Source organism: Dromiciops gliroides, chromosome 4 (genome assembly GCF_019393635.1).
Source record: "Dromiciops gliroides isolate mDroGli1 chromosome 4, mDroGli1.pri, whole genome shotgun sequence".
Classification (NCBI taxonomy): domain Eukaryota; kingdom Metazoa; phylum Chordata; class Mammalia; order Microbiotheria; family Microbiotheriidae; genus Dromiciops; species Dromiciops gliroides.
Window position 1 is genome coordinate 271809886 of NC_057864.1, and position 144179 is coordinate 271954064.

At 39.0% G+C, this 144179-nt stretch overlaps 1 protein-coding gene and 1 long non-coding RNA gene across 2 annotated transcripts in view; both read right to left on the reverse strand.

Moving 5' to 3' along the window:
- Positions 1 to 592: 592 nt before the first annotated feature.
- Positions 593 to 92041, reverse strand: ELOVL5 (ELOVL fatty acid elongase 5). The gene is made up of 8 exons (XM_044005391.1): positions 91887 to 92041; positions 32706 to 32770; positions 30270 to 30457; positions 16450 to 16527; positions 10437 to 10608; positions 7123 to 7247; positions 4372 to 4506; positions 593 to 2534 (listed from the first exon to the last, which is right to left on the reverse strand). The coding sequence occupies exons 2-8, from the start codon at positions 32761 to 32763 to the stop codon at positions 2403 to 2405; spliced, it is 888 nt and encodes a 295-aa protein (XP_043861326.1). The 5' UTR covers positions 32764 to 32770; positions 91887 to 92041; the 3' UTR covers positions 593 to 2402.
- A 50561-nt stretch (positions 92042 to 142602) lies between these two features.
- Positions 142603 to 144179, reverse strand: part of LOC122725778 — a 7526-nt gene continuing 5949 nt past the window's right edge. The window contains exon 2 of the long non-coding RNA XR_006352755.1: positions 142603 to 143045. This is a non-coding gene — a long non-coding RNA (uncharacterized LOC122725778). The remainder of the gene's footprint in view (positions 143046 to 144179) is intronic.

Genomic DNA, 144179 nt, shown 5'->3' on the forward strand with positions numbered 1-144179 from the left:
GTTGCTGAAAGCATACAAATACTGCTAACATGTAAATGTATGTAATCAATTTAAAAATTGTCTAATTTATTAAATTTTTAAAAACACCTTTTTCTTTTCTCTAAATATTATTAATGCCCTGAGGTATGGACTGGGGTATATAATTCCTTGGTTTTCCCATCTTAGTTATCACTCTACCCCTAAGGCAGCCTGTTCTGCTTCTGGGCTGTAATTGTCAGGAAGTTCTTCCTTATATTGAGCCAAAGCCTACTTCCTCCCCTTCCCCCAATTCACACCTATTGCTGCTTCACTTATCTTGGATTTTAACACCCTGTTAACCACTTTAACCTTCCCAGTCCAAAGATCACGCAAGCAAAACTGGAGATCATTAGTTCTGTCCTCTCTACTCCCTGCCCCCCCCCCACCGCCATGTAGCACTCCCAGCTCTCCTATAATTCTTGCCCCGCCTCCCACTCTGCAAGTGTCCTCTGCATTCATGGGGTGCCAGCACCTCTTGTGGTCCCCGTACTCACTGACTAGTCCAGCTTGTTTGTAAAGATATGGGACCCCCCCTCCACCAACTTGAGAGCACACAAACACCAAAGAGCCCAAGCACAGATAATCAAAAATGTTTTAATGATTAACGTTTTGACATTGTTTAACAATGTGGGTATATCCAGATGAGCTAAGGATTTATTTCTAGCACACTTAGCACTATTGAGTATTATAGCTTCTGTACTGAAATATGTAAAGACTTTTGCAAACTGGTACCTAGGAATGAAGACATACACATACACACATACTCTCTCTAGTTTTGATAAGGTAATTGTAAACAGATGCCATGACTTCTTCAAAACAAGTAAAGAAAACCCACAAGACTAATAAGAGAACTCATTAGTTCTCCTAAGATATGGATGTGCAAAATTAAAGCATGGTAAACTGATATTTACATAAATATCAAACCAACAGTCTATACATTTAGATCAATGATTCTCTAAGACATACTGCATGAGTGGTTAAATGTAATTGCTGCTCAGTGAATAAAGTATTTATTTATAGGCTAAGTTCCAACACTTTAAAGGACATATACAGTAGCTCTTGTCTGTTTTGGCCACTCACTCAAGAGTGTAAGACAAGATTTTACGGTAAGCAGTATATCATTTTTTTAAATAAGCAGTTCTAAACAAATCTTTAGATACCAAGCGGAAAAATTACAGGTGATATATAAGACTTACACGAAACAATCATCTCCAAATTTCCCAGTTCTCTCTTCTACTGCAGCTATCTGTTTAAATTTTACCTTTTAAAAAACCAACCCCAAATTTGGGAAAGTGTTCTCTCTTTCCTTTTCAGTAATCTAGGCACATTTAAAAAACTTTGCATCTGAACAGACAGCAGTACAGAAACCAATCTAAATATGACCCCTGCCAACCAATCATAGATCATCTGTAGGACTGTTATGTCAAAAGTACTCAGTTGTGTTTTTGGAAAGGTGTATATACTACCCATAATGTGTGAAACAAAACCAGTATTGTTCCCCTGTATAAAAGCCACTTAGCAATTTGGAGTCGAGAAATTAAAAACATCGGTCCACCATACACTCTTCTTTAAACCTTAAAGACAAGCTATATATATGTATATACACACACAAGTATATGTATATACCTCCTGTCATGGTTGCTCTAGCGTACATTTTTTTACATTAATAGCGGCACGCAAAATAAAAAAATACGATCTGTTAAAAAGTTAAACTGATTGCTCCATCAGAATCTAGGCCTGCTTCAAGAAAGCCAATATTATAAAACCGGAGGTGCCATTGCTGATTTCACTGAAACGTGCACAAGTCAGCTCATGAATTGTGGTCTTTGATCTTTCTAAATGGAACATATTAAGAAAATCAAATTAAAAAACCAAACAAACAAACCCCTTAAAACATAACCTTAATTTCAAACTAAAAAGCTTTGGGCCCTGCTTTTTGTTTTGTTTTGTTTTTTTTCTGTTAAACTTTTAAGGCATGTGTGTTTATCTCTACTAAAACAACATATAAATTTACATTTACAATCACATGCATGATCTACAGTAAAAAAAAAAATGAGACTGGATTACAGTGTTTGGAAATTGTGAATCACAATTCAGCACCTATCATATTGACTAATAAGGCAACAGCAGTGTCATTTACTATAATAATACTCCCTTCCACAGTCTAGAGCAGGGTCAGTAAGAGCCCAGAATTGTTAAAAAGTCTTATGCCTACTTTAATAATCTTTATACAATTTTTCTAGTTTGCACTGGTTAAGTCCTACATAAATCACACTATTGCAGGCAGGAATAGTTACAGTAGCTGTTAGGAGTATCAGTGCACAACTCACATTGTGCTTACAATCAGATGATTTTGTTGTCTGGGGTTTCTAAAGGTTTGGTCTTCAATCCTTCCTTTGTTTTCTTGGTTTCACATTGTTTTCCAGAGAAGAAAAACTGTTTGTGTGCCCGTTAACTGCAGCCATGGACCCGTTCTGATAGTCTTTCCTTCGGGCAGATGACTTCTTGTTGTAAGTCTGAGGAGGACAAGGGTAAATGGGATTTTAATACGGTGGTCAAAATGACCTCATGGGGGATTAGGATGGTGGATAAGGCGACTTTCCACATAAACAACCTGATGGTAGAGATGTTGATATAAAAATCCATTCTGGGGGCTACGGGGTGGGGGTGAGGAGAATTCTTTTCTTTTTAAAGTAGTGAAATTACCTTTGAGGTCAATAATCAAATTTGAGATTCTTTCTTCTACTTTCATTTGCTCATCCATCCATCAAGACTTAATACATATCTTAATGATATACCCTGACCTTTAAGTAAATCAGCCAACAAAGATCTCTCATCATGCCCTCCTACAAGTATTGGGATGAAAGAGGAAATGAACACATTGGGAGGCAGGATGGTTGTTATAGAGAGACTATGGGGTTTTGGATTATGGAAGATTTGAGTTTCAAACTATATCTCTAACACTTATAAGATGAGTGATTGTGGGCAAGTCACCTATCCTGGGAACCTCAGTCTCCCTTTCTGTAAAATATTGATGATAATATAATTTCTTAGTGCAGTAAGTAGCTAAGATTTTGAGTTACAAAGCAGGTGGTGGTTGTTTCAATGGTGTCCAACTCTTCATGATTCCGTTTGGGGTTTTCTTGGCCCCACTGGAGTGGCTTGCCATTTCCTTCTCTGACTCATTTTATAGATGAAGAACTGAGGCAAATAGGGTTAAGTGACTTGCCCAGGGTGACACAGTCAGTAAGTATCTGAGGCTGGATTTGAACTCAGAAAGATGAGTCTTCCAGACTTCAGACCTGGTACTCTATCCATGGTGCCACCTAGCTGCCCATACAACTTTCTTTACTGTAACAATGAAATCACAGGTGTGATGCAAAAATATCTGTGGAACCTATGTCAAAGGAATCTTGCAGTAATGGAGATTTAGTATAGGATATGCATAATGAGAAAACTCTCTTTAAGAGGGTGGATCTGTCCTCCTCTGCAACTTAAAAGTCTTAGGGAGGGGGCAGCTAGGTGGCACAGTGGATAAAACACTGGCCCTGAATTCAGGAGGACCTGAGTTCAAATCCGGCCTCAGATACTTGACACTTACTAGCTGTGTGACCCTGGGCAAGTCACTTAACCCTCACTGCCCAGCAAAAAACCCCCAAAAACCAAAAAGGTCTTAGGGAGCAGCTCAGAACACTGAGTGACTTGTCTAGCATTCCATAGCTGGTGTGTGTCAGAGGCAGGGCTCAAAATGAGGTATTTCCAACTCTGAGGCTGGATCTCTAGCCACTATACCAAGCCTCATCATCTTCTATTATCTCCTTTAAATGAGAGCACAGAGAGACTTCATTAGAGCACACAAACCAATGGTTAGAGCCATGGATCATTTCCTATTAATCACTGACAACATATGAAAATCTTCCATTGGTGAGCCTTGGAGTGGGAGCATTGAGGATTCTGGGTCATAAAACTTGGGTGGAATGGGGGCAGCTAGGTGGTGCAGTGGACGAAGCACTGGCCCTGGATTCAGGAGTACCTGAGTTGAAATCCAGCCTCAGAAACTTGACACTTACTAGTTGTGTGACCCTGGGCAAGTCACTTAACCTCCACTGCCCCGCAAAAAACCCCCAAAAAAAACACACAAAAAACTTGGGTGGAAATACATAACCTTCATGAAGTTGTTGTTGCTGTTTTAAAGTTTCTGATATGGATTCTAAGACAGGCTTCCTGTAAAACCTCTAGATTCAAATGGCATTGAAGAAATGAGTCTTTAAAACCATCCTGGCTATGCTATCAAACCAGGCCCAAATGACACCAAATACAAATTGTTGTTTTTTTTAAAAAAGTGACTTTTACCTGAATGTAGAAATTTGTGAAGAGGGTAATCAATGAAATCATGTAGCCAATTTGGAAGTATAACCAGCCCAGAGGGAAGGCACAAGGCCACACAACACCACAGCTAGTCTGAATGATTGTCAACACAAACTGGAGCTGTTGGGAAAAGGGAAAAAAAAAAGGAGCGTAGAAAGAGTTAGCAGTATGACTCTTCATCATAACATGATGTAAAACATACCGTGAGCAGAACTGCCACTACAGATAACTCAATGAAGAGCCTTTCTAAGATAGTATATAAGAAATGCACTGACACATGGAGCAAATCCTCTAAGGCTTTGTAACCTGGGAGAATATGGAAGCTCTTTAAGGACAGGGGCCATATTTCATTTTGAATCTATGTATCCTCAGCATCTACAAGTAACAGTAGGAATAATAGCAGTAGTAGTGGAAGTAATAAACTAACGTTTATGTGGAAGTTTCCAGACACACACACACACACACACACACACACACACACACAAATACATAATCTCATTTGATTCTCACAACAACCTTATGAGGCTTACTGAATTAATGAGTACATATTTATTTGTAGGTTTGGGTTTGGTTTTTTTTTAAGGGAAGGGGGAAGGGTATGGATGTGATCTAGAATATTGGGATGATGTGATGCGGCAGGAAATGTGAAAAAAAGATAAGAGAATCCTCATTTCTCATGCTTGTAATATTTCTTTTTGGGAAAAGGCACTGTCTGGTTTGAAAACTTTATGGGGAGGGAAATTAAGCTAAATCTATGTATCACTTCTGATATATAAGACAAAGGCAAACCTCATGAAGCAGCTCTCAGAAAAAGTTAAAATGTTGGAGACAGTGTACTACTGCCACAGAGTTTATATTCTGTCAAATGAATAACAGTGTAGGAGTGCAATTCACTGTTTTGAGGTCTGAGAAGAGGTTGTTTTTGCTGAAGACTATTTTAAAAAATAGTGTACAAATGAATCCTCTAAGAATAGCCCTGAAAATAAAAAGAGGGAAATTAGGGGCAGGCCTTTCCTGCTCCCAACAATATAGGACTCTCAGTAAACAGGGCTTCCAATAAATCATTAGGATTCTGTAAACTGGAGAGCGAGTCATTCGGATCTTTGTTCTGCTGGGTGATGTTGCACAAATGAGTCTACTTTTCTCTTCAGGTGATCAAACAACTGAAAAACAAGCTTTCACAAAAGACCAACCTACTCTGTGCCAGGCACCCAAAATACAAAGACAAAAACTTATTCTATCAGAGAAGATGACATGCACATGTAAGTGTATCTAAAATACAGACAAAACTAATTTGGGAGGGGAAGAGGCACTACTGGCTGGGGGAGGAGCACCTCATCTTGTTAGAGGTGCTCTCCCTTTATATATTTTGTATTTACTTACAAGGGGCTATGGCCCTGTTTTGTCTTTGTATTTCAGACAACACCTACACACAGTAGGTGATGTATAACACAGAAAAGAATTGGGAAATGAAGGAAGCCTATGATGAAGATTTACTTTGAATAAAAATTCTAAGAAAAATCTTTTAACCATGACAAAGATTTATTTGGAGAGCTTTGTATTAGCTTAGTTTATTTAAAGTACAATGCTATCTTTTTTTTATCTTGTTTTGCCTCTAGGGCACTTGGGAAATGTTATGAATAGTTTATCGATGGTGCAAGTTTCCCCTCTTCTATACTTTGCTACTTGAGGTCAGGAATAGAATTTAAAACAGAATACATACAAAATGAACATGAAGTCTTCCCCACCCCACCCTAAAAGCTAGAGGAATCAGGAAAGCCCTAGGGAAGAGGTGGCCCTCAAGTTGAATTCTGAAGGAGGCTGGGATGCTAAATGGAGGAGTCAGCTCCAGTCCCAGGAAAGTGTAGACTAGGGCGAGGAGATAACAGATGGAATGTCAGGTATGGGAAAGGACCAATAGGTACATCTGGCTGGAATGGAGAGTCCTTGAGGAGTCATGCACGATAAGAGATAAGTCTGAGAACAGAGGATGGAGCCAGATGGGGAAAAGGATTTCAGACTATGTGCGATTTCCTCTCCCAGGCTCCTTATATAAACCCTCGGACTCTCAGATGTCTGACTACCACAGGTATCACATAGTCAACCCCTGTGGAAGGGATGTATCCCCGAAGAGGGTGATCTACTCAAAAAGTCATGGCAACAGCATAGTTACCATCGATTTAATGGGGAATCTAAGAAGCCCAGGATGATGATGGTTACTGGGACATTCTTTGGGGAAGGGAAGGAAGAAGCAACAATTGAGCTCAACCCTGTGCTTGGAGGGTTTTACTATGTTATCAAGTTTGGCAGCAGATCCGCTTTTGATGAAAGGCTGCTAAGCCCGACATCACGCCCTTGCATATAATGAGGTCCACCCCCACCAAAAAAACCAAACCCCAAACATTTGCTGAGTGAAGAGCCATTTAGCTCTCTTACTTTTAGGCTGAACAGATTCTGACTCACAAGAAATGTTCTGACATTTGGACATTCCTTCATTCTCTGCATAGAGGTCAGGGAGTCCTACTACCTCATTTTACACAGGAGAAAACTGAAGTAGTCTCCACAACTTGCATTTTGGCAGTTTAAAGAAACACACCTGTACCCACAGCCACCCCACCCCCACCCCCACAACTGCACAGAAAAGAGCAATCAGACGGCTAGCATGCCTGCCTTTCAGAGGTAAGGTAACTAACTTCCACCTGATGGCCACATTCAGAAGAGACCAAAATCACTCACCAGCTGTCCCTGAGTGATGTACTTCTTCCACCACAAATATGGGCGCATGGATGGAATAGCAGACAGACCATAGTAAGAATACATGAGGACATGAATGAAGCTGTTAAGAGTGGCACCAAAGTAAGCTGGAGAGATTGAGAGGGAGAGAAAAGGCAAGAACGTGTCACTATGGTTTTCTCCATCACAGGTTAAAAAGTTCACACAGCTTGGGAAACTTAAAAAAACAAAACAAAACCAAACCAGAAAACGGTTCCTTGCCAAATATTGAAAAGGGAATAAACAGCATAAACACATCATGAATCAGAACTCAGTTTCTCCTTAGGTGGCAGCTAGGTTAGGATACAAAGCCAGGGCTTACCTGATAGGGGCTAAGGCCACTTCTCTGGTTCCATGCCCTTAAATGGGGAACAGCTGTGAGCCAGGGCCTTCATGCCCAACTACTTCCCACACAAGAAAAGAGAACTGGTCGATGCTCATTGCTACTATGCAGGATCGTCTATTAAGATGCCTCAGAGATTAGCCAGTCTGACCTCTTCATTTTAAAGATGAGGAAACTGAGGCTTAGAGAGAGGTTCAGTGACTTGCCCATAGGTCACCCAAGGTGTTAAAAAAATGAAGCTGGGGGGGCAGCTAGGTGGCGCAGTGGATAAAGCACTGGCCCTGGATTCAGGACTTGAGTTCAAATCCAGCCTCAGACACTGGACACTTACAAGCTGTGTGACCTTGGGCAAGTCACTTAACCCTCACTGCCCCTCCCCCTTTCCCCCCCAAAAAGCTCAGGAACTGGACTAGGCTTTTACACATGTGATTGAACTGGTAGAAAAAGTATAAGGCCTCTGGACACCAGGGAACTCGAGCTGAGGTCTAGTCTTACCCCCCAAGCCAACTCTGGGCAAGTCACAAACTCATTATATGTTTCAGTTTTTCCCTCATGTGTCAAATGGAAAGAGCCATACATGCCAGACCCTACACTTCACAGGGTTCTTGAAAGAATCAAATGCAGTAAGACAGAGTTTCTTTGAAAAATCTGCAAGATGGTAATATTGCTATTAGGAATTTAAAGTAGTAGTTAAAATTATGTGAAAACTGGATAGACAACCTCAGAGCAATGCTGCTAAGAGTCAAAAGAGTGGGGCAGTTAGGTGGTGCAGTGGATAAATCACCAGCCCTGGATTCAGGAGGACCAGAGTTCAAATCCTGCTTCAGACACTTGACATCTACTAGCTGTGTGACCCTGGGCAAGTCATTTAATCCTCATTGCCCCAGCAAAAAACAAAAAAAAAAGAGTCAAAAGAGTTCTGAGAACTGGGGGAAAAAAATAAATACTATTTTTAAAAGGGAGGAAAAAAGAGTTCTGGGCATGGAGTCAGGAGTCCTGTGTTCCAATTCCACTTCAGATCCTGAATGGCTATGAGTATGACTATGGACAAATCCTGGTAACTTCACAGAATCTTGGTGTCTTTAACTGAAAAATGGGGTAAACCATTTTCCCAAGGGAGTTCCAAGGGAGTAGCTTTGCCAAACTAGAATTACTGGAGATAAGCAGGTTGTTTTTAATTAATTAATTTTTTTTTTTTTTGCAGGGCAATGAGGGTTTAAGTGACTTGCCCAAGGTCACACAGCTAGTGTCAAGTGTCTGAGGCCATATTTGAACTCAGGTCCTTCTGAATCCAGGGCCGGTGCTTTATCCACTGCGCCACCTAGCTGCCCCTAGCAGGTTGTTTTTAAAGACCAGTGTCTCTCTGAACTCTAGTAACTAGAGTTAATAAAAGGAGCTCTTATGTGGAAAAGAAACTGTATGGTGTAGTGGAAAAAGCAATGAATTTGAAGTCAGAGAGCCCAAGTTCAATCCTAGTCCTGGTACTCAGTCTCTATGGGAAAAAAAATCATTTAATCTCTTGAGCTTTAGTTTCCTTGTTTGTAAAAAAAGAGGGTAGGCCTGGGGATGACCTCTAAAGACTCTTGCAGCTCTAAGGCTAAGGTCCTATGAAAAATGAAGCCTAACCAAACCAGCCAGACTGAATGGGCCAGAAGTTATTCATCAAAATTCAGGAGGGTCCTCGGAGCAGGAATTTTAATTGAAGTCATTTTTGCATAATGAGATTCCTATCAAGAGGAATAGCTGTTCCAGGGTAAGTGAAATGGCTAAACTCAAAGGTGACATTTTGAATAGTGAAAATGAAAAGCCCTCTCACATGGAGGATCCCTTAAAACAGATCTTAGAGATTTCATTTGCAATTTTAAAGTTTTGTCAGAAATGAAACTTGTACATATGCTGATGGGAAATAAAATGGATTAGATCAATATATGTGAGTAGGATTTAAAAAACAACTATATGATGAGGATTCTGATGGTAACAGCATGTGTGTGTGTATATATTTTTATATTGCTTTAAGGCTAGCAAAGCCCTTAACACATGGTATCTCATTTAAGGAAACTGGCTTAAGGTTACACAGCTTACTATGTGCCTAGGGTAGGATTTGAACTTACCTTCTCTCCAAATCCATTATTCCACCCAATAGGCTACAGCTAACTTGGGCCTACTCAGGGGTTCACAGATTTAAAGGAAGAAGCGATTGGAGAGGCCATCTAAGTCTAAACATTCTTATTTGACAAATAGGGAAACTGAAGTCCAGGGAAGTTAGATGACATAAAGATTTAGGTGTGGAAGGGACCTAGGAGAATAGCTAGTCCAATTACCCTATTTTACAGATAGAAAAACTAAGGTCCAGGGACTTAGGGTCATGTGATTTTGGATTTAATGGTATAAAGTATTAATTGTCAGAAACAGAATTTGAATCCAAGTCCTTTAAACTTCATATCTCGTGCTCTTTCCATTCTGCTACATGGTCTACTCCTTTAAGAAAGACCCAAACTCAGTTTAGGAAGGAAAGAAAACCCATCAAATCATCTTAAAGAAGGTTTGAGGGGCTTAACCAGAGGGAGAAAGAGGGGAAAAAAAATCTGGGAGGAAGGTCAGAAGATACCTGGAGAGGCAGGTACATAGCTAATTAGTTGACTTAGGTTAAGTAAACAGGACCTCTTGTGAGCTCCCACTGTCATTGTTCCCTCAGTCTCTTAAAATCTCCCTGGGTCGCCTTCTTCCATTTAGCCCAATAGGCTAATTTGCTAAATTAACACAGAAGAATTATTACGAGGGGAAAAAAGACCCTCTCTCCCTGGGTTATCCGAACTGGCACTAGACAGATAAGACATCAAAGTGCAAATTCTTGAGTCCCTCCCTGCCTTTTGAAATAGGCAGAGAGAGTCACCCCTCCCTCAGTGCCCCAAGATTCTGCCTGAATGACACTTACAGTGGCCACAGGGCACCCAGTTCATGACAAACCACCAGATATTCAGCATGGAGGCGTGGTGGTACACATGCAGGACGGTGATCTGGTGGTTGTTCTTTCGTAAAATGAAGAAGAAGGTGTCCATAAATTCAATAAGTTTGGAGAAGTAGTACCACCAGAGGACCCGGATGATCTAACAGGAATAATAATAATAACAATAATCATAATAAACAATTGTCATTTACATAGAGCTTTAAGGTTAGTAAAGTGCTTTCCAAACAGTAACTCATTTGATCCTCACAATTACCTTGGAGAGGTGGGTGTAATGATCATCCCCATTTTACAAAGAAGGAAACTAAGGTAGGTAGTGCTTAAGTGACTTGCCCAGGGTAACACAGCAACTGTCTGAGGCTGGATTTGAACTCAGGTCTACCTGAATGTGGGAATCTAGGTGGTATAGTGGATAGAGTGCCGGACTGGAATCAGAAAGATTCAAATTACCCCAGTCTCTTTGCCAAGAAAACCCCAAATGGGGTCACGAAGTGTCAAACACGACTGAAAAAGATCCAACAACAAAACTTCCTGACTCCAGGTCCAATGCTCTAATCACTGCACCACCCAGCTGTCTCTAGGAGAGAAAGCCTGGTTGTTGGGGTGTCTTTGAAGCTGTCCTGCTGTGGACACACAGAGTGTCCCAAAAGTCATAGTGTGGGGTTTTGTTTTGTTTTTTTGCGGGGCAATGGGGGTTAAGTGACTTGCCCAGGGTTGCACAGCTAGTGAGTGTCAAGTGTCTGAAGTCATATTTGAACTCAGGTCCTCCTGAATCCAGGGCGGGTGCTTTATCCACTCTGTCACCTAGCTGCCCCCATAGTGTGGTTTTAAGCTAAAACTTATGACTTTTGGGACACCCTGAATTTCTCAGCTTTTATTTAGCTAATTTCTTAGCTTAGTTTTAGCTTAAAACCACACCATGACTTTTGGAACACCCAGAACTTCTTTTTAAGCCCTCAAAAGAGTCACAGCATGTCTGTTAACATCTAACAAAGACACGGAGGCCAGCACATTCCACAGCTCCACAGAAGAATTACAGGAGCGAGGTGACCAGGCTCAATAGACATTCATGTAGAAGGGAGTTACCCATCAACTCAACGTGAATCAATAAAGTGTGCCATAGCTGCCAAAAACAAAACCAGTGGACCGATGAGACCTCCAGTTGCATTAAGAGCCTAATGCCCAGAACAAGTAAGCCGATGGTTCCATTGTCCTCTGCTCTGGGTAAAAATCATAGGGTCCTATATGGAGAACTGGAAGGGACCTGGGAGTACCCATATAGACCCCCTCATTCCAAAGGAAAATGAGGTACAGAGATTTGCTTAAAGCCATGAGATAATAGCAGAACTAGGATTTGAACCTCTGATGCCAAATCTGGTGCTCTTTCTTTTTTTTTTTTTTGGTGAGGCAATGTGAGTTAAGTGACTTGCCTAGGGTCACACAGCTAGTAAATTTCAAGTGTCTTGAGGTCACATTTGAACTCAGGTCCTGAGGCTTTGTCCACTGTGTCACTTAGCTAGGTGATGACATCTTTAGGGAGGGGAAAGGGCAGAAGTGAAATCCTACATTAAAGTAACAGGAAAAGGCTTATGGAGTTGGGGAAGAGATGGGAGAAGAGCAGGGCAGTAAATGAATTTTACACTCAAAAGGCTCAAAGACCTTATCATCAGAGCTGCCTCAAGGAGGGACTAACAGACACACCCAACTGGGTGGAGTAATCTGTTTAATCTGGGCAGTAAATGAGCCTAACACTCATCAGAATTGGCTCAAAGACCTCAATCTCATTAGAATTACCTCTAGGAGGGAAAAATGTACACACTCAATTGGGTGGAGTAATCTCTCTAACCCTGCAGGAAAACTGGAAGGGAAGGGGACAAAGAGAGTGGGGCAAAAGAAGGAAGGGCAGAGTGGGGGAGGGGACAGACAGAAGCAAATCCCCCCCCCCTTTTTTTTTTGCGGGGCAATGGGGGTCAAGTGACCTGCCCAGGGTCACACAGCTATTAAGTGTCAAGTGTCTGAGGCCGGACTTGAACTTAGGTACTCCTGAATCCAGGGCTGGTGCCTTATCCACTGCCCCACCTAGCCACCCCAGAAGCAAATCCCTTTTGAAGAGTGATAGGATGAAAGAAGATGGATAATAGAATAAATATCATGGGGAAGGGAATAGGATGGAAGGGAAACAGTTAACAATAGTAATCATGAAAAAGAGAAAAAGGGGAAAAATTGTACAAAAAATATTTATAGCAACTCTTGGTGGAGGCTAAGAATTGAGAATCTAGGGAATGTCCATCAATTGAGGAATGATGGAAAAAGCTGTGTTATATGATTGTAGTGGAATGGTCTTGTGCTATAGGAAATGACAAACAGGATGATCCCAGAAGAACCTGGAAAGACTAATGTCACTAATTGTGAGTAGTGACAGCAGTATTGTTCAATGAGCAATTGTGAATGACTTAACTACTCTCAGCAGTGCAATGATCCAAGACAATCCCAAGGAACTAATGAGGAAATTTACTATGCACCCCTATAGAAAGAACTGATAAAAAGAACACTTGTGGATTGTACATATATAACCTGATTTCGATCTTGTGTAGGGGGGAGGAAAGGGAGGATGGGAGGGAGAAAAATTTGGAACTCTAACCCTTATGAAAATAAATGTTGAAAACTACCCTAAAAAAAAAATCTATGCAGAAAAAAAAAGAGAACTCAGGTCCTCCTGAATCCAGGGCTGGTGCTCTATCCACTGCACCACCTAGCTGCCCCTCCTGGTGCTCTTTCTACTACACCATGGTTCTCAAAGTGTAGTCTGCAGACTCCTGGGAGGGATTGCTGAGACCCTTTCAGGAAGTCTACATAGTCAAAATTATTTTCATAATAATATTAAGATTATTTGACTAGCATTATATTTCTCCCTTTTCCAACTATGTGTCTGTAGGAGGCTGGATTGTCCTCATATACTTCAACCAAAACTATTGTGATGGGCTAAACACAAAAACTGATGAGAATCCAGCTGTTTTCTATTATTCCAGGCATTAAAGAAATTTGCAAAAATATGTAAAATAATGATATTCTTCTCATTACTTTTTCTTTGTTTTGGGAAATAGTTATTTTTCATTTAAAAATGCTGTTTTATTTTATTTTATTTTTTTGCAGGGTGGTAATGAGGGTTTAAGTGTCAAGTGTCTGAGGCCAGATTTAAACTCAGGTCCTCCTGAAACCAGGGCTGGTGCTTTATCTACTTGCTCCCCAACTATTATTTTTAAATTTAAAAAGTACATGTTAAGAATTATGTTTCAATTTCCAATATTGTAAAATATTGATCTAATCAACATAAACAATAGCTTTTGGGGATTCTCGATAATTTAAGATTAGAAAGGGGTCCAAAGACTGCAACATTTAGAACTACCATACTCAGCTGGCTATATTAATGAATCTGAGTATGTCTGGAAGAAAATGACCAAGATGTCATGGGAGCCCTTGAAAGAAACTGGGAAGTAAACCTGAAGAACAAAAGATTTAGGGACCGATTGGATAAAATATGAACACAATCTTCAAATAGCTGAGAAAAAGTGACTGTATGTAACAGGAATTAGAACTAGACTTCTCTATGTGGCTCTAGGGGGCGGGCTGAGGACCAACAGGAAGAGGTTATAAAGAAACATGTTGGACAGCTAGGTGGCACAATGGATAAAGCACTGATCCTGGATTCAGGAGGTCCCGAGTTCAAATCCAACCTCAGATACTTGATGCTTACTAGCTGTGTGACCCCGGGCAAGTCATTTAACCCACACTGCCCCGAAAGAAAGAAAGAAAGAAAGGAAGAAAGAAAGAAAGAAAGAAAGAAAGAAAGAAAGAAAGAAAGAAAGAAAGAAAGAAAGAAAGAAAGAAAGAAAGAAAGAAAGAAAGAAAGAAAGAAAGAAAGAAAGAAAGAAAGAAAGAAAGAAAGAAAGAAAGAAAGAAAGGAAGGAAGAAAGAAAGAAAGAAAGGAAGGAAGAAAGAAAGAAAGAAAGGAAGGAAGAAAGGAAGAAAGGAAGGAAGGAAGGAAGGAAGGAAGGAAGGAAGGAAGGAAGGAAGGAAGGAAGGAAGGAAGGAAGGAAGGAAGGAAGGAAGGAAGGAAGGAAGGAAGGAAGAAACAGATGTGCTCTCAGTAGATGAGCAAACAACAAAAAAGGATCAAATTATCAAAAAGAAACAGATGTGGGCTCAGTAGATGAGCAAACAACAAAAAAGGATCAAATTATCTGAGCAATCCCTAAAGTACATTGTGTGGCCTTATATGGTAGTGAGTTTTCTGTCCCTCAGAGTAGTCAAGCAGAGGTTGAATAGGATTGCTCTTCTGTAGGATAAGAGAAAAAAGGAGGCCTGATACTCCATTTGAAGACTTAGAAGAATGAGGCATCAGAGAACAAAGGCACTGACTGCTGAGTCTGAGCTCAGAATGTTTAAGAGGGGAAGGGATGCACCCCAGTGACTACCAAATAAAGTCCAAACTCTTTTGACTAGCATTTGAGGCCTCCCACAGTTTTATTCCAACTTAACTTTCTAACAGATTTCTGTTTTGAATGTCTCCTGCTCCTCACCTCAAGCTGTGCTAGCCTAACTCCTCCTTCAATCAATAGGCATTTATTAAGTGCCTACTATGTACCAGACACTGTACTAGGCCAATGGGGAAAAAAAAAATGAAACAGTCCCTCCTGTCTTCTAGGAGCTGACCCTCTCTACAGAGAGAAAAAAATATAAAAATATAAAATAAAATAAAACCCAAATTCAGTTCAAATGCCACCTCTTCAGACATTTATGGGCTCATCACATCCTATCTTATATTATATATAAGGCTATTTCCACCTATCTTATCCTTACTAAACGATTATAAGCTCCTTGAGGTAAGGCACTGGATCATCTGCCCCTGTGTGTTTTTATGCAGTTGGTGCTCAATAATCTGCACTTGTAGGGCAGCTAGGTGGCACAGTGGATAGAGCACCGGCCCTGGATTCAGGAGTATCTGAGTTCAAATCCGCCCTCAGACACTTGACACTTACTAGCTGTGTGACCCTGGGCAAGTCACTTAACCCCCACTGCCCTGCAAAAATAAATAAATAATCTGGCACTTGTGATTTTACCAATGTAGGGAATTAATTCTTGGGGAAGAAAATCCCTTGGTTAATGTAGGCTGATCCATGATTTAGAGTCTTAGAGAGTTGCCCAGGGCATTAAAGAGTTTAGGGACTTGCCAAGGATCTCACAACCAGTAGTCTTGACTGTAAGGTCAGCTCTCTATCTGATAGGAAAAACAAATTAACAGGGAAATCAATCTATCAGCCAATATTTATTAAATAACCATTCTGTGCCAAGCACAGTGCTAGGCCTCGAGATAAAAAAACTAAACAAAACAAAACCCAGAAGTGAACCAGTCCTTACCTAGACTCAAGGAACCCTGTATAGTCTATTGGAATCTTGGCATCATTCACTCACCAAGCATTAATCACCCCTATTCAATGTCAATTTAGTCAAAAAGCATTTAGTAAGTGCTTACAGGGCGGCCAGGTGGCTAAGTGGGTAGAGTGTCAGGAAGACTCCAGTTCAAATCTGGCCTCAGACACTAGTGTGACCCTGGGCTAGTCACTTAACCCTCTTTGCCTCAGTTTCCTCATCTGTAAAATGAACTGGAGAAGGAAATGGCAAACCACTCGAGTATCTTTGCCAAGAAAACTCCAAATGAGGTCAGAGAGTTGGGATATCACTGAAAAAAACTGGGTGAACAACAAGTGCTAACAGCTAGGGAGGCAGTATGTTAAGTTCATTAAAAAAAAAATATGCACAGGATATTTGTAATGTAAATCAAGGTAATCTCACTAGCCTGGAGGCTGGGGGAAGGTAAAGTGGGATAGATGGGGATGGACCCTTAAAAGGCCTCCAGCTGATGAGATCTGGAGTTTTGAAGCATTAAAAGGTTAAAAAGAGTAACCAAAAACCGATACATTACCTTCATATCTGCTTCTCCTCCACTGCGAGTGTCCTGACAGAAGAAATTGTATTCTCCTTCCCATACTCCTGTTACTAACTAAAAAGAAAGACAAAGAGTGCATCAGTTCATGAGTAATAATATTCATAGCTGACACTTTTTATATAAATGCTTTAAGATTTGCAAACATTTTAAAAACACGATCTCAACTGACATTACAACAACCCTGTGAAGCAGGTGCTGGAGATCTTATTATTCCTATTTCATAGATGATGAAACTGAGGCTCACCAAGGACCCTACACTCCAGAGTTCCTAAAAACTATACCCCGACATGGGGGAATGTGGAATTCCAGAACATGCATCCCACTTACAACAGAGCCTGACCCCATCATATTTTATTTTATATTACGGGTGGGGTTTATTTTTGCCAATTTTAATCCCTACCAGTCAACAGTTAACTAGTATTTATTAAGCACCTGCTACTTGTACTAGCAATAATGCAAAGACAGTCCTTACTCTTTAGGAGCTGACAGTCTAAAAGGGGGGTGGGGTGCAATATGAAAACAACTATGTACAAAAAGATATTTACAGGATAAATTGGAGATCGCCAACAGAAGGCAGGAACTGGTATTAAGAGGGATCAAGAAGGGCAGCTAGGTGGCACAGTGGATAGAGCACCGGCCCTGGATTCAGGAGGACCTGAGTTCAAATCTGGCCTCAGACACTTGACACTTACTAGCTGTGTGACCCTGGGCAAGTCACTTAACCCCAACTGCCTCACTTTAAAAAAAAAAAAAAGAGGGATCAAAAAAGACCAGGGAAAGAAAAAAATCTCATTCCCTTTTGTATCTCCCCTGACAGGCCTTTCACCCAGTAGGTGCACAGTGGTCTATATTTGTGATTTCATTAAGGTAGGGAGAGTTCCCCCTTAATGAAATACCCTTTACTAATGCAGCTTGTTCTGTGGCTTAGAACCTTGGAGGTGACATGGGCAATGAGAGGTTAAGGGATGTGCCAAGGGTCATACGGCTAGCAGATGTCAAAGATGGCACTTGAACCCAAGTTGTTTTAGAACTTAAAATTTCCAGAGGCCACCGGGTAGCCGATTTTTGCTCTCTGATCTCCCTCCAGTTTGGCATCTATGCTGTCAAGGAGTAGCTAGAATTAATAACACGGTTGTACATCCAAAGATTATTTTTTTTTTAATTTTTTTTTTTTTTTAGTGAGGCAATTGGAGTTAAGTGACTTGCCCAGGGTCATATAGCTAGTAAGTGTTAAATGTCTGAGGCCAGATTTGAACTCAGGTACTCCTGACTCCAGGGCCGGTGCTCTATCCACTGCGCCACCTAGCTGCCCCCGATTATTATTATTTTTAAGAGGCATTATGGTACATCAGGAGGAATACAGAACCCAGAATAAGAAGACATAAATTCATGACCTAATTCTCCAGGTCTCAGTTTCCTCTATTATAAAATAAGAGTTGGACTAGATGTCAGCAATAATATTCTCGTGGTAGTGGTAGTGGTAGTGGTAGTGGTAGTGGTAGTAGTAATGACAGCTAGCATTTATATAGTGTTTATGGTATGCAAAACACTGAGTATAACACTAGGTAGTTAGATGGCACAGGAATCAGGAAGACTCATTTTCCTAAGGTCAAATCTAGCTTCAGACATTTACTAGCCGTGTGACCCTGGGCAAGTCACCGAACCCTGTTTGCCTTAGTTTCCTAACTACTCCAGTATCTTTGCCAAGAAAACCCCAAATGGGGTCACAAAGATTTGGACACAAGTGAAAAGACTCAATGATAACAACAAGAATTACAAAACTATGTGAAATAGGATTTGGAAAGTTTGCTTACATTGTAAATCAGTTTTACTAGAAACAAGATACAATACCTCAGTCTGACTTCAAAAGGAAAAAAAAAGGCAAGTTGGAGAGTGGAAGGATGCTCTTTGATGGAGGAAGGCAAAAAACAAACACGGGAGCTCTTCCCAAAGTGGGAGGTGGATGTTCTTTTTTTTTTTTTTTTTTTTTGCGGGGCAATGGGGGTTAAGTGACTTGCCCAGGGTCACACAGCTAGTAAGTGTCAAGTGTCTGAGGCCGGATTTGAACTCAGGTACTCCTGAATCCAGGGCCGGTGCTTTATCCACTGCGCCACCTAGCCGCCCCTGAGGTGGATGTTCTTAGGGGGACAGTCCTTTATTCTCCAAGGTAAGCCACAAGGAGCTATCGGGGAGAGATGTCAATCCGACGTTAGAGGCAGAAGAGGAGAGTTCTCATTAGGGGTGACTGAAGCCTTTGTTTTTGGACCTGAAAACAACAATAGCAAGGCCTCTTTTCTTCCTAGTGCATGTAATCCAAGATGTAAACAGGAAACTCTCCAAGGCTTGTCAAAACAGATGACGATTCCTAATTTCTGGTGATACTGCTAGAAAGAGCTTACAGGGTCCTGGGCCAGAAATTCAAAACCAAAGGGGCCCATGTTCTCCTCTCTGCTGCCCGTAGAAAGCAAAAGATACAGCTTTGGGAAGTAAAGAGACTGGGACTATTGATCTCTGTAAAACAGCTGAAAATAAGGGATGACAGGCAGTCTAACAAAGGCTGGTAAGAATGTGCTTGCTTGGGGCAGCTAGGTAGCGCAGTGGATAGAGCACCGGCCCTGGATTCAGGAGGACCTGACTTCAAATCCGAGCTCAGATACTTAACACTTACTAGCTGTGTGACCCTGGGCAAGTCACTTAACCCCAATTGCCCCACCAAAACAAAACAAAACAAAACAAGTAAGAATGTGCTTGCTTGTTGTCTTGTAAATCCAATCAAAAAGAATTAACAATATAAAAATAAAAAGGCTGGGGCATAATAATAAAAAATTGAACTGGTAATCAATTCTAAAAGCTTCAAAATGGCTAGGCTCACTTTATGCAAGAAGACCTGAATATCCCAATGCATGAACATATATTTTACCTCATAGGTCTTACTGAAAATTTATGGCTTTGGATGGGTATCTCATATTCAGAAGAAACAAAACAGGTTAAACCAGATAGGAATACCACCCTACTACCCTAAGAATAAAGAGCTAGTAAGAAAACACCTAGCTGTCCTTGATGAATTCTAACCATCTGGCCCAGATAAACTATATCTTTAGGGGCTGAAAGAAAATGGTGGATGTGAAATTGATGGTCAAGCCACACAAGAGATCCTGGAGAGGAGGAGAGGCACTGTTATTCACTGAATAGAGACAAAGGACCCTTTTTTCCCCTTTCTTTCTTTTCTTTTTTTTTTTTGCTGGGCAATGAGGGTTAAGTGACTTGCCCAGGGTCACACAGCTAGTAAGTGTAGTAAGTGTCAAGTGTCTGAGGCTGGATTTGAACTCAGGTCCTCCTGAATCCAGGGCCGGTGCTTTATCCACTGTGCCACTTAGCTGCCTTTCCCCCTATTTTTTTTTTTAAATGCAACAGAGCCTGCAAACTACAATATTAGTTTAAATACTATAGCAACACCATTGCTTAACATTTATACTTGACCTACCCTTCTGAATGACTCTAGGCACTATGAATTTCCTCCAAAGAAAAACTCCTATTTTCTGTGAGGCAGCCCAAGGGCCTCATGTCATCACTCCTTTGTCAGTAGAGAAAACATACTATGTGGGAAGTGTGTGGAAACCAGTCTAGATCATTGGGCAAACAAGTTAGGGAAGTTGCCACTAAGACACATGACTTGTAGCTTCAACACAGTAATTGCTTTCTCATTTGTAATGTTTGTTTTCAACTCCAGAGAGTGTGAATCATGAAGTACTTAATGGCAGATATCAGTATACATACATCTACATCCCTATCCCATCTATTGCTGGAAAAAAGGCCTTTGGGGGTCATCTAGTTCAACTCCATTTTTAACATATGCAGAAACTGAGGTTCAGAGGAGTTTAAGACATTTGCCCAAGGTCAAGTATCTCTACCAGGTAGAAGTCTTAGTTTCTTTTCCAGGGAAGGGTGGAGGGATAATCTCTGATAAGAAGGCTGTCCTAATCACTATGAACTTGCCTTTCTTAGATTACCTAGATTTTACTTATCTGTATACACGTTGTAGAATGTAAACTATTTAAGGGCAGGCAGGGTTTTTGGGGGTTTTTCTGAATGTTGCACAGGTGTTCAAGTCTTAGCTGGATTAAGCTAGGGAGGAGGCAGAGTTGAACAGGCAGGTAGGTGACATAGTGGGCTTGAAGTCAAGAAATCCTGAGTTCAAATCCTGCCTCAGACACTTCCTAGCTAGCTGTGTGATTCCAGCAAGTCACTTAACTTCAGTTTGCCTAAATCTACCGGAAAAGGTAATGACAAACCACTCCAATATCTTTGTCAAGAAAACCCCATGGACAGTATGCCCACGGGGGGGGGGGGGGGGGGGGGGGGGCCAGGAAGAGTTGGACACAACTGAACAAGAATCACTACCACAACAACAATGGCAGAGTTGAGAGGATTATGGAAGTAAAAGAAAGGCCTTTAGATACTAAGAGTCCTCAAAAACAATGAGATGGTCCAAATTCAGACCGTCTTTCAGTTTCTTTACAGGGAATAAACATAGCATCCCCTTTCAAGGTGGGTGGTCTGGATTCATATTTCACCATTCCTATCTGGCATCATATCTTACCTTCCTAAGAACCCCTCTGACCACACAGAAAATGTGGGCGGATTCTACAGCCTTAGTTTTTCAGGAGGAGGGCTAAAGCACTTGTGCTCCCAAAGCATGTTAGAACAGCTACCCCATTATATCTGTGTTGTTTCCCAAGGTTGCAGAACTTATTCCAAAAATAATTAAGTGAACAAATAAATAAATAAGCCCAGCAATTGTTATTTACTCTGTTCCTTTCAATGAACCAAGATTTTTTTCATCTATGTGTCAATAGGTACCAATTTTGTTACAGTAAAGCCTGTTTTAATTGGTACTAGGTGGATGTGATGAGCCTATAATTAAACCTGGCACACATCTCTTCCATGTGTCAAATTAAATCGCCAGCGATGGTCTGGTGCATCCTGGTGTTTAGAGGACAAGTATTACACCCGTGACAACAGCTGGCTTGTGACCAGTTTGAGGAATGGAATTGAACCTTGCTGTTCCAACATCTGCTACAGTGAGATCTGGGCATTTTAAAGCTAACATTTCATTTCTCCACAAATGAAGTCATTGGGTATTCGAGTATTCATTCTGTCTTAAGATTCTTTGCTTGGCATCTGGACAAACCAAATGGATTTTTCAAGCTTGAGAGCTACAGGCACTTAAAAAAATACACAGAACTTGGATTGCTACCAAAAAAACCCCAACCAACCAAACAAAAAATAACCCAACTCAAAACCCTTAGGAAGTAAAGGTCATTTTAAGAACTCAGAGTGACTGAGGGGAAAAAATATCGTAGGACAAAGTCTTTCAGCCCCATCATCACTGCTACCAAGGATTGCATGTGTTTGTGGCCTCTATGTTTCAGGGATGTACGTAAGGATGACAAGGCAGGAGCTCCTAAAAAGAACCACAAGTGAAAAGTAGAAATGTGGTGACACGAATACAGAGCTGACAAACTGTCAGGTATTGTTCTTTTCTGTGACTCACAGAAGTAGAGTTAGAAGGGTTCTTAGCTAGTCGAACCTCACTCACTCCCATTTTACAGATGAGGAAACCAAGAAGGGGAAGTGATTTGTAAATAAAAAACAAAGACAATAAAGGACAGGCAAGGTAACTCAGTTACTTGACTCCTTGATCTCAAGGTAACCTTGAAACTCAGATCCTTGTCCTCTGGACAGCTCCAGAGTTGGCCTCAGCATGCCCTTTACTACTTACTTTGCACACACCTTTACCTAAGCTGCCCAACACCAGCAGAAGTATCAGTGGCCAATACCTTTTTTTTTTTTTTAAAGTGAGGCAATTGTGGTTGTGACTTGCCCAGGGTCACACAGCTAGTAAGTGTTAAGTGTCTGAGGCCAGATTTGAACTCAGGTACTCCTGACTCCAGGGCTGGTGCTCTATCCACTGTGCCACCTAGCTGCCCCCAGTGGCCAATATCTTTAATAGAAATCTTGTTTGGGGCTGCTTATCAGTCATATCAAATTACTGATATAAATTTTCTTCTAAAGCAAACTAACGTGGGTGGCATCACTAAAGAATAAGTCCAGGCAGAGTGGGAGGTTTTGAATTACAACTGTTACTTGTGCAAGGCATACAAGAATGCCCATTAATATCCTTTTGCACCAGTGGCCCAATGGAGTGTTTGTTTTCTATTACTGGGACCTCCTTTGAGTCATAATTGAAAGTGATTTCAGCTAAGTCATGAGGCCTGGTTTTGTATGTCTCAGAAGCCTTTAGACCCATGCATGGAGAAACAAGTCTTCTAAGCCCAACCTGAATCAGGTATGTGTGGCATTTTGATACATAATTAAAGTCAAGCAGAGGTACCTATCTGTTGTGATACTTGGATCTTTTCATTTGAGGGCCTCCAAGTTTGCTGAGTTTGTGAAAAGTTCTCTCTAGGGCCTCCTTCCCTATTGAGGATCTGAAGGATTACTACAGTTATTGTTAAATACATTCCTCTGCAAAAAACAAAAACAAAAAACAAGAGAGACTTTGTCTACCTATTTTTTCTTGTCTTTCAAAATAACATGGACAAGAAAGTGAATGAGAAGGATCCTATCTACCTATTTTCTCTCATCTTTCAAAGGAATATAGGTAAGTGATTGAGTTTGGAGATGCTCTTGAATATCTCTCAAAATATTGATGTCAATAAACATTTATTAGATGCCTACTATATGTCATGCACTGTGCTAAGCACCAAGGATACAAAAAGAGGCAAAAGAGGCCTGCTCTCAAGGAGCTTACAATCTAGTGGGGGAGACAACATGCAAACAAATATATGCAAAGTAAGCTATATACAGGATAAGTAGGAAATAATTAATAGAGAGAAAGCACCAGAATTAAGAGGGATTGTAAAAGATGGGACTTTAGTTGGGACTTAAAGGAAGCCAAGGAATCAACAGGTGAGGCTGAGGAGGGAGAGAACCTAGGCCTGGGCGGACAACAACAGAAAATGCCCAGAGTGGACAGATGGAGTGTCTTGTTTGTGGAACACTCAGGAGGTCAGTGTCACTGGACTGGAGTGTACTTGGAAGGAAATAAGGTCTAAGAAGATTGGAAATGTAGTAAGAAGATAGGCATCAGATCTAAAACTGTGAAATATATGTATTTTCTGACCCTCCTCTTCCCGATAGAAAGAACCTATTCTCCTTACCCAAATTCAGGAGCTCAATGAACTCATTTCATTTTGCACTTATCCTTCCTACTTTTCTGTAAAAAGAAAATCTCTTAATAAAGAAATTGGGGGTGGGGAGGAACCCCAACCTCATTCATCACACAGAATAATCTTAAAAAAAGCTAAGACTCTCAAGGTAAAGGAAGGACTGAAGATCAAGGACATGGGTTGGTCCTGTAAGGGACAAGAACCACCATAGATTTAGAACTAGAAGGGCCCTTAGACACCATCTGGTCTGACACCTTCGTTTAAAAGTGTCATCTGAGGCCCAGAGAGGTTGAGTGACTGGCCCATGGTCATACTGACTGAATAATAGTCAGAATCCAAACCCAGTCCCCTGACTTCAAATCCAGTACTTTCCCCACAGGACCACAGTACCTCTGAAGAGGCTTAACTAGACTTACTGCCAGCCCCTGACCTTTAAAGCTTTTCTGTATCCTGTTTCTTCCTAAGAGTCAGTCAGTAAGCATAAAAAATACATATTCCAAAACACTTAAAAAACCCCAAATGCCAGAGGTTAAAGAGCAATGGATTTGAGTTGGAGGACCTGAGTTATAACCCAAGCTGTGCCACTATTCCTCTACCTGTGTGACCCTCGACAAGGGTCTATCCTTCTGTGGGGTTAAATTCCTTTTCTATAAAAGGATGGAGTTGGAATAGGTAATCTTAAGGCCCCTTCAACCTCCAGATCTATGTTCCTATGAAATCCAATAATCAAAGAATTGAGAAAAGGACTTTACAGGCCACCAGGGCCCACCGGTACTGGAACAAGAATTCTTCTACAACACATGCAAGTCATAGTCATGCAGTCTTTGCAGACAGAAAGGATGGGAGTGGCCTGAATCATCTGCCTTTCAAGGAGTAGGAATAACAAGGAGAACTGTGCTGAATCCTATATACTTGGCACATATGTATTTCTGCCTCAGCAAAGTAGTAGTGATGTATGTAAGAAATGCATCGTATGTCAAATCCTTTGAATACTTTAAAACCTGAATTTCCTAAAGTTGCTGTAGCTATTTTCAGACCACCAAAAGGGAAGGCCAGAAAACCAACAAGTCATTTTAGAGGAGTGAGCTTCCCAAGCAACTGCTGTTCAATACTATCATGATACCTTTCAAAACGTGCAATAAAAAGGATGGTCTGTCAGCTTGGTCTAAAAGAGCTTGTGTGCAAGTATTAATGGGATGCTATTAATATCCCTGTACGTCCTGGAGAGTTCAGAGAACACAGATAGATTTGACTGGCCAATGGCCTATTAAATATGCATAGCATCAAATGTTCCAATGATTTTCCTGTTTTACAATATACAATATCACTTCCCTTAAGAAGCTACAAAAGAATGTCATCTGATTTATAGGTGTGTATGTGTAAACACATACACTCAAAGCTTTCCATTTAAAATATTAGCATTTATGATTTTCTGACATTCTGGGAGGTGAAAAATTATATTTTCTTCTTGAAAATATACATACCTCATACCCTCTCCCTTCTAGCCAAAGTAAATTACTGTTTCCTACTTTTGTGCCTTTGCAAAGGCTGACCTCCCCCCCAACATATCTGTAATGTTCTTTCTCACCTTGACTCCTAAACAGTCATGAGTCACCTAAGGTACAATCCCTTCAAGAGAGGTTTTCCTAATTCCCCCACTTGATGGTGCCTCCTAAGGTAATTTTGTATATGTATTGTATCTACCAATCTGAAAATTCCCCCACTCCACCCTCCAGAAATCTAAGCTCCTTAGTCCCAGAGGAGAATAATTAAGAGAATGTAAGCTTCTTGAAAGCAGATGCTGTCCCAGTTGCATTTTTTAAAAAAATGATGGTGCATGCATTTATTTTTTATTTTTAAATTGTTATTATTATTTTTGGTGAGACAATTGGGGTTAAGTGACTTGCCCGGGGTCACACAGCTAGTAAGTGTCAAGCGTCTGAGGCTGGATTTGAACTCAGGTCCTCCTGACTCCAGGACCAGTGCTCTATCCACTGCACCACCTAGCTGCGCCCCCAGTTGCATTTTTACCTCCATGACCTGGCACGTGGAAGACATGTGATGCTGTTTTACAATTACCTCACATCTAAGAGTAAGACAGCACATACACTTCAGTGCTTGTAATTCAGGAATTCTTTTTTCTTTTTCTTTTTCTTGGTGGGGCAATGAAGGTTAAGTGACTTGCCCAGGGTCACACAGCTAGGAAGTATCAAGTGTCTGAGGCCACATTTGAACTCAGGTCCTCCTGAATCCAGGACCTGTGCTCTACCCACTGCACCACCTAGCTGCCCCATTTCATGAATTCTTTTCAACAACAGCTCCAGATAGGGTAAAAATGGGGTTCAGGTATTTATATGTATCTCTGTTTTCCCCTCATGGCTGCTCTGTATACTCTTGGTGGAATAATTAAATTCAGAAACAATGAGGGGGAAATAGTTACAAAAGAGTACTCCAAGTACAAACATCTTGCAGACTATATTGTATCTTAACCTGTAGTTCCAATTTCCCCTCTTGGTTGAACCAATGACTGACCTCAAGCTAACTCAGTTTAAATAAAACATTAAGCTTTTTTAAATCAGTGCAAACATATATCGAATCTATGTCCTGACAGGCATAAAATGAAAGATTTTCACTTTTTCTCCCAGGAATGGACTCTAAAATAACAGACAACAGCATACATCTGGAAGCAATGACCCTTAAACTGAGGTAATATATAGATAATGAAGCGGAAAGAACACAGATTAGAGTGAATAGGTGTTTATCATTCACTATAATTGTGTGATCAACCCACTTACCCCCTTTGAGGCTCTGTTTCCTTATCTATAAAATGTTGGGGATGGATGAGGCCACCTCTAAGGCGCTTTTCTAAATTTCAAACTTACTATAACATTCAAATTCTTTCCCCTCTTTTTCTTGGCAATAATTGCATTGGCAAAACCACACCTAAATGATGAACCAGGCTATAGTCCTTTTTCCTTCTCTATATCTCCCTTCTGAATTCTATGGGAAGAAGCCATTCTAAAGAAAACAAAAATCTTCATGACAAATTGGCAAGACAAATCTGCTCTGCCCCTGAATGGTCAACAGAAAAATGAAAACCTTAACCTTATGATGACCAGTATAGGCTGGTCATAAGCTGCTCTGGTGACTGATCGCAGGTCTACAAGGGGTCAAGCAGAATCCAACATGAAATTCGCCTGGCACAGCAACCTCAATACTAGACCAGAAGTGTCCGTTCTTGACCTCAAATCTACTTGAGGAGAACACAGGCTACTGTATTGATTCAAGTACTTTCTTCTTGTTCTGGTCCCTATGCCCTTTTTCCTGAGTGTATCCCTGACCCCTCCTCCCCCACACTCTATACAAAACTGAAGATGATACAGTGCTGTTTTCTCACTTCATGTAAGTCTTTTTTTTTTTTTTTAGTGAGGCAATTGGGGTTAAGTGACTTGCCCAGGGTCACACAGCTAGTAAGTGTTAAGTGTCTGAGGCCGGATTTGAACCCAGGTACTTCTGACTCCAGGGCCAGTGCTCTATCCACTGCGCCACCTAGCCGCCCCCTTCATTTAAGTCTTAACCTTCTACCCTCTTCCCCAATATTCAAAATAAAGGGTAACAATAGCAAAGGATGGGTAAACAGCCTTGCTTGATGAAAAGTAAGAAAAATACTGTCAGAAAATCGACAGTGAGAAAATTATCTTTTTCTGGAGATTCTTTCATCAGTATGGATCAGACTAGAATCTGAAGTGCCTTCTAACTTTTTCCCCCCTTTTTCTACACCACCCCCCCCCCCCCCCGGCCCCCGCCACTTCTAACTTAAGATTCCAAGATACTTAAAGAGTTGAAAAGGAGTTCTAAGTTTTACTCAGCAGGGCACAGGAGACAAATTCTACTTCTGGTCATATGGGTCCTATAATATCTCAGGTTCACCTAGTCAGGCAGCAACTTATACATAATTCCTTTTCCTCTTTACGGTAGTAGTTGTATACTTGCTAAAAAGAGGATGAAATTTAAAAAACAAAACCAAAGCCCCAAATATGGAACAAATAAGCTGGATATTGTGCAGAAAGGCAATCGTGATGATGAACCAGATTCTGATATGACATATGAGGAACGTGATTGGTTGAGAAGACAAGATTTGGAAGCAAGGATCCTTAAGCTTTTTTGTGTGTAAGTGTGATGACCTCCCTGGGCATCTGATGAAGCCTATGGATCTCTCCTCAGAATAATTTTGACTAGATTCATAACTGAAAGAAATGTTGGATTTCAGTTAGAGGCTAGTAAGAATTCAAATATATACATATATTTTCCCCATTCATGGATTCCCTGAACTTTCTCCACAGACTCCATCTTGGGAGGCCCATGGATATCAGAAGAACTCCTGAAAGGAGACATGTCTGCAAGTATTTGAAGGCCAGTCATGTGGAGAAAGAATCAGACTTGTTCTTGCCTTCTGGGGCCAAGACCTAGTATCAACAGGTGGAAGTTGTAGAAACAAATTTTGGCTGATGTTAAGGAAAAACTTTTTCACATTACAGTTACCCAAATGCAGAATGGGCTATCCTAGAAGACAGTGGATTGCCTCTTCCCACAGCTACAAGCAAAAGCTGAAGGGATAATCATTTGTTGGGTGTGCAATAAAGGATTGAACTAGTTGGTCTCTGTAATCTCTTTCAACTCTGAAAGTCTGTGGTAAGAAAAATACTGGAAAGCCACAAAGTTCTGAGTCAAACATATTTTTACTTGCCTGCCACCTTATATTTATTATATTAATTTGTTATGGATTTAAAATTAAGATCTGAAGCCTTTTCTAAAATATACAGGCAGTATAAAAAATGCTCAATTTATAAAAAGGAAGAGGAAAAAAAATCCAAATTTTATACTAAGAAAAAACTAAGTATGCCAAATAACATATTGGTTTTTTATTTCTTAATCTGGCTGTATATTTTTAAAGTTGAAGAATACTGTTGTATAGACAAAGAACAGAACACTATCTTTTGAACTATATAAACAAAAGTTTCCTTAAGTAGATGGCTCTATCATCTATGAATGTAAATGGGAAAAATAAAGCATTTACTCAAAGGAATCTGACTGTTTTGTTGTTAAGTCACTTGTATACTGATCAATGTTCTGCACACACTGCTGAGGCCAGAAGTCCCTGAACTTCATTTCTGTGAATAGCCCCTGCCTCCAATCCTCCAACATCCATCACGGAGGCTAATTAAACTTCCTTTGTTCTAGAACAGGACAAAAAAAAAAGGAAAAAAGGCAAAAAAAGGTGAGGGCTTTACATTGATTAACAGCTCTTATTAAATTACTATTTAAGGTTACATGGGGTTATAACAAATACCAACAAAATGAGAGAATATAGTAAAATAAAGACACTTATCTGTCTTTTAATTTAAAATTATCTGTCATTTATAATACTTTAATTTAGTTGCTTGTGACTATAAAAAAATTAACCTTTTTATATTAACTTAGTGTTTGATTAAACTTAGCTGTTTTAGTAAGGAAATCAACTCTATGTAAAACACTCTCTTTTTTGAGCTAATATCATACTACAAAGGAGATGAAAACTGTAAATGTGAGGAATGGGATTGGTGAATACATTCTCCACTGCAAAATGGTGGCTGGAGATCAGTCTTTCATAAACCTATAGAGGGTAGAGCTCTATTTACTCTTGTCCCAGGAGTCAGAGAGACCAAATTATCTAGCCCCTGGGGCTCTGAGGCATATGGGTACATTCCATAAAATCAGGGAATGTGAGAAATAAAGTAGGTTTAGAGTAGACATGTTTTCATTAAGCTATAGCAAGCACTGTCTCAGAAACAAACTGATCTGATGAGCCCTTGGTGATGTTGGAGAAAATCAAATCTGAACTGAACTCAGTTCAAGTATCCGGTGAATATAAAACCTAAAACCAGGCTTTTTTCCAAGCTTTAAAAAGGGACATTCATCTTAATAGTCAAATCATAAGTTATTCACTTTTATCTGCTTAAGGTAGAGTGTGCTCACATTCACCAAACATAGCCAAACCAAAATATACCTCCCCCAAAATACCTTTATATCTATAAACAAACAAACCCCAACCCCCAAATCAAATGATACCAGCAAGTAACAATAACTTGTTTGGTGCTTATTATTATTATTAATAAAATGTTCAGTTTTTTTTCTTTTTCCTCACATTTGGCCTAAATTTCTCCCCTAAATTCTGCTGGCATTACAAAATTCTTGGAACAATCCATTGTAAGATTCTGAACCCCAAAAATGTGATACGTTAATCATTAACTAAAAAGTTCAAGCCTGTTCCATCAAAATAATAACAAAAAGCAATACTGTGAAAGCAAAGATTTGCTTCCACATCCCTCTTTCTGTAGGGGATGTTTACATAAAGATACCCTGGGTGTTTGGATAAAACCACCAAAAACAGTATTTCTTTAGTGTGACCCCTTCCTTCTGCTTCCTTTTTTAAAAATCATTTTTAGGTCAGCAATATGTAGACAGACAGGAGGGAGTCAAGAGTAACAGTCAGAAATAAAAATAAAATCTCAACCCATCTCCTACCTCATAAAACATATATAGAGACAGCAGCGTAAGTCCAAGGTTATAAACCACTAGAATGCCCCTGCAGGAGACTGGCTGTTTATTCTGCATGTATTTTGGTCCTAGCCATACGATTAATAAGTATAAGACAGAGAAGACAAAAGTAGGTATATAGTTATCCAGAAGAAACCACCCTTTTACACGGGAATCTGAAATAGAATAAAAAAAAGAAAAATTTAGTGAATGGAAACAAACAGTACAGATATTAAAATAGTGGAAACGTCAAATATTTCTTCAGAAAGGAATATTTCTGACCCATTCTTTTAGACTGGTTCCTTTAGCAGAAGGCCATCTCAATATAAACAAACAAACAAAAAACACCTGGAGCATACTATCCCAGGTGAATTTCCAACAAGTTTTGTAGACAAGAAACTTCCTCAGGATGGGTGCAGAAACAAGAGGGAATGGAGATTTTGCTAAGAGAAACAATCCATCCAAAACAAACATTCCTTTCCAAAGAAATTTTTAAAAGTAAATTAAAAGAGGGCCAAATACTACATTTAAACTAGGTCTTTAGAACTGCATGGAGGGAAGGAAGACAAAACCAAAAAGTGGTAGCCTTTGGAATTCATTATGCTGGCCCTGTCTCTGCCTGTTTGAGCTGCAAAGCCAAGCCCAAGAGGGGAAAGTACCGCTAGATTAATAACAATGGTTACCTCTAAGTAGATGAGAAGCAGCTATTGTGAAAATATTCAGAAAAGAAAATCAAGAGAAGCAACAGCAACAAAATAAGTAGAAAATTTAAAATGGGCAGAAGTGAATGACTGAAAGCAACAGAGAAGAGGACAAACTAGACAGAGGCAGAGAGGGCAATGTGGCTTGATGGGAAAGATCCTCTACTGATGCCTGAAGACCTGGGAGTTCTGATACAGGCTTTTGCCCAAGGTGTGACTTTAGCCAAGTCACTTCCCCTTCTGTAGGCCTCAGTTTTCTTACTAGTTAAATGAGCACCGACTAGATCATATCTCAGCTCCCTTCCAACTCTAAAATCCTTTTAATCAATGGTCTAAATTGGTGAGCTGAGTGTGTAGAAGACGAGGCAATGGTACTGTAGCAACCATGATCAGGAAAATCTCCCTTCCTTGGCTGATATGCTTTAAGGTTAAATGGCAAGTTAGTTTTATTCATGGTTCGTTCCCATCTTCAAACTGAGACAAAATAAGATATTCAAAAGGTGATATGATTTGCTTTGAGATGCAAAACAACTACTCTGACTGTTTATTAATGATATCTGATGTCCCTTCCTGAGTTTGGATGCTAGTTTAATCACTCCACAGCTATTCCTTCATTTTCTACAGCTCAAAGGAAGACTGAATTGAAAATCAGGGTGCCAAATCGCAAATTTAAGTTTTTCCCCCTTAAATGAAATTGTATATTTTCTCCTCTACTTAAGTTATTTTGATGAAGTCACCCCCCCCCACAAAAATAGCAAATTATATACTCAGTATGATACAACAGAAGGAATACTAGCTCTGGGTCAGAGGACCTGGGTTACAGTTCAGACTCTGACTCTCTCTCCTACGTATGTCACCTTGGGCAAGTCACTTACCTGCCCTGGCTTCAATGTCCTCCTATGTAAAACGAGGGCACTGGATTAGATGATTTTTGAGGTCCTTTCCAGATCTAGACCTCATCTTATTCCTAAGAAATTTTTAATATGACTATCATTCAAATATCAGGAAAATGCCCTATCAATGGATACGGTTTCTCTTGTTTAAAAAAGGGTGGGTTGAAATGTAATGTTTATATGTGTAATTGCTGGAAAAGTATTTATAGACACACGTGTATGTACATGTATATGTACATATATATAGATCCATGCACTTATGTTTATACATTTATATGTACACACACATAGGCAAATAAAACAATTATGACAGGAAAAGAGTAATGGAATGAGAGGTGACATTCTACACATACATTTACCTTTGCCATGATCTAAAAAGAGGAGGGTATTTTAAAAAAGAAAATGGTGAATGAAAGAAAAAGAAAAGTACGCATAGTCTTCACTTAAACTCTTGGCCTGTATGCCTCTGCCTACAGAGAGTTCCTATGAGGCCAGGGCATTCAGCAACATTAAAAAGAATTCACTGGACTGAACCTGACACCTACCATCCTGGTGGCAATGGTAAAGTTGTCAAAGTTGTTAAGCCACAAGCTTTGGGGACCTAACCTTGATTTTTAACTAAAGTAAGGAATTACTGTGGCTTCCTTCCCGTTCTGACAACCATATAAATATTATATAACTTGCTAAATTATAGGGATTTCCTAAAGCCCATGACCACTGCTTCATCCATAATACAGAAATGAACCTGCCCTTTTCAGGCTGGAGCAAGTCCTAGTATCCAAATGGTTCCTTAAACAGAGCTATTGAAGTGAAAAATTTTAACACCTTACCTCTTGGTCCAAGCCATGTCTGCATATAACTATTAAGTGATGCATCAAAGGCTTCCATTTTTAATCTATTAAGAGAAACAAAATAAACATTGATTATTCTTACCTCAATGCCTTTTCTCTCCTAAAAGTATAACCTATAAGGAGAACTGAAAAGCATTTATCTGAAAAACAAAACAAACAAATCTCACACCTTAGTGAGATAATCTCTCAATACATTAAAAAAAAAAAACTACAAAAGCAACTTAAGTACAGTTCTATTGTAGATGCCAAAAGGACACACAATCCTGACAATGAAAATGTCAGCTTTCCAAACTTTCTCAGTTCCTCAGGAATTCTTTTCCTGAAGCTGAACTTTAATTGGAGAAAGGGAGATAAGAAGAATAAAAAATCATTCAGAGCAGGAAACATGACCAGCAAGAGAACAGGAAAAAAAAAAAAAATATATATATATATATACACACACACATATATATATTATATAAAATGGAAATTTTGTCAAGACTAAAACTTTATTTTAAAATAAACATATCTATTTTTACAAGAATTTATTCACTCCTTCCCACTGCTTCCCCTATTGAACAATTATAAAAAAGAAAGAATAAACCTAATTTGCATAGTCCAGCAAAACAAATTCCCATACTGGCTATGTCCAAAAATGTATGTCTCGTTCTGCATTTTAATTTCATCACCTCTGTGCCTAGAGGTAGGTGGGGCTGCCTGTTCTATTTGTAGTCCTCTCAATTTGTGGCATAGCATTACATTGATCAGAATTCTAAAGGTTTTCAAAGCTGCTTTTCTCCATAATGTTCTCCTAGCATAAATTGTTCCCCTTATTCATTCACTCTATTCTGTATCAGTTTATAAAGGACTTCAGTTTTCCTTTCAAAAAACCCGTTTTATTTTATTTTTTAAAGTAAATCAATGTACTACTATGCTGTAAAAAATGACAACAGATTGGTTTTAGAAAAACGTGGAGCGACTTGCATGAAATAATGAAGAGTTGAATGAGCAGAACCAAGAAAATGTTATGTATGGTAAAAACAGTATTGTTGGAAGAGTTACTGTGAATAACTAAGCTATTCTGAGTAATATGATCATTCAAATCAACTATGAAGGACTTAAAGAAAATGCTATCCACCAGCAAAGAAAGAATGGCTATATGGAAGTATGTATTATATGGCCCCATCTATATATTTATATCCAATACTGGCCTCTTCTTTCTTTCTTTTTTGGGGGGGCAGGGCAATGAGGGTTAAGTGACTTGCCCAATGTCACACATCTATTAAGTGTCAAGTGTCTGAGGTCACATTTGAACTCAGGTCCTCCTGAATCCAAGGCCAGTGCTCTATCCACTGCATCACCTAGCTGCTCAAAGTTGGCCTTTTCTAATGCAGGGTTGGGAGGGAGGGAGACAACTTGGAACTCAAAATGCAACGGAAGGAAGGAAAGAAGGAAGATAGGAAGGAAAGGTGGGGATGGAAGGAGGGATCTTTCCCATATACATACATATAATCATGATTTTCTAAATATGATCATACTGCTCAAGCTTTTTAGCCTTTCAGGGACTGTTGCACTAAAAAACTATTGAATAGATTATCTACTTTCTGTAACTAGCTTTAGTCACATAACCCACTTGATCGATTTGTTCTTCAATTAAAAAAAAATATGCTTGGCCAATTTGAAAAGTATGCAGAGAATAAAAAATTATTTGATAACTCTGGGGTTAGCAATTTATACTAAACTGACTAATGTGTAAGAAAGTAGTAAAATAAGGATCAGTAACCATGATTCCAGAAGACTAAATGGATGAAGCAGGCTACCCATCTCTGCCACCTAGCTGCCCATTTTTATACAATCTATAGTGCATCCCCTTCTTATCCCTTCCAGCTCTGAGTTCTGGTAGTCTTGACTTGGGCCTGGCAAAGTTCCTGAGTGTCTGACCTGGCTTCCTGTTTGCTGCGTCTGTTTCTCTTCAGATCCTGGATCTGTGTTCCCAACCCACTCTGTTTATAGTATCCTAACTCCAGGTTGCTGTTTTTTCTGGATGACAGATTCTTGCTCCACCAAATCTGTCAAGATATGTCTCTCTCCCTCATCCTGAACTTTTGCAGTTGACTATTTTTTAAAACTGTTTTGCATTTATTCCAATTAAATTTCATCTTATGAGTCAGCTTTCTGGTTTAACCTGTCTGTATATTTTTAGATCCTAATTTAGTTATCCAGCATGTCAGATGTTGTTCCAACACTTTAAATTTTGCTGAGTGTGCTATTTATGCCTTCAGGTGAGTCAATGGTAAAAATGTTGAACAGAAAAAGGCCATAGATGAAGCCTTGAAGTAATCCCTTGTGTGACCCCGGGCAAGTCACTTAACCTTGCTGTGCCTCTGTTCCCTCAACTCTAAGTCGAGGGTATTGGTCTGGCTAGCCTAAGGTTCCTTTGTGCTCTAAATCTAGGATTTTATAATCTCTTCAAGACATTTCTACAAGCAGACCTCAAGCTCACTGAAGATCAATATTTGCTTCTAGTCATTCAAAGCCAAGAGTTCACATCTTATCCAGAGATGTTGCTAGAGACAATAGAATATTGTGATTTTTTTTCTTGATCCAGAGATAATGGGAAAACAGAGGAAACCAAGGAATGGCTAAACAAGTTACACTGTATAAATTTAATAGAATACTAGTGTTTGCTGTAAGAAATGAAAAAGAGACTGTTTCAGAGAAATCTTGGAAGACCTGTATGAACTGATATTGACTGAAATAAGTAGAACCAGGAAAAAAAATTATACCAAAACACCCACATTGTAAAAATGAACAATTTTGAAAGGCTTAAGAAATATGATCAATGAAATGACAATCATAATTCTAGAGGACCAATGATGACGAATGCTCCTAACATAGAGGTGATAGACTAATAAGCAGAATGAGTCATAGTTTTATACACATGGCCAATATGGGAATTTGCTCGCGTTCACCCCCCCCCCCCCGCCCCGGAAAAGGAGATGTTAAGGAGAAAAAAAATAATAAGACCTTCATAACTAAAGTAAAATTTTATTTTTTAAAAAATTAACAGAAAGCTGTGAAATTAGAACAACCATATTTGGTCCTGAAGAGACCCTTCTTTAAAGGTGGGGTGGGGAGCCTGTGGGTGTGGAACACTGCACATACCTTTGGATGCAGTTGATGTGTTTGTTAATTTTGCCTTTTCTTTGTTATAAGGGATGGCTCTCTAGGTGAGGGAGGGTAGAGAAAATTAAAAGGGGAATTGTTATGCTTGTGCAAGGGAGAGGAAGCCAGAAGGTATTGGTGGATCCCTAGTGTTCTAACTACCCCTTTGCTACCCTTCTTACAAAAGGGAAATTACTTCCCTTTCAACACTGACATAAAGGCAAATTATTCTCTTTCTATCTTTTTCACTAATGAGCCCCATTCTACCATCTACCAACATCTTACACTCACATGGGGTTTCAGCAATCATCCAGTCCATTAAAGGGACTGGAAGTGGGGTCAAGCCACACTTACAGTGTTATGGAAATACTACTCAAACTGTACTGGGAAAAAGAAAACTCACTTCTTTCAAAAAAGTCTTAGCTCCACAATAACTAACCCAGTTTTAGGAGGCCCACTTTGTAGATTAGACTAGAACCTGAATTTAAAATTTTAATTTATACAACTTCTCAGAAGTAGACTTCCAGTGAAAAAATATTGGGATTTAGAATCAGATGACCAGAGTTCAAACTCCAGCTAGTGTAACTTAAGCAGGCCACTTAAGTGAGGCTGGTTCCCTCAGGTGTAAAAATTAGGTAATTTTAAACTAGATGACATTTAAGATCCCTTACAGTTCCTAATCTATGTTTCTTTATTAGAGAGGCCATATTCTATAGTGCAAAGAGGGATGGGCTTGGCATCGGGAGAATCCTGGGTTAGATATTTGCACTCCCCTCTCATCTCGGCTTTTTGGAATTCCTAGTTTCTGTCAAAATTTAGCTCAAACTTATTGGGGGAGGAAAGACAGTTATATGAGGGAATGATAGTGACTTTTAAAAAAATTTACTATTAATGCAAAAATTTAGTTTAAATATCATCTCCTGTAAGAAACCTTTCATGACAGTCTTAGTTGCTAGTGCCATGTCTCCACAAAAACTTTGTGGTGGTTCAATCATTTTTCAGCAGACTCTTCATGACCCCATTTGGGGTTTTCTTGGCAAAGATACTAGAGTGGTTTGCCATTTCCTTCTCCACCTCATTTTACAGATGAGGACATTGAGGCAAACAGGGTCAAGTGACTTGCCCAGGGTCACATAGCTAGTGTCTTCCCAATGCCAGGCCTGGCACTCTATCTACTGCACCACCTAGTTGCATATATACACATACATATGTGTATGTGTGTCTACCATGAGGAAATCTAAGATCCCTGAGCTAAGGGACTTTTGATTCTCACCCTTCCATCTCTAATACCTAGCACAGAGTAGGCACTTAATAGATGCTTGAGGATATTTGCTAGCTGTGGGGCTTGGGTAAGTGCCTTAGCCTCTTCTACAAAATGGGGAGAACTAATACCTGTCTTACTTACCTCACAGGTTTGCTGTGAAGATCAAATAAGATAAGGGATATAAAGTGCTTTTTAAATATTCAAGAGTTTTATTCTTAGGTTTCAGAATTCAGTTGATATTAGTAATATTCTAGAGCCTTCAGAAACCGTCTCACAGCTTCCTCATCAGTCTGAGACTGAAAATGAAAGGAATGTGCAATTATCCTGAAATTACTAGAGCTCTTGAGACATGTACTGAAGGCTCTGTTACAGAAAGCTGTGGGCATATTCCATCTAAACAACTTAAGGAAAGAAATTCTGATTATTTCCTACTTTGTCTTTACCAAATGAGAGTTGTACATTGTTTTATATCCCTGCTATAATAATAACATGATTGGCATTTATGTTACAGGCTAATCCTTCATCAATGGTGCCAATGAGCCCAGGTGTGCCAATGACATAATTAACATCCATGTTACAAAATCATGCCCATGTGTTCACGCATGTAGTGGTTACTTACTTTCATAATGCAATCTACCCCTGCCTTCTCATCCTGTGGGGTCTTTTTCTATGTCTTCCTAGGCTTCCAGAGGATTTATCCAACATACTGATATAAGATATGGACTAATTCTATATTACATTTTTACTATATGTAGTGGTTATTTTTATACAAGCATACTACAAATCAATATCAATTCAATTCAGCAAGCATTATCAAGTGCCTGCTAAGAAGAGCAAGGCAGTGTATTTTCCCAAGGTCACACAACTAGTGTTTGAGGTTGGTCAGATTCAGGACCCTGTCTACTACACCATACTGCCTCTGCTTCTCAACAGTGGACTCCGGCAAAGACCAATATGACTCCAGCTGTTTCACCATACTTTGAGTAACTATCCTTGCCTCTCCTCTCCTCCTTTTTCTGGAAAAATTCCATCAGTCTGTCTTGGAAAACTGGGGAGAAGAGTCTTGCTGATATTGGTATTATCCTTAGGAGCTTATGTCCAGACTCCACAGAGCAGCATAGCCTTTCACTCTGTTACACCCAAGGCTGGCTCTGAAGGTGTCATCACATAGTTCCTGCTCATCTTCCAACAGATTTGATAACTGCCAAACTACAGCATGTTCCCTGTACCTAAGACCTTGGGGAACTTGTAACACAACCTAATACTTAAGACTTCCCCAGAGATACATACAGCACAGAGGGATTTCAATGCATAGGGAAAGCCTCCTCCAAACAAAAGACTATCCCCGCCCCCCAATAGTCCTCTACAAAGAGATTTTATCCAGGGTTCACTCTCTCTCCCACCTTTCAAGAGGGTCAAGTATACAACTTGAGCCCAGATGCTCTGTTTCTCCCTTCTTTATGGGGATCCCAGTATGGAAAAGAGGCTGGTGCCCTTCTGGGGGCTACTGGCAACAGCTGCCACTTTCTTGTTCCCACAGCTCAAATACCCTGGTTTCTCCTGCACCCCCCAAATATATCAACCAACCAACTGTGAAAAGACATCAAGAGGACTGAAAGCCAAGATTATTTAAGCACTAACTCAGATCATCACCACCACCATCATCATCCTTCAAACTGTGCCTTGGCCAACAAGCTGAATGAAGTTCATGGGTTTTGATATATGACCACATTATTATTTATCAGTAGTGCATAGAACCACATTGGTGAGGGAAACACTATGTGTGCAGTGGAAAAAGTACCTGGATCTGGAGACAGGAAGCCTGAATTCAATTGTTAACCTACTTTAGGTAAGTCACTAAATCTCTTTGGGCCTCCTGTCATCTGTTATAAATGAGGGGGTTGTACTAGATGACCTCTGGGTTCCTTTTGGCTCTGTGCTACTACAAGCTGAATTTATATTGTTATGGTCTGTTACAATCAATGCATTCAACAACAGACTGACAGGTCATACATCGAATGTTGTCCAAAGTAAAACTCTGAATGACTTAAACCATAACACCATAAAATGCAGAATCGTGGAAATATTGTAAAGCCAACAAGACACAAAATGGCAAAAACCCAGTTCTTCAAAGATAGCTGGCTGACGTGGGAAAACCCATCTATCTCCTTGTTTGATATCTCCTGGCATAATGTTCCCAAGTGAGTCATCTCTGTGCAGTCAAAGACACAATTGCTTTCACTCTGATCCAACATCAAACAGACTCCTGTAACATGTTTGAGGAGAGGTAACAACAAGCCTTATTGCTTGCCCTCTCTCCTTCCTTCCATCCAAAATACCCAACAAGCACAAAAGCCTCTTCCTCCCCCCAAAAGACGTGGGAAAACATACCAAGGAAGTAAGAAATCTGCCAGCAGGGGGCCTTGATATCATTATATGATTCAGATACTATTCCCTACATTAAAACGAGTCTCACTAAGCCCCAAGAAGTTGAGAAGATGCAACTCTGTCTCTTAATCCCTGGAGAGGTAGGAAGGATGAGGAATGCTGCATATGATGTTAGACTTGGTTGATTGGTTAGCTCATTTTGCTGTTTTTAAAAAGTGGAGGGGGGGGTGGCATTTCAGCAAAATGAGCTAACCAATCAGTCACTCACTAAGTCAGGGATTCAGAATCATTTTTTTCTGTTGTAAACAGATGACTCTGGCAGTTTGGTAAAGTCCAAGGACGTCTTCTCAGGATGTTTTCAAATGTATAAAACAAAATTTATAAAATAAAAAAGGAAACAAATTGTACTGCAATAGTTACCAGAAATATTAAAAGCAAAAATGTATGGATACCAAGTTAAGAACCCCTACAATGGAATCATTTTTGTGACAGGTGGTTAAAGGAGGATGATATCTGTTGCATTTTACTTCATGTGGTCCTACTTTGAAAATATTAATGCTAGCTGTGATGATTTATTATTATTATTAATATTGGTAGAGAAGGAGGAGGAAGGGGAGAGGAACAAACCAGTTAAAGGAATTTTCTGGAGTAGTTTTGTTTTTCCTGACAAGACTTTCTTAATAAATTGTTCTAAGAAGAAACCTCCCTTTCCCATGAGGCAGGCAGAATCTCATTTGTCTTGTTTTAAAAACAGACCTCTCCAAAAACGTCCGCACCACCTTTCTTATCATAACCTGCTTTGTTACTTTTGCATCTCACACAGTTAAATTAAAAATGAGACACAGACTTGATCTTACAACTTGTGGGGAAGGTGGTGTGGGGGAGAAGGGAGAGGTAGGGATGAAATTTCTCTCTTCTCATTCAAATTCATCCCCTTTAAAAACAGTCTGCTTTTGTCTCAAGTAGGCACGGGAACATTCTTTAACTCTGCTGCCAATGGTGCCACAAAAATGAAACACTGCTTCGACTCTAGTCCCAACACGGGTTCATGAATTTAAAACAGAGGTTTATAAGTTGGAAACAGCAGCTACCAGGGGCAGAATGTTGGGGGGAGGGGGCAGATTAACCACTCTACTATGATCTTCAAAACCAGAAGGTATCATTCATTTCCAACATTAGTTAGATGACAGCAGCACAATTCAATTTAACAAATATTTCTTTACAACCCACTCTGTGTGTCAGGTACTTGGTGCCAAGTACTAGAAGGGACACAAAGCACCAGGCCTGCTACTTGGTCCCTGAGGGTAGGGATCCGGGTCATGGAGTTTATAGAGGTTGGTGGGGGAAATGAGAGATATACAAACAAGAATATAATGACAGGCTGTTCATGGGTGTACATGCACACCCCTCCTTCTCCCAATGTGAGTACCTAACAATTGGGCAAGATACTATGCAACAAAATGGAGTGATGGGAGGATCTCTCTAGAATGCTGATATTCAAAGACTGTGAAAATAAATATGGATCAGATTAAGCTACTGGGAAAAAAAAAAGACATGGAAAGGTTTCTACCTCTCACATGGTTTGATAACTCATTGATGCACTGTCATAATCCTGCTTTAAACATCCATAATTTAATTTCTAACCCTTACTCCCAAGGGCCAATTTAGGTCCCCTGTTAATCCTCAGAACAGAATTTAATATTCTATTGCATATCTTGTGGATTGTAGAAACTCTGAATCCCAAATCAGATATTAAAGCCCTTAGATGAATGAATATCTGCAAGTATTAAGAAGGTTGCATTATGAACTCTTCCCCCTACCTTAGGTTAGTTAGTGCAAATAAGGTCAGGGTTACAGGCTTGATCACTCTGTGGGTCATTACTATATTCCCAAGCCACAAGCTATACTCAAAAACGCCATCTTGAAAACATACAACATTGTTGAGTTTAAGAAACAATGAGTGAATGAGTCCGGACAGGTCTGTGTAAGCCCAACTCTGCTACTAAGAAAATAGGAATAATTCTGAGCACAACTGTGAAGGAGGTGGAATTTGTTTTCCTGCTTCCAGCATCACAGCTGCCAACGAGGATACCCAACAACTTACTATTCTTCCATTTTGGGGAGAGGGGAAGAGGAAAAGTACAGAACTCATTCACACTAAAGTATAAATGGCTGGTGGTTTATAAGCACTTACCTCTCCTTTTTGAGATTTACATTTTAAATGGACTAAATCCTTAAGGAAGTGGCTATGTTGGACAGGTGGATAGAGTAACAGCCTGGGGTTAAGAAGACCTGAGTTCAAATCTGGCCTCAGACATTTACTAGTTGTGTGATCCCGGGAAAGCCACTTCACCATGTTTGCTTCAATTTCCTTATCTGTAAATGAGCTAGAGAAGGAAAATGGCAAACCACTCTATTATCTGCCAAGAAAATCCCAAATGGGATCATAAAGAGTTGGACATGACTGAAACAACTGAACAACAACAACAAATCCTTAAGACGAGCTTTCTGACACCATCGATAGACTTGGCCAAGTGAGAAAGATTTGGAGATGGGGAAGTTGGACAGACTTCCTTTTAAAAAGAAAATAAATTAAAATTAGACCTCTTGGGCCTACTCACAGTCTAATAACAATGATTCATTTGGGGTCATCTTTATGAATCTGTTGTTATTATAGTTAAGTATACCATAAGACTTTTTTTTTGTTTGTTTGTTTTTGCGGGGCAATGGGGGTTAAGTGACTTGCCCAGGGTCACACAGCTAGTAAGTGTCAAGTGTCTGAGGCCGGATTTGAACTCAGGTATTCCTGAATCCAGGGCCGGTGCTTTATCCACTGTGCCACCTAGCCGCCCCCTACCATAAGACTTTTAAAGTCTATTGGAAGAGCATTTAAAACATCTTTATACAAATTAGTACCAAGGCCATCTACTTAGTTATATAACACCTAAAACGAGGAGTAGATGATAAAGGCAGTTCTCAAGTCACTCCTAAAGATTTCTATATTAGTTTGCCTGCAAGTCAGAATGCATTTTCTCATAGAAACCATGGTGCTCTCAAACTGGGTTCTGTGAACTAGTTTTTAAGAAAATATTTCAATAAATTTCTTCATATATAATATATGAAATGCCTTCAGAATTGCAACTCCTAAGGCTCTTAGCTCTTCCTCCTCCCATCCCTATTTCACTAAAGAACTTCTCAGCAATCATTTTTTAAAAATATATAGAGTGCTTCATGTTTATAAACTGATTTCAAATACATTATCTTATTTATTTGATTCTCATAATAATTCCATCAAGTAGTTGGTCATTCAACATTCAAAAAGCATTTATGGGGCAGCTAGGTGGTGCAGTGGATAGAGCACCGACCCTGGAGTCAGGAGTACCTGAGTTCAAATCTGGCCTCAGACACATAACACTTACTAGCTGTGTGACCCTGGGCAAGTCACTTAACCCCAATTGCCTCATTTAAAAAAAAAAAAGGGCAGCTAGATGGCGCAGTGGATAAAGCACTGGCCCTGGATTCAGGAGTACCTGAGTTCAAATCCAGCTTCGACACTTAACACTTACTAGCTGTGTGACCCTGGGCAAGTCACTTAACCCCAATTGCCTCACCAAAAACAAAAAAACAAAAAAAAAATAAAAATAAAAAAAAAAAGCATTTATAAAAACCTATTATGTTCAAGGTGTTGTGTCCATTGCAGGAGTTACAAAGATGAAACAAGGCAATTCCTGCGTTTGAGGAGCTTGTAATCTAGTAAGAGAGACAATATATATCTATATATCTAGATAATCTATACATAGACACACAATTCCAGTACAACTTTGAGTCCATGCAAAGAGACTCTAAAGGAGAAGAGGTATAGTGAGGAGAGAATCCACAGGAGAAGTTGGTGGTTGGACACTGTCATGAAGCTAACAGAAAGGGCCACAGTTTCAAATCAAAGTGGAATCTTGGAGCTAATGAGCTTAGGGATCATCAGAGGTTCTTGAGCAAAGACTGCATGATCACTTGTTTGGAATATCATAGAAGGGGTGGTTTTTTGGGTCAAATATAACAAATGCTGTGAGACCCTAGAGGATAACAAAGGGGGCAGCACTGTATAGTGGAAAGGGCACTGGATTTGGAATCAGAAGACCCTAAGGTCAAATCTCTACCTGTCTGACTTGGGACATTACCTATGTTCACTGTGGGCAAGTCACTTTTCCTTTCTAGGCCTCATATGTCTCAATTATCAAACAACAAGGTTGGATTATATCCACATTAGCATCCAGCTCTAAAAGTGTCATCCTATAATGATTAGAGGATGATGAATAAGCTCGTTGGGCTATAAAGCCCAGGAAAGAAATATAATGTAAAGGAAGGACTACTGTAGCCATATTGTGGGAGGGTCTCTTGATGCCAGCTAAGTAGTCTGTACTTCAGTAGGTAGTAGGGAACCAGTGTAGGCTTTTGAACAGGGGAGAGTCAGAGAATTAAGTCTCAGAGAGATTAAGGGAACTGCCTTGAGTCACGGGTTAGTAAGAAAGTGCCGGAACTTTGACCTCCAGTCTTCTCACTTCAAATCCAATCCAAGGAATAAGGGGAAGGAGGGGCATTCTTAAGGGTAAATGGCAAAATTTGGGCTAGAAGCCAAGAAGTGAAGAGGAAGAATGGGAGAGAAAGCTGGAAATGTGGATTGTAGGTCAGGGCCTAGCTACAGTTTTCAATCTACTCTATTCTAAAAAGGACACATACTGGCTGGCTGACTGGCTATACTATATGACCCCTGGGCAAGTCCGTTAAGTTTAATGTCCCAGCTACTTCTCTGGGCCTAGAAGCTGCAAAACAAAAACTCTGCAGCAATGAAGTTTCCTAAACGAGAGACTGGGAAATGTTTACCAAAATAAATAAAAATATTTGAGACCAGGTCTTTTGACTCCAAATTCAATTAACTCTCTAGTACAGCAGGTGGGCTCCCAAGATCTAACATCTGAACAAAGTTCTCTTCACTTCTCATGGAAGAACCAGCCTCCCATTAGAACATTAACATGACAGAAAGGAAAATGCCAAATGATGAGAGTGGGAACACTGGGACACTAATGCAATGTTGGTGGAGTTGTGAACTAGTCTAACCATTCTGGAGAAAGATTAGGAACCATGCCCAAAGGGATATATAAAACCTTGCATACCCTTTGACCCAGCAACACCACTACTAGTTCTGTATCTAAAAGGTATCAAAGAAAAGGGGAAAGGACCTATTTAAACAAAAATATTTCTAGCAGTTCTTTTGGTGGTGGTAAAGATTAGGAATGAAAAGGGATGCCATCAATTGGGGAATGGTTGGACAAGCTGTGGTACAAGATTGTGATGGTATGCTATCATATTAAAAGAAATGACGAACAGGATAGTTTCAGAAAAACCTGGAAGACTTATGTGAATTCGTGACAAGTGATGTGTACACAGTAACAACAATATTGTAAGGATTATCAACTGTGAACAACTTAGCTACTCTGATGAAGACAATGAACCAAGACAATTCCAAAGGGTCCATGATGAAAAATGTCATCCACTTCCAGAAGGAGAATTGATGAACTAAATGCAGATGGAATCATATTTTTTAAACTTTCTTTTTTTGTCTGTGTAGTTTATCCCCCAATATAGCTAATACATAGGGAGATGTTTTGCATGACTTCACCTGCATGATCAATATTAAATTGCTTGCTTTCTCAAAGGGGGGGGAGTAGGAAGAAGGAATAGAATTTGTAACAAAATTTTTAAGAATGAATGTTAAACATTTTTACAGGTAATTGTGAAATATTTAACAAAATAAATATACATTAAAAAAAAAAGCACAGATGAGCTTTATACGACCCTCTTTGATTATCCTGAGTTACAGAGGGCAACGGTAGTTAATCACTGAACCACTTCACAGAAATCCACTAATATAGGTTTATCACAATTGAGAGGGAGGGGAGAGAATAACAAAGGTCTTGACTTGATTTTGAGGATCATATTGGAATGCCACTTCTACAGGGGGAATTTAGAACTGAGTAGTCTACTGTAACAGGACCAGGAGCAACTGACCACATGTCTGCCATGAATCAAATTTTAAAAGAAAACAAAACAATAGGCAGTGAAATAAGTGAATGGAGTACTCAACCTGAAATCTGGAAGACCTAAATTCTAATCCTGCCTCAGTTGTGTGACCTTGGGTAAATCAATCTTTCTGAGTATCAGTTTCCTCACCTATAAAACAGGAATGATAATAGCACCTATCTCACAGGGATGTTTGAACTAAATTAAATAATTTACATAAGGTTCTTTGCAAATTTAAAAGTACATAAATTTGAGCTATTAAAAAAGCCCAACAATTAACATCTCCTTGTTTAGGCTGACTCCAGGGTTGACTAATTAGGGTGTTTCAGTTTTCTTCATGACTATTCCAAGTTGAATATGATAGGTTAAAAAAAGCTTGATCCCCACACTTGAGTAAGCTTTAACGTTCACTTACTTTGATTTATTCTATTTTTGTCTGCTATCTATAAAGCCTATGCCTGAAGGCAGGATGGTACCATAGAGCCTTGGAACTGGAGTTAAGAAGACCTGGCTTTGGGCAGCTAGGTGGCGTAGTGGATAAAGAACTGGCCTTGGATTCAGGAGGACCTGAGTTCAAATCCGGCCTCAGACACTTGACACTTACTAGCTGTGTGACCCCAGGCAAGTCACTTAACCCTCACTGCCCTGCAAAAAACAAAAAACAAACAAACAAACAAAAAGAAGACCTGGCTTTGCATTTGGATCTTCCAGGTACAAATTCTATTGCCTACTCCCTTACTCCTTATCCCCTTCAATCCTAACCCCAAATTCCACTCTAAGATTACCCATACCTTCCACTGTGTTCTCTGGAATGTCTACTCCGGAGTTAACAAAACTTGTTTTTATCTTAATATTCTGCCTCTTTCCTGATGATCCTGAATCCCTCATCACCACAGCCATCCTTTGCAGTACCAGGTGTACGTTCACTCATACCCCTGCCCCTCCAGCCCCATCAGCTGTTCATAGTGGAGCAGGAGTATTCCCTGATCCCCAGGGCCACTTCCAGACAATCCCTCTATAACCCTCATTTAGTGACTTTTCTTCTGAGGATGATTTAATACTGATTAGTTACTATTACTATATACATCAGTTTTGATGGTGAGTATATTATTAGTTTATTATTACACAAGTAAAGGATTGACCACGTGTCTCCCTAACTTCTCATGGTCTCAGGCCTTGTGGTAGAGAAAGCAGGGAGAGAGCAGGAGAAACCCAGGAAGACCAAGGCTGTCCTAAAAGAGAACTTCCCAGCATCTTCCAAGGGTTTTTAATCTTCTGATAGAGGTGGGTCTTTATACAAAGATGAAATCTAATTGGTTAGCATCATTCAATTCCATTGGTTGACATGATTTGAAGGTGGTGTACATTAAAATGAACCCTGGAAATGACATTAGGGAAAAGAAACCAAAAGACCCTAAGTGAAGTTGTTCAAGGCAAAGTCCATTACCCTAAGTGTGGTTTAAAGAAAAAAAAGGGAGCACCACTAAATAAGGATAACATTAGGCCTAAAAAAAAAAGAAACAAAACATAAAAAGAAAAGATCCATCCTGTCTGCAAAGCTGTACCTATTACAATGGCTATAGATCATTTTGGATCCTAGGCCATCCAGTATCTTAGGCATCAATGAAATAATAGGTCTAGTCCTGATCCCTAAATATGAGTGGGCAAATTAGTCCATTAACACACCCCTAAAATCTCCAAATCTTATTCAGAACAATTGCTAACTGTGCCTTCCTCCATCTTGGACTTGTATTCCCACTGAATTTCACTTTCGCCTTTAGAATGTGAGCTCACTGTTTATATTTCATTCTTCAACCTTACGATCCCCAACACTCTGGCACAAAGCATGTCACTAATAAAATACTTATTAATGCATTCAATATTTCAGCCTGCCAAGATCATTTTGGATCCTGGGTCATCCAGTATGTTAGGCATCCCTCCTGGTTTGATGTCATATGGAAATTGATGAGGACTACTCTGTTTATCAGTCATTGATAAAAATGCTAAACATCATAGAGTCAAATCCAAATCTCTGTGGTTCTCAGTGGAGACCTCCTTGTTGTGGTGACTTTGAACTATCAACATTTATTTCTTGAGCCTGCAAATACAACCAGTTCTGAATCCATATCTCTCTAGCCCCTCCACAAGAAGAGGATGAGACCCTTTTATCAAAAGCTTTGCTAGAATCTAGATCACACTACACCCATAGCACTGCCCCCTCATTCAACAGTTGAGTGATCCTGTCAGAAAAAAATGAGACTAGTCTGGCATGACCTGTTCTTTTTTTTTTTTTTTTTAGTGAGGCAATTGGGGTTAAGTGACTTGCCCAGGGTCACACAGCTAGTGTTAAGTGTCTGAGGCCGGATTTGAACCCAGGTACTCCTGACTCCAGGGCTGGTGCTCTATCTACTGCGCCACCTAGCTGTCCATGACCTGTTCTTGATGAAGCTATTCTGGGAGTAAATGAAATAGTACTATGATAATTTATGCAATGAAATTCATTTAAATGCAAATCATTACGAAACAAATGTAGCTGTTTGTACTAATAGCTAATGTGAAATTCTTTTTAAAATTTAAAAATAAAATTAAAATGAGGGAAGATCATGGATTTTTAAATGGATCTCTTATAAACCATTCAGCTCTAAATCCTATGAGTTTATTGAATAAAACCTAAAATTAAAAAACAACATTGAAACAAAGAGTTACTATATGTCTGTGCACTGTACCAGAAGAATATTCATGTCAAATATATGCCACTTGATGAGTAACAAGGGATTTGAATACACACACCAATTGCTTAGGATTTGTGTTAACTTAATGGCTTAATACATGTTGGCAAAGAAAATTAATATGGCCTCTTAGTTAAAACAGGAGTCTCCAAAATTTTTTGGCCATATACCCTGAGTAAAAAAGTTTATGAACATGTATTCCTACTACATGAATATTTATAAATTATACACATATACTGCTGTGTTGATATATTATGTGCATTATAAAACACATACCAAAAATTGTCAGAGAAAAGGGTAAGCTAAAGATAAAATAAGCAATATATGAATAGTAATTCAGTTTTTTTAACAGCTAAAAAAACCTTTTCTGCCCTCATGAAAAATTTAAAATAATTTTTATTGCAGGCCATGTGAATATGCCATTGGAAGGTGTGATTCTAAGTTTCATTTATTTTAATACTTGGTTTTCATGGCTGTCTCAGCTGAAAAGATCTCTTACAAAGATGGTGGAGAAAAAATACATCACTGGCTGTACTTAATAAATCATGACACTCCCTTTCCAATCCTATCCAATGGCTTTTGTTGAAATTCAGCTAGTACATTTCCATCTTCCCTTGATGTTAGTTGTTCTTGCAAACCAATCGGAAGGTGGTGTGTGTGTGTGTGTGTGTGTGTGTGTGTGTGTGTGTGTGTATGTAAAAACAAATAGATTTAAAGCCCTCTGAAAGTTCTTCTTTTTAAAGATTTTTTTGTTTGTTTTTTGTGAGGCAGTTGGGGTTAAGTGATTTGCCCAGGGTCACACAGCTAGTAAGTGTTAAGTGTCTGAGGCCGGATTTGAACCCAGGTACTCCTGACTCCAGGGCCTGTGCTCTATCCACTGCGCCACCTAGCTGCCCCCCTTTTGGAAGATTTTTTTAACAAGTTATAAAATTCAATCTATTAGAGGGAGCACTGCTTAATAGTGTTGTCCTCTAAGACAGAAAGCCTTGGGTTCAAGTCTTAACTCAGACACAAACTGTCTTGTGCCACCCCAGGCAAGTCACTTACGCTTGAAACTTTAAAGCCTGTAAAGAAGGTGCCCCACACCTGCATTAACAGAGGGAACTTCCTCACCCCGAAATTTCCTAAACCAATGAAATCATAAGCCCTGTCAGTCCCCCTTTTTAGTGTGTAGATATGAATCTTTAGCAGTGATATACATAATTTGCAACATATTTCTTAATGTCTTGCTAGTTTCATGCACAAACCTCAACATCTGTCTTATAAAACATGTGGAAACACTCATTTTATTTGGTTTGTCAAGTTTGGAACAAAAACGGCCTGTCAATCATGATGACTTAATATGATCATTAACTAATCTTTCCTAGACACCTAGGATGGGGCTCAGAATGAATGACAGTGGATTTAAATGCATTTCAAATGACCTTGATAATTTAAACATTTTTTCTGTTAGCAGTCTCCTTGCCAGACTGTTTTTAGAGTGGATCATGGCTGGCAGAAACCTTAAATTTGGAATATGAACACTGTCAGCTGGGGCATTTTCTTATTTTTTGGTTGTGACTGCACTATTATCTCCAAGATTCAGATTCTTTGTGGGCATCTTTTTAAGCCATTGGTCTATTTTGTGAGGATTAGTTTAGTTAAAACTATATAAACATAATCTGTTAAATCATTAAACCAGGAAACAATATAGTAAAAGCAAATGAAAAAGTAAGTAGAGCATGTGTCAATTCTACCCTGCTGTGAAACTTATGCCTCATGACACATATATGTGTCTGAGTAAGGGTATCATCGTCAACCTGTCTGATTAAATATTAATAAAGTTAAATAGTTTTCTTTTTTCAGACAAAAATTAGATAAATAAAGCAGACAGTCTAATACTTTCTCATACCCCAAAGGATTTCTTATACCCCCTTTTGGTGAAGCATATTTATTTCATTTGGAGACCACAGAGTGAGACTATGTGAACAGTGGCCTTATACAGGACAGGGCTAGATGCTGCTATCATCACAGAGTTTAAGATAGGTTTCTACTTTGTACCACATGTTTCACCTATTTGCCCATTATAGCATATTTCAACACAGTGCTTTAAGATGCACCAGACGTATGCTTAATGTTTGCTACTGCTGCTGCCTAAAGTTGTGGTAGATGTGCTTGTTATTTCTCATCTAACATGTTCTTTACCCTGATGGAGTAGAGCAAGAACACTCAAAGCTTTCTTAGAATATTCAAGGTCAAAACTATTTTTATGTAATACTAAGACATACTGCTTACCAATGAAAGTATTCCCTCCCTTTTCTAACTATGTATCTCTGTGAAGCCAAATTATCTTCACTTACTTCAACCAAATCAATACATCACAACAGAGTTATTATAGAAGCAGATGGGAATCCAGTTGTCTTCTGTTAATTCAGACATTAAAGAGATTTGCAAAAATACATAAAACAATGCTGCCTTTCTCACTAATATTTTTGTTTCAGGAATAAAAATTAAAAATTTTAATTAAAATATGTTGTTTATGTCAACATGAGTCTATTACTATTATTTTAATGAATTAATACCATTTTAAAATGTTAGTTTTCATTTCTAATATGATAAATATTGATACAACCCCCATAAACAAAAAGCTCTTTGGAATCTTCAGTAATTTTTGGAATGTAAGGAGATCTTGAAATCAAAAAGCCCGACCAAAAGATTCCTGACACTCTAAGATTTTGATTTGGAAGGCACACAGGTGATTGAAGGTTGGAGGACGTCAAAGACAAAACATCTTAAGCTATGAATTCTATTCCTCATCATCATTTCTTTCAGTCACTGCCTATCACAAAGGGACCACATACGGTTACATTTACACTATAATTTAAAAAAGAAACACTTTTAAACTTTGATCTTTTTTGTTATATTATGTTAAAAGGTGTTAGTCAGAAGGTTATATATACTTGATCCTCTGCCTTTTTTTACTCTATACTCCTCTCCCATGGTGATCTCATGCACTTCCATAGCATCAATTATCACTTGTAATGATTTTGGGATGACTCCCAAATCTTTCATCTCCACATCCATCTCTACCTATCATAGCTCCAGGAATCTATTAGTGCCTACTGGATTTTTCCTGAGTGTCCCCTCTGTACATTCAAAACTCAATTTAACTGCTCCCTAAAAACCTGTACTTTTCCCCCTTTTTACTTACTATAAAAAAATGATGGTGCTGAACTATATGTAAAAGAAACTTTAACTGTAAAGAGATCAAGCCATTCTTGCTGGGTCACTGAATGGGGCTTAAACACACTGAGTGGATTTCTGTTAGAGCATATTTCATTGTGATAGGGATAGGATTTGTAGGGAATTTTACAATGTTACCTTTTAAAAAGAGAAAAGGGAGGCAGCTTTGGCAGGGTAGATAGACACAACTGACCTCAAGTCAAGAAGACCCGGGTTCAAAGTTCCTCTTCTAAACACATACTGCCAGTGTAACTGGGTAAATCACTTAACATCCCAGCAACTCTCAAAGAATAGACGTTAACAAAGTGGGTCAGATCTATCTCAGTGGAGGGGTTTTTTCCATGGGGAGTTCTCTAACACAAATGAAATAACAGGTTTGGTTCAAAAACAAAAAAACAAACAACAAATACCACAAGAGTCATTTTTTCATTTTTTTAAAGTATGACTGACCACTATGAACAAAGAAAAACATCTGACTACAGATATTTCTAATTGTGTCTGAAAATAGCCAAAGCTTTACATATTATATATGTGTATATAGAGTACACACATACACATGCATATATGTATGTGTGTCTCTACATATATGTGTGTATACATAGACATAGAGATAGGTAGGTAGCACAGGGGAGAGAGTTGTTTTGAGGCAGGAAGACCCAAATTTAAATCTGGTCACAGACACTTACTAGCTGTGTGATCCTGAGCAAATCATTTATTCTCTGTCTGCCTCAATTTCCTCTACTGTAACATGGAAATGACAATAGCACTTCCCTTCTTTCTAGGGTTATTGTAAAAATCAAATGAGATAGAAAGGTAAAAATATCCCCGGCCCTCAAAGAAGTTCATACAATCTAAGGAGGAGACGTCCTTGACAAGTAAACTTAGAAGATAAATACAGACGAGATGGAAGGTAACCTTGGAGGCTAATGTACCCTGGGATGAAGAATTCCACAAACTATATTTTAAAATAGCAATAAAATCAGAAGAAAACGGAGGCAGTCCTCATGTGGCCAGATAGTCCCTTGAAAAGGATAACTGGTTGCCAAGGAAAAAAGCTGTCCTAGCAGGGGTGCTGGGGGAGGGGGGGGGGGCGGCGGGGAGTGGAGAGCCAGGGAGGATGTACAGTTGCCTACAGTAACACTACTATCTTGGATTAAGACTCCAAAACACAGGGGCAGCTAGGTGGCGCAGTGGATAAAGCACTGGCCCTGGATTCAGGAGTACCTGAGTTCAAATCCAGCCTCAGACACTTAACACTTACTAGCTGTGTGACCCTGGGCAAGTCACTTAACCCCAATTGCCTTACCAAAAAAAAAAAAAAAAAAAGACTCTAAAACACCAGGGTTTGTGTTGCTAATTGAAGGCAATGGAAACTCTGAAAACCCTTATGTTTTATGAGTTTCCCAAGTGTAGAAAAGGAAGGGCCTTATTAACTGTTTCTCAATTTTATCATGGTCTCAGCAGTACAAAAATACTTCAAATATTGAAGGGACATTCAAGTAGCTCTTACCTTTTGTGGTTTGTTTCAATTACTTTGATAACTGATGATCAAGCCTAAAGGAATGAAAACCTTGGAAAAAGGGAAACTCCAAAACACTATCTTTTTTCCTTTAAAGATATATTTTTTTCCTTTATGTCCCTGCCTCTAAATTCTATTCTGAAATAATCTGCATGGATATCTCTCTATATGTACATTTATGAATCTCTCTATATGAACGGTACAAGACCACTGGCAGAGAGATGAGGCAAGAGGAAATAAAGTGGGGACTTTAAATGGTGAACAGGTGATATCTGGAACTGCAGGAATGTGGGGAAAAGATAGCAGCTCAACATGCCCTTGATTCCTGTGCCTGTGTTCCCAGACACTAAGAGCAGACTTAATGGGCGAGATCATTCTCTACCCAAATGAGCTGAGATTTCTTCTTGTTCCCATTTTGCCAAGTTCCCATAAAACTCTTGTGTATCCCATCACTAAAATTGATGTGCATGGCATTCCTAGAATGTCTTGATATTCTGTATGTTTGCTCACTGGCCTTTTGTGTAATAAGTATGTAGTAGGAAAGGTAGCCAAGCCAGTCAAGAATAAATCGGTGGGATTACTCCTCCTACTAGTTAAACAAAATAAAACTGCTAAAGTATGTATATAAAGAAACAATTTTCAAATGAAGTTTGAGAGGTTTTTATTAAACCAAAGTTCTATTTTTACTCCTTTCAGGCATCAAAACATTCATCTATGGCAGAAGCAATATCTTATATCACATGCCGACTGATTTCAATTATTTTATTAATGTAAAAGTACTGGGAACTGACAGCATCCTAAAGGCACACTGCCTTACACTGTTAGCTGAAAATTGTCACAGATACCATACATGGATCAGCAATCATCAGAGAATTGGAAAAGGATAAAAAGGAGCACTGATACCACATTGTGACTAATGTAGTCTTCCTCTGAGGATAAAGAAGTGACACTTCTGGGTAGCAGAGGAGACCTTTGGAGTAATTCTTACATTAGCTATATGCCCCTGGGCAAGTTATTTGATTTCTGAGTCTGTTTCCTCATTTGGGAAACAGAGTCTACCTTACAGGTTTGTTGTGAGGAAAGCGTGTGGTATCCCTCAAAGCACTAGAGCAGGTTCACCACCTTTTTGTGTGTGCCCTGGATCCCCTTGACAGTCTGGGAATAGATGATTAAGAGAAATGTTCATCATTATTGTTATCACCAAGTGTCAATTCTATTTATGTATAGAAGAACACGGTGAGACTAGACTGTCCCATCTTATGACATACCCTGAAAGTGGCTTGCTTAATTAAATTTTCCATGTCAGTTAATTTACTTGTCACTGGGCTCTCTTATAAAACTAGAACGGTATGGTAGAGTCAGGTCAGCCTTGCAATTGGGAACAGTAGGGTTCAAAGACCTGAACACTTAACTGTTCTGGTGGTAGTTTAAGATAATGATAATACCCAAAGACTGTAAATTACAAATGTATTGTTGACCCAAGGGCACTTCCCACAATAATGAAATCACAGTTCCAGGCAAAAATGAGATAAAATGAAAACAGAACATAGTGGGGTAAACCCCTGGTAATCAGATAAAATGACAGTACATTGACTAGAACAGTAGGGACTTGGGTGGGGGTGGGGACTCTGGGAATCAGATAAAATGAAAGTAGAACAGATGGGATGGCATGGGTGGGTATAGGGGAAACTCTGGTAATTAGATAAAATGAAAGTGGAAACTAGTGGGGTAGGGAGAAAGACTGGTTCTTTTAATCTTCTAGTTGTCTGCATTCCAAATAAAAAGGAGTTGGATTTTTTTGGGGGGAAAATGCTTTTTTCTATGGCACTGCTCTTAACATCTCACCTTATTTCGCTGAAGACAGAAAAGAGATTAAAAAGCACTGTTCTAACCCAGACCAGCCAAATCCCCACTGGACCATGTGGTAGTTTTACTTAGTTAAAGGTTCAGAGAGCAGAGTTTTCTTCTCATTAACAGTGGACACATCTGCGAAATATGAGGCTTATCTCATTTCTGCTGATGCTAGACTTCAAAGTACACCTGGAGCTATTCCAAATGGCCAAGACACTTGTGACTTCGTCTGAAGAGGGGATTCTGTGTGGCTCAGGGACAATCAATCCCAGGCAAGGTTGCAACTATGAGAGATTAGAGGTCTGTCTCAGGCAAGATTGAAGTCACTTTCTCTTCCTTTTCCCAAAAGTAGCTAGAACACTTAAAAAGTGTTCAAACTTGTTGACTCAACTCCTTGTTGTATTATGACTCCACAACCCTCTTGTAGGGAGGGGTGTGTGGTGTGTGTGTGTGTGGTGGTGACATTTTATGGAAGCCAGAGTCCTCAAACATTCTGGCAGGCTTTGATTACCCTCAGCAAGTCACTGAACCTCTGTGCCTTAGTTTCAGAATGAGAAGACTGGATTTGATGGCCTCCAATGTCCCTTCATTCATTGTTTACTCAAGTGTAAAACGAGGGGGTTGGATTTAATGGTCTTTAAGGTCTCTTGCAGTGCTAAATCTTTGATCCTATGTCATATTTCCCCCTTTGCCAAAACTGTCCCTGAATCCCAATGTAACATGCCATGAGTAGGAAGCAAAGGGTCAGTAAATAAAAGGCAGGCCTTGGCATCAGGAACACCAGGACTTTGACAAAAAGGAGCTGTGTGACTGAGCAACTAAGTCATTCAACCTCTGAGGTAATTCCAAACATAAGCTAGGATAGAAGACATCAATTTGTTTCGGATGTTTTCTGCCCTCCACTCTGAGCCTAAGCAAGCATTATGCCAGATGGGCTCAGTATGAAGTACAGACTTTAGGGAGGAGTATTATTTTGCAAATTACAATGTCTCTACACTAAATAGGCCACTAATCATCAAAAGGATGTAGCTGTGCTTGTCCTAAATTCACTGAGCAGGACTGGGATAATCAGGTGATAACGCTTTGAAAGGCAGAATAAGGGAAATTTGGAGAAGCAGGTTCACTTATGTCTGTGGAGACAGCTTCCAGATGCACATACCCATCACTAGACTGTCCCAAGCCTCTAGTCCTAGGATTCCATCTTGAGTGCTGGACATCTCTCACTAGATTAACATTTCAAACTCAGTATGTCCAAAGAAAAGCAAACTACATTAAAGAGGTCTGCAGTATCACGTAAAATCATCTTTAGTTTTTCTGTGTGTGATGGACACATATATGTATAATATACACACACATATATAAGTGGAACTTACGTTAATTTTAACATAATGCAAATTTTCTGGCACAAGAAAGAGAGGGAGGGAGTGGAAGGAGGGGGCTGGCACATAGTTCAAGGATATGTGGGGCCTGTGAAGCGAGAGCTGATGTGAACACGGACAGGAAAGGGCTGATGACACTTGGGGTGGTAGGACAGACATGCCAGCACACACTGACTACTGAAGGCAGACACTGGGTGAAGAGAGGTCTCAAGCCAAGCTCCTGATCAGGGAAGCTGTTCTTTCTCTTGGAGGTTTTTGGGGGGAGGGGTTGGTTGGGAGGCCACTGAGCACAGAGCTGAGGGGCAAGGGCACAGAGCACAGTACTATGCTATAAAGTTAACATAGGTGGGTTTTTTTGCAATGTGGATTTCTTTCAGAATTCTTTATATACAGTCAAATTTGCATAATGTGAATTATATAAAATGAGGACTATATATAGGCAGTTTTTGCTTTACAGAATAAAAATAAGGCTTTAAAAAATTAAAATAAAACCTGTCTAAAGCACAATCCTATCTCCCCCCCATATCAGTACCCCCTCCAAACTTCCCTATTTCTGTCAAAGGCATTAGTATCCAGGTTTTCAGCCTCTTGACTCATTCTTGACTCTTCCCTCTCCCTCACCCCATCATATTCAGGTGCCAAGTCTCTCTATGTCGCTCTCTAAAACAGTTTCATACCTATCTCTTTTCCTCTACTTACACAGCTACCACTTTAGGTTAGTTGGCCTTGACTAGTGTAACAACTTCCCAGTTGGGCCTCCTATGTTCTAGTCTCTCCTGTCTCCCATCCGTCATCTTCAGACAACTGACAAAATAATTTTCCCAAGATAGAAATATGAACATGTCATTCCCCTGTCCAAACCCTTCAGTGTCTCCTTGTTGTATCCAGGATAAAATAGAACTTCAGTATGTCATTTAAAGTCCTCCAGCAATATGGCTCCCACCAAGTTTTCCGGGTTGATAGCACTCTGCTCATACTCTGTTTTGGTCAAACTGGACAACTAGATGGCTGAAGGAGTGCCCTGAACCTGGCATTCCATCTTGTGCATGCCCATTTTATCTCTGCGGCTCAAAGTCCTTCTCTTCCTTCCAGGATCAGCTTCACTGTCACCTTTTCTGTGACATCATCCTTGATCCCCTCTTTGTATGCTGCAATCTTCTAGAAGGATATAAGCTCCTAGACAACAGGGTCTTTTTTGTCTTTGTATACCCAGTGCCTACAATAGTGCACTGCACATAGTAGGCGCTAAATAAAATATTTGTTGACCTTAATCTGAATTCCTAGTATATTCTATTTCATATGCATGTGGTCATAGGATTATAGTTCTAGTTCTGAAAGGAACCTCAGATTATCTAAAGTTGTCTGACTGATGCATTAATACAACCTTCCATTTTCTAGAAAATAAAAATAGAAACGCTAAATTCATATTCATAGACATACTTATGGTGGACATTTAATAGAAGTATTTTACAGCCCATATCCAATGAATGTCTATAGCAAAGAAGATCAGCAAAGCTATTGTTTATTTCTACTTCTAGTCTCAAGACAGTTTGTTGGTTTAGGGACAAAAGATTATTAGGTAGCAGGTTCACCCTTCATTTGGTTAATGGAAATGTGCCCGTATTTTACCTAGGCAGACACACTCAGATAGCACACTTAATAAAAGATGAACATTTCTAATGATCTAATTATATAAGGTCATGGATTTTGAGATGGAAGGAACCATTAGAGAGGCCATCTCATTTAACACCTTCGTTTTATGGATGTCAAACAGAGATTATGTGGCATACCCAAGGTCACACAGAGAACAGAAACAGGATTTGAACTCAGGTCTTAATCCAATTTAACAAAGAATTATCCCTGAGAACAATTAGAAACAGAAGCGTATCTTACAATTTTGCTATTTGTTCTATGCTTTTGTCTAAACGGCTGGTTTGTTTCCAAATAAGCCCAAATGGCAAATACAGGAATCAAATAAGCTAAGTGGAACAACACTGAGTTCAGTTAGAGAGGTACACAAAATTGTCCTCTTTTTTACTCAGCAATTTTATTTTATACTTAAGACATGCCCACCTCAAATAAGAAGATCCTTACCTCGACTTAGTAATAATACAAATATTAACTAATCTTGTGCACTCCATTTTCTAGAAACTGGAAGATTCCATTAATGCATTAGACAAATTCAAGTTCAACAGTTATTAGTCTCATGTAAGCAATAGAAAACAGCCTGATTTTTCTGATCCCAAGAGGGGACACTGAGTGACCACTTAGAAAAATACTTTGGCTTGTTCATAACAACAGTCCCTATGGCTGTCACAGGGAATAAACACAGAATCCTTTTTCTAAGCCACATTGTATGATCACCATACTTATAATATTTTATTATTTTGTTTGTTTGTTTGTTTTTTGTGGGGCAATTGGGGTTAAGTGACTGGCCCAGGGTCACACAGCTAGTAAGTGTCAAGTGTCTGAGGCCGGATTTGAACTCAGGTACTCCTGAATCCAGGGCCGGTGCTTTATCCACTGTGCCACCTAGCCGCCCCACCATACTTATAATAAACAAAGGGGATTAAAAGATAACTTCAATTTAGAATCAGACAGCACCTATTTAAATCATAGTCCCCAAGGTAATGGCAGAGTCGGCAAGCAGCCCAAGAAACTCATGCTAACACTGGCAAGAATAATATCAATAAAATGTTGGACAAGTCTGAACTAGGGACTGGACCTATGATTTCATTTGTATAGATAGGGAACTCCCAGATGAGGAAGTCCCCTCTACCAAAGCATAACAGCATCTTCTCAAGCACTAAGAGGTTAAATGACATGCCCAAGGTCACACAGATAGTACATATGAAGAGTGAGACCCGAATAGTGTTCTCCTTTGCTCTTAGGCCAGTCCTCTACCTGATATCATTCATGCTGGCCCTCAAACAGATCTAACATTGTTAACAACAAACACTTATTAAGTACCTACTAGGTCATAGGACCTGTGCAACGGGCTGGGGATACAAAGACAAAAACAAAAACAAAGAACAAACAATTTCCACTTTCGAGAAGCTTTCATTCTATCACTATCCTTGTTAACCCTTCATTTATGACATCATTATGATATCTGACGGAATTTTACTGCAAAATCACAATACTGTCTTTTAGAGAGGCTGTTAATGAATTCTGAGGCAACTAAGTAGCACAGTGGTTAAAGCCCTGGACCTGGAGTTAAGAAGACCTGAGTTCAAATCCAGTCTCAGCCACTAACTAGCTGTGTGACCCTGGGCAAGTCATTTAACCTCTACTTGCTTCAGTTTCCTCAACTGTAAAACTGGAATAATAATAATAATAACAATAATAATAATAATAGCATCTACCTCACAGGATGGTTATGAGAACCAAATGAGATAGTATTTGTAAAAGCACTTGGCACAGTGCCTGACACACAGTAGGTACTATATAAATGTTTATTCCCACCCCTAGCCTCTTCCCCTTCCTCACTGGACTGAATGGAAAAGTACTGAACTATTCAAAAAGGTAACTATAAGATCTATCTTCAAAAAAGGGAAAAGGTAATCCAACACTACCCAAATACCTATGAAAGAGAAACCAGATACTAGGTCTATAACATAAAAACAAACAATTCAAAAATGCTAAGTCATTCAACCAAGCAGTTACTCTGAAAACCTTGAGAAGTCCACAACAGATTTTTGTGTCTGCACATGAACTTTTCTTCTTAGACGCCTACCTGGAGGGAGTGAAAAGCAAAAGGGCCTCACCATCTTCTACTCATATGGGTCAGACAGAGGACTCAAAGCCAAGTCTTCCTGACTCTAGAGGCTCAATCTCCTCTACACTATGCTACATTGTCTCCTAGCATTAAAAAATGGTTTGACTTATTGCCCTCCCCCTCCCCCAGCAACTGACTCATTTCATGAGTTTTGGGGGTGCTTACACAATGTAAACTGGGCCAATTTAATGAGAGTGGTCAAGTCCAATTCCTTCTTTTAGAGATGAGGAATATGAGGCCTTTAGATCAAGTGACTTGTTCAAAATCACATGGCAGAGCTGGGCACCAAGCTCGAGTTCTCTCAACATCCAAAGCTGTTAGTACAGTATCATTAGAGAGAAGTTAGCTTTTCAGTGACTATACCTGCATTTCAGGAAGGCTTACTTCTCCTGAGAAAATCTCATGCAGGAAGTTATCCATAGGCTAGAATGTAAAGGAAAAACCCATTCCTAACCCACATCAAGTCTTTTGCAGATGAGAGGTATGCTTTATGCAGAGGTGAAGGGACTTGACCAAGGTTATACTTATAAAATCACACTCCTAAAGGGCAGAGCTAGGACTGATTCAAACCTAAACTGGAAATCAATGGTCATTTCCCTATCCCACGATGTTTATTATGACCTATAAGAAGGGAACCATGGAGGTGGTGGATTGAATGCTGAACTTCACAGTTAGGAAGATCTGCATTTAAATCCCACCTGTGTCCAGAATATCTGAAGAAAAAATAACTCTCATTTCTAAAGAGATTTATACATCTCATCTAATGCTCGTGATAATCTGTTAGGCAGGTGCCATCAGTATCTCCATCTTACAGATAAAGCTCTGCCAGTTTAAGGCAATTCCCCAGGTCCAGGTTGAGAATGACACGAATCATCTCACTGGAGCCTTTTGTTATGAGGCACTACATGTAAAGTATTACATAAATGTCAGTTTCCATTATCTGAAACCTTATTATTATTAGGTGGATCACTTGGTTGGAGTGTTCTGCCCAAACATATGTGACAAGAATGCGGTCATTTGAAAAACTCCTACACATTAGCAGGACCATCAAACTTGGTGTCATTTGCAAATTTATCCAGCATGTTATTTGTTCCATTTTCCACACCACTCAACTAGCTATCAAATAGATGCCAGTAATGATCTCTGCAATATCAATCAAAAATGAACGCAGACTGACAATGAGCTGATTACCACACAGTGAGTATTCCTTAACTAACCAAGTAAACCTAATCTTTTGATTTTTTTCAGTAGAAGTCCAATAGAAGACAAAGTATTAAGTGTTACAGAGGGAAAAAAAAACAAAAAACAATTAAGCCATCCAAAAGACACTGAGAGAAAGGTAAAGCCAGAAAGACCCAGAGAAGAACAGATGGCACCAAGCTGAAAGAATCAGCAATATTGCCAAAATAATGAATGTGCTCCCTGGGGTATTTATATTCCTGGGAGTAGGATACAGCAGTCAGAAAGCAATGCTTCCCCTATGCTCAGCATATATTGCTTTGTTACTTATGAAAAGGTAATGGCAAACCACTCCAGTATCTTTGCCAAGAAAACCCTATGGAAGACTCAGACATGAATGAACGCCCAAACAATAACTTCTTAAGTTTTGTGACTAGTTTGGACTTTTTCTGTGTTTCTTTTCAGTTGTAGCCATCCAGATAGTCTGAGGAAGTCTGTTTTTTTGCTTTAAATAACAAACCCTTTGAGTAGATGTCAGAGGAGGAACTGGGACAATTCTTTTGGACTTAGGTAAATTGCCCAGTGGCTCATCTTTTTCTTCAAATATTTGAAGAGCTTTAGGAGGCAGTGTGGTAGACTTGGGAATCAGCAGACCTGGGTTCAGATCCTACCTCTGACACTAGCTTTATGACCCTGATCAAATCTCTTTACCTCTGCAAGGGTGAACAAAATTCCCACAAGGGAATTCAAACCTCTGGGGCATTTGAAGGATTCTCTTTAAAAGACTTTTGAGGTCATCTATAGTAGTCCAAGCCCCTTATTTGACAGATGAGGAAACTGGGCCCCAAGAAGGTTAAGTGACTTGACCAAGGTCACACAGGTAGTAAGCATCAAGTTCAAATCCAGATGCTCTGAGTCCAGAGCCAAGTCCACTATACCATGACATCATTCAATCTTATTCTATGTAAGGAAGAAGGGGGGGGGAGATGGAGGGATAGTAAAAATGGCAGCTCTGAAGGTCACTGCCCAGTTTGGTATCTGTGGGGATTTTTCCAGGGTGGGGGTGAGGTGTGTCTGGGAAATGGTGGCAGGAGGGGAAGAATATATTCACAATGTATGACTCTGCAATCTTAGTTACAGATATTACTATATATGTTAGCAGGATTAACTTCATTCCCGAGGGTGGGAGGTAGGGAACAGAACCACTGACTTGTGATCCTGCCATAGGAAATGGCTGGCTCCCTAGCGGAGTGAAAACAGAAGGAAGCTCACTCTTATGAGTCCTTGGAATGTTTATCAGCTTAGCTTGGCCAAGAGTACACAACAAGCTCACTCAAATTTCAGAAGTAGGGAACAATTTTTTAATGGGATGATGAAGAAAGGCAGAGAAGACCCCAAGTGAGACCTGCTGACCCAGTCCACAAGTCTTAATGCCTGCCTGGTTCAAGGTGGAAAAAGTAATTCTTTGGATTAGTCAAAAAGACCTGACTTATAGAATAAACTTCAGGGGTCTAGTTAGAATAAAAAACAAAGTGGACAAGTGGCTGCTAATGGGGCTGGCTCCTGGAGATATCCAGCTAAGACAGAGGTCACAAGACCCAAAGGAGGTCACAAGACCTATGTGGGCCCCACATAGGAAAGACTCTTCTCACCATGCATTAGCGCGGTAGAGAAGAATAGCTTTTGGAGCCCAAGATGACTAAGCTAGGGAGCTAGGAGCAACAAATCCCTGCATAGGCCCCAGACTCCTGCAGGTCACTTCATTCACTTCAACACCATTAATTAATTATAAAGAACCTATTCATCTACACAGCAGAATTCTTGGTCCTGGGAAGGATAGACACCAAGTTTAGGTAAGACACAGTTTCTTCCTTCTAATACCTTAAATCTAGGGATAGACTTGAAGGACAGAAAAGCAGCTACTGCAGAGAGACAGCACTGGCCAGCCAAATTAAAAGAAAATATAACCAGAATGGAGCAGCTATCAATCTAAGGCTGAACAAAATAAATTCAGACAGGAGGGAGATAAGGACAGTAAGACTAACTTTCCTAAAGCTAGCTGGTGATGTCACCAGGCCTAAATCATAAGAACTTTTGTTCCTGTAACCTGTGGCCCAGAACCAAAACCTCTTGAATTTGTTGTTAAGTCATTTTCAATTGTGTCTGACTCTTCATAACCCCATTTGGGGTTTTCTTGGCAAAAATACTGCAGTGGTTTACTACTTCCTTCTCCAGTTCATTTTACAAATGAGGAAACTGAGGCAAGCAGAGTCAAATGACTTCCTCAGGGTCACCCAGTTAATAAGTGTCTGAGGTCGGATCTGAACTCAAGAAGATGAGTCTTCCTGACTCCAGGTCCAGCACTCGATGTACCATACCACCTAGCTGTCTTGAGTTTATACTGAGTCACCTCAATCTTGAGGACCTGTCTGGGATGTATGGCTCTTCTTTGGGGCTTATGCTCTCTACAGTGGCAATGACCAAGACAGAGCTTTGCAATCCCAATGGCAGGCTTGAGGGCTACCCAATGGAAGGCCACCTTGGCCTTTACCAAGAAAGACTAATTGTTTCCTGGATCATGGCTCCCTGATACACACAATCAGAGGTGTAAAAAGGGACCTTAAAAGGTCATCTAGTCCAACCCTGTCATTTTATATTTGAGGATCCTGAGGCCCAATGAGATTATGTAACTTGCCCAAGATCACACACACACACACACACACACACACACACACACACACACAGAGTAAGTGGCAGTGCCAGGATTCAAAGGTCATTCTCTGACTCCAAACCAATTCTTTCCACTGCATCATGCTCCCCAAGAAGAAAAACTAGGATCAGAGGATGAAAGGTGCTTTGTTGGCCTTATATAACTCTAGCATATGAGTTATATATGCTCACCTATGTGAGAACAAGGGCGCCACCCCCTGCCGAGAAAGACATTGTGAGATAACCTTTCCTGGTGTCCAGACGTTACCACTATTCATAGACCACCTGTAAGTCATGTCAATCAATGAACCAGCCAATTAGCTTGGAGCTGTGTGTGGAGACTGCTCTGCTTCTGGTTCCATAGGGGGCTTCCAGGAGAACTGGCTGGGACTCTTTGTCTTTGGAAGCATGGACTGCTAGGTGAAGGCAAGGTTTTCTCTCTGTCTATCCCGCATAGATCTAAGCTAGGTTTTTCCATTCTTTAAGAAATCTGTTCTCACCCTCTCTCTCTTCACTAACTTCTAATACACTTTAATAAATACTTAAAAGCCTAAACTGTTGCTGAATTTATCAGTAAATCTTGGCTAATTTCTCCCCCACACTGGGGTCAGGTAAGGCAATCACACATTAGATTTTAAACATCACACCTATAGGATAGACTGTAGCCACCAAACATTCTATCATATTAGGACCATTAGTCACAGCCAGAAAGAACTTCCGAGGTCATTGAATCCTACCCAGTTATTTTAAAGTTGTGGAAGCTGAAGCCCTACAAGAAAGGTAAGTGACTTGCTTGAGACCACACAGGACATGATCACCCACAATGATGTCATGTATTTAACATTTCCTATGACCAACTTTAGTGACATGATCAAAGGTGTTGGCTACAAACAGGAGATGTGGAACCACAAATGAGCTACAGACTTGTTACCCAAAAGGTAGATTTTAAAGAAGAGCTTGCACTCAGCCATATATTAGGGAAAGGCTAAAATCCAACCAGCAAAGGAAATGTTCCCATTTTAAATGCCAGGTAAGTTCCATTCAGCAGTAACCTCCAACTTTCTTTTGAAAATGCAGTGCTGTGCTGTCACTATACTTATAGCATTATTCTGGTTACCTACTTTAGAAAGTAAAAAACAATACTGAAAATAGCAAGTTTTGATTTCCTTACATTAGAGAAGGTAAGTCAACAAGCATTTTTTGAGTGTTTTACAGTGTGCCAAGCACTAGGAATACAACTATGAATAAAAAGAAAGGCAGTCCAGCTCTTCAGAGATCTTACATTGTAATTGGGGAAGATAGCACATAAATGGAACCTGAAAAGTGGGGGTGGCAGGGTGTTGATCTGTAAGGGGGTAGAGAAGGTACCCATAGGGAAAAAAGTGAGGCAAGGAATAAAGACAAAAGAAGAGCACATTTGGAGGTGTTCTACTAAGTACACACAGAAATGAGGTAGCTTTAGAATCAGGAAAGACCTGGGTTAAGTCAAATACCAGACATGTGGCTGGTCATAACAATTTTGGCAAGTCATAAATTGCAGAACAGCTGTTGATCAGTACTGGAAGACTAAGTTTCTGGGAGTACCCTACACAGAAAAAATCAAGGGTGTGCCACCATGAACTCCTGTCTCCTCTTCGAATACACTGAGCCAAAGGTTCTAAAATAAAAGTATGAGCAAGACCATATAGTCTCTGATAGTCCATAGTCCCAGGGTTCTTCTAGTCACATGAACAGTACTGTACTTTTTACATTCTATCACAAGAATGTTTTCTAATTAAGAATTTTTAATTCTTGCCCCTTACTTTTAGATTAGATTAGGAACTTGCCTGAAAATTCGGGGTTTACAACTTCTAGATTCTATGGGCATAGAAAGAGAAAACATATCTAGGATATTGACAGATGGTCAACAGTTTTGGTTGGTTTGGTAAAGCAAGTTTGATTTTTTCACTGCTTCTTTCTACCCCACTCCCGTAATGAAAACGTAAAACATCTGAAAAGCAAAATCTGGCTCCATGTTACAAATTCAGAATCAGAATGAATAAACCAGATACCAGATACCAAATCCTGGCTCCCTCCTCCCTCTGGGCTGAGTACTATGATAGAAAGTATATACATTACTTAAGAAGATCACTATATATTGAATCTTTTAAAATTCTTTTTCTTTATCTTAACAGAAAGAGAGCTCAAGGTGGGGAAGAAGGAGGGGCAGTTGGAATGAAATGATTATGATGTAAAAAAGGCACCAAAATATATTTTTAAAAAAATTCTTAAAAAAAAAAAGTCAGCAATATCAGCAAAGTTTGTGAGAGAATGCAACATGTTTTTGAGTAAAGGTCACATATTAAGAGAAAAATGAGGCCACTATGGCCTTTAGTGGGAATTTATCATAACCACCAGTATAAACCTAAGACAGCTGTTCTGTATTACACTGCTTAGGGCTATTTACAGGACTACTCAGAAGCAAGAGAATGAGGTGGCCTAATAAACTTGATCCACACCATTCTGAATTTACTGCTTTTAAGAGGATTCACTTCTTTTCACTGTTCAAATACGTATTTTCAGGACCAGATTTCTTACACCCAACCTTTTTAATTCAGTGTATCATAGCTCTCCATGTATATCTACATGGCACAACAGATGGAACTGGAGGAATCAGTAACTGAGTTCAAATACAGCCTCAGACACTAAACTAGCTGTAGAACCTTGGGCAAGTAAGTCATTTAACCCCTGTCTACCTCAGATTCCTCATCTGAAAAGTGGAGATTATAACAGCACCTACTCTCCCAAGGTTGAGAAATATTTGGTAAGTGCTTTGAAAACCTTAAGGGGTTTTAAAATGCTAGCTACCACTGTTGTTGTTGTACATGCAAAGCACTTTTTCATGTAGTCAATAAACAAGCACTCATTAACCACCTACGATGTGCTAAATGCTGGAAGGTAAAAGCCAGTCCCTGCTTTCAAGGAGTTCATTAGTCTGAAGAGAAAGACAACCTGTAAAACAACTATGTGAAAACAAGATACATACAGGATAAATTGGAGGTGATCTCAGGGAGAAGGCAGTGATATGAAAGGATATCAGAAAAGGTGTCTTGTAGCAGGTAGGATTGAGCTGGGACTTGAAGCAATCCAGCAAAGCAGCAAAGATGATGAGGGAGAGAATTTCAGGCCTGGGAAAAAGCTAGTGAAAACACAAAGTCAGGTAATGGAGTGCCCTTCTGTTGGAAGGGCAAAGAAGTCCATTGTCACTGGATTGTAGAGTATGGGGGCAGTGGGGAGTATGGTCTAAGAAGGTTGGAAAGACAGAAGAGGACCAGAGATCACTCTATGAAGGACTCTGAGCCCCACTGGGCCTGATATTTGATCCTCGAGTGAATGGTGAGTGAAGGGGTCATACCTTCACTTTAGGAAGATCAATGTGAAGACAGAATGGAGGATGGCCTAGAGATCTCTCATCAGGCACTGCCATAGTCAGGTGTGAAGAGATGATGATGGGCAACAGGTTGATGGCAGTATCAGAGGAGATCTTAGGAAGGAAAGACAGAGAAAATAGAGGAGGGAACAAGGTGTGTTATGAAAGCAGAATGGACAAGACTTTGCCACAGACTGGATATTGGGGGTGGGCAGTGATAGAAAGTGAAAAGTCTAGGATGAGGCCTAGGTTTCAAGTCTGAGTGACCGGGAAGATGGTGGCAGCTTCACTAACTTACTGAGTTTGAGGTTCACTGGGGGCTGACCTCTTTTAGTTAAAATATCTAGGATGCCTAGTTTGAGCCTCTTTAGGGAAAGAACTTTGAAGAGATCAAAAAAACTTTTGCCTTAAACATGTTCTACCCAACCAAATTTTTTATTTCAATTTCTTCAACAGCCAACTCTTATTTATCTGTGTTAATTATTCAGCTTATGGATTTATATGCAAGTGGACTTTAAATTCTCCACAAGCCACCTTATAACACTTGTACACAGGCCCCTAGCTTGGGGAAAAATAAAGGAGAGGCTGATATGGTCTCAGGGCTCTCCTCTGAAGACAATTGGCTCTTCTCTAAATCCTACCTTATAGGGAGGCCTTGGACTCTGTAACACGCGTACTAACAGTCACAACCTGTAGTCACAGTTGGAAGGTAACTCTTAGGTCGCTTCTTGAATAAGAATTCCTTTTAATTTCCAAGGAATCTAGTCTCTAACCCACTCCCTCTGAGGCAAGCCATTTAACAACTCCCATTGTGTCACATGTGATCAATCAAATCTCCATCTGCCCCCCCCCCTGCAACTTCCACCCATTGCTTTATCCTTCTAAGACCAAGCAGAATAAGTTTAATCATTTTTCCACAACATACCCTTCAAAGGCTTGAAAAGTGTTATGTTTCCTCTAAGTCTTCTCCAGGTTCAACCGATCTTGGCAAGATTTTGTCATCATTCACCATCTTGTCACCCTATCCTGGGCATGTTCCAGCTTAACCAATGAACGTCCCAGAACTGAACACTAACTCAAGGCCCAACAGAAGCCATTCTGAGAAAGGTAAGAAAACGGAAGGCAAAGTGGAGTAATGCAGAGGCCAACAAGGACAATTCATCTGTGCCACCCACTGCCTCCCTTTCAAAATGTGGGAAGAGACAGGAAAAGTGTATCAAACTTTTAAGTGTCATAATACAGCCTTTCACTGAGGCAAGTACATCTCAGCAGTATTCTCCACAATGGTGTCAGACTTTGCTCAAGTCCTAAGACACTGAGCAGCTCCCAAATAGCAGATCATGAGACCTTGACTCACTAAGCAGACAGATTCATGAGGTTTCAGACTTTCAGAAAGTAATATTGCCTAAATAATAGTAAGAAAACAGTTATATCTAAATAATAGTAAGAAAACATTTCTATCAAGCTGCTAAGTAGCCTAAGGTCGCTTCTAAAAATACCTCTGGGAAATGCAAATAAATCAAGCCAGAGGTTTTGCCTCACACCCAGCAAATTAGCAAACATGACAAAAGATGGAGAGGTCAGTGTTGAAGGGAGTTGTGGGAAGTAATATACAGTAGGTGAGCTATAAAATTTCAACCATGATGGAAAGCAAATTAGAATTTTGCATAAAAGTTGCTAAATTGTTCATTCCCATTGACTCAGAAATCTCACTACTGAACATCTACCCCAAGAAAATCAATGACAGGGAAGGTCCTACAAATAGTAAAACGTTTGTGGAAATCAAGTAGGTGCCTGTCAATTGGAGAATGGCTGAGGAATAATGGTATATAAATGTAATGGAATATTATTGCACCAAAAGGAAAAACTACTGACACATTCAGAGAATTTTGGGAAAACACATATGAACTGATGTAGAACAAAGAAAACAGCTAAGAAAACAAAAGATATATAAGGACCTGTGAGATTTAAAATTGAATATTAGATCATAAATCTCCCCTCTTTAACCTTTCCCTTAATTTATCTCCCAGACTAGTAAATGGAAGAAGCTTCTGGTTTTCTAGTTAGAGCTTTTATTGTGTGGTAGTTACCAGGTGATGTTGATTAGAGGGATAGGAAAGTAGAAATACAAAACAAATAGTCTTAAGTCTAAGCTTAGTCTATATTCCGTATAAAACTCACCAAAAGCCCAAGGCCACCTTTGGGGAGAGAGAGAGACCGAGTCAAGCACGTGCTGCTAACCACGAGCCAGGCCGAGTCCAACTCCAGTCCGCGTCTGTCTGTGCAGCGCCAGTCATCGGACCAGGAGAGCAGGCAAGAGCCCCCACTTCCGTTCTCTCCTTGCCTTTTAAGCTCGCACCCCGGAAGTGGAGTGCTTAGCAGGCGGACTGGCGTGGATAGCTCATGCTGTTGGTCTCCTCCCCGAAAGGGTGGTCCTTCAAAAACTGGCATCTCTCCATTATCGCTAACTGACTGTTAAAACTTTTTACCACATTCCCCCCTTTTGCTCCTCAAGAAACAAAATGTTTCCTTGACGGAACAGTAAAAAGAATATAATAACTATTGCTAACTAATAATATGTGAACAACAATATAGAAAAGGAAGAGAGGAAAGTTTTGTTCAGAGGGGCGATTTTTTTTGTCCTCATGAACAGACACTTTGACATTAGTCTTGTAAAGGGAGAGCCTCTGCAGAGAGTACATGTCACAGATAGTATATATTATAACAGAAAGGAGATAGTAAAAACTGACAAAACAAAACAGTTCATATAAAGTCTCTGAGTTCTCTTGTCTTCTTGAAGTGGTAAGATATCATCAGGAGGAAACTGGATTCTGGACTCTGGTCTGGAAAGCTGGATTTTCTTCTTTAACTGTTTGAATTGCTGCATTTTTACTAAACCTTAGCATAGCATTGTTAACGACCAAATTAATAAATTCCATTACAGACCGAAAGAATGCAAATAAAAATAAGACCAAAAGACATTAGAATCCAGATTAAATTCAATAACCAATGATAACACATACTTTCCTCTTCTTAGGAGAGTAGTGGTATATTATGGGTAGAGAATGTTGCATAATCTCTCAAATGCAGTTAGTTACTCTTGTGGTTTCTTTTGCCTAATTTTTTTCCTTTGTTTTAAGTGACATTAAAAAAAAGGGAAAACCAAAACATTTTAGTGTATAGAAATAAAGAGACACCACTGATGGACACTTAGAGAAAATAATTCTTAGTTATGATGACCAATGTGTTGAAATTCATTTTGTCTAACTGAAAAATGTTTCAAAGCAAATTTAAAATCAGTTGCATTGATGTTCAATGCTGCTTTTAATTAATAATGAGTAAAATAAAATATGATCAAGGACTTGATCACCAGGAACTTAGCCTAACTTTTCAGAGCTTCATTATGTTAGCATCATAGGATCTCAGAATTAAGAGGCCAATGTAGCCCATTCCTTTCAAAACAAGCATTCTAAAGGACAAAAATCACCCTAGAGTTGGGTCGCATTATCTTTAGTCTTGCTTATCTGACACAGATTCCATAGACCTTTAGGTTACATACAGAATCATGAATCTAGAGCTACAAGGGATCTCATCTGACACACTTCTCTCAGAGAGATTAACTGATTTGCCCACAGTCACATGGAGTGTAAGGTAAAGTGAAATTATACACATGTAGTGAGATGGTATTAAATAGAACAAAAACTAGGTAACTGTAATCACGACACCTTTCTAGCTTAGTTAAAATACCAGGAGTAAAACAGTAGCCTAAATTAAGGATACCATAAAGAACAGGCACAGCCACAAATACACACACCCCAAATTCCCTGTGTCCTGCAGAAGAGAAATTCTTAACCTGGAATCTGCCAACTTGTGTTTTTAAAAAATATTTTGATAACTGTATTTCAAAATATTGTTACCTTTGTAACCCTAAGTATTCTTACTTTAGGCATTTAAAAATATCCTTCTGAGAAGGGGTTCATAATTTTCAGACAGCCAAAGGGACTCATGATATAAATAAGGCTAAGAACCTTGGATCTAAGGGAACTTAACTGTGATTAATTAAAGAAGAATGTGTTGAACTTCACAGTACTCTGCTGACAAGAATTTGGTCCAAAGGTCTCTTGGTCTCTTTAACCATCAATCAGTCTCTTGCTCTCCCTCCCTCCCCGAGGGAGGGATGACAAATACATTCTTTTTCAGAAATAATCATCCCAATTCAGCTCAATTTTTAAACACAAGCACAGAAAAGAATGCATGCTTCCGGCAATACAACCACAACAGAACTTTCTTCTTTATCATTCACCAAAATCCTCTCAACCCAAACATTTCAGCTATTTAGAGATACAGAACTGAACAAGTCCAATGAAATTTCATTTTTTTTGACTGAATCCTGTTATAACAAAATGTCACCCTTGCATTTTCCACTGCCCTCCTGCCATCACCAAATATGAGTCCATGATTATCTCTTCAAGGTAGTTCACAATATCAGAGTGTAAGGAATCTTTCCAAACTCCTTTTAAATAGCACTTTTATAATTATCTCAGTTTATCCTCACAACCACCTTGGGAAGGTAGGTGCTATTATTATCCCCATTTTACAGATGAGGATATGGAGGCAAAGAGAGGTTAAGTCATTTCTCCAGTGTTACACAGCTAGTGTTTGAGGACAGATTTTAACTCAGGCCTTCCCAAATCCAGGTTTGGTGCTCTATTCACCGAGTCATCTACCTGCCCCCAAATGAAAACAATTACATACAAATAAGATACATACAGAATAAATTAGAGATGAGGACAGTTTTGTTAAATTTATACTTTTTAAATATATACTTTTTAAAAAATGCAAACTATATAAAAATCAGTTTTATACATAACTCTTTCCCCATTCTTTGAAAGTTGAAATGTTCTTCTTTAAATATTTGTCAAGTTCATGATAAAAGATATAAATTTATTTGAATAAAAATATAAAATCTCTCTACCCCATTACCTTAGGATAGAACGACCCTAAGCTTCTTTCTTATTTTCTGGGCTTCTATGATCAGTCACCCCACCTCTGTCCTCACTTCACCCCCATAAAATCCCAGATCCTCAGGCTGGGAAGCAAAATGGGTCTCTTTCCAAACTGAACTTCTTTTTGTGGTCCCTTCTCTTTCTCTCACACAAAAAGCTTACTTGAGATTCTCAGATGTGAAGCTTAGTGGTAGAACTGTGATAACGGACATACTCTGGGGCCAATGAAAAAGTCTTGAGGCTGCTTCTTACTGAACAGAAGAAAACCCTGAAAGACACTGGAATTATGATCAATTTTTGGACCAATCCTGATTTCAAAGAACAGGTAAAACATGACATGCCTCCTCTCTGCAGAAAAGTGGAAAATGAGGCACAAGTGGTCAGACACAGACCCATTGCTGGCTTGTCAATTTGTTTTGTTTAACTGTAGTTAGACAGGGATCTTCCCCGGGGGAGGGGTGGGGTGATAAGTTTGGTTCAAGGGGGTCAATGGAAAGTGACAAATATGTAAACAAAACAAAAAAAAGAGCATCAATAAAAATATATATATTTGTAACTTATTAGATGCACTTTCCCTTTCCTTATTTCTTAAATGTCTCATTCTCAGGTTCCATTTCCCACTCGGGGGAGACAATGTTGGCTTTTCTGACTATAGGTTTCAATGTAAAAAGCACCTTAGTGATATCAGCTATTTCCTCCCACTAACAGAGGTCATGTCAGGGTATCAGAATGTAACCTTCCTTCCTCTGGTCCCTCAAATGGCTAGAGGACAAACACCAATTCACAAAAAGAGAGACATTTCACCTTTCTAGAAATGCTTTCCATCACCCAGGAAAACAATAATCCTTGTTTCGAGATTCGCATATGTTGTGAAGCAATGAAATAATCAAATGAAAACCAACAAACAAACAGTGTCAGGCTACTGGTACCAAGCAAACACCTGCATTTTTCCTTTCTGAGAAATGTTGTTTGACTTTTTAGTGCTGAAAATTATTACAGAGAAACAGACTATCTCACTAGGGAAACTTTGATAGCAAGAAAGACCTCATTAACATTCTAAATTCTAGGTCAGCTCACAGTTCAAGGAAATACAGTAGAAGCTGGTGGGTGGACCAAGTTAAAAGACAATCATCTTTTATGGTTATCATAGGCTTTTACTCATTTCCAAATACATGTACATTTAGATCCACTTTAAAGCAAGGTTTGCCTGTCTTTAATCAACACAAAGGGCAGAAAAGAGGGAAGAGAGACAGTTTAGCTGGATTAAGACAGGAAAGAAAAGTAGAGGCTCTTCATTGTATCATTTGATTATTAACATGGTTCTGAGGACAGACTCCAGAAACCACATACTAAATCTCACTTAATATTCATTTTTCTCATTTCTCAATTTTTACCCCTTTGAAATGTTCTACATTAGCCTTTTCTTCTTTTTAATAAGGCCCTATAAAATAACAAAAAGAATAGCATAATCCAAAGACCAGCCTATTAGAGAATCAAGAGACCTGTGTTCTAATTCAAAGTTTCTTCAACTCTAGGTCACAACCCCTTATAGGTGAGAGTAACTGAATAAGAGGGTTGAAAAAAAATTGGCAACAGTAAAAGGTTATATATATCTGTTTTATATACCTATATACCCAGTTGGTAAAAAATTTCTTGGGCGAAAAAGGGTCACAAGTGGAAACAGTTTAAGAAGCCCTGTTCTAAATGAATTTTTGTCATTTGATAATGTTGGGACCACTTCGTCAGTTTTATCCTCTATACAAGGAAGAGAGTGGCCTAGGTCCCTGCTGAAGGTCCCTTACAACTCTAAAAAGATAAGGATCTTAAGTTACTTGTGGCAGATACCATTGAGTATGGAGGAAAGTACTGGGCTACCATACATATGATCCCATCAGTGGTAGGAAGAAGAAGCAGAATGGCAATGATTAGTGATTGAATGGTGGAAGGGTGGAATCAAAGATTAGTTTCTATGAAGATTCATTTCTTAAACTATATATGTAAAATGTATGCAATACCTATTGTGCCATAAGAAATTATGGAGACAGTTTTATCAAAATTATACTATTATTGTATTATGCAATAAAACTACTATAAAATACTTTCAAAATACTTTGAAAGACAAAAAAATTTGATCAATGCAATGACCAACCACCATGATACCAGAGGACAGATGATGACACAGAAGTTACTGTTTCAATAAGCAGAATGTAACATTTAAAAAAATATAGCAAATGAGAGGATGTTTTGTTTATACATGTTACAAAGAGTTTTGTCTCTTAACAGTGGGGGTACGGAAAGGGAGGAGAAAAAATGCTTATTAATTTTTAAAAATGTAATTAAAACAGAGAGAACAAAAAAGGAATTACTGTTATTTTACTTTGTTACAAATACATTCATGATGAAGGATACAGGAAGCTGATTAAATAGTTCTTTTATTCACAACATAGTTATTCAAAGGAAGATCAGATTATAACAAATGAAACACATCAATAGGGTGTTTGTTGTGTTTTTTTTTATAACAAATGGGAGAACAGGCAAAGGCTCTTTTAATGATATAATTCCTCTGCCCTTTCTCATAGGATTTCGAGCTGAAAGGGAATACAGAAATCATTTACTCCAAATCCTTCATTTTACAGATGAGGAAACTGGAGCCCTGAGAGTGTTTCATTGAGATTTGCCCCCAGTATCACTCAGTCAGTAACAGGGTCAGGATTTAAACCTAAGGGGCCCAGTGGATAGAGTTCCAGGCCTTCAGCCAGGAAGACTCATCATCCCGAGTTCAAATGTGGCCTCACACACTATATGAACCTGGCCAAGTCACTTAATCCTATTTGCTTCAGTTTCCTCATCTATAAAATGAGCTGGAGAAGGAAATGGCAAACCACTCTAATATCTTTGCCAAGAAAACCCAAATGGGGTCACGAAGAGTCAGACATGATTGAAAAATGGCTTAACAACATCAACTCCCGATTCCTAGTCTTACAACAAATACTCTACTCTTACCATGTGTTAATGGTCATGAATTTAAATAAAACGAAAAGTCTGTAATACTAAGTTACAAGTTAGTAAGTTTTTAAAACCAGGAAGGTCATATTAATATCATAACACCTTTATATGTCCTGTATTCTAATCAAACTGGACTGTTCACCATTCCATAAACAGTGGCATTAAAATTCCTAAAAGCATTTTCTTTATTCAAGTCATTCTCTACTATCTCCCATGCAAATCTTCTCTATCAAGGTGTAGGAAGGTGGGAGCAAACCCAAGGGCAGCACCAAGACACAGAACAGCAAGAAGGCCAGTTTGGTTGGATTGTAAAATGTGGAAAAACACATAATAAGCCTGGAAAAGGAGTCTGGAATCAAATCATGAAGGGCTTAAATGCCAAATAGAAGAGTTTGTATTTGACCTTGTAAGGATCCACAGTTTACTGAGTCACTGGAGTGATGCGGTCAGACCTGTCTGTGCTTTAGGAAAATCAACTTCAGAACCACAATAACATTGTAAAAATGAATAACTCAGAAAAAATTGAGAACTTTAATCAATATGATGACCAACCATGATATGAGAGGTATGGTGATAAAGGATTCCACCCATCTCCTGTGACAGGGACGTGATGGACAAAATATGCAGAATGAGACAGGAATTTTTTTTGGACATGGCCATAGTGTGCATTTGTTTCCTTGACTATGCATAGTTGTCACAGTAGTTTTGTTTTTCTTTTTTTTTTTCCCAATGAGGAGGAGGGGAAGGTGGGAGGAAAAGAAAAAAAAGTTCTTGTTAATTAAAAAAATTAAAACAAGAAAACCAAGTATTTTATGTGGAGGATGGATTGGAGATGGGACATATTTGAGGTAGAGAAATTAATTGGGAGGTAAATGAGGTAATAAATTCCTTTTAGGCAGCTGCTATTGTTCAATCACTTTTGACTCTGTGACCCCATGTAGGGTTTTCTTGGCAAAGAAACTGGAATGGTTTGGCATTTCCTTCTCCAACTCATTTTATAGATGAGAAAACTGAGGCAAACAGGGTTAATGACTTGGCCATGGTCACACAGATAGTGTCTGAGGCTAGATGGGAACTCAGGACTAGATGAAACTTTTTGACTCCAGGTCCAGCACTTTACCCACTGTGCTACCTCATTGCTCTCTTTAGAGGCAGCTAAGCTTAAGTCAAACTCTTAGGAAGGTAAAGTGCTACGTAAATGGGAGTTATTAGCATGTCCCTACAATATCTTGGTCTTTAGTATCTCATAATGCTCCCTTAGAGGTTCTGAGACTGGGAGTCTAGTGTGACAGTCTAGATGCCAGTGCAATCATCTTCCAGGCTGAAACATATATTACAAGAGTAAAAGGCATTCTTGTCTATACAGTGAGATCTGCCCAAAATGGCTTGCTTCCCACTTCAAGGTAGATATTTCCAGATTGGAGAGAACTAGGCCCTTTTTAAAAGTCATTTAGAATTTTTTTTTTAATGAACAAACTATAGATAATAACTGGGAGAGGCAGCTAAGCCAAAGGCTTTTAATCAACATTTTATGCTGTGCCCAAATCACTCATAAGTCTTAGCTGATTACAGCCTGATGAGGTTACTTGAATATGCAATTAAATTAGTCATGTTCCTCTAAGCTCAAGGGTGCAAAATAGAAGCAACCTAAAAAACCCTAAATAAATGCAACCCCAAAGATGGAGAGTCACAAATACAAGTTACATTAAACTTTTCCTAAAAGAAATATTAGAGTATTTCATTTCAAACCTTGAGGAGCAGGGTGCAGGGTTAGGGTGAGGAGAGAGAATAATCCTATGTATTAATCTGAAGGACACAAATCACTTTCTTCTTCCAACTCAATCTCCCTTCCTAAATGTTATTCAAATCTATGTGCTGGTTTTCCTTTTATAAAGCAAATTTAAATATCCTACAGAGCCTCATGATTCTTCAAAGAAGCAAGGTCAAATGCTGATAAAATCATTTCATAATTTTAACAAGAGTTGTTTTAACATCTACTCAGATTCATAGAAAACCTACTTAGTAAATTATGTTGGAGAAAATATAGTCTGGCTATCATAACACTGTTAGTATATCCTAACAACTGAAGAAGCTATGAGAAAAACATAGTAACTCTGGGGTGGCAAAGACGCGGAAGCTAAGGGGTATGTGTCAATTGAGGAATAGCTGAAAAAAATTATGGCATATTCACAGAATGTAATAGAATGCTAATATGGTGGAAGAAAAAACCACGAAAAGGCTAGTTTCAAAGAAACCTTTGAAGCTTTGTATAAAATGAGCTAACCAGGAGAACAATTTATATGGCATCAACACTGTGAAATGATTCTGAAACACTTAAAAGAAATGACCAAGTAATTAACAACCACGATTCCAGGGACCAGATGAAAGCTGCCCACTATCTGATAGAGAGGCATCGGATTCATTTGTAGAAGGGGACATTTTTGGACAGAACCACTGTGGGGATTTCTTTTGTTTGATTACCTATATTTGTTACAAAGGTTGTGTTAAGGCTCTCGGTATAGTGCTTAGTATATAGCAGATGTTACATGAAGGGAGAAGAGAAAAAATAAATGCCTAATAATTGGATAAAATAAATTCGAATAAAAAAATAATGTCATATATTAAATAAGTAGTAAATTATGCAATTAATTTTGAATGAATACAGTATATGTATCATGACAATATTGTTGGTCTCTTCAGGCTGAGAGAATTTGAGAATGAGTGTGTACACACACACACACACACACACACACACACACAGACGCAGGCTAGTAGTTTGGTCCTTTGAATTTTCAGAATCTACAATGCTACAAATGCGTAGAGGTTTAGGGCCTAGAATGCAGACTTTTCAGCCATAAAGCTTTCCCACAAAATTGTCACTGGCAATTTGGCCAGAGCTCCCCCATTTCATATTCAAAAAGAAACAATCAGGGCTCTGAAAAAATTTGGAAGGTATGAAAAAGCATTCAAAAACCATCAGTATCAAAAGATAATTACAAGTGTCTTTATTTCTTTTTTTTTCTTTTGGCAGGCAATGAGGGTTAAGTGACTTGCCCAGGGTCCCACAGTTAGTAAGTGTCAAGTGTCTGAGGCCAGATTTGAACTCAGGTACTCCTGAATCCAGGGCCGGTGCTTTAACCACTGTGCCATCTAGCTGCCCCCTCTTTATTTCTTATATAGATTCAACATGTAAAGAGAGGAAAGGATGAGAAAGAAAAGAAATGCAAAATTCATAAAGCAAAGACAGATAAAAAGTTCTATATCCAAAAATTTTACAAGTATAACACTTACAAATGAAACCTATTTCCTAAGGTATGGGTATAGGAGTTGGGGGAGAAAATAGAAGGAACTTTTAATTTGCATGTACATACTTAAATACTTCCATTGATATGTGTGGTCTTCAATTTGAGGACTCCCTCCCACAAATAGTCTAAGTCTCAACCCATCCAGGCCACCTCATCTTGTACCACTCTTCCTCATTATTCAGGAATTCCTTCTCAAAGGATCCACCCAGCAGACTTCCTCTAAATGTCCACTGTGCATGGATTCCTCCAGTACATGCAGTCTCTATCAATTATCCCTTGCTCGGCCAACATGACTGGCCCTGCCTACAGACTGGGGCCAAAGATTCACTCTAGGGCAAATTGGGTACAAAGCTTTCAGGGTAGAATTCAGCTTAACTGCTTAAAAAACTGCTTTAAAAGATTATATTATCACCATCATTAGCAACCATGATTCCAGGGGCTTTAGTACTTTACATTTATAAAACACATAAACACATGATCATGATCTTACTAGAACCCTACCAGAAAGTATTATCCTCATTTTTTTAGAGAAGGAAATCGAAGGACTTGGGACTTGAATTGAGGTTTTCCAACTCTTTTCTACTAGACCATATTGCCACTCAAGTAACTGACTACGTTGCTACGATAGGGATACACCGTAAGAACTGTTCTTACCTTCCCAAAGCTTCCAGTCTAAATCAAGATGATCACTTAAAAGATGTGGCGCTGAGAAGCCATTTGTATTAAACACAGATTTCCAAAAAGCTGAGATCAGTTAAAACAAAGGGCAAACAGTATCTACAAATTTTCCTTCAAAAGTGAATTTCCTCTATAGGAGAGCAATGCAAAGAGTGCCAAAAGATAGGAACAGAGGTGCCTGAACACTCCCCGTAGGGATAAGCACACCAGACAGCTATCACACCCTAGGGAAGCAAATGAATAATTACTGCATTTGGTATCCTGAGCACCATTCCTTGGGGAAGGAGAATTTCATAACAATCGCTTTACAGGAATAATTCTTGGCACTGCAGAGTGGAAAGAACACCAGATCTAGAGTATGGAGAACTGGTTTTGAATACCGGCTCTGCTTACTTAAAAAGCTATGTGTTCTTGGACAAATTATTTTTACCATTCTGAACCTCAGTTTCCCCATCTATAATATCAGGGGATTGCACTAAATGCTCAATGAGGTCCCTTACTAACCTATAATGCTATGATAGTAACAGAAGATAAGGACCAGGTTTTAACAAGATGGTGTTGAGAGTGAAGACAAAGGTGGGAAGTGCAAATTCATGAAGGTAGGGAGAAAGTCATTGACATTATACTATATTGGATGGGGGGAGTTTAATTCCACAGATATATCCATAACTATATCTCTGTCCTGGGAAAGCTATTCTTTCCTTTAGGGTCTAATATCACTCTAAAAGGAGATACTACCCTCTTGAATCTCTGGGACCCTGGGCACAGTCACTTAACCCTGTTTGCCTCAGTTTCCTCATCTGTAAAGCCAGCTGGAGAAGAAGGGGTCATGAAGAGGAGGACATGACTGAAAAACGACTAAATACACCCCCTAAATCTCAGCCACTTAGGACTGCCAAAAAAACAAGAGCAAAGGTCTCTGCAGAGCTTAATTCTATCCTTTCTAGAAGTGACTCTTCTTTTAAAAGCACCCGCTGAAGCTCCACTAGAGGAGGCATGGAATTTGGTTGGCTATTTAATGTTTCTAAAAATGTACCAGTCAGATACTTTCTGATACAAGGCCCATGTGATTATAAAAACAAATAGACACAAATCAACTAAAAATGTTCCCACAGTGGGAACATGCCATAGTTCAGTAGGAGTTGAACAGCTTGGGAATGATAACATTTAGGGACTAGTCAGGTGGTGTGTTCTACTATGGAATGGAAACTTCAAATTAGGTCAGATCTTTTTCATTTTCATGTACCATATAGTTCCCTGGGACAGAAAATTTCCTCTTAAAAAAGCCCGTTAGTAGCAGCCTATTACTATTCTTACTACTTCTGGCAATAAGTTTCTTTTTGTTTAATTTCTTTTTGATTAATTCTGCTTTTAACCTAGATGATGATTATAAACAAGTCAAGAAATACAAATAAGTACATTCTCTGAAAACCATTAAATAAAACAACAGTCCACTTACACTTTGTTAGCAGAAATAAAAGGCTGTATCTTACCTGTGTCTTTTTTACTACTCGAATCTAGAACCTCAGGTAACATAGTCAGTCCTTTTTGGTCTCATTATACAGCCCTGAGGCATAAGGGATGAACTGCTTTGGAAAAGGATGGCACTGCTGAATGCTGACACCAGATGCCATGGCAGTATTCAGACATCCTCCATAACAACTGTCTTAGAAGGCAAGTTATAGCCAAAAATTAAATGACATGGGACTGGGAGGGTAGGGAACCAGGGCTTATTGCATTCATAATAGCCTCTGCTTTACGGCATTCCACAAGGAGTTGATGAGCCAGCTTCTGGAAATGAGAGATGAGGGGGCCTTAGGCTCTGTTTCCCTGAATGCGAGTGCAAATCTTAATGTAGTGACACAAAGTCTTTAAACTGTCTGCTGAGCCAGAACTGAGTATTCATACAAAAGGTACCACAAAAAAAAAAAAAAATTACCCATTAGTGACTAAGCCAAGAAGTGCTGTGGGCGTCTGGGTTGAGGAAGGAGCTTGGCCTCTCTTAGTCTGTCACCATGTGGCTGTGAACACATGGCCGAAATGTCTTCTCTCTGTTATGCTTATTCTTTCCTGGGTTTAGTTGGAAATAGAATTAACTAGGTTACAACCTTGTGAGTTTTCAGAGACCAGAAGAGCCACCAGAGGTCCAGCAATCATTATCCATGGTAGAATCTGTGTCACAGCAGCTGAGCTCAGTGAGCCTGGAGGAGCGACCTGCTTGACCAATCCCAGAAGTGAACTGACCCAGCAGCCACTTCTCAGAAGTGAAATTGTTAGTCATTACTTTAGGTGTAAGCCCATACAACCCAGGGACCAAACTGGTATGTAAAACAGTGTACAGGGATATTTCCATACTTATGTTCTTGCTATATTTTCTAAGCAAGGGACAGCTAGTTGGTGCACTAGATAGAGCACGGGCCCTGGAGTCAAGAGCACCTGAGTTCAAATCTCACCTCAGACACTTACTAGCTGTATGACCCTGAGCAAGTCACTTAACCTCAATTGCCTTAAAACATCCGGGACCAATTCCAGTCCTCCTGGTTGTGTATCTTGTCCCTGGACCCAGATAGCTTTGGAAGAGAGTGTGAGGTTGTGACCTTGCACAGCCCTCCCTCCCTTAAATCCAATTCAGTGCAAGTCATGACCTCACCCTGATGTCATAGTTCTTTTCTAGAATGAAGGACAAACAACAACTGCTTTCTAAGCAAACATCAAATGATCAGCTGGCCAAACTGACATTGGCAGGATTAATAATTGGTTAAATGATACCAAAAGAACAAATTAAATGGGGGCTTTTGTATAATAGCATCAGAAAACTACCCTCAGCCTCTCAGGGTTACCCCCAAAAACTCTGGAAGAAAACATAGCAAGCCATGTGTCCTTGGCAGATTCAACCTAGTCTAAGTCAGAGTGTAACTTGTGAAAATGAACCCAAATCCTATGCTCTACAAATGTTATATATAAAATACTACTTTAAAAAGTAAATTCTTATGATTATTTTATTACTTGAGGCACTGGATTAGAAGGAAGTTGAACTACCTGTGATTTTGAAGAAGTTACTTCAATTAACATTTATCCAGTGCTACTATGTAGAAAGCACTGGGTACTAAGATGTAGGGACACAATAATAAAATTAAAATCAGCCTGAAGGGCCTTACATTTTAATGGATGTTTAACATATCTGACTATTTACTCAAGTAAAAATGAGAGGGTTAGAATGAATGATTTTAAAGGCACTTTTTAATTCTAACATTCTACTGATTTTCTGTGGGTTGAGCCAAATTACAGAATTGTTTGGACAAGTAATTTTTCTCTTTTAATTTCAAAAGAAATTTTCCCCAGGCAACAGGGTCCAGGACAGAGGATGTATCAAAGAGAAAAAAAAGGCTCTGAAGATAGAAGAAAAAAACAAAGCCAAGAACCGAGGCTTTGTGGGATTCTTCCAACTCAACATCATGGATCTATAGAAAAGAAAAATGAGCTATAATTTTTAAAATGATAACGACAGAAAAAAATAGTCACAGAATCAAGGAATGAAGAGGAATACTAGGGGAGGAAAGGACAAAATATTTGATAGTTCAGATCTGTCTCTAGTTTCAAACTTGCATTTCCAACACACTGGCCATTTATATATGGATGTCCAACCAGAAGTTCATACTTACCATATTCAAAACTATAATCATCTCCACATCATACTTCCAACCTCTCCTGAGTCCAACCAGAGCATTCTGACCTCTGTAACTGTTTTTGTTTTTTGGGTTTTTTTACAGGGCAATGGGGGTTAAGTGACTTGCCCAGGGTCACACAGCTAGTAAGTGTTAAGTGTCTGAGGCTGGATTTGAACTCAGGTACTCCTGAATCCAGGGCTGGTGCTTTATCCACTGCGTCACCTAGCCACCCCCTGTAACGGTTAATGGTACCATTAACCTCTCACTTTATAAGGCTCTAAACCTGGATATTCTTCTGTTGTTCCCCCCTCCCTCCCCCCTTTTTACTCTTACATCCAATCAGCTGCCAAATCCTGTGGATTATTATTTTTTTTTCCCACAACATCTTTGGCTTCACTCTGCAACATTCCATTCTCTGTGTTCCAACTACAGTTCAAGGCTTTCCTCATATAATGGCCTGGAATATTGCAATAGATGGATCATCATCTACAACATGCCACCTAACTTTGGGTATACCCAAGGCTTTGTCCTGGGCCTTTTTTTTCTCTTCTCCTTCTTGGTAATCACATCAGTTCACATGGGTTTAATGACTTTCTCTATGCTAAGGACTCCTAGACCTATATATATATTTCTGGCCCTAGTTGCAACAGCTGCCTACTGGACATTATGAACCAGATATCTCATTGACATTTATGTAATGAAAACTAGCAATTATACAGCACTTTAAGGTTAACAAAGAACTTCGCAGATATTTGATCCTCACCACCTTTTGAGATAGGTACTATTATTATCCTCAATCTTATAGATAAGGAAAATGAGGTTGACAGAGCATAAGTGAATGCTCAGGGTCACACAGCTAAGTGTCTGAGGCAGAATATGATCGTCTTCCTAATACCAAGACCAATATATCAAATTCAAGTTTTCCAAAACAACTAATTTTTCTCCTCAAACCCAATTCTCCTTATGAATTTTCCTATTTCTAATAAGAGCACTACCATCTTTCTGGGGCAGCTAGGTGGTACAGTGGAGAGTCAAGGCCTGGAGTCAGAAAAACTGGAGTTCAAACTTAGCCTCAGCCACTTACTAGCTGTGGGACCCTGGGCAAGGCACTTAACTTTATTTACTTCAGTTTCCTCATCTGTGAAATGATCTGGAGAAGGAAATGGCAAACCAATCTAGTATCTTTGCCAAAAGTCATGATGAATTCGACATGACTCAAACAACAACAAAAACCATCTCTCTAATCACTTGGGTTCAGAATCTTAGGGTCATGCTTAAATCTTCACACTCTCACCCACATATCTATTTAATTGCCAAATCTTGTCATTTCTACCTCCATCTCTTGGATCTGTCCCCTTCTCTTTAGTTCAGGGCCTCATTGCTTTTTACCTATACCACTGCAACAGACTCCTAATTGGTCTCTCTACCTTGTTTCTCCCCTATACAATCCAGCCTTCACAAAATATGCATCCATGTCCCTCCACCATTTAATTCAATAATATATAATAAATATTTATTAAGCATTTACTTTGTGTCAGGCACTGTGTGCCTGATGATACAAATATGGAAAAATCTGTCCTTAAAGAGCTAATAATTTAATGGGAGGGGACAACATGCAAAAGAAAGCTGGAAAGGGGGAAGAGAGGAGGACGTGGAAGGTGACTGGCATATAGGCATGGTGGAGAAACCAAAATAGCCCAAAATGAATGCAGCAAGGTGTGATGGAGGGGATATGTGAGATGTCAGACCTGTTCCCTTCTTAAATATAGTTTAGGGGTCTGGAATGCCCTCCTTCCTCAACTCTTTCAGAATCCCTAATTTCTCCAAAAGCTCAACTCATGTATCACCTTTTACACAAGGTACTAATCCCTTAGGCTACTAGTGTCTTTCTGTCCCTGCTCCCACCCCAATCATCTTTTATCTTTTGGCATAGACTCTATATCTTCCTGGGAGACTTTAAGCTCTTAGAAGAGAGACTGTTTTTAAAGAATCATAGATCCAGAGCTGGAAGAAACCCTTAGAGACCAAGTCCAATCCCCTCATTTTACAGATGTGAAAACTGAGACACAGAATTTAAGTAACTTGTCTTGAGTCACATGGCTAGTGTCTAATGGCAGGATTTAAACCCAGGAGTCTTCCTGATCTCTCTACTATATCATGCTGTTTCCCCAGGGTCTGGCAAATACAAAAATGCTAATAAATGCTTGTTGACTGATAGTTCTTCCACCATCTCCCAATTTATTTCACACCTTACTGTATAATTAAACTTCCCCAAAGGACATCCAATGGTCAAGTCAATCTCCTGCTCAAAAACTTTCAGTGGCTTTCAAATAAAGACCAAATATCCTAGTTTAGAATTCAAGTGGCACCTGCTTCATGTCACTTATCCCCATCATTTAACCTAAACGCAACCAAACCAGACTAACCCTTCCTGAACATACTATATGCTTGCCTTCCTCCATGCTACTATATAGTTCTCCCTCAAGCCTAAGAAGCCTCCCCTCTCCTCACTCCGAGTTAAAAATGCTACCCAGTTAATGCTCCCTTTTCAATGAAGTATTATTATTAAAAATAATTATGGGCAGCTCGATGGCGCAGTGGTTAAAGCGCTGGCCCTGGGTTCAGGAGTACCTGAGTTCAAATCCAGCCTCAGACACTTGACACTTACTAGCTGTGTGACCCTGGGCAAGTCACTTAACCCCCATTGTCCCGCCAAAAAACCCGAAACAAACAAAAAATAATAATTATAATTTTCACTTTGAAGTTTTTCAAAACACTTTCCTGATCTCCTGAGTGAAAAGAAATCTTTCCATTTAATTCCCATGGACCCTGGTTTTAAACTCTCCTAAAATGTGTATTTTCTACCTTTGTGTTACAGTTATTTTTGTATAAGTATTGTCTCTTCTTTCAGGGCAAGATTTGTCATATATTTACCTGAAAGTTCCTTAACACTTAGCTCAATATTGTACACATGTAAAGTTGCTATCTAGCTAAACTGTCTAAAATATCTAATGAGTGGTCGCCAATAAATTATAAGCTTTAGCAAGAGTATTTAAGTATTTATTAAAGAGCATTAGGATCTAATGATCAGAGAGAAAGGTAAAAATCTAACTATTTCAAAGAGATCCCATCATCCAACCTGCCATGGGGAGGTCAGGAACAAAAAGGCCCAATGCTTCCTTCTTCCTCCCAGAACCCTCCTGTGAAACTGTCCTGTCCCCCTTCCCCCTCCCCCCCAGATTTGATTGACAGTACTCACGAGCAAACGTTAATTCCTGACGCCAAGGAACTGACCTTCCTTCTAAACCGCATGGCTTGCCCTCAGACGCCTTCTCCTCATGGCAAAGCTTTCCTACAGTAACTCTCCAGCACTCCAATTGGTGTCACTCCAATTGTTACACACACACACACAGGGGAAAAAATTTTGCTGAATGAATGTGTTCGTGACATTCTGCATGTCAAAACATAAAATAAGTCATACACTCAGAGGTCCCATGCCTGCACAGACCAAAGCTAAATGAGTGACAGAGATATAGAGAAATGTGGCCTAAATGAACCAACAAAGTAATAAATTTACTATGATTAATAACAGTAGAGTAATATTCTCATTTTCTGTCATGGCTTAAGTTTATAAAAACCTACTTCTAAGGAGTGGAATAATCAATTATAGACACACACAAACTTGGAAAAAATAGGAGAAATCTAAGTGGAAACTTTTCTAAGAGGTTTTATATTGTGAAATATACACACATGAACTTTGATAGCTTATGTTGATTCATATTGTCATGAGTATTAAAAAAAGTAAAAGCATAATCTGCTTCTTTTTATTTACATGTGAAAGAATTTGAGGGAGCTGGAGAAGGAAAATGGGTAAGGATAGACGAAGAATGTTCCAAGCATATTTTTTTTTTTTTTTTTTTTAGGCAACGGGGGTTAAGTGACTTGCCCACGGTCACACAGCTAGTAAATGTCAAGTGTCTGAGGCTGGATTTGAACTCAGGTACTCCTGAGTCCAGGGCCGGTGCTTTAACCACTGTGCCATCTAGCTGCCCCCCCCAAGCATATTTTAAAAGGAATATATCCAAGCAGCATAGAGGTGTTTGAAGATGGGGTTGGAAATTAAAGAAGGCTTGATGCTGGGAGGGTTATCTATCATTGGATGACAAAGTCAGGATCCAAAAAGATTCTGACAGGCTGGAATGTAAGATGAAATTTAATGATATAAATGTAAAGTCTTACAACTTCACAAGTCCAAGGTGACTACGGAGAAAGTTATGGTTTTAGTGGACTGCAAAGTCAATGAGTCAACACTGTAACATTGTTTTCAATTTTTTCTCTATGAATCACCAGTGCCTGGCACATAGTGGGTGCCTAAAGCTTACTTACTGATTTTTGAGGCTGAAAAAACGAAAGCAACTTTAAGCTACGTTAAGAGAGATATAATATTAAGCTCATGGAAGGTGACAGGCCACTGGTCCTGGTCAGACCCTATCTGGACTTGTGTTCAGTTCTAAGATACCATAGTTTAGATAGGATGCTGATGAGCCTAGAGAATGTTCAATGGAGAAACGAGTAGGATGGTGTAGAAAATGGTAACCATGACAGGAAGATGAGTTGAAGGAAATGAGGAGAAAAGATTCAGGGAAGGCATGATTTGTTATTGAGTCATTTTTGGGATGTGCCCAATTCTCTGTGACCCCATTTACGGTTTTCTTGGCAAAGAAACTGGAGCAGGTTGCCATTTCCTTCCTCAGGTTATTTTTTTTACAGATGAGCAAACAGGCAAACAGGGTGAAGTGACTTGCCCAGGGTCATACAGCTAAGTAAGTGTCTGAGGCTAGATTTGAACTTAGTTCTTCCCGACTACAGGTCCAGCAGACTGCCAGCTAACTGCCCCCATGATGACTTAAAGAGCCATCACCTTAGAAAAGGACTTAAACATAGTTTGCCTGGCACCAGATAACAGAAAGAACTGCATTGGATAAAAACTACAAGGAGACACATTCAGGTTTGGTTTAATAAATAATAATGGACAACTCATATTTATATAACACTTCAAGGTCTGAAAAGGGGATTTCCTTACCACATCCTCACGGGGTAAGATGAGGAACATATTTAATGACTCCCATTTTACAGACTGAGAGGTTAAAGAGTTTTCTCATGATCACACAGTAGTGTGGGGTAAACAGAATTAGAACCCAAGTTTTCCCACTCCAAGTCAAAACTTCTTAAAAATAACTATCCAAAAGTACTATGGGCTCCCTCTAGAGGTAGTCGTTTTTCAGGTCTCAAGTGAAAGCTGGATGATTACTTGGGGATTCTAGTTCTGGTACCAGTTGTACTGAGAGACCCTGTGCTCTCTCTCAGTGAGGGGACTGTTTTCAGTAGCAAACAAAGAATAGGTAGGAAGGAGAAAAGATGGCTATTCCTAGATAATTTGATGGGAGAAAGCTTTAGGCGAAGGGGGAGGGGGGGAGAGGAGAAATGGCAACACACCTAAGAAGATGAGGCCAAAGCAACAGTCAAGAAAATAATTTTGTTAGAAGCATGAGAGACAAAAAAGGGGCAAATTTAGTCACTGATAGTATCTAGCCAAAAGATCTGCCAGGAGAAATGAAGATATTCGGGCTGCCCAAAGGGGGAGAACTTTATTTGTTGTGGATATTAGAACACAGAGGATAAAGAATGATAGATAACTGCAAAGTTTCATGCTTTGAGGTTCATGGGTGAAATTTTATCTTCCTTCGGTACCACACAAGCTGCAATGTAGAGAAAGAAATAAACACTTCTACTCTGAGCTAATTCAGGTTAGTAGGCAAAAGGGTGGATGAGGAGAGAAAACAGTGCCTGAACAAACACCAGGCAGAGACACTAAGAGATCAAGGGTGAAAAAGGTGGTACCAGCCGATCTCAGAGTGAGAAGGCACTTAAGAGATAATTGGTCCAATCCCTTCATTTGACATATGAAGAAAATGACCCAGGGAAGTGACCAGCCTCAGGGTACAGTTGGTGGTATAGCTGAAATTAGAAACTATATTCTCCCCTTAATCCAGTATTCTTCATACTAGAGAAGACGAGTGACTACAATTTTCTACAAATGTCAAGAGGTAAAGATAAAGATAGGTCTTTTTAATCTTATCTTCCAAAGTGGATTCACAGAGGTAAAGAAATCCAAAGGTAATCTAACTATTTTTACTCTCTGAATCAAGAATCTCCAATGGTAGTTTTGAAAAAAATACGTTCATCTAATTCTACTCTGACCTGTACTCCCCAAATTAAGTGTCTTGGGGTTTTATTTTTATGAAAATGGGAAGGAAGGAGGAAAAGCTTGTGTGCAGTCACAACAGGTATACACTTTGCAAGAGTACCAGTAATCTTAGCATTTCTTTTTGGTTTTCACCTTCAGGCAAAAGACACAATTGTCTTAAATTATTTCTCAATAACTGTCAACCAGAGTTTTCTTTTGGACTAAACTAGATAAACAAAACTAAACTAAACTAAATACACAGGAGAGGAAGAGGCAAACACCTAAGTAATAGAAAAGAAGTTAAGATCATATTCTGAAGCAGGGATTCTTGTAGTGATGCTTCTCTGGAGAATCACAGATAGTGTTTAATGAGCTAATTTTTAAAGATTCATTTGGGGTTAGGCAGAACAAATCTAACTGCTTTTCTACATGACAGCCTTATAAAGTGACTCAACTATCATATCCCCCACCCCTCAGTCTTTTCTCTAAAGTAAGTATCTCCAGTTCCTTCCTATATTCAAACCCTTTATTTTCCTCATCATCCTGCTTGCTCTCCATTGAACATGGTCTGGTTTGTTAGTATTTGGTACCAGGAATTGAACTCAAAAATCCAGATGTGGTCTGAACAGGGCAGAGTACAACTGGACTTTTTACCTTCCATGAGATGAGCATTAAATCCTCCAGGGGTTTTTTTTTGTTTGTTTGTTTTTTCGCTTCTGTGTTATAATGTTGACTCAATGAACTAAACTTCCAGATCGTTTAAAATGTTTTCCATTTAAGACATAAAAAGAAAATTAATGCCCACCTGCTCCTTTGCAACAGTTCAGTGAAAAATTAGTAATTAAATCTTGTAGTTAAATCTTAACTTTCTGGTTAACTGAAGAAAGTATGAACGGAAAACAACATCAAGAAACAAGACATCTGCAAAGTTGGAGGGACCAGGTCGCAATGTTGCAGCTCTTCCGTCTTTTCAACGCTAGCTAATACAGCCCTTCCTGTAACTGATCCACTTAAGTCTATCTCACCACCACCAAAAGCGCTGGACTCGCTACTCTGCCTTTATGCCTTCCCACCCGGCTAATAAACCACTCACCGAATCCCTCAATTGTACGCGTTTCTGTGACCTGATTTGGACAATACATACTATACTCCAGATTTGCCACCTGGACCTGAGTGGGAGGTGAAGTTAACTCACAACTTAAAAGGGGAAATTCTAACCTTTAACTTGCAATCACACTCAGCATATACAAGACAGACGAAAAGATCTAGTACACAGGTTTGGGGCTTTGGGGAGGGGGGGCGGCAAAAGGAAAAGGAAAGGGGGTTTGCAGGTAAATGCTAAATAAGCTGTTTTTCTTTCGAAGTTAAAAGGACACACTCCTCCTCCCGTCTTCCCTCTCTCCCTAGCCCCCTCACCATCCTGTAACTCAAGTTTCCGAGCAACCCTTCCTTCCCACCCCTTCCTCTCTCCCTAGAGGTAGTCTGCCCTAGGCTCATACACACAGCCAACCAGCTCCCGCCGCTCTCATGGGCTGATGTTGGGGGGTAGACGGGGTCGGCAGCGAGGCTCTTCACTGCCTACCTCCCTAAAACAGCTGCCTTTGCCGCTCCCTCGGAGCCACCCTGCCTCTTCGGCCAGTCTCATCCTTCTCACCACTCATCACAAGGTTTTAAAGCCGTTCCTATCTGGTTTTAATAAAACCAAAGCCGTCCCAGGAAAGCAATCTTTCCACCCGGGTCCTGGGGGAAGGGCGGCACACACAGGCACGCGCACACACAGGCACACACCAACAAACAGACCCCCCACCCTCCTAAAGCCCCGCTTGGTTTGCTAGGGAGGTTAAGTCACGGGGCGAAGGAGGCTAAAAACCTAACATCCGCCTCTCTTCACGGCCCTGAGAGCAGAAATGGACTCAAGCAGCTGATTTCTTCTTCTTTTTGTCTCAAGCTTCTGACAACAGCAAGGGAAACCCTACTCCAAAGCGTCCCCCCTCCTTCTTCAACATTTGTAAATCCACCCAAACGGAAGCCGCAGCAGCAGCAACAGCTCCCCCGACCTCCCCTCTGCGAATCCATCCAAACCCGGTCAGCCGACCTACCACAGAGAACCCTATCCCGCCCCGCATCTAGGTCTCTTTGCAGAGTCTGTGCATCCACACAGAATCTGTTAGGTGGAGAAAAACAGTAGTCGTTTCTACTAGCCTAACAGGTGCGATAGGCATCGGTAGGGAAAAACTCTTAAGCTCCAGGTTCCGAATAAGATTGGAGTAAAATGTAGCAAAGCGGGGAAAGGGGGAGGGGGGAGAGGAGAGAAGAAAACCCACATCTACCCCTTGCTCAGCCACCTTCCAAAAAGGCATACTTTTCCATGCCCGAGAAGGCGGCCGAAATAAAATATAGCTAGCTCTTCCAACCCACAGCGGTGGAGCGGGAACAGCTGCATTCATAAGATAAATCACTCTCAGACTCGGTCCAGCCTTGAGACGAGGGACAGAAAATGTAACGCTAGAAGGCAAGCCCCTCTGCTTCCTTCATTTTTTTTTTTCATATCTGCTATGGCAGAACAGAGCTCCGGGTCGAAGTTTTCTAAAGCTAATAGCTTACCTCCTTAGATCGAGTGGCAGCAGCTTTGCGAAAACAGCAACAGCTACAGCGGCGGCAAAAGCTGGAGCGGACAGCCGGCTCTTTCAGGCTGTCACGCTAGAGCCGAAGAGGATGTGGGAGGGAGGGACTAGGCAGGGAGGAACCACGAAGATGAGGAGAGGAGGGAGTTGGGTACCTACAATAAAACGTGGGCTGATTGTGACGTCACAATGGCGCGATGGGCGAATAGGAAGCCGAATTATGAATCAAGTTCTATGATGTCATGTGTCACTAAGGGCCAATCCAGAAACAATAGAACTTTCGTGATTGTAAATTCGAGAATCCGAAACGGTAGGGATGGGGGGGAGGAGGGTTGGTCCCCTCTAGTTCACGTGTCTACCGTCAGTTTTAGCTGCTTTCTTCCCAATAAGCCTGCGTGGAAAGAAGAGTCTGCGCAGTAGCAGCAATGAAGTTCTCGCTGCCCTAAACTCTTTCAGATAGTCCTAATCCCAAAGAATGCCGGATTGTGTTACTGTTCTAGCAAGAAGCTCACCCTTGTACTGAGCATGCCTAGCAGAAGGGCACGTTTCTAGCGCCCGGACAGTACACCGCTACTTCGGGCTTTTAGGAGAAAGCTTTGAATGAACAAGGAGTCAGGCGAGAGAGAATGGCTTTTTAAATCGCAAAGGGGCAAGGACGTCAAGGAAAGGTGGAAAACATTGAAAAAACGTCTGGTGTTGCCTTGAGGGGTTTTGTTTTGTCTTTTTTTTGGGGGGGGTCTGATTTGTTTTTGTTTTTTGAGACGGTTCTATAATGGATATTATTCTTTGGGTGGAGGAAGAGGAACACTCGACAGGATGGCTAGGATGATGGAAAGGTAGAGTATCCTTGTGGCTGGCAAATGTGGCCACTTCTAAAACAGAATTGGGCCCAGGGTCGTTTTCTGCCGTCACTTGAGTTTCAGCTTCCATCACTAAGAATCAGGGTTTCTCCTTCAGGAATCCTTGCTCTTCTCCATCTTCACCTTTCTTTACGAATTATTGAAGCTTTTATAGTTATTTCTAGTTTTCATTTTTAATTGTAAAGAGAATTAAATTTGGAGTAAGAAGACCTGGGTTTGAATCCTGGCTATGTAGTAACCTGTATCATCTTGGACAAGAAACTTGACTTAAATTTTAAGGTATTCATTTGTAAAATGAAAGGGTTAGACGAGGTGATTTCTAAGGTCCCCTCTAGCAAAGAACCCCTATCATCCGTGTTCTAGTTCGGCTCTAGTTAACAAAGGAGCTGAAATAGGTCTTGCCTTAGACTTCAGATTTGTTCCGTGGATAACCTAATTGTGGTATATTTGTGTAGGTATCATTTAACACCTGGATGTCTTCATTATCTTTCTATATCTCCGTTTGCCAAACTTAGTGCTTTGCACATAGTAGATGCTCAATGAATGTTTCCTGAGTGATAATTTTCCTCTCTCCCAAAAGACTTGAAATGCCCGACATGTGGCTCTCCTGGATTGTCAGACCTAGGTTCTTCTTTTTTGGGGGGGAGGGGGAGGCAATGAGGGTTGTGACTTGCCCAGGGTCACACGGCTAGTAACTGTCAAGTGTCTGAGGCTGGATTTGAACTCAGGTACTCCTGAATCCAAGGCCGGTGCTTTATCCACCGCGCCACCTAGCTGCCCCCTAACCTATTGTCTATATTTGGAATGTTCCACTTTAGTAAAATTGAATGTATTTTATCATCACTACTGATATCTCCTCTGAAGTATTAAAATCTGAAAACTGTAAATTCTCTTTCTAAATTATATTCTGTTCCAAAGATATAGATGAGGAGGGAAGTGAGTGAACATAGATTGGAAGAAAAAGGAAAATTAGACCATGGTTTAAAAATGTATAAATTTTTTTCTTCTGCTTTTCCTATAAATCAATTTTCTTATATATTAAGCATTTTTTCTAGAACCTACTATGACAAATGCAAAGCTGAATTTAACTAAAACCAGTACAATTATTTTAAAATAGACTTGGTTGGATTTGAACTCAAGTCCTCCTGAATCCAGAGCCGGTGCTTTATCCACTTTGCTGCCCAACTGCCCCATAGATTCTTGTTCTTGTTCTTCTTTAGTGAGGCAACTGGGGTTAAGTGACTTGCCCAGGGTCACACAGCTAGTTAAGTATTAAGTGTCTGAGGCCGGATTTGAACTCATGCCCTCCTGACTCCAGGGCAGGTGCTCTATCCACTGCACCATCTAGCTGCCTCTAGGTTCTTCTTTAAGTTGGCACACATCCACCTGAGCTTCTTAATGCCCTTGTGCTAACAATCATCTGCTGTATAAATTTCTTCATCCCTTTTTAGTTTCTTTAAAAGCCTAGTTCTTGGGGCAGCTAGATGGCGAAGTGGATAGAGTACCGGTCCTGGAGTCAGGAGGACCTGAGTTCAAAGCCGGCCTCAGACACTTAACACTTACTAGCTGTGTGACCCTGGGCAAGTCACTTAACCCTAATTGCCTCACCAAAAAAAAAAAAAAGCCTAGTTCTTCACAACTTCTCCCCAACATAAATCACTCATTATACCAGATCTTATATTCCCTCTGTTCTCAAACCTATCTCAGAGAGTTAGTTCTCTGAACTATGATCTCTATTGCAATAAACATTATCCATTTCTACAACATATTTGCATTTTGCTTACTCTGGCTCCAGCCAGACTGAGGGTCCAAATAAAATTGGAGGTTTTTGCTTTTGCAGAAAAGTTATCAAATGTGTGTGCTATGACTTACATTATGTTGTGGTGGAAAGAATACCTAAGACATCCTTAGTAGAAGGGAGTCCTCTTTAAAATTTTCTTTTATTGATAACTTGTGTTTTTATATGATCTTCATTTACAAGTATTTCCCTTTTCCTGTCCCACCCAAGAAGCTGGCTCTTATAACAACAAAAAAAGGTCAGAAATATCGAATCTGACCATATATGCAGTATTTCTTTTCCATTCTCCTTACTCTGAGCAGTTTTGGGAAAACAAACAATTTCAACAGTTACTCTGTTTAACCTATTAAAATTACTTTGCCTTCTCTATTAACTGTGAAATTAAATTTATGAAATGATATTCCAAATGCTATCATACTATATACTCCCACTAAAGTCACTCTTGGTAGTTTACAAGAGATATGGATTTGTAGTCAGAGGTCCTAGGTTCAAATCTAAATGACCTTGAGCAAATCTCTGCCTCTGGTCTCAATTTTCTCGTTTGTAAAATGAGGGAGTAAGACTAGATATATCTATAGTTTCTTCCAGATGTAAGTCTTATTGTTTATGTCCTACTGTATTTTTCAAAATAGCTTTGTAACGTAGATAATGAAAAATATTTTTATTCCCATTTTCTGGAGATACAAAGACAAAAATGAATTGAGTGTCTGCTCCCCCAAAGCTTTTATTCTTGAGGGAGTTACAAAGTGTACACAGATAAGTTTTGAAGTAAATATAAAGTTGATAAATTTAACATCAACAAAGTTAATTTTATGAGGATGGTAACTAGAGGGACAGGAATAGACTCATGTAGGATGTGGCATCTTAACTATGCTTTGAAGGAAGTTAGAAATTCTAAGAGGTAGAGGTAAGAAGGGGAGTACATCCCAGACCTGGGGGATCACTTGTACAAAGTCATGGAATAAAGAGATGAAATGTGAATGGAGAGGAGACAAATGTAAGAAATGTGGCTATAAGATTAACATGTACCAATTAATTAGCTTGGAAGAGTGAAGGTTCTGTAGATGTCAAGCAGGATGGTGGTCCCAACAATAGATAATAGAGAAGTTTGGAGGAGGGATGAATTTTAAAGAAAATATTAGACCATTTTAGACATACTGAGTTTGACATGCCTCAAACATCAAGGAACATCAAAGTAAAATCCAGAAGGCAAGTTATATGAAACTAGAGTTCAGTGGCATGGTTAAAGCTGTGCCCACTAGCATCTTGCTAAAAAGGATGATAAAATATTAAGTCTCTATGACTGGCTCTGAATCAGCAAGTTATTGTTTGTCATTTTAACAAGACCCCAAAGGGCCTATCTATATTGTGTAGGTAGAAGTGCTCTCAGACAAAGACTCAGTGTCTTATGAACTTATCAGATTATCCTTACAGCTGGATATACTGATTTTAGAGTTACCTGCAGAAAGAATATCATTAAACCCATGGAAGGAGGTAACCAAAGGAAGAACTGAAATGCTTCTCCATATCTATTTTTCAAATTTACACAGGTGAACACATAAGACATAATATCAGGTTCATCAAGAGACAGCATCCAGAGTTTATCAATTAGTCTTAGAACTATTACGTGGCCATCTCAGAAATTGTCTCATATATTTTGGTAAGCTGTGCATCAAAGGCTATTGAGACTGCTACTGTCCATATATGTAGCCTGTGTCTCTTACCTCATCAATTACTCATCCCCTATAATCCCCTTCTTCCCAAATTTGAATTTAGAAAAGGCATAACTAATCTTAGGCTTCCTTTTGCACAACCCAAATGATTATCCATCATGGCTCATTTTTCTTCATTATAAAAAATGAAATTAAGTGCACAAATGCTTATTGAATTTAGCTTAATTGAATAATATAGTTAAACTATATAGTCAGTTTATATAGTTTTCAATGGCCTGGTCCAAGCTCTTCTTGCTCCTTTGTCTCCCAGTATAAGCCCTTTCCAGTTTTCACCCATAGTCCTGAATCTTAATACTACCTAATCCAAATTTTTTTAGGATTCAGAATTATTCTTTCTTAGAATGATGATAAAGGTTTAATACACTGAAAAATCTGTTATATTGTTGGAGTTGATTCATGGAAAAAAAGTCTAATTACAGTATTGTTCTAATTAGTGAGAATTATTTGACTTAATTATAAAGTATGTGCCTAAGGTACGTGTGAGAGACTACTCTGAGAATGGAGTAACTAGATTGCTTGCATCTGAATAATTTAAAGTTTACTACTAAATTGGATTACACAGTAATTTAGGATTAGAAGGAAAATAGGATTACTATTTAATTCTATGTAGTAGTATTACACAGTGGTGTACTGCAATATAGTAGCAGTAACATTATATATAGTAGTATTACTGTGGTATAATAGTAGAGTGCTAAAGTTGGCCTCAAAAAACTCTGGGTTAGAAGCCTGCCTCTGAAACTTTTTATCTGTGTGACTCCAGGCAAGGAATTTAACTACTTGTTTGCCTCAAGCAATTCCCTAGAATTTACCAGTTGTGTGCGGAAAAGTCAAGATCTGTGTTGATGAAGGGAAGTTTCTTTAGCCTAAGTGTAGGCCTCACCTACCAAATACATTTCCTTTCTCCTGTTCATTATCTTTCCATCTTCAATGTCATGCCCATAAGTATTGCATGGTCTTGCTGGCAGCATGAAAGGATAAAAAAACAAAAAACAAAAAAACACAAACCAGTTCTCTTTAACCCTTAGGTGTCAAGGTTTCCCCTTCCTTTGCCACTGACTTTTCTTCCTTAGTGTCCCTGCCATTTTTTCAAGAAATAGCTGGTGTCTATATTCAGCTTTTTGTCATACATCAATTGATTAATAATTTGTTGACTCTCTAGGGCCTTTTCTTCCCCCATTTAATTCACTGTCACTGGCGTCTTTACCTGGGTGTATGAGGGAGAGTGGATGAAATTCGATTTAACAATTTACTAAGTACTTATAGCATGTGAGCTAAATGCTTAGATTTGCATATATGTACAAGGAGAAGGTTGAATTAAATGGCTAAAAAGATGGAGAGTTTTACTATTGCCTATGCATTTTTGGACATAGTTTGGGAATTTGCTTTGCTGGACTACGTATGTTTGTTCTGAGAGCTTTGCTTTTTGCTTTTTATTTTTTGTTTTTTAATTGTTCAATTGGAATGGGAGTGGAAAGAGTTAGTAAAGATAATATATGCTTGTAAATATGTCTTTTTTGTTGTTATTTGTTTTTTTTGGGGGGGGGTTGTGAGACAATTGGGGTTAAGTGACTTGCCTAGGGTCACACAGCTAGTAAGTGTTAAGTGTCTGAGGTCGGATTTGAACTCAGGTCCTCCTGACTCCAGGGCTGGTGCTTTATCCACTGTGCCACCTAGCTGCCCCATAAATATGTCTTAAAAAACCTATTGTCTTTTTTTCATTTTTTTTTTCTGGAGGGCAATGAGGGTTAAGTGACTTGCCCAGGGTCACACAGCTAGTAACTGTCAAGTGTCTGAGGCTGGATTTGAACTCAGGTACTCCTGAATCCAAGGCCGGTGCTTTATCCACTGCGCCACCTAGCTGCCCCCTAACCTATTGTCTATATTTGGAATGTTCCACTTTAGTAAAATTGAATGTATTTTATCATCACTACTGATATCTCCTCTGAAGTATTAAAATCTGAAAACTGTAAATTCTCTTTCTAAATTATATTCTGTTCCAAAGATATAGATGAGGAGGGAAGTGAGTGAATATAGATTGGAAGAAAAAGGAAAATTAGACCATGGTTTAAAAATGTATAAATTTTTTTCTTCTGCTTTTCCTATAAATCAATTTTCTTGTATATTAAGCATTTTTTCTAGAACCTATATGACAAATGCAAAGCTGAATTTAACTAAAACCAGTACAATTATTTTAAAATAGACTTGATTTCTAAATACCATTTAAAAATTTTCAAATTATAATTTTAAATTTTCAAATAATACATGCTTTTGCATACATTATTTAATTTTATCCTCATAATTATCCTGAGAAGTAAAACAGATATTCTTACTCCCTTTTTACAGATTAGGAAACTGAGTGACCATAAACATATTAACTGATCATTCTGAGCTTCAATTTCTTCATTTGTAAAATAAGGTTTGAGTGTACCCTAGGGTGTCATGTACCCTTTGGATAGTCTGGTGGAGCCAAGATCCCTCATCAGAATGTTTTTGTTGTTGTTGTTTTTAGTGAAGCAGTTGGGGTTAAGTGACTTGCCCAGGGTCACACAGCTAGTAAGTGTTAAGTGTCTGAGGCCGGATTTGAACTCAGGTACTCCTGACTCCAGGGCCGGTGTTCTATCCACTTCGCCATCTAGCTGCCCCCCAGAATGTTTTTAAATGCATAAAATAAAATATATAGAATTATAAAGGAAACCAATTATACTGAAATACATTTATCAAAATACTTTAAAACAAATTCACAAATTTCCTGAAATCTGGCCACAGACTCAGGGGTGTGCTGGAGCCAGCTCTTACCGGCTAGCTGATTATTAAATTTTTCAGTGTTCACATTTATACTCAGATACTGGCAAGCTATTTGTCATGATTTATAGTTTTGATTGTTGAGACTTAAGTGATGGAAAAAATGTCAGTGATGTAGATTAAACTTAAAAGTATGTCATAGACACATCTCTCCCCCCCCCCCAAGAAGTTATTTACCAGGAGATTACTGCCCCTTGGGGGTTCATGGGCCATGGGTTAAAAATGCAAACCAAATGACCTAAAATTTCCTTTCCCCATCTAAATCTTATGATCCTGTAGCTATTGGCAGAATGAGGGCTACACACACACAGAGACACCCTCACCATCTCTCACAACCATTAGTTCTTTACACTCTGTATTCTCCCTTTTTTGCTGACATATAACCAGCTTATATGGGGGTATTAAGCTAGAATAAGAATATAAAAATCTTTTGCTTTAAAAAAAAAGTACGTGTTTTTTGCACCATTTTTGTTTTAAACAGCATAGTCTTTTTTTTTAAAGTAAAATGTTTTGTTTTACATGGAAATGCTTTTATTTATATTACTTCTGTAACTAGTACAGTACATCATATGCTAGTGTTCCAGTTCTATAATTTATAAAACAAACCCTCTAAAACTAAGGATCTACTGATTAGTCATTCTATGTTAGTTGATACCTTGCATACCTGTGTTAATTCATAATTCCAAATTTTAAAAGGCTTCTCTTTTGTACACCAAAATGCTATAATGCTACTACATGTCAGAAGTTGCTAGAATGTATTTATTTCCACAATCCCCCATTCTTGCTTTAGATTATGTAGTCTAAATTAATTTTCAGGGAGCAGCCATTATCTACCTTCTTTCAACTCTTGCCAGACCAAGAAGATATCAAAGAACCTTGAGTCTATAGCCTGAAAAACTGAGATCTCTCTTCCTTCTTCCCTCAGAGGTGAGATTTTTCTGCCTTCCCTGGACCTGAGATCTCTCTGCCTTTTGGAGCGATCTCTACACAAGCAGGTGCCAGAAGAGGACCATGACAGATGTCATGACTTGCATCAAATTGGATTTAAGTGAGAAAGGGCTTTTCATGGTCACCACAGTGGCAAGATAGATATGAGGATGACTGGAGATGGCCCCAGATGTTTTAAGGCAATTACAGTTAAGTGCCTCACCCAGGGTCACACAGCTAGTAAGTGTCTGAGGCCAGTTTGCAGACAACCAAAGCATATTCCAAGGAGACAGCCTGGAACAAGAGAGAATGGCCCCTGGGACCCAGAGACCCTCATCCCAGTGCTATCTGCAGAGCAGACATTGTCCTCCTGATTCTGCTCATTTCCTTTTGCCTCAGACCACCCCAGTCTTCCCTGGTCTTTCTAAATCCCTCTCATTTGTCATTCTTAGGTCAAGTCAGTGAGCATTGACAGTGGCTCCTCTGTGCCAAGCACTGTGCCAACCTACTGGGGATGCAAAGGAAGGTTTAAACAATAACAGACCCTGCCCTCAAGGGGCTCGCTGTCTAGTTGGGAGATAACATGGCAGCAGCTGGGTCCATACAAGGTCACTGTAGTATCAATGGAAGGCACCCCTTAGAGGGAAGGCCCTACCAGTGTTGGGGCAAGGAAAAGCTCATTTTCAGAAGGTGAAGATTTTGCTGAGATGTGAAGGAAGCCAGTGTTGGGGGGACTTGTGACCTAGATCTGGGGGCTAAGCTCAGCCAAAGAATTGGAGGCTCATCACGAATCTTGTGGTACAGTATTAAGTCATTCATTTCTTAGCACCTAAGTCAAATTTTTTCCAATTTTTTCAGGATACACCCTATGGGAGAGGGTCACAGGGAATGCTTTCTTCTTGTCCCCTATGTGGGCTGGGGTAGACCTCAGGGGCAGATGACCACACTTGGCTCCAAGTGGGTACTGACAAAAACCTGAGCATTTCTCAAGTCATGATGTACTCTGTAAAGAAAAGAGAATCTAGAAGTAGCCTGGCTGGCTATTCAGACCTCAGGCAGTGGGGGCTGTTCGCCAAGACTGAGGCTCCTGAAAGGAGAAAGCACCTGGGGAATCCAAGAACCAAATGAGCAGCCAGTCTTTTTACCTGTCTGATAACTTTTCCTGGGTTTTACCACCATAATATTGGGAGACTTGCGACCTGGATTCATGGGGCTAGCTCACATACGAGTTAGAGGCTTATCACGAATCTTGTAAAATAAAAAGAGACTTATTTTAAAAAAGAGAGAGACATTTAAAAAAATTAATTAATTTTGGAGTGATACTCAAAAAGAACAAACATATAGATCATGTCATAGAATGCTGGAACTGGAAAAGACAAAAGAGATCATCTTGTCCAATCTCCTCATTTTACTAATGATGAAATTGAGTTCTAAGAAGGTTAAATATGAATAGGTAGGAAGTCAATTGCAATTTTAAAAAATGGAGATGCTGTTGAATTATGGGTAGGGGATATTGCAACAAAAAGACATTTATACTTGCAGCATAATTTCTTCCAAGTATTTTAAATTTTTTTTCCTGATAAAAGTTCTCAACATTTGTTTATACAAACTTTCCGATTTCCGATTTTTCTCCCTCCCTCCCCCCAATTTCTTTCAAGTAGACACATCCCCAGATCAAATTCATCACATTTGAACCTGATAAATAACCTGGCTTTTTAGTTTGTTAGTATTATAATACTTACTCTCTCTGTTTAACCTATTAAAATTACTTTGAGGGGGCAGCTAGGTGGCACAGTGAATAGAGCACCAGCCCTGGAGTCAGGAGTACCTGAGTTCAAATCCGGCCTCAGACACTTAACATTTACTAGCTGTGTGACCCTGGGCAAGTCACTTAACCCCAATTGCCTCACTAAAAAAAAAATAATAAATTTTTTTAAAAAATTACTTTGCCTTCTCTATTAACTATGCAATTAAATTTATGAAATGATACTCCAAATGTTGTCATACTCCCACTAAAGTCACTCTTGGTAGTTTACAAGAGATATGGATTTGTAGTCAGAGGTCCTAGGTTCAAATCTAAGTTCTGCTTTCTTACTGCCAGTATGACCTTGAGCAAATCTCTGCCTCTGGTCTCAATTTTCTTGTTTGTAAAATGAAGGAGTAAGACTAGATATATCTAGTTTCTTCCAGATTTAAGTCCTATTGTTTATGTCCTACTGCATTTTTCAAAATAGCCTTGTAAGGTAGATAATGAAAAATATTTTTATTCCCATTTTATGGATGAGGAACCTGAGGTTGAGAAAAGTTAAACGAGTTGGCCAATGTTTAGTTGACTAGTAAGTGGCAGAACTGGGACTTGAACCCATATGGTTTCTTTGTTCAGCCCTCTTTTTGTTACAAGATGCTGTTTCTTCATTTAATTTTTAATAGTCACAATACGTTTTGAACCACAAAGCAATTTCAGTCACTTTTATGGTGAGTAAAATATGATTTATTATAATGCCAATATCACATTGTTGATTAATCCAATCTACATTTATCAATCTACATACAATATTTTCTTCATTTTTTTCACTTTCTGGTCTTAATGTACTTTAGGAAGAAAACATGTTCTTTTTGGTAGTTTGGGATTGTGTAACACACACAGAGTCAGAAAAAGTGCCTCTGCAACTTACCATATAACCTTGGGCCAGCCGCTTAACCATCTGAATCTGTTTCATCATCTATAAAATTCATTCAAACATTTAACAATAATTTCTAAAACTCCTTGACCTACTAAGTGCAAGAAAATTTCTAGGAAAACCAAGAATTGGGGGAGAAAAGACAAAAACAAAAATAAGTACGCCAAGACTGGCTTCAAGGTGCTTTATATCTATATTACCTATTTCAAGGGATGAATGAATGAAACCAGATCATAGCATTTAGAGCTAAAAGGACCTTAAAGATTATCTACTCTGCCACCCCATAACTGTTTTACAGAGGTAAAGGACCCAGATAAATTAAGAAAATTAAGATAAATTAAGAAATCAAGTGACTTCCTGGATGGAGTGAAGATCCTCAGATTTCAAATTTTTCCAGTACAGCATACTGCTTCTCTGATAGTATATATGAATGTACTTTTAAAAACTGTCAAGTGCTATACAAATATAAGGTATTATTTTTTGTATTTTTATTTAACACTAATTCAGTATATGCAGTCAAGAAGCCTGTTTCTGATGTCTTATTGTAAAAGAGAGATTGGAAGCTTAATCTAATTTTATCTGCATAGTCTACTGAGATTTTATCAACATGGGGGGCAGCTAGATGTCGCAGTGGCTACAGCACTGGCCCTGGATTCAGAACGACCTGAGTTCAAATCTGGCATCAGACACTTGACACTAGCTGTGTGACCCTGGGCAAGTCACTTAACCCTCATTACCCAGCAAAAAAACCAAAAAAACCAAAAAACCAAGTGAATTCTGAGATTATATCAACACTTCTAAGCCGCTAAGATTGTATCACAGGTTCAAGCAGTGAAATAAGTGAGTTTACATTATCACAGGAAGTAATGAAAAATCTATGTAGCTTTTGATAACCATATCAACATTATAGCTTCTAAACTCTAAAACCACAATGAAAGTACTCTCAATACACAAATGGATCTGTTATTTCATTAATGTTACCTCTAAAGATCCATACCAGCCCCAAACTATGACTTTTGTCCATATTGTCCCATCGCTTCACCACAGAATATCCTAGGAAAAGAGTTCATAACCAAACAACAAATAGGTTCAGCGGAAATAAAATGGATAATTTTGATTATATAATCTGAGGTTTTGCACAAACAAAACTAATACATCTAAAATAAGACATGGAAAATTAAGGGATAATCTGTGACAAATTTCTTAGATAAAAGTCTCATTTCTAAGATATAAGGAACTGACTCAAATTTATATGAGTAAGAGCTGTACCCCAATTGATAGATGCTCAAAGGATAGGAAGAGGTAGTTTTCAGAGGATGAAATGTTCAAAATCACTAATAATTAGAGAAATGCACATTAAAAAAACTCAGATACCACTTCATTCCCATCAGACTAACAAAGTTGACAAAAAAGGAAAATGACGTTACAGGAACTGTGGGAAAAGAGGTATATTAATGTACTGTTGGTGGCACTGTGAACTGGTTTAAGTCATTCTGGAAAGCAATCTGGAACTATGCCCAAAAAGCTGTTAAACTGTGTATATCCTTTGATCCAATGATACTAGGTCTATACCCCAAAGAGATCAAAGAAAGAAGTAAAAGACCCATATGTGCAAGAATATTTATAGAAGCCCTTTTTGTGCTGGCAAAGAATTGGAATCTGAGGGGGTACTTGACAAATGGAGAATGAGGTGAACAAGTTATGGTATATAGATATGATGAAATTCTATTGTGCTATAAGAAATGATGAAGGGCATAGTTTCAGAAAAACCTAGGAAGACTTGTATGAATTGATGCAAAGTAAACTGAGCAAAACCAGGAGAACAATTTATACAATAAAAATATGTAAAGACAAACAACCATGAAAGATATAGGAACTCTGATCAACACAAAGAAACCAATAACAGTGTTCCAGGGCACTCATGATAAAACATGCTATCCATTTCCAGATAGAGGTGTGATAGACTCAATATGGTGATTAAAGTATATAGTTTGGGGAGGGAACATAGTTAATGTGGGAATTTATTTTGATTGACTATAACATTTTAACCCTTTTTTGTTTTCTCAATAAGTGGGAGAAGGGGAGGTAAGGGATTTAAAACTGAAAATAAGATTGAATAAAAAAAAATTAATTCCTCATTGGTTTTATGTTGCAGCCTCATCACACCCACCATGCACCTCTCCATTATCTTAGGTTTATTCTAAGATCCATTTTCGATTCTTCAGAAATTAATGTGTTCCATATTTCAAAGCTATAGAGCAAACCAATGGAAATATCTTTGCCAAATTTTAAAATAGGAGCTATGGCTGATTGTACTTGTAATAAGAGTAGGCTAATTTCCCATTTTGAGGGAGTCAGGCCCCTGTCCAGAAATCATTCCTCTATTGGTGTTTCTTTCTGTCCCAAATTTCTACACTAGTTAAGTCTCTATTAGAATGCTTCCTGGAGGAGGGGCCAAAAATTAACTTCAACTAAATCATAATTTGCCTAGGGCTGGGACTAATTAGACCTTAGTCTGGTGAGAGAGTTGTTGGGCGCCTTGTGACCTTCAACAAATTGCAATATCCTTTGTGCTTCAGTTGACTCATGAAAAACAATGATTAATTTTTGACCCACCTCCAAAGTTTTTAAAGTAGATGTGGAAAGCATTTCAAAATGCTAGAGAAAGGTAGATTCATCATAACATCCTAAATTAAAGAAAACTCTAAACATAACACAATTCACTGTTCTTGTATAACTCCCTGAAAATTACATGGTTCCTAAGCAAAAAAAAGGAACAACCTAAAATATTTGCATATATTAAAATTCTAGATTTAGAATTAATCATCTAATCCAACCCCCTCATTTTATAGATGAGGAAATTGAGGCCCAGAGAGATTTCATCTTAAACCTTTTCTTTTCTCTCTCCTTTCATCTTCTGCACTTAATGAGATGACTTCCTCCTGTGTTGACATTGCTTCCCTTGTCACCCTTTCCAGTATTGTTTTCACTTTCATTCATTTTCCTGTTTCACTTCTTTTGTCATGGTGGTACAGTCAGAATAGTCCTTGATCTCTGTTGCCACTATTACATTCTATAGCAATCTCTCTGTTGAATTTTATTAAATTCAGATTTATCACTCAATTAAGATTCTTGTACTTGTTACCTACTGATTCCTAGAAGATTCTCCCTCCTTTCTCAATGAATTCGGTGGCTAACTCAAAATCTCACTCTATACCATAAGTCCTTCCTTTATTCTAGGAGACTTCAACATACATGTTAATGTTCCCTCAATACCCTAACTTTCCAGTTACTCAGTCCACTCAGCTCCCACTTTACTTCAGCTATACATAGGTATGGATAGTTATACCTTTAATCTTGCTATCACCCACAAGTATTGTGCTTCCAGAATGGTCAGGGACTCTGGATTTCTTTTGTCTGTTCTTAATCTTTTATCTTTTTATCTCTTTCTTCGCCTCACTTCTCCTAAATCTATTCTTCATCTTCACTATGATCTCCAATCTCTCTATCCCTCAGGATGCTCCCAGGCTATCACCCCTGCTTTGGCTCTTCTGCTCTTTCTTCTGTGATGGGTAAAACTAAATGTGAATGGTTACCCTATCTGTCCCCTTTTGGGGAAAGCTAATTAGGACAATAGTTTAACAGTTTAGGTATTAAACATTTATTAAAATATATTAGAGGTTAACAAAGAGAGATCAAGTGTCTCTGAAAGAATTGGAAACTACCTCAACCACTCCTGGTTCAGCTGCCAACCCCACGAGGTTCCAACCACCAAACCCCAAACCAACTGCCTCACACACTGCTTCAAGCTGATTGGTTGAGAGTGGTTTCATGTTGATGTGAGGTAACTTGGGGACACTGAATCTTAGAAAGGTCAACCCATGCTCTCACAGCAGGGTGCCTCTGGTGATAATATTCTCACACTCCCCCCTGTGCTTCATTAAGAAACAGTTTCCTTAAATGAAGCAATAAAATTACATATACTTATAACTAACAATGTAAAGGGAATAAAATAAAAGAAATTGAGCAACACAGTGACAAAAACAAAAGGGGGCACTCCCCTTTAGTAGGTGGACATTAAAAATAGTTTATACAACAGGAAAAGGAAAACAGGAAAATGTCCATTCAAGTCTTTAGAAATCTTTTCTCAGATGATTCCTGGGATGTCCTCTGCGTATATATAGCTCTGGATTCTGGCTCTGGATCCTGGCCATGGTCTCAGGCATGGTTGTAAAAAAAAATTCTCTTAGGTGTTTCAGATACTGATGATCAGCTAGACAGTCTCAGCTAGAGAGTTTCCTACAAAATTGATTTCACACTTCCCAATATTAATCCCTTAATGAACCAATTTAACACTATCCTCTGCTCTTTAATCTTATGCTCCTGTCCTGTGATCAATCACTCTTTGCCAAACGCAAACTAGTATTATTTCCACCTCTTCCTTTAATTCTACTCACCTACTACAGAATGGAACCAGATCAAACCATGAAACCATGATTACTGGGTTTCACTACAAATTTATAACAGCTAATCTCTAGTGGGTCCTCACAAGGTGATTCTACTATTCCACTACTCACAACAACTGTCCAGTTTCTTCTAAAGTTTCTCATAACACTTGCTCACCCACTGTTCACTGCTAAGAACCTGGCCTCATCATCACCATCATCATTGATGATGATGAAAAAACTGAAGCCATTTGCTGTTACCTCTTCATCTTTCATCCTTCTGACTTTAACCCACCTCTTCCTTTGCTCTAGTTTCTGAAGTGCCTCCTCTGCTTGCCAAAACAACCCCTCCTTACATAGTCCTAATCCCATCTCTTCTTGTTATCTCCATTGGATTGTCCCCACTATTTGGATAAATCGTCAATATTTATCTACTGGCTTTTTTCCAGTTGTCTACAAATATGTCCTATCTTCCTTATCATTAAGAAAAAAATCTTTACTAGAACCTACCATGCCTGAAAGTTGTAGTCCTATATCTTTCTTCTCTTCTGCTAAACTTGAAAAAGCCTTCCATAATCAGTGCCTTTATTTTCACTCCTCTCACTCTAAACCCTCTGCAACCTGCCTTCCATTCTCATCGTTCAATTGAAAGTTTCTCTACAGTTACCAATGATCTTTTAATTGCCTAATCTAATGGCCCCTTTTCAGTCCTTTTATTCTTTTTGACCTTTCAGCACCATTTGACTCTGTTCACAACTTTCTCTTCCAAGATACTCTCTCCTCTTCCGGGTTTTCATGACTTCACTCTCTTGGTTCTCCTAATTGTTTTACCCCCTCCTCAGTCTCTTTTGCTGAATCTTCAGCCATGTCACACCCACTGACTCTCTCTTCCAAGGCTGTCCTGTCCATTCTTTTTTCTTTATACTTTCTCCACTAATGAGATGGTGAGTTCATTAACTTCCATGGGTTCAATTATTATCTCTATGCAGATGATTTCCAAATCTATTTGTCAGTACTAGTCTCTCTCCTGAGCTCCTGTCTCACAATCTTGGTCCCCTATATGGATCCTCTCTCTTGCTTGCCTTATATAACCAATCAGCTGGCAAACCTCATCATTCCTTTCATCGGCATCTCCTGCATATGTTCCCTTCTCTATTTTCACATAGCTACTATCCTAATTCACTTCTTATTTAGACTCTTTGAATAGCCTTCTAATTGCTCTCCCTGCCTCATGTCTCTCCAACTACTAACCATCCTTCACTCAGCTGTTATGATTTTCCTTTAGTGTAGGTCTGATCACGTTGCCTGTGCCTACCCAACTCAAACTCCCATGAGTCCCTATTGTTTCCAGGATCAAATACGAAGATCTTTGATATATAATGCTCGTCAAAACTTGGCCCCTTCCAACATTTCCAATCTTTTTTACATTCTGCTCCCTTCTACTACACTTTACTATGCAAACCAGACACTATCTCCCATCTCCCTACCTTGAACTAGAATGGTTTCCTTCCCAACCTCTGATTCTTAGAATCCCTGGTTTCCTCTAAGACTCACTTCAGTTGGCATCTCTAGCCTTTCCTGGTATCATTGCTCACATGTTCTTGTCATCCTCTCTTAGGTTGCTTTTCATAAATTCTTCATTCATCTAATATGTTTTGATTTATATGTGTTTCTCTTCCATTCAAATTTGAGTTTCTTGAAGCAAGGATTGCTTTTTCTGTTTTTTTCCATTATATCTCCAGATTATAAGCATAGTGCCTTAGCATATAGCAAAACTTAATACTTATTAAGTGATTTGCCTAAAATCAAGCAGGTGAATAGCAGAACTAGCATTTGAACCAGAACCTCTGAATCCAAATCCAGCAGACTAGCAGATGGGAATCTGCACCAGGGAAGCACATTATAGCATGATGGGTGGGAAAAGGGAACAGTTTTTGGTGTGAAAGAGAAGATTCATTTTAGTCTCTTATAGTAGAAAGGGTTTACAGAGGTTCTAAATCAGAGGTTCTCAACCTTTTTGCATATCATGGAACCTTGTAGCAATCTGGACCCCTTCTTAAAATATTTTTAAATAAAAATATATAGGATTGCAAAGGAAATACTAAAATGTTGTTATAAAAAAGAACATGTTCACAGACCCCAATTTAAGAACCCCTGCTCTAAATCCTGAGGAGGTGGGTAGAATCAAGATGGCTGAGAGGAAGCATTAGAATCTAGTTCTCTCTGGAAAACCTCAATGATGATCTAAAGAATGCTCCAGACTAAATTCCTCAGGAATTGTTGGTCATTATGTTGATCAGAATTCCCAATTTTCTGTGTGTATGTACTTCTATATGGATGTGTGTGTATGTATGGTTTTAATTAGTCAAGATCCACCATCAAACCCTCTGACTTAAATTCTTCCCCATCCCCTACCCCCTTTAAGAGAACACAAGAAAAACAAAACCCTTTACACACATGTAATCAATCAAAACAAATTCTCACATTGGCCATGTCTTTAAAAATATTTCCTTGTATTCTGCATTCTGAGTCTTTCACCTATGAGGAAATGGGTCACTGATCATTATGCTGATAAGAGTTCAGCACAGTAGAAAATCCTTATATGTACTTTATATACATTTATATAACATAATTTGTTCAGTTATTCCCCAATTTATGGGCAGCCCCTCAGGTTCCTATTCTTTGCCACCTGAAAAAGAACTATATTTTTTTACATCCTTAGAATTTTTGCTTAGGACTAATCCTTCCCTTAACTTACCCTCCCTCTGATTCCTCCTCTCCTTTCTCCCCTTATTTTACTTCTGAAATGTATTTCTGTACCTGTGTGTTTATTCTTCCTACTTTTGACAAGTTCAGATGAGGTTCTAGTGTCAGCTGCTGCCCACCCCTGTGTTAGTATACTTACGCACCCTCATTATGTGAGATAATTTTTGCTAACCTTCCTTTCCCTTCCCCCCAATATATTCCTCTTCCATTCTTAAGATCATCAAGATAAAACAGAACCATTCCCAGGCCATATCTAATTGGACTGCCTCTATGAACACTGATGATGATAGGGATCAGAAAAAACACATGTATCATCTCTCCATATTTGAATGTAAACACTTTATCCTTTAGTCTTTTATTCATTCTTTTATATTTCTCTTCACTCCTGTGTTCCTAGCATTTCAAAGTTTCTCTGTAGCTTTGTTTTTTTTTTATAAGGAATGTTTGGAATTCCTTTATTTCTTTTAAGATCCATTCCCCCATGGCATTATGTTATTTTTTTTTTTGGTTGGGCAATGAGGGCTAAGTGACTTGCCCAAGGTCACACAGCTAGTAACTGTCTGAGGCTGGATTTGAACTCAGTTACTCCTGAGTGCTAGCTGTACCCTGGATTCAAAAAATAAATATATTATTTTTTAAAAAGCTCTTTGACTTTAATATTTCTTGTTGCCTCATGGAGTCATTGGCTTCTATTTGGTCCTTTTGAATTTTCAGGGAGTTTGTTGGTAGGGCAAGGTTTTCTATTGTGGGGACCAATTTTTAATTGGGGAGTGTTAGCTAAGCGGCTCACCACAATATTGGGGCAAGGAAGGAGACCGGCAGCCTCCCTCAAAACAGAACAGGATTTATTTTAACAAGAATGAACTTAAAAAAAACAAACACAAACAGGATCAGTAGGGTCAAAGGAAAGGAAATAAAATGGGGAAAGGGAAATCACACAACCTGAAAAGATACCACTGCCCAGGAATCAGCTGAGAATACGCAGCAGAAGCCCTGTCGCCTTCCAGCATCCAGCTAGAATGCCCAATTCTCCTCCCCCAATCCCAGGAAAAACCCCACACAGCCCCAGCCAATGGGATGGCTGCTCTGACAGTCACATGACTGCCCTCACTAGGCTTCCAATCATTATAATTTTGCCAGGCCCATGTTGGCGTTGGTGAGTGGTGATAATGTGAGGTGCCGGCACCATGGCAACAGCTACAACCAGTGGGTGGAGCACCCTGCGGTTTTCGGAGCCCCAGGCCAGTGCGCACCGAGGCATAAAAACCTCAAATAACAATTCTTTACAGTATCTTTTGTGCCAAATCATTAATTCCCTTCGAAATTCTTTCTTTGGTAAGTCTCATTTCTTTTCAGAATTTTTCCTCAAGTGCTCTTTTCTATTTATAAGAGTATTTTTAACTTTAAAAAAAAGTCTTGCTTCACCCCTTCCAGGAATTCTGGTTGAGTTTATTGTGTCCAAGTTGTTGGGTTTTTTTCCCCTGATGCAATACTTGTAGATGTTTTGGAGTCGTTCCCTTCTATTTGTGCCTTGCCACCATAATAGCTGCTTTATGGTGGGGTTCTTTTTTTTTTTTCTTTTCCCTGGCTTTGGAATTTATGTTAAGAGCCAGGACCTGTGGTACTTCTGGAGGGAAATCTGGGCTCATATTGTTGTTGCTTTCTTGAGGTATCATGTTATTCCAGGGTCTCAGGAACAAGTTTTTAGTGTTGCCACAGTGGTCTGATACAGGACAAAGTCTGAATGCTACCTCCTTGGTCTGAGCCCTGCAAGTTCCTGACCTGGGTTTCAGTCTTAACAAGAGTATACTGCTGCTGGACTCTGCCCCTATCAGCCAACTGGAAAGCTCTGTCTCAGCAACAGAATTTTAGGCTTCCTTTTGTCTGGGATTTCTGTCCTGGTTGTTCCTCTGCAGGTTGGGCTAGATGTTAAAAGACCCTACTTTCTACCTGAGGTCTGAGTCACACTACTTACTGCTGCTGTTGCTGCCATTTCTGAACTTTCTCCTTTGTACATGTTCTCCTTTTTCTATACAGAGTCTCCCAAATGGTTCTCCTTCTCACTCCACCCTAGATCTATGATCAGGGACTGGGTAGTGGTTGACAAAATTGCCAATTGGCACTTGTCCCAGTTGCAGTGCCCTAGTGTGTACCTGGGGGTGCCCTGATATGCACAGTCTCTCCCTGGGCACTAGAATACTCCTGAACATGACTGGTCTCCAGTGTCTATAGACTTCCCTATACGTCTCCTTATGTCAAGCTGAGTGGGCACCAAGAAGGCCTCACTGTGACTTTTTCTGGATCCCCCATCATAATTCAGTCTGATACATTTTCTAGATCTGTTAAGAGGAGTTTGTGAAGAGGAGCTGATCACATTGCTTCCAATGACTCCCCTATCTTGAATCTACCTCCTGATAACAATTTATCTGTTTACCTTCTTATATGAGGAAATGATATAAGTCCCTCAGAATTTTATCATCACCAGGGGTCAATAGAGGAGGTCTAATTATACAGAGCCCAGGTGTGATTCTACTGTGTTTTTATCATCTCAAAAGAAGAATGAAAGGAGTAAGGAAGAGGAGTGCACTGGAAAAAAGGGGAAGGAAGAAGAAGAATGGGGAAAAATTAACTCACCAAAGTGGAGTGTACAGAGAGGGTTTTAGCTGATTACATCTGAACCTCCTTCTCATGTGGACTGGTTAAAAGGGAAGAATGTATATACACACAGTTGGGTATAGAAATATACCTCACCCAACAGGTAAATAGGAAGAAGAGGAATTAAGTGAAAGGGAGAAAATAAGACAAAAGGTAGATTAGGGGGCAGCTAGGTGGCGCAGTGGATAGAGCACCAGCCCTGGAGTCAGGAGTACCTGAGTTCAAATCCGGCCTCAGACACTTAACACGTCCTAGCTGTGTGACCTTGGGCAAGTCACTTAACCCCAATTGCCTCACCAAAAAAAAAAAAAAAAAGGTAGATTAAAAGAGGCATTAATCAGAAGCAAAATAGACCCTTAAAGAAGGGAAAGGAGATTTTAAAAATAGGTATATATATGAGAATGCGATGGAGGGAAATGCACAGTTAACAATCATAACTGTGAATGTGAATGGGATAAAGGGATGAAGAGGATAGTAGAGGATAGTAGAATGGATTAGAAACTAGAATCCAAAAATATATTGTTTACAAAAAATACACTTGAAACAGAAAAATACACAGTTAAAATAAAAGGCTAGATCAGAATGCATTACACTTCAGCTGAAGCAAGAGACAGTGGTAGCAAGCAAAAGCAAAAACTGACCAAATTAAAAGACATAAGGAGGGAAATTATATTTTGCTAAACATTACCAAAGACAATTAATGTCAATATTAAAAACCTTGGAGTCAGGAAGACCTGAGTTCAAATTCTGGCTCAGACACGTACTAGCTATTTGACCCCAGGCAAGCCACTTAACTTCTGTTTGCCTCAGTTTTCTCATCTATAAAATGGGGTGAGGGTCAAATGAGATATCTAACACAATAATTAGAAAAATGATATCTCTAAACTCTATTCAATAAAAGAGAAAATCAACAAATTGGATGTCCAACTTCACACACAAGAAAACCAACAAATTATCACCCCCAATTAAACACCAAAATAGAAACCAAAGAAGAGATGAACAAAATTGAAAGTAAAAAAAAAAATTGAATAAAACTAGCTTAAAAATAAATAAGCCATTAGAAAATTTGACTAAGATAAAGAAGAAAACATAATTATCAGTATAAAAATGAAAAAGGTGAATTTACAGCCAATGAAGAAGAAGTAGGAGCTATTTTGCCAAACCATATGCCAAGAAAACTGACAATATAAATGAATTAGATGAATATTTGCAAAAATATAAATCTGTCAGATAAACAGAAGAGGAAATAGAATGCTTAAATAACCCTACCTTAGAAAAAGAAACTGAACCTTAAATGAATTCCCAAAGGGGAAAAAAGCAACACAGAACCAGGTGGACTCACAAGTGAAATTTCCCAAACATTTAAAGAACAAGTAATTCCAATACCAAATTCTAATACCAATTTCAGCAATTTAAAAAAATTAATGATTCCTATCAAATCCTTTCTATGTCACAAATATGGTCTTAATACTTTATAATTAGGGAGAGTCAAAACAAAAACTACAGATACATTTCCCTAATGATTGTTGATGCAAAAAATTTAAATAAAATAACAAGATGATAACAATAGCTCACAAAGATCATACACTATGACCTTACTGCAGGATTGGTTCAATATCAGGAAAACTCTAAGTATAATTAGCATACGAATACCAAAACAAACAAAAATTAAGCGATTTCAACAGATGCAGAAAAAGTGTTTGACAAGATATAACACTCATTCCTGTTAAAAAAACAAAACAAAACACTAGACAGCAAGGGAATAAACGGAGCTTTCTTTAAAATGATAAGTACTATCTAACTAAAACCAAGAGTAAACATTATCTGTATTGGGGATAAGCAAGCTATAAGCCTTTCCAGTGAAATCAAGGGTGAAGCCAGGAGATGCATAGTAATAGTATTATTACTATTGAATATTGTACTAGAAATGTGAGCTGTAATAATAAAACAAGAAAAAGAAATTGAAGATATAAACATAGGCAAAGAGGAAACAATGATAACTTTCTGCAAATGGCATGATGTTTTACTTAGAACAATGGTGTCCAACCAAAATTGAAATGGGGGTCATTAATCTATATGGTTCCCCTAAGTCCACATATTGACTTTTTAAAGAGTAATATCTGTATCTTATTACCATATCTTTTCATTTTATTAAATATTTCCTAATTAAATTTAAACTGGTTCAGCTCACATAGGATTGTTGTGGGCTGCATGCTGCTCATAGGCTGCATGTTTGACACTCCTGACTTAGAGAAACCTAGGGCATCAACTAAAAAGCTAATCAAAATAATGAACAACTTTGACAAAGTTACATGATATAAAATAAAACTACACAAATTATCAGAATTTCTGCAAAATACCAATGAAATCCAGCAGAAAGAGAGAAAAGGAGAAATTCCATTTAGAATAACCATGAACCTTATAAAATATTTGGGAGTCTACCAGCCAATACAAGCACAGGAAATATAATGAACACAATTACAAACACTCTTCATACAAGTAAGGACAGATCTAAATAACTGGAATATTAATTACTCGTGAGTAGGCTAAGCCAATACTGTAAAAATGACACTACCAAAGAATTATTTTTAGAGCTAGAAATAGCAAAATTCATCCAGAGGAATAAAAGGTCAAACATATCAAGGGAATCAATAGGAAAAAAATGGGAAGGAAAAGAACCTATTAGAACCATATTTCCATTGTACCTATTAGTACTATACTCCAAAGCTGTAATCATCAAAACAACTTAGTACTGGATAAGAAACTGAGAAATTGATTGGTGGCACACAATATACAGAAGAAAATGAGCACAGTAACCTAATGTTTGATAAATCCAAAGATCCCAGCTTTGGGGGTAAGAACTCACTATTTGACTAGAAATATTGGGAAAACTATTAATTATTCTGGCAGAAACTAGATATTGATCAACATCTTACCTCATACACAAAGATAAACTCAAAATGGGTATATGATATAGACATAAATAGGTGATATCATAAACAAATTTGATAAGAAAAAGGGGAATGGTGGAGAGACTAGGAAAACAGGTACATTTATATACAGATGGTGGAGCTGTGAACTAGTTCAACCATTCTGGGAAGCAATTTGGAACTATGCTCAAAAAGTTTACTAAACTGTCCACCTAATTTGACCCAGCAATACCACTAACTAGGTTTATGCCTCAAACATATCAAAGAAAGAAGTAAAAGATCCATATATACAAAAACATTTATAGCATCTCTTTTCCTGGTGGCAAAGAATTGCAAACTAAAGGGGTACCTGGCAATTGGGGAATAGGTGAATAAACTATGGTATGTTATGGTATGTGATGAAATACTACTGTGCTGTGAGAAATAAGGAAAGAGATGGTTTTAGGAAGGGGAAAAGGAAGCCAATAACTGTTATCCCTATTTTCCAGTTGAGGAAACTAGCAAATGAAGGTTAAATGATTTGTCCAGGGTCACACAGCTAGTGTGTAATGTCATATTTGAACTCATGTCTTCCTGAATCCAGGCAGCCAGTACTCTTTCTACTGTTCCTACCCTAGCTGCCTCTGAAAAACCTGGGAAAACTTGAATGAATTGATGCAAAATGAAGTGAACAGAATCAGAACAATTTATACAGTAACATTACAAAGACAATCAATTTTGAAATAACTGTTCAACGTAATTCTTTTTTTTTCTCTGTGGGGCAATGAAAGTTAAGTGACTTGCCCAAGGTCACACAGCTAGTAAGTGTCAAGTGTCTGAGGCAGCATTTGAACTTGGTTCCTCCTGAATCCAGGGCCAGGTGCTTTATCCATTATGCCACCCAGTTGACCCCTACCACCTATAGTTCTAACACACTCATGAAATCTACCTCCAAATAGAGAACTGATGGACTCAGTGCAAACTGAAGCATATTTTCTTCTTTTTCCTTCCCTTTTTTTTGGACATGGCTAATATAAGAATTTGTTTTGCATAACTTTACATATTTGTAATGGATTTTGTTCTTCTTGCCTTCTCAATGCTTGGTGAAGGGGAGGGAGGTGCGTGCAGAATTTGGAATTGAAAATAAAATTGAATTTTAAAAAACCCTGAGGGAGATTGACCCATCTAGTAATTGACAATTTGGGGCCCTGGTTACGGCAGAGTCTCATTTGTGATTTTCTGGGACAGTCTTAATTTCAGGACAAGAAAGCATTCTAATAATAGTTCATATTTATATAAGTTTGCCAATTGATTTACATAAATTATCTTCTTTGATCCCGATGATAACTTGGTGAGGTTAGAATCCCTAGCTCTTGGAACTCCTCTCCTTTCCAAGGGCAGTTCCAATGAAACCTTTTCTGACTCCTCCAATTCTTAGTGCCTCTCCAATTACTTTGTATTTACTTTATATTATACTATACATATAACAATGCCGTATCAATCAAACTAGCAAAGAATTACTTTATAGAGCCAGAAAAAATTTATTACTGGGTAAGAAACGGATTGATCGGTGGATTTAGGCAGCACACAATACACAGAAGAAAACCTAGTGTTTGATAAATCCAAAGGTCCCACCTATTGGAGGAAGAACTCACTATTTAGCCAAAACTGTTGGGAAAACTGTAAGTGACGCTGGCAGAAATTTAGATGTGGATCCACAGCTCACACTTTACACAAAGATAAGCCTAGTTTGTGGACGTATTATATTCTCCCAGCAAAAGGAAAGCTCTTTTGAGGGTGAAGAGTAATCGGGGCCTTGCACGGGTTAACATAAGTGAATTGGAATATAATGGGCTTCTTTGGCAATCCTCGGTATTAAGTTTGACGAAAGGGTGGGTAGGTTTCCTCGGCCTCCTGAAGGGGTCCACGACGCCCACCAAGGGTAACACGCCCTTCGTGAATCATTTCGTCCCCACACCCACCCTGCCAAGCAGTCGCTATTAAGGATGTCGTTGGTTTACGGAGGAGGAAACCGTGGGGAGGAGGAGAGGCGACTTGCCCAGGGTCCCACGGCCGGTGGAGTTTCTCGGGCAGGGTCCTTCCTGACTCCAAATTGTGCGTGCTGTACTTATTAATCAAGGCGTGTTGACCGAGGTCGGTACTGCGGAGATCACCATTTTACAGATGGGAAACTGACCCATCAGATGAGTACAGGAGCGCTTTTATAGTTACGTCCCACCGAGATATCTGGTGAGGAATGTGGAGCCAGAACGGAAGTCAACTGAGTCAAACGAGCCCCTACTATGTACCGGGCATTTGTCCCTCATTACGAGGGTGCAGAAATCCCAGCGGCCCCGGTGCCCTGGCAGGGAGCGGTCTGGGTCAGTTTTAGCTTTGTTTCGTCAGTTTGGGGGGTGGGTTTTGGCGGGGGGTGTGCTTAGGATCCCAGTGCCGCCCAGGAAGAGCGAGGATTCCTCTCGGCCGGCTTCTTTTCCCTCCGCCTCGTCGGCAGCTATCCGCCAGAAGCCCAGCCGGGCGTGGAAACCGTTAAACCGTTACCCGCCCGCAGCCTGAAGCGCAGGCCTCCGTGGGGGGAGGGGCCTCCAGCCGGCTCGAGCGCCTCCTCGCCCCCTTCCCGCGCCACGTCCCCTCCCTGCCTCCTCCCTCCTCGTTATTTTCCTGGGCCTCCTAACTCCCGCCCCTCTCACCCCAACTCGCGCCGCGCCAAGCTCCCGCGGTCACCCCATTCATTCCGCCTCGGTGACCGCCAATCAGCTCCCGCTTGCCGCTCCCGCATCTGGCGACGGGGCGGGGCTTCGGCAGCACTCGCTCTCCCTCCCCCCCCATCCCTGTCCCTCGCGGTATACGCCCCCTCCCCTATCCTCCCCGACCCTCCCGCTCCCTCCCGCCCCCCGCCACAGCGGCGGAGTCATTCCAGGGCAATGAGTGTCCCAGGACCTCGTCCCCGCGCTGACCCTGCGTGGGGGAGGAGGCCTAGGCCTAGGCGTGCCAGCTGCCGGGTGCTATGGCCCGGGGACTGCGCAGCGAACCAGAGCCCCGGGGTCGGTGAGACCCTAGACAACACCCTGGCGGCGTGGAGGAGGGAAGGAAGGGCAGGACTTCGTCCTGGGTGCGGGCAGAAGAGAGAGGAAGAACTTTCGATCCCGGGATCCCAGAGAGAAGCCTCCCAAGTCCCTTATCTTTCACCATGACCCCTTACAGTCTCTACATCAGGCCTGGGCGGCAGCTCTTGCACGTGGCCTCCCCGTGGGGTCAGGCCGATCACAGCTGCCCTGAAGCTATCGGGGAGTCTTCTAAAGCAAAGGCCGAACAGTGTAAAATGTTATCCCCTTTTCGTTGTGTGTAGGTGTGGGTGTAGAAGGTGACTCAGCCATCTTAACCCGGTCTGTCTCTAAGGTAAATCAGTTACATAATGTCTGGGACAGCATTGGACGTGTTGTAGACAAGTATAGACCTGACCCCAAAAGCCTGCTTGACTTAAGAGGTGCCAGTGATTCTATTTTGTTGTTGTTTTCGGGGCAATGAGGGCTAAGTGACTTGTCCAGGGTCACACACCTAGTAAGCGTCAAGTGTCGGAGGCAGGATTTGAACTCAAGTCCTTATCCACTCCGCCAGCTAGTTGTCACGGTGCCACTGATTCTTGATATTTAAAGGCCAGGTTAAACAATCTCACAGGTAGTTCAGGTAAATGTGATGACTATATCTTGAATATCCAGATCGTTGCTGTAACTCCCTTCATCTGTGGAGACTTGGCTCCAAAGTATCTTTCTTATCTTCTACGTGAAGAAATGCTAAAACAAAACAAAAACCACACACCTGAGAGGCAAAGGACCCAGATGCAGAGTCTAGGTCACAATGAAGAGATTGAAGTGATAGTCTAGAAATGGCTGTATCAGGCCGAGTGAATGAATGGGAAAGCATTTATTAAGGCTTACTCTGTGCAAAAAACTAAACCAAAAAAAACCAACCTGTCATGAACACTAGGGATGCAAAAACAAAAGCAGAGACAGTCACTTCTTCAAGGAACCCTTATTTAAGTGGGAGAGACAGCCTACGTTAAATTTCAGGTACAAGTCAAATGGAAATGCCCCAAAGTAGATTGATAATGCATCTTCTTTAATGTAATTTCTACTAATAACATTTTATCAGTTTCTGCTGGATAGTGTCAAGGACATTAGTAGAGAGAAGTTGTTTTTCTGGGTCTTCAATATCTGTGGGTGCAGCACACACAGAAGTGGTCACCAAGCCAGTCTCCACAGAATAATGGCTACGGGGGCTAAACTAAAAGCAGCACTAGGGGTTCCTGAGGAAGATGCCCCTCCCAAGATTCTTGGGCTTGCCCAATAGTCAGTGACAGTCAGCATTTGGTATTGAGGCAGCTTGGTGGAATAGTGGATAATGTTGGACCTGGAGTCAAAAAGATGAGTTCAAATCCAGCCACAGGCACTTACACTGGTTATGTGATCTTGGACAAATGACTTAACCTCTGCCTGCCTCAGTTTCCTCATCTGAAAAATGAATATAATAATAGTACCCACCTGCCAGGGTTATTTTGAGGATCAAATGAGATAGTATCTCCAAAATGCTTTACCAACTTTAAAACACTAAATACATGCTAGCTATTATTAATACCATTGCCAATAATTAATATTTATTGCTACTAATAATAAATATTTATTTATTACTATGTGCCAGGCACTATTATTATCATTATCCGTCATGGTGATTTAAGTAAAACCCTTTTCCACAGTGATTGCTTTCCTCAATGCTAACTGTGGGACTGGTCTAGGCACAAGGGTAAGGGGCACTGCTGTTTCCAAAGCTTTTGGGTTTAGGGTCCTGGCTACCTCCATTAGAGTTTGAGAGGAACTTGCCTGGCAAAAGGCATTTCAGGGACTTCATCTCTTCCTGCTTCATCTAGGCTGGTGGAAAGGATGGTTCACAAAGAGTCAGTGTAGCTAGTGCAGGTTGGTAGTGGTGTGCTGTTCTGGGCCCCTTAAGATAAGGCAAAAGTTGACCCATCAGAATCTCCAGGTTACTGTGGGGGGAAAAGTGGAGGGAAATAAGCGGTTATTCCCAGTGTGTTTACATTCAAAGTCAGGTTGATACCAGGAAAGAAGATAGAATATTTATGAACCCACATAATTTTTTTTCATTTAGTGAAAATTTGTAGAGTTCCTGGTGTTATCTTCAGCCTTACCTTTCTTGACTAGAGTAGCTTATTTAATCAATTTATAACTCTTCCTTGGGAGAAAGATGTGCAATATGATAAACTACATCAGGGATCCTAAAGTTTTGGGTTGGTTCTGGTTTTTTGTTTGTTTTTTATTTTTTTGATGATGAGAGCTATTTCTCATTTCCCTTAAACCTATCAGGAAAAAGTGGAGAGGGGGTCTAGCTATCCTTTGCCCTGGTCAGTCTATATCCATAGCATTGTCTTCCAATCTTAGTACCGCAGTTTAGAAAGGATGTTGATAAGCTGAAGAGGAGCCAAAGAAAGGCAATAAGAATGGTGAAGTATGTGAGAGTAGTTTGAAGAAATTTAGAAAAGTTTAGCCTAGAGGAGAGAAATTAAATTGGATGACTTCAGATTGATAACAGGCTTTAAGTACTTGAAAGCTTGTGGGCTAGAAAAGGATTTAGACTACTTCTGTATGGCCCCAGAGGGCAGAACTAGGAAATGGGTGGAAGTTGAAGAAAAGATAATTTAGGCTTCAGCCTGTGATAAACTTCCTCACAATTATGGCTATCTAAAAGTGGAATGCTCTGCCTAGGGGAGGTCTAGAGTTTCCTTACCTAGTTTGTCTTTAAGTGAAGGCAGGGTGATGCTTTCCTGTTTAGACATTCATTGAACTAGGTGGTCCCTAAGGGTTTTCTTTTCTTTTTCTTTTTTTTTTTTTCCCCAGTCAGTGGGGGTTAAGTGACTTGCCCAGGGTCACCCAGCTAGTAAGTATCAAGTGTCTGAGGCCGGATTTGAGGTCCTCCTGAATCCAGGGATGGTGCTTTATCAACTGCACCACCTAGCTGCCCCCCTAAGGGTTTTCAAACTCTGAAATTCTGTGAATCTGTGAAGAAAATCTTTTCCCCACTAGGAATTTTGGGATATTATGGCACATCTCAGATAGTGGTCTACCCTCCCTCGCCACCCCCCCCCCCATTAATTTTCTTGGCCATCTAGACAAATTGATTATAGTCAGATACTATTTGCTTGAGATTGTGGGGGCTGGGTGCTGAGAAGCAATGCAGTGATTTTATTCCCTTTGCCATTTCCATGTACTCTAACATTTCCATGGTTGTATGCTGCAGTGATTTATGTAGAGCAATAAACTATAGTCACATTGAAAGTTTATTTGTCCCTTGAATGATAGTCAACACTATAGAAACTTAGGTACATATACTGACTTAAAGGAACAATTAATCATTCTAATTGACACCTACTTTTTGAGCAGGTATCAAGCACTCAAGGAGCTTAAAATCTAGTTGAGGAGCCACAAGAAACAAGAATAGGAAACAAATATAATTGGGTACTAAAGAAAGAGTTCAGAGAACAATGAAACCTAGAGGCCTCAGGAAGGTCTGGAGCTTTCAGGAAAGGCTTCATAGAAGAGTTGGGACTTGAGCTGGATCTTAGAAGAAGTAAAAGCTGGAATAAGTAAAGCAAATAAGTAAAAGTTGGAAGCAGTACGGTTTAGTAGAAAAGACCTGGATTTAGAGGACCTAGATTTCAATGCTACTTCTGCTGCTTCTTACCTATGTGACCTAGCACACAATAATAATATTCTCATTTTTTAAAATAGCTGAAATTTATGTAGTTCCTTTTTTTTTTTTTTTGGAGGGTTAAGTGATTTGCCCAGGGTTACACAGCTCTTCTCTGAGGTCATATTTGAACTCAGGTCCTACTGACTTCAGGGCAGGTACTCCAGAGCTTCCAGGTCAAAGAAAAAGTACTGTAAGTATCCAGAAGGAAAAAAATTCCAAGTACCAAGGAATCACAGTCAGATGTAATTCAGCAACCATTATAAAGGAGCAGAGAGATTGGAATATGGTATTTTAGAAGGCAAAGGATATAGTCTTACAGTCAAGAATAACTTACCCAGTAAAACTAATATAATCCTATGGGGAAAACAGTGTAGAAACTTTAAGAGACATTAAGAGAAACATAAAAAGGTAAACACAAATAAAAAGTGATTAATTATTAAAGGATAAGTGATTTTCATTATAATATGGGGAGATCATACATGGGTCCCCTATGAATTCTATCATCATCAGGGTTCATAAAGGGAGTATACTTAGAAGGCTTAGGAATGGTTCTGTTATATCTTGTTGATCTTAAAAGAAAACTGCAAAGGGAAAGGAATAGAAATACACTGGGATAAGGGAAGGGAAGGAAAAGTTAGGGAAAATTATCTCATATAATAAGGGAATGTAAGTGGAAATCCATACAAATGAAGAGGAAGGAGTGTGTGGGAGGGGGGTTGTTAAGAAGCAGGCAACATATACAGCTAGGTACACAAATACATTTCATTCAACAGGTAAATAGAGAAAGGCGGGAAAGGAAAAAGGAAAATCACAGTGAGGGTAGAATAAGGGACAGTGGAGAAGGAAATGGCAAACCACTCTAGTATCTTTACCAAGGAAACTCCATGGACACTATCATCATTATGTGGTCCACAGGGTCAGAGAGAATAGGGCATGACTGAATGATAACAAGAATAAGGGAAGGATTAGTCCTAAACAAAACTAATTAACTGAGGATCTACAAACATATTTGTAACTCTTTGAGGTAGCAAAGAATTGGAATCTGAGAGGTTGCCTATCAAAGGAAATAGCTGACCAAATTATGGTATATACTTTTGTATACTTTTGTGCTATAAGAAATGATGAAAGGGATATTTTCAGAGAAACCTAGGAAGATTTGTATGAACTGATGCTGAATGAGTGGAATGGAATCAGGAGAACAATTTATTCAATGACAAAAATATTGTAAAGAAAAACAACTTTGAAAAACTTAGGAACTCTGATCTCTGGAATGACCAACCACAATTCCAGATGATGAAACATGCTACCCACCTTCAGATAGGGAGGTGAGTCAGAGTACAGAATGAGCCATACATATAACCATACCCATACCCATATGGTTAATGCAGAAATTTCTTTTGTTTGACTACATGTTCAAAATAGGGGTTTTGTTTTTCCTTCATTCTCAATTGGGGGAGTAATTGGAAGAATGGGAGGGAAGAGATGGCAGATTTTTTTGTAATCAAAAACAAATTAATTAGAAGATAAAATAAAAGACAAGGCTAAAAAAAAGAAAAAAAGAAAATGATGGAGAAAATGTTAATAGTGCAGTGTGGCCTGCATACTGGTTGTTGTTGTTGTTGTTGTTGTACAGCTAGTTGTTTAACATTTACCAGTTCACTACTGCCTTGAAACAAAACAAAACAAAAAGAAACAAAACCAAACCAGTTAAGTGAAATAAATTCTCATAGTAAACCACATGTAATTGGTTACCTGTGCAATATGAGATGTACCTATTTTTTGGGCTCCATTACAAATTCTATTTTTTTTTTTAACCAATAAGACTTTCCTTTGTTAATTTCATGAACAAATTATTTGCAAGGAAGTTGGTAGCAGCATACGAAGTGTCTGGCAGTGATTTCCCCAGATTTTCTGTAATGAATTTATGAACCAGAAATATGAGACATGTCCCAAAGTAAACCTGGGGTCTTTATGTGGTAAGTAACTGACATGATGATCACAAATACAGATTAAAGTACAGATGGGGTGGAGGTGGGGGGAAAGAGAATAAGCATTTATTAAACACTGACTATGCCAAGAACTGCATTTTACAAATATTAGCTCATTTGATCTTCACAACAACCCTGGAAGGTAGGTACTATTATGATCCCCATTTTGCAGTTGAGGAAACTAAGGCAGACAGATTGAGTGACTTGTCTAGGGTTACACAGCTAGTAAGTGTCTAAGGCTGGATTTGCAGTCACATCTTTTTTTCTCTGGGCCCAGTACTTTTTCAGAGGCAATGAAGAACAAAATAAAGTCCTGTGAATTCCAGCTTACCCACTATAGGAGACATTTTGCTGTGAAATATAGAACATACTCTTCCAATGTAAATAAGTGGCCAGACTTTAAATATGTATATGTATACACATGCAAATATGTATGCACATACCTGTATGTATATACATAAATATATATGTGTGTGTGTATACATACACACATATATATATATGTATATATAGAGACAGAGAGAATTCTTTGTGAATTCTTCAATGAGACACTAACATGGAAAACCAAAAGCACCTGTTTTAGTGGCTGAATGAGAAGGAAACCTTGAAGCCAGAATTCATTTCTCTCTCATTTATGCATTTATTCTCAGAGAGAGAAAAAGAGGAAGGAGAGAGACTTCTAATATGATGGGGTACAAGACAGACCAGCTCTCCCCCCTCATCAGATTATCAGTGCTAAAGAAAGAACCTTCAAGATTCACAAGTTTACAAAGCTTTTCTTAGTATTTGGTTGTTTATGTTTGCTTGAATGCCCTCATGTTATTGTGGCCCATTGCCTTCTTGATTCCCTTCTGTCCTCATCGCCTGCTCTTATGTAGGGGGGAGGGAATAGACTGAATATTTATACTGGGGTCAGTGGAAAGGAGTGTGACAGGGAATATCCACTGTGCCACCTAGATATCCCATATGTCCCATATAAGGATTATTGACAAGACTGGCCTTCATGGAGCAAAGTTCATATCTACTGGGTAGTGGTGGAAAATAATTTAAAATAGGTAGAATAGAAAGATAACCTTTAGAGACAGGCAGAGGAACTTAGATTTGACAAATAGGAAGAAACAGAAGATTTTTGAGCTAGAGAATGAAATGATAAAAATAACATTTAGGAAAATTAGTCTGACAGAGAGTATAGTCTTACCATACCATGAGTTGGTATGAGTTCAAAGCATGAAAACTAATTTCAATATGAAACTAAATAAAATATAATTATGAAAAGACAATTACTGCTACAAAATAGAATATATTCTAAGTTAAATGCCCTACAATGCTTTTGGAAGTTTCAATACAATTTTTTTTTTAAAAGGAAACCATTTGTGAAAGTGTTTTTAGAAGAAATCTGTAAAAGGAGAGGGAGATTTTGAAGATGACATTTTTTTTAGATTACATTATTTTTGATATAAAAGATGAATTTTAGGGTAAAAAAAGACACGGATATTAGGATGAGTTGGTTGGGGGAAAGTATAATTAAAATCTTTGGATCATAGTTGCCACCTGTTGAATATGGTTGTGTTTGAGGTGTCAATTAAAACATTTAAAATGACTTTTGAACTAACTGCTGCTCTGCTATATCTCATATTAAACATTCAAATAAGTTCTTATTGATGGGTTTATTTGGATTGTTTATACCATCTGTTTCCTTAACTAGAATAGATAATTTCGAATTGTTTGGGTTTTTTTTTTATCTTTTCATGCCCCCTCCTCACAATGTGGGGCAGAGGGGAAGAAACCCTTCTAAAATGCTCATAGTAAAAAATGACAAGTTCTCATATTGTCCATGTCCAAAAATGTATGTCTCATTTTGCATCTTGAGTCTATCTTCTTTCTGTCAGGAGGAGGGTAAAAGAGTTTATTATTAGCCCTCTGTAATCATAACTCCACCTTCTGTGAAGAAAGAAGGGAGGTATACTTCCTCACATCTTCTTTATGACTAAATTTGGTCATTATTATTGTACACCGTGTTTTTGTTCTTTACATTGTTGTAGTCATTGAATGTATTACTTTGCTCGTCCTGCTCTGCATCAGTTCAATTAAGTCTTGTGCTTCTCTGTACTCTGTTCATGGTTTCTTACATGGTTTCTTATAATATTCCATTATATGCATTGTTACATTTTGTTTAGCTATTCCCTAATCAATGGACGTCTACTTTGTTTACAATTCTTGACTACCACAAAAAGTTCTTTTGATATGTTGGTAAATATGGGACCTTTCTTTGTTTTACCTCCTTGGAATATATGTCTTGGAATGGGATTTCTGGGTCAGAGGGTGTGGACATTTAGTCCCAACTCTAGATCTACTTTCACTTAACTAAACAGCATTAAATAGACTATGAAAAATCAATTGAAATTCTGAGATGAACCAATTAATGAATGAAAAAGCATGTATTAAGCACTTACTGGGCAGCCAGGTGGTGCAATGGATAGAGTAGGGGCCTGGAGTCAGAAAGACTCATCTTCCTGAGTTCATCTTACTACCTGGGTGACCCTAGGCAAGTCACTTAACCCTGTTTGCTTCATTTCATCATCTGTAAAATGAGCTAGAGAAGGAAAAGGTAAACCACTTCATTATCTTTGCCAAGAAAACCCTAAATGGGATCTTGAAGAGTTAAACATGACTGAACAATGCATCTACTCTGTGTAAAGCACTGGAGATACAAATAGAAAAGCAAGACAGTTCCTGTTCTCAGGGAACTTACATTTTAATAAAAGAAGACAACACATAGAAGTTAGCAAGTGTGAGAATATTATTACCAGGGGCCCCCTGCTGAGAGAGCGTGAGACCACCATCAACCAATCAGCTTGAAGCAGTGTGTAAGGCAGTTCATTTTGTCAGTTGGTGGTTGGAACCTCAAGAGAAGTGGAGCTCTGATCACTCCTGGAGGGTAGTTAGGTTTACCTATTCTTTCAGAGATACTTGCTCTCTCTTTGTTAACCTCTAATATATTTTAATAAATGTTTAATACCTAAACTGTTAAACTGTTGTGCTAGTTAGCTTTCCCCACACTGGGCACAGGTGACCACACACATTTAGTTTTACTTTCACACAAGGCAAGTCACAGCTGTTGAATTCCCCTCTCCTTTCTGTTATATCCAATACAGGCCTTAGAAGTTTCTGAGTATCCCATACATGAAAGATTACCCCAATTTATATATAATCATCTTGGTAGGATGCTAAAGTTGATGGGGGAAGCACTGATGACCTTTTGCAATTCCTTCCTACTCTTTATTACTTTATACTTCCCACTCCCATCTGCCTTCTTCAGGAAATTGTCCCTGGTTAATGCTATCTATTCTCCAGAATAATCCCTGACCTTCCTCTCCCACAACAGATTTAAGATCTGTAAGTTTATCATTTATAAGATTCAGAATTGGAAGGGTTCATAGAATTCATCCAGCCCCAATTTGCCATTTTATAGATGAAGAAGACAAGGCACAGAGAAGTTAATCTATTTACATTAATTGTACAGGTATAAGTTACAGAGCCAACATTCAATATGTTGAACAATATTCAATATATTTTACTATATCACTTTTAAAGTACCTTCCATTCTACTTTGGTTTTTAGGATTTTAGTGGTGATATTATTAAATTGATATAGAGTAAAGATGATGAACACATGGCCATGGGTCACATGTGGCCTACAACACTCTTGAGTGTGGCCCAAACCTGATTCAAATACAACAGGGAAATATTTCACTGTTGTATTATAAAATGGATTTGACCTGTCCTAGGTGGACTTATTGTGATTCCATTGTGTAAGGGTTCTCTACTTATATTTCTAGGTTCCTCCTGTTAATATTTAATTCCTTTAATCAAGTATGGTACATTCATGCCCTTTCAGATAAGGTCATTGTATTGTTAATTTTGTTTAGTTGTTTTATTTTGTTACATGAGAACTCTCATGGAGTGGGGATGATCCATGCCTGTTTATAATACAAAAAAACAAACAAAACTCCACCAAAAATCCAAAACATCAGTGAAGCTTTTGAAAATAAAATAGCATAAAAAAGAAACTGGATATGAGAGGTGAGTGAGGATAAAGACTCAAGGATGGCTTTTGTTTGTAAACTTGGATGACTAGAAGAATAGTGGTGCTCTCAAAAGAAATAGAGAGGTTAGGATGAGGGATGAGTTTTGAGGGAAAGGTTAAGTTGAGTTTAAGATTCTCATGGGACATCCAGATGGAGATGTCTAGAAAGCAGTTGGAAATGCAGGGCTGGAACTCAGGAAAGAACTCCCAAAATGCTGGGTATGTAGGATGGGAAATATTCCTAGGGGTAATGGTTTAGACCATTGGAGGTAGATGAGATTATCAAGAAACAAAATGTAGAGAAAAGATGAGAGGGGCCAGGGTAGAATCATACATCAAGGACAGGGTATGGAGAATGATCCTACAAAAGATACTGAGAAGAAAGTGTCACAAAAACTCAGGGAGGGGCAGCTAGGTGGCGCAGTGGATAGAGCACCGGCCCTGGAGTCAGGAGTACCTGAGTTCAAATCCGGCCTCAGACTCTTAACACTTACTAGCTGTGTGACCCTGGGCAAGTCACTTAACCCCAATTGCCTCACTAAAAAAAAAACTCAGGGAGAAGAGGGTGACCGGAAGGAATACAATGGCAAAACACTTGCAAAGAGATCAATAATAGTAGCTACAATAGCTAGCATTTGTATAGCGCTTTAAGGTTTGCAAAGCATTTTGTATATATTATTTTATTTGATCATCAGAGCAACCCTGTTATTTCTATTTTATAGATGAGGAAACTGAAACTTACAGAAGTTGTAACTTGTCCATGATGACACAACTATTAAATGTCTAAGGTAGGATTTGAACACAGATTTTCTTAACTTCAAGTCCAGCTCTCTACCATGCCACCTACCTTCCTCCAAGTCAAGAAGAATGAAAGTTGAGAAAAGAGCCTTGGAGTTAGCAACAAAAGAGATAATTAGTGACCTTGAGATCATAGTTTTAGTTAAATTGTAAGGAGGGAAACCACATTGCAAAGGATTGTGTGAGTGTGCAAAGTATGAGTGTGAGAAAGTGAGGTCAAGAAGTATAGACAGCTTTTTCTAAGAGTTGACTATAAAAAAGAGCAGAGAGAAAGGATAGTAGCTTGGGGATAGTACAGTGTTAAATCAAGATTTTTTTTTAAGTATGAATGGGATGTGGAGATGTTTGTAGGCATCAAAGAAAGAGTGAGTGGAAAAGGAGAAATTTAAAATTAGGGAAAGGGAAGAAATGTTTGAAAAGGCAAGGTGACAAAGGAAGAAGTTGAAGGGTTGGAGATAGCAAGTAGAAGGGTCACCTCATCCTCTGAGACTGTGGTAAATGAGGAGAGAATAGAAGAGGCTGAGGTGATATGAAGTATATACCTGGAGAGGGAGAGAGAGCTAGAAATGGATAAACTCATTTTTTTCAGTGAAGTATGTGTAAGAAAATATCCTTTATTGAGAAGGAGAGAATAAGGGGTCATCAGAATGCTTTGAAATGAGAAGACATCTATAAAATGAAGACATAACCAAGATTGTTGTAAGGATATGAGGTAATACAGTTATCTCTTCCACATCATGGCAGTTTGGGGAAAAGCACTGGAAAATTCACATAAAATTTTTTGGCCCTCCCTTTGTACCAGAGAAGAAGTCTGAATTACTATGGTATTAAAAGATAAAATATGTTGACATACAGTACTTTACATATATTTTACGTATTTCTGAGGTTCTAAACCTTTTCGGTGTTGTCTGCTGCTGTGTTCTGCTTACTTCACTTTGCATCAGTTCATATAAGTTTTCCTAGGTTTTTCTGAAACCAGCCCCTTCATCATTTCTTAACAGCACAATAGTATTCAATCACAATCATACACCACATCTTATTTAGCCATTCCCCAATTGATGGACATACCCTTAGTTACCATTTATTTGCTACCACAAAAAGAACTGCTATAAATATTTTTGTACACATGGGTCCTTTTTCTTTTTCTTTGATCTCTTTAGGGTACAGACCTCAAATTGCTGCATCAGAGGGTATGCACAGTTTTATAGTGCTTTGGGCCTAGTTCCAAATTGTTCTCCAGAATTGATGTGGGATGGAATTAGAGTGATCAAGAATTACAAGACTCAGTGACTCAGCTTCCTAAGTTTTATTTCGATACTGTAAGTGACCATAGGGAGAGCACCATAGAGGTGTCTCTCGAATAGGGAAAGAGAAAACAGTTATATTTATAGTATGGATAAATTGATTATCAGTCTCATTGTAATAATCTCTACCTTAGGGAGGTACAGGGGAGGGCCTATCCTAATTTGGAGTTCCTGGGGTCCTAAGCCAACCCCTGAGGTGGGTACCTTTTTCTGTGGAGGTGTGTTTTTGGGGTTTACATGTCATAAGGCAAACTGGGGACAAATTTGTCCTTTTCTGCGCATGTTACCTCAACTTTCCAAGGTCAGAGTGTCCCTATATTTTTCATTCCTAGACCTAGTTTCTGGGTATTAACATTTATCAATTAGGATTTCTATAGCCTTGTCTCTATGTTTTTGTTGTAGTTAGGGTCTCTGTGACCTGCCTCTTTATGTTCTTGTTATGAGTGATGATTAATGGGGATAATTAATAGGAGCCAGATCTCCAGGTACCAGTTAACAAGAACCTAGGCCCTGACTTGTATTGATGAAGGCCCAAGTCTTAAAGTTATCCATTAATCCCTTTCAGGACTAGGGTCTGAATCCCTCTTAGAGTTCAGATCCAAATCAGAGCTTTGGTCTTAGGTTTGTCTGTTAACCCCTTTTAGGTACTATTGATAGCTACTATTGATAGGTTATCTGTTAACTCTTTTAGCCTCCTCCATCAGAATTCCTGGACAAGTTTACAGCTCTGCCAACAGTATCTATTTTTTCCATAATTCCTTCAGCATTTGTATGACTAGTGATATTTATTTTACTTTATGACATTTGTGGTAGTACTTTCCATTCTGTTCTGAACAGCTAAAATATAATAAGGTAGGTATTTATGGGAAGAAATCTCAAATTTAAAACCTGTTCCCTTTATTTTATGTTTTAAATTAATTTTTATTGATGTTTTCTGTTTCTTACATCACCATAATATCCTACGTGTCTCTCTCTGGAGCCATTCTATATGACAAATGGTATTTTTTTTGGGGGGGGGAAAGTGGTGGAGGGGTACTGAGTGAGCTCAGGGTCAGTGAGCATCAGGCTTAAAAAAAGTTATTCATTAGGCTGTCATAGCATTTTATATTTGTTTAGGTATAGCTCTACTTAGCTTTTGCTCATACTGTGTGTCATAATAGGTTTTTTTGTTTGTTTGTTTTGCAGGGCAATGAGGGTTAAGTGACTTGCCCAGGGTCACACAGCCAGTAGGTGTCAAGTGTCTGAGGTCAGATTTGAACTCAGGTCCTCCTGACTCCAGGGCTGGTACTTTATCCACTTAACCACTTAACTGACCCCCAGTAATAGTTGTTGTTGTTGTTTTTTGTTTGTTTGCAGGGCAATGGGGGTTAAGTGACTTGCCCAGGGTCACACAGCTAGTGTCAAGTGTTTGAGACCGGATTTGAACTCAGGTACTCCTGAATCCAGGGCTGGTCCTTTATCCACTGCACCACCTAGCTGCCCCCCAATAATAGTTTTAATAGTTAAAATTTATTAGCATCTTACTTAGAATAACCCTCTGAGGTTGTTAGTGAAATTACTATTTTCCCCAATTAATGGATAGGGATCCTGTAGTTCAAAAAAGTGAAATGTCTTGCTCAGTATCACACAAGTATTCAAAACCAAGTCTCTTGACTCTAGGAGCAGCTCCTTTTCTATGGCTTTCATGCAGAATTTTAATTTAATTCAGGGACTAGAAGCGAACTTCTGGAAGATAGAGTCCTAGCTTAGTTTTGTTTATTCTCCCATTGGAAAATGTCCAGGTTTCCCTTCTGTAGAAATTAGGAAGTATCAGTGTATTAGTGTTACATATATGTTAACATAAAGAATGTTGAAAGTATTTTGGTAAGTGGCTCTGAACTTCTCTTCTTAATTTTGCCTTGGTAATCTAGGTTGAAGAAACTTCCTCCTGAGACAATGTATTTCTATTACCAGAGCTGTTAAGCAGAAGGGAGATGACCTCTTGTTGAGTTGGGAGGTGAACTAAAGAGACAAATTAGGTTATAGGCCAAATCCAGCTCATAGCTTGTTTACTACCCAAGATAAGAATGATTTTTACCTTTTATAAATGCAATAAAACTTTTTTCTAAAATGCAAAAAAAATTCTTATCTGGTACAAAAATAGGCAACCAGTGGATTTGCAGATTCCTTTTTAAGATCCCTTCCATTTCCAAGGGTTTAGACTCATGATTCTTTGAGTTGAACACTGTAGTAAAAAAAGATTTGTTTTGAATAAGCATCAGAGGAGAGGATTCTGGGAGGATGGTGTAGGTCAGAAAACTTCAGGCTCTCCAAATTTCCTCCACAAAAACAAACAAACAAACAAAACAAAACAAAAAAACCACAACATCACTTCTAAGTGATCATAGAGCAGCAGCAACAAACAAAAGTTAACCTCTAAGAACTTGAAAAGATCTTAGGAAAGACCCAACCTTCAAGGGATGGAGGTTTGGTCTGAGTGAAGGGCAGACTCAGGCTGATTCTGTAGAATCAACAATCAAGCCCTGGGACAGTTGGGTTGGGCCGCAGCCTCAGTCTCTGGAACTTTCACCTCACAGTGTGGGGGTCAGAATGCCAAGTAGGAGAAGACTGAAGGATCTTCCACTGCTGAGGGACACCAAGCACAGCTGTGCTGACCTGACATGGTCCAGAGCTGCTGCTGGGGGTAGTAAGAAGGAGCTAGTACCTGCTTGGTAAGTATGGTAGAAAGGTGGAGAACCTGCTGGCTATGGGCACTTGCGAGAAAGCAGAGTCCCTGGTTTCAGTTCCAGGGCAGAGAGGACAGCCACCAGCAGGACCACAGGGAACAAGAGTGTTTATGGGATAGTGTGGCTGGGGGCCCTATGACTTAGGGGTGACAGGCTCAAGATTGGGCCCCATTACAGAGCTCAGAAAATAACAGTAAGAAGGACCTGAGGCCGGGGGCATCATTCCCCACACCTCTGGACTAGAACTTGATTATAATAATAAGCTAAAAATAAAATAAAAAATAAAAATGAGTGAGTAAGTAAAGGAGAAAGAACCCAAACATAGATAACAACTGTGGGGATAAAGAAGATTTGGGTTCATATTCAAGTAAGTTAGTGGAGCTAAAAAAGCTGCTGCTTATGAGAAACGTCAAATGCTTATAGGCCCAAAGAGAGTTCTTGGAAGAACTTTAAAAGGACTTTAAAAATCAAATAAAAGAGGTCAGGAAAAATTAGGGGAAAAAAATAAGAGCAATGCAAGAAAATTATGAAAAGAAAATCAACCAACTGGAAAAAGAGAATAAAAAACTTAAGGAAGAAAATAACTCCTTGAAAACTAGAATTGAGCATGGAAAATGGCCCTGAAGTTCTAGAACAAGAAGGTAAAGCAGAAATAGAAAAAAATCACCAATCACCACCTGGAAGAGATCCCAGGAGGAAAATTTACAGGAATATCATAGCCAAGTTTCAAATCTCCCAGGTTAAGGAGATGTTACAAGGACAAGAAAAAACAATAAATTTAAATATTATGGAGCTATAATCAGGTTTGCAGAAGACCTAGTAGCTTCTATATTGAAGGGCCATAAGTCTTGAACACTATATTTCATAGCCGAGATTATGACCAAAGGTAACTTACCCAACAAAGTTAAGTACATCCTGAATGGGGAAAAAAATAGACATTTAACAGATTGAAAGACTTTCAGGAATTTGTGACAAAAAGAACAAAATTTAATGAAAAACTTGACATATAAAATCAGGAGAAATATAAGGTCAACATTAAAGACCAATTAAAGGAACTCAATAAGGTCAAACTGTTAACTTCTTATATGAGAAAATGTTATCAGTATTCTGTCATCATTATTTGCCACCTAGTTGCCCCCTGGAACCTTACTCTTGATGTGGGATGGAATTTGGGTCAAATTGATCGTGAATCATCCCAAAAGGATTACAAGACTCAGTGAATCAGTTTCCCAAGTTTTATAGCAATGCTGTGGATGACCACAGGGAGAGAACCAGAATAGTGGAAAGGTATCTCTCAAATAAATAAAGAAAAGATAGTTATATTTATAGTATGGATAAATTGATCATCAGTCTCATTATAATAATCTCCACCTTTGGAAGGTACAGGGGAGGGCCTGTCCCATTGGTGTTTTGTGTTGTGGTCCTTGCATTTATAACTCTGGCTCCTAGATCTTCCTCAATTCATAAACCCCCTGTGGGCCCCTACTTCGCCCCCACTCAGCAGGAAGTAGATACAGAAGAATTGATCGTCGTCCTTTTTCCTGGGGTATATGAAAAGAGGGGAATGATGTAGGAAGTGAAAAAAGGGTTAACAGAGAAACCTAAGCTTTCATTCAGATATTAGCCCCCAAAGGGAGTCAGACCCTAGTTATTGGATAACTTACAAGTCAGGATGCTAGGTTATTGTACCCACAGAAATCAGTGCCCATAACGGAACAGAGGGAGCCAGGCCGAGAAGACCTGAAACTATAACAATATACAAATGATAGGGCAAATAGGGTGAGAAGGAAAATGAGGAAAAATAGGATGGAAAGAAATACATAACAAGTAATTATAACTTTGAATGTGAATGGGATGGATTTACCACAAAATGGAAACTGATAGCAGAATGAATTAAAAATCTGAATTTGTACTGGAGTAGAATTTACTATGTAAAAGAAGCAGGGGCAGCAATCATGATCTCAGACAAAGTTAAAACTAAAAGAGATTTAATTAAAAGAGAAAAATAGGGAAACTACACTGTGTGTCACCAATATTATTCAGTATTGTTTTAGACCATTTAAAATAGTATAAAATACCTAAGAGTGCCAAAACATATAGAAACTACATGAACATAAATATAAAACTCTTTATACGATAAAATAAAATTTAAATAATTCAAGAACTTCTCATTGTTCATGGGGTAGGTAAAGCCAATATAATAAAAAGTGGCAATTTTACCCAACCTATTTACTCAATGCCATTCCATTTAAATTATTAAACAATTATTTTACTGAGTTAGAAGAAATAATAATAAAATTCATTTGTAAGAACAAAAGGTCAAGAATTTCAAATAGACTCATGGAAAGATGTAAAGGAAAGAGATGCAGTACCACACCTTCAATTCTATTATAAGTCAGTTGATAACAAAACTATCTGGTACTGGCTAAGAAACAGAAAGCTAGATCAGTGGAACAGAGTAGACATACAATACCATAGTAAAGGACTATAGTAACTATGGTTGACAAATGTTAAGATTTGAGAATAAGAATTCATTATTTGGTTAAAAAAACTTGGGAAAGATGGAAAGTAGTCTGGCAAGAATTGGGCATAGATATCTTAAGCCTTCTACCTGGATACGGTCAAAATAGATACGTGACGTAGATATAAAGGGAGATATCACAAGAAAATTAGAAGAACATGGAACACATTACCTATCACACCATGGACAGGAGAATTCTATATGAAGAAACAAGAGATAGCAATATTGAGGTGTAAAATGGATAATTTTAATTATATTAAATCAAAAAGTTCTTATATAAATGAAACAATATAGCCAAGATTAGAAGGAAAGCAGAAAATTGTGTGTGTGGGTAAATGTTGATAGACAATCTCTCAGATAAAGGTCTTATTTCTCAAATATATTAAGAACTTTGTCAAATTTATAAGAATATAAATCATACCCCAATTAATAAATGGTCAAAGAATGTGAACTGTCAGTTTTTTAATGAAGAAACAAAAGCTATATATAATCATATGAAAAATGCTCTAAATTATTATTGATCAGAGAAATGCAGATTAAAACAATCTTGAGATATTATCTTACACCTATCAGATTGGCTAAAATTATAGATAACCTTCAATTGGAGAATGTCTAAACAAGTTATAGGATATGATTGTGATGGAATATTACTGTGATATAAGAAATGATAGCTGGTTGATTTAGAAAAACATGGAAAGACTTGGATTTATGAAGGAAGATGCTATCTACCTTCAGAAAAAGAATTGACAAATAGAAATATGCATAATATGGTCTTACATATATGTATGTATATATATATATATATGTGTGTGTGTGTGTTTAATTGTAGCCTTCTCTAGAGTAGGGTGGGGAGGGAGGGAGAAGTAAAATAAAATAAAAGTGCATAGCAGAGAACAAAAGAAAACTTAGAAGGAAGCACAGAAAAGCTGGGTAGTTTTGAAAATGGGAGTATTTATTACATAGGTTTTTAAAAAAGTAAACAGTTTGAAATGGAAATGTATTATTTTATATTGCATCTTTTTATGTTCTGCTATATGCATGGAAATAGTCTTTTTTTCTTGTTTTGTATTTAAAATTAATAAATTTTTAAATTTTAAAGTAGCCTTCAGGAATACTTTAAAAAAATTTTTTTTTCCAGGGCAATCAGGTTTAAGTGACTTGCCCAAGGTCACACAGCTAGTAAGTGTCAAGTGTCTGAGGATGGATTTGAACTCAGGTCCTCCTGAATCCAGGGCCAGTGCTTTATCTACTGTGCCACCTAGCTGCCCCTCAGGAATACTTTTATTATCTGTTTTTGTCCTTAAAAATAATTTTTAAATTAAAAAATTAATTTCAAGTTTACTCTTTAAATTTTATAACTGATATTGCCATGTGAACTATCATACCATGGAACAGAATTCATTAAAAAAAGATTAGAATTAAATGTTTATGTTTTATATTAATTCTATTTAATTCAGCAAAAGTTTATTGAGTGTTATCTACAAATCTCTGTGATAGGAGCAATGGGAGATTAAAAGATGAGTGAGACAAATCTTAGGAGTTTAGAGTCTGTTAGGTGTGGAAGCATAATTCAATAAGGCTTCAATTGTGTTCTAAAACATCATAAAATATTATTATGACCCAGTCCTGGTCTAAAGCCCTTAGTTTCACTTGAAGATGTGATCAAACTGTTTTGAACAGATAGATGATAGAGACATAGATACATACATACACACATACTTATATACATACATAGATGGATAGAACACTTACTAGGTCTTACTATGTTCCAGGTACTATGTTAAGCACTAGGGTTAAAAATCTAGCAAGTAGGATAGTATATGAGTCCTTGGGCCTTTCAGTAGCTTACATTCTAATGGGAATATAAGGGTAGTTAGAAGGAGTATGGAGTGGTAGGAATAGGGGCTTGGCTGGAGGTCAAGCAAGGTCAGGGCCCTGCAAAATAAGGCAAAAACTGACCTATCAGAGCTGAGGGATCCAACAGTAGAATCCAGGTAAGTAGTGGGGATAATATGCTCTGAGCAGAAGCTACATGGGTTGTATGGGCTGAAGTGAAGAGAAGATGTTATCAATTTCTGGGACTGATCTTAATTCCCCACTAAGGTCTGTGAAGAGAGTTTGTCTTGTCTATGGTGACCAAGAGTAGGAATGTCTTTTAAAATCCAATTAAAAGGTATCTCATTTACCATTGTAGGAAGTAGTTTAAAAAAGAGGAAGTAGTTCATTTCAGGAAAATATTTTTCCATAGGGGGAGCTTGCATTAATATTACTATGGTTCTGTTTGTTAAAAAAACTAAATTTCTTTGCTTTATTTTGTGGTGGAATTTGGTCTTTCATTTCATGATTACTATAAAATATGTCAGAAGTTGCTTACATCAGGAAAGGTTTTCTAATTAGCTAGGACAACTCTGTCTTTCTGAATGTCTCTGGAAACAAAAATACTTGTGTATTAATAATTTGTCTCTGATTTTGGTTAAAATATAGCATACATTGTTTTCTTCTACTATTTGATGCTAACAGATAATCATAGGAAAAATGTGATGTGTCATAGGCAGGTAAACACAGTAAGGGATTATATTCTTGTGATGAGATCAGGTAAATAAATCTTTGTGGAAGAGACAATTTTTAAACTGGGCTTTGAAGAGTGAGAAAAATTTCAGCAGTCAGAAGTATGTGTTTGGGAGGGGAAGGAATAGGTCTTCATTTAAAGTAGCAAGAATAGCATGATTAAAGAAAGGCACAGAAATGAAAGTCTCAGGGAATTGTGATGAGTCATTTTTTTCTAGATCAATAGATCTTTTAAATGAACAGGATAGCTATTCATTCACTTCTGCCTGTTTTCCCCTGCTACTTAGCAATGAAAGCTCATGGAAGTCAGTGGACATATTGGAGGGGAAAATACAGCACCAAACCTATCCTAATTAGGTTTACTGAAACATATTTTTTATCATCATCAATTTTCACTCATTTTCTTTAGCCTAATTGTCATCCTTGTTACTTGTGAGCAATCATAATTTGATTTTCTAAAATTGAGTCATATCTTCCCTCTCTACTGATTCAGTCAAGTAGACATTGGGTCTCTTAGGACAGCAAAGTATTTTTTTTTTTCGGGGAAATGGGGGTTAAGTGACTTGCCCAGGGTCACACAGCTAGTTAAGTGTCAAGTGTCTGAGACCGGATTTGAACTCAGGTACTCCTGAATCCAGGGCCGGTGCTTTATCCACTGCGCCACCTAGCCGCCCCCAACAGCAAAGTATTTAATGTCATGCCAAAAGGATCTAGGTCCAGTAATTAAAACATTGTTTGCTCTCTGTCACTGCCACTACATCTTTTATTCTCTCACAAATCCTGTTTCACCTTTTCCAACAGACTATGTAATCAGGAAAATTTACCACATCTTATCCAAGCCACTCAAAGGTACAGAGAAATTTAAAGTCAAGTTTAGAACCAATCCGAAATACTAATTTGCAATAGTAATTGTGGTGTGGTATTAGTTTTTTATTTTGTTTTGATTTATTCAGCTTTAACTCATGCAAAAATGTAGACATTTGGATTCTAAGAAAAAAAAGGCAATAAGTATAAAATCATTGAGTCTGAAAAAATAAGATAATAATGTTTGAAATATCATTTAATATGAGGCTCGGGGCAGCTAGGTGGCACAGTAGATAAGAGCACCAGCCCAGGAGTTAGGAGTACCTGAGTTCAAATCCAGCCTCAGACACTTAACACTTACTAGCTGTATGACCCTGGGCAAGTCACTTAACCCCAATTGCCTCACTAAAAAAAAAAAAAAGTGCTTTGCTTTGGGGGCAGCTAGGTGGCACAGTGTCTAAAGCACCGGCCCTGGATTCAGGAGTACTTGAGTTCAAATCTGGCTTCAGACACTTGAAACTTACTAGCTGTGTGACCCTGGGAAAGTCACTTAACCCCAATTGCCTCCAATAAATAAATAAACGAGAAGATGAGGCTCACCATTGATGCTTAGTGAAGTCACCCAATATGACCAACTTAGAACAAAAAAAGTAAATTATTAAATGGTGAACATTTAGGGAAGCCAGAGAGAGCTCAGTGTTTGGGGTCTTTCATCAATTTCTCTTTATTGTTTTTTTTTATTATTTTACGTTTTTGGATAACATTACTTGTTATCTAAGTTTAATTGATGTTTGTTTTTTAATATATTTTTTATTTTGTTAGATATTTCCTAATTATATGTAAAAATGTTTTTTAACATTCATTTTCTAAAAATCTGAATTCAAATTTTCTCCCTCTTTCTCCTCTTCCCCCTTCCTTGAGAAGGTAAGCAAGTTTATATTGATTATACATGGAGTATCATGTAAAACATATTTCTATATTAGCCATTTTATTTTTTTTAGTGAGGCAATTGGGGTTAAGTGACTTGCCCAGGGTCACACAGCTAGTAAGTGTGTGTTAAGTGTCTGAGGCCAGATTTGAACTCAGGTACTCCTGACTCCAGGGCCGGTGCTCTATCCACTGCGCCACCTAGCTGCCCCTATATTAGCCATTTTGCAAAAGAAAACAAAGACAAAAAAGGAAAAGAGCAATTTCTCTATATTGTTAAAAGGATTGATTTCTTCCTCTGCCTTCCATCAACTTTCTGCCCAATTCCCTCCAATCCTTCCTACTTCCTGATTCTCACTGACGTTGTTCCTTGGAGTATCAACTTCTTAGAATCATAGCTTTTTAGAACTGGAAGGGATTTTAGAAGTTACATAAGCCAACCTCCTCATTTTACAAAGGAAAGACATAGGTTCTTTCTTTCCTCAGTGAATTTTCTGCATATAAGGAAAACAGTTCTCCACTTTCACCCAAGAAAGAAAAAGGATAAAATCCAAGTAAAATGATAGAGAACATAAAACAGGTTTTTTTAGCCCACTTGACCTTTTGTAGTGAAAATCATAACTTGTAAGATGTTTTATACTATTTAACAAAAATATATTAAAGGCCTACTGTGTGCAACATATTGTGCCTAGACTCTGAGGATGCAGAGATGAAAAATAGCTCCTTATTAGCTGTGTGACCTTAGGCAAGTCACTTTCTTACTGACTTTCAGCTTCCTTATTTCTAAAGTGGCAATGATATTATTTTCACTACCTACCACACAGGGCTGTTGTAGGGATCAGATGAAATAAAGTATGTGAAAGTACTTTGTTAACTGAAGTGCTACATACATTTTAGCTTATTATTATTACAGCTAACTATTATCATCAATCCAATCTGTCTGAAGACAGTATGGTTTTTTGGAGTCAAAGGACCTTGGTTCAAATCCTGGCTCTTACACTTATTACCTGTATGACCTTGGCCAAGTATTCACTTAACCTTTCTCTCTAGGCCAGTTTCATCATCTGTAAAATGAGAGGGATGGAATGGGCTGCCTCTAAAGTCCCATGAGGCTCTCAGTGTACACCAGCAGATTTACTACCCTGAGGAATCCTCTAGCCTAAGGCTCTCCTGATTGGTGATCCTCTGTACCACACAACCATTCAAAGGCGGGGCCCAGCCCAACTTACTTCACTCCTGGCTCAAATTGCTTGCTCTCCAATCTTTTCCATCTTTCCTTGTATCCTAGATCAGGGCTTCTGAAACTTTTCCCCTGGGGACTCTTTTTCTCTTGAGAAATTTTTATGCAACCCCGGGTATATAGGTATATAAAATAGGTCTACATAACCTTTCACTGTTGTAAATTTTTTTTGCAATCCTTACATTCAGTTACATGACCCCATACAGGGTCTCGCCCCACAGTTTAAGAAGCTAGGCTCTAGAGGGTATACTTTCTTCCCCTCCTCTCTTTCCAACTCTTCTCTATATGTTGTTTTCCCATTAGAATGTAAGCACTTTGAGGTAAGGAAATGTATTTTTTGTTGTTGTTTCTATCTTTATCCTCAATATGCTTAGCAAAGTATGTAGAACATGATAAGTACTTAATAATACATGTTTCTCTCTCTCTCTCTCTCTCTCTCTCTATATATATATATATACACACACACATATATATAAAATCTTTGGCAGCTGGTAGCCCAGTTGATATAGCACTGGGCCTGAGTCAGAAAGATCTGAGTTCAAATCCAGCATCAGTTACTAACTAGGTATGTGACCCTGGGCAAGTCATTTAACCACTGTTTGCCTCAATTTCCTCAACTGTAAAATGGAGATAATGACAGCACCAACTTTGCAGAGTTATTGTGAGGATGCAAAGGTACTTAGCACAGTTCCTGGCACACAGTAAGTACTATATAAATGCTCATTTCTTTCCCTTTCTTATCTGTCTATCTATCTATCTATCTATCTATCTATCTATCTATCTATCTATCTATCTATCTATCTATCTATTTATCTATCTATCTCTATCTGTCTCATCCAATAAAATCACTATGGCTCTTCATTTCTCAAATGTAAAATGATATCTAAAGTCTCTTTTTATATCTAAATCTATGATCTAGAAGGTATATGAAAAGAGGGGAGGGAGCAGGATGCTTAAAAATGAAGTAGTACCTCCTTAGGACATTCTGGTTAAGTTCATGGACTCCCCTTCTTCACCTTTGGAGCATGCACAATGTTCTTTGCCTGCTTCCAACTATATATGACATCACTGGGGTTGAGTCCCAGTATTGATTGCTGAACTAGGAAGAAAGCTTATGATGAAGGATATGGTACTGGGTAGAAGAAGAAGTGGCTTCTGGTTGGGGATACACTCTACTCTCCAACTACACTGGCCTAACTGCTTGTCCCTCACACATGACATCTCATCTCCCAATGCCATGACTTTGTACCGGTTAGAGATAGATCTTTCATAGCACAGTCTAAGGAAATGTGAGCTTGGATATTAAGGAAAACACAAATGACAATTTCCACTCAGGGAAGGACCAGAAAGATAGAAATTACTGTTCAGAGATGTGTCATTCACTTTTTAAAAAATTAATTTGTTTTAATTTTTAAAAATTATTTTTCCCACTTGTAGCAAATATGCATAGTCAAACAAAACAAATTCTTTCATTGGCCATGTGCAAAAATATATTTCTCAATCTGCATCCCGAGTTCATGACCTCTCTGTCAGGAGGTGGGTAGCATGCTTCTTTATCAGTCCCCTGGAATTTTCATTGGTCATTGGGTTGATTAGAGTTCTCAATTCTTTCAAAGTTGTTTGTCTTTACAATATTGTTGATACTGTATAAATAGTTCTTGTTCTGCTCACTTCGTGCTTCATCAGTTCATACAAGTCTTCCCAGGTTTCTCTGAAACTCACTTTTGTCATTTATTAAGGCACATCCATCATATTCATGTATCATAATTTTTCAGCCTTTCTCCAGATGAAGGTACTCCCATAATTTCCAATTCTTTACCACTACAAAAGAGCTTCTATTAATATTTTTGAACATAGGGATCCTTTTCTTATTTCTTTGATTTCTCTGGGAGCATATGCCTGGTAGTATTATCACTATACCAAAGGGTATACATGGTTTAGAAACTTTTTGAAAGTAGCCCCAAAGTGCTTTCCATAATGGCTACAACAATTTACAGCTCCATCATCAGTACATTAATCAGGCAACAAACATTTAGTAAGTGCCTAATGTGTGCTAAGTGCTGTGGATGCAAAAAGAGACAAAAAAGAACTCTTTAAGGAGCTCACAATATAATGGGGAGACAACAAGCAAACAGATATGTCCAAACAACTTATATACAGTATAAATAGGGGGGAAAATTAAAGAGGGAAGGCACTGGGATTAAGAGAGGTTGGGAAAGGCTTTTAGAACACAGGTTTTTAGCCGGGGCTTAAAGGAAACCAGGGAAGTCAGTAGGTGGACATATGGAGGAAGAGCATTCCAGGCCAGAGAAAAAGTGCCTGTTTTCCTGTGGGTCAGTTACTAGAAACACGGAATGCCAAGTAGAAGGGCCAAAGGCCAGAAGTGGAATCTGGGTCAGAAATATAAGTCATTACCAAAGCATTAGAAGAGTTTGCAGAGCATTGGAAAAGATGTGGTTTGGGATCAGATGGAAGTTACTGTATGCATGTATAGGGTCCAGACTCAACAGAGTTCAAAATAGTTGGTCACTCTTATAAACTTGTATGCATACATCTGATGTATATTTTTTAAGCTTCTTGGTGAGGGGTTGGTCCTATCTCTGATACCTCTGAATGAACTTTTCCTAGGTGGCTCCCTAACATTCATTTTCTTTCTTTTTTTTCTTTTTTTCAGGGCAATGAAGGTTAAATGGCTTTCCCAGGGTCACACAGCTAGTAAGTGTCAAGTGTTTGAGGCTGGATTTGAACTCAGATCCTCCTGAATCCAGGGCTAGTGCTTTATCCACTGTGCCACCTAGCTGCCCCCTAACATTCATTTTCCTTAGGAGAAATGGTTGTCTCAAAGCTCCCATGTATTGTATCTTATGACAAACTACTTACGGATGGTTGCTCACAGTCCTCCAGTCCTCTGAATAACTGTTGAGAACAGCAAGGCTTTCTTTTCTCTGATATGGA

What these genes read in the sequence shown, in the direction of transcription:
- ELOVL5 (XM_044005391.1), bottom strand. Translation starts at nt 32,763, where the DNA reads ATGGAAGCCTTTGATGCATCACTTAATAGTTATATGCAGACATGGCTT. An exon ending in CTGGGTGCCCTGTGGCCACT is followed by an intron (nt 7,248 to 10,436) that starts GTAAGTGTCATT and finishes CAATCTCTCCAG; the next exon opens with CTTACTTTGGTGCCACTCTT. An exon ending in TCACAAATTTCTACATTCAG is followed by an intron (nt 2,535 to 4,371) that starts GTAAAAGTCACT and finishes TGTCCTCCTCAG; the next exon opens with ACTTACAACAAGAAGTCATC.